The sequence below is a fragment of the Myxocyprinus asiaticus genome, chromosome 25, assembly GCF_019703515.2.
Source record: "Myxocyprinus asiaticus isolate MX2 ecotype Aquarium Trade chromosome 25, UBuf_Myxa_2, whole genome shotgun sequence".
NCBI classification, from domain to species: Eukaryota; Metazoa; Chordata; class Actinopteri; order Cypriniformes; family Catostomidae; genus Myxocyprinus; species Myxocyprinus asiaticus.
In genome coordinates this window covers 46658009-46802187 of record NC_059368.1, presented here as the reverse complement: position 1 = coordinate 46802187, position 144179 = coordinate 46658009, and the positions used below count along the sequence as shown (strand labels likewise).

Genomic DNA, 144179 nt, shown 5'->3' with positions numbered 1-144179 from the left:
AGGAGAAACTGTACATCGCTTTGTTTCATACAGATTACATTGCAGGAGAATATTTGTTTTAAATTTGAATTGTTTTATTTAAAAGTAGACCTTTTAAGCTTTCTTTAGACATATGTTTCATGTTTGTGTGATAAGTATTCGCAGAGTTTCAATTCATTTTTGTGACGTGTTTCAGAAAGATGCTCGCGGAGACAGAGACGGCCGAAAGCGCACCCTGTATATTTTCTTTATTTTACAAAAGCACAAGGTTTTGTTGTTATTGTGAGTGTACACAAATACGATTAAACCTTTATAGTTTCTAATGATGTCTTACACTTATCTGTATGCCCAAAAATGACAGAGTATTTTAAGTTGTTTCCACTGTTATGCGGAAAAAATCCAGCAGGACGCGCCGGTGCGTCCGTCGATCCCAGAGGGTTAAAAGTGTTAAAACTAGAAAGTGCACAGAGCTCGCCGTTCACACGTCCGATCCTCGCATGTCCTCACATGACCTGCATACTATGCTTTATGTAAATATCTGCTTATGTAGATTATGAAGGGCAGTACTAAATAAAATAAATGTTTTATCACTTATATTTGTATAAATTATGAAAGTGGTGTGAACATTGATGAGACAAAAAGGAATGCAAACTTATTTATCTTCTCAACTCTATATACTGTTTATTAAACCTCCGATTAATGGGTTATCAGCTGTCTTCCTTCTGCTTTCTATCTTGTTTCTGAACAGCAATCTAAATTTGGCAATTATATGATTTGGCGACTAAAAACAGCCATTTGGCTCCTTAATGTTTCAGTAGTTTGTAGTCTGGAGCCCTGTATAGAGTTTCAAAGTCCCACCCACAGATGGGTTCTCCCATAGCATCAGCTTCTGACACAGCACTGAAGTTACCCTCTTGAAAGGGAACTCAAATTATCTTGATAAAAGTTTATGTTTAATTTTTCTTGAGTTTCTCAATAAAACAAGACAGAAAATAAGGAGAATGTATGGCCTCTGGGGGGTTTCCTGTTTGGAAACAATAGCCCTAATTCACGAAAGACAAGTCGTGTCCATGAAATTAGAGGTCAACTGACATATCGGTTTTACCGATTAAATGGTGCCGATTGTTGCTTTTTGGAACTATCGTTTATCTGCAAAAATCAACACAGATTGTTGTTGATTGTTTACATATTTGTGAACTGGGAGCACAGACATTTCAAAGTAAGAGTCCCTGGTGTATTTCGGGGTTGTTTGTAGTTAAAAGTCCCGTTATTAGAATTGGGAACTGAGAACCCGTTCTTGTTCAGAACCGGTTCCATTCTTTAAAAAATACCGGAATACCAGCGTGCAATTTTCCACCGATGCGGCTGGAACAACACTGTGCTGAAATACTCTGACATGTTTTCAGCAGCAAATTTCTGCAGCAGCGCTGCCCTCTACTGACTCTACAGCATAAAATGCACAGCTCTACCAGTGCCCAGCTCTTTTGAATCTACAGTGCGAAACACACGGTGCTTCCGGTATAGCCCGACCCATTCTAATTGAGCCGGTTCTTTTTAATCAACAGCGCGAAACATACATGATACAATACAATCCATACAATCCCAGACACTTACGGTCCAGTATACAAGTAATCATATTCTGATGTGCAAGTTATGAATGTCCAACTCAAAACATTAGGCTACATGACACGGTCTAAAGTGTCTCTGGAACAGTTTATTTAATGATGACCTGTGTCTCTATTAAATCAAACAGGGCAGTTACTGACTGGTTGTTCATATGACAATGTATAATTAAAGATACACGAGTTTTGTTGTAATAAGTGGAATTTTATAAAATAATTAATTAATTAATTAATTAAATATGCCATCACGTTTCTTGTTGGTTTAGATTTGTTTATTTAAAATATAGTTAGGGTCTATTATTGGATTGTAATTATGCCTCTAAAAAGTCTGTAAACACACCTTTTACAAGAACTGTATTACATTTATTTCTGATTGGTTATATCTGCTCTGTAGAAATCTGAAATTATCTCATTATTTGGTAACGGACAGCAGAGAGTAGTAAATGCAATAAGAATTGCATTTCTCATTTCCAAATAATTCTTTTTAAAAAAGGTACTAAGAGAATTACTGGAATCGTTACTGGAACTGTTAAGGAACCAGAATTGTTAAGAGGAATCAGAACAGGAATCTGAAAATTCCTTACGATTTCCAACCCTACCCGTTATGCACCAACTCATATTTTTTCCTTGGTTATTGTTGGGATTTCGGTTGTTCAATAAACTGCATGTGGGATTTTATTCACTTTTGGACTCCTACTGTTATCGGTCTCCTTTTCCTACCTTTGAGATAAACTAAAATGCAAGTTTACACTGTTTTTATAGAGCTGAAGTGTGTAACTTCCGTGCCTCTAGTGGCACCAAACAGAATTGCACAAATAAAAACAAGTTTTTCCAAGCACTCCACAAACAGAATGTCAGGCCAAACTTTTCAACTAATTCTAGCTAACTTTTCACATGAAGATGTGAAAATAAAACAAAACTATAGATGATGAATCATTTATTCAACAAAACTCCAATTACCATCACTGTCTCCTGCCTCTGCCTCTCATAGTAATGTTACCTTTTAACATGATGCAAATTACACATTGTCCTTCGGGTGGGTCAGAGCAGTGGGCGGGGGAACAGAGGGGTTGGTAAAAAAGGAATAATTATTTCAAGCATAATTTGTTAGCAAATTTGTTCAAATATAGGCCTATTATTGTTTATTGTTAGTTCATGTAAATTCATAATAATTTTACATCAATAATGTTAACTTTCAACATTAAAAAAATTATTTGCTTCTTAGAGCACTACCACAAGAATATTTAAAACAGAAATATGAACTGATTTGTTTTATTTCTTTATTGTTCTTAATGGTATTATTTATGTATACCGACCATTTTATAACACACCTCTATATTAAATGTGATGGTCTTTATCTTATTTTCATTTTAAACAAAATGTTACAGTTTTTTGTCATCTCAATATTTTCTTTCTACCGGACAATTATGATTTTGAGAGAAAACGCACCCACAGCCTACAGTTGATATAGTAACAAACACAACTTCCACGTGCATCTAACTGACAGGTAAAACTCATGCTCTTTTTCAGTTTTGTTGTTCATTTTGTGGTTAATTTTTAGCTTTTTGCTATTGTTGCATACAGATCGCTTCGTTTAACCAGCATTATGTTAAAGAGGATCAACTTTATCATTCAACTGAACTGTACACTTGCATTTGAAGAGTTGTGTTCTGCACTCTGTTCATGTACAAAATTAATATGTGTCCTTGAATCCCAGTTTTATAGTGGATTTATCTGAACCACTCAGGCAATATCAGTGGTATGTCACCCATTTTAGGGGTGGCTGAAATTACAACTTGAAATCAAACAGAGCTCTATAAAAATACAGTATATCTTCTTATTTAGAACTAAAGCTTTATAGTAGCTTTATAAAACTTTATAACCCCCCAACACTGTTTTAAAGTCTTTTGGGGGGGTTCAAGCTTTAATTAGGGGGATCAGACCTAATTACGAGGGATCACAAATGGCGGAGAACCGAGGGGCGGAAGGCTGTTTTCAACAGTAAGTGCTGTATACACAAAGAACGCTGCTCATTGTGCTCAAATGGAGCTTGTTTAACCGAACTTGATTGGATTATTTTCACTGTTGTTGTCACGTCATATATTCTGATCACGGGACCATGCGTACATACCCGGATGTTAGTATGTCCAAATTCTATTCATATTGCCTCTCACATACCTAAAGAGCATACTGTTTTACTGGCCGAGAAGTGCATTTCTCATCAAATACAGTACATACTGTGACAATACATGGTTTCGGACACAGGGTTTGTTGTTAACCAGTCTTTGGAAAACTTTATTCTCTCTCTCCACTTTATCATGCTAGTATTGGTTCATTATGCCATCATTGCATACCAACAGGATCAAACCTAATTCAAAGAAACACTAATATAAAAAATAGCATATTGTCATTTAACATAAAACTGCATATTTAACACTTAACGGAACTTTAACAGAATTATAACCCAAATTTACATTTAAATTACAGTTAATAGCATCCACAAATAGTCCCCAAACCTTGCACAAATCTACCTCATTAATTATTCAAATACAACAGCCAATGGCTAGTTCCCAAGCATAATCAATAACAGCAGTCGAAACCTTATGTAACACGTGATTCCTGTGGGCGCTGCTGTTTCCAAATCTAATTTTGGCGGTTCTGCGATTCTGATGTCGCTAGTCTCTGTATTTCTTGTTGCTAGTGGGTGTTGCTACTGCTGTCGCTCTAACATTATTGGTTGGCTGCACAACTGGCCATAGCTTCAGAAAATCTGATCAAAGATGAGCTAGATTATCCAATTTGATAAGAAATCAGTTTACTTGCTGCTTAAAATGAGCATTCTGGACAGGAAATTGTTATAAACTGCATCAATACTCAATGCATAATATCAACACAAAGATCGATCTTTCAGTGTATCAATCAAACTCACTCAGAATGCTGACAATTTCTGACATGGTTTTCCATGCATCATTGTTTTATGATATCTATGTAAGTGGTTACAGAAACATGATATAAAACAGTGAAATCGATGACAACAACAACTCCTTCTTTCCTGCACTCGTCTCCATTATCTCACAGGAGACAGATGATGTGAGCTTCACTCTGTATTTCCATCAAGTTGAACTTTTCTCAACTTTAGCTGTGTCTCGTTTCGAAGGCTGCATTCTCCGGAGGTCGCATTTGTCAGCCGCATATGTCATCGAGGCTGTCTCGTTTCAGAAAAGCGAATATGACACTCTGAATGTAGCCACTGAATGTGACCTTCTTTCACTGGAATTCTGAGGATGCATGAGGTGTATCCTTTGTGGGCACTCACAACCCACAATTCTTTGCTTGAATGGAAATTAACATAATTTATCTTCTTTTCTCTCAACATCATTATAACTCTCCTAAAATGTACCTCATACATTCCTTTCCAAAGGGATTTTGTTCCCTTCACACTCAAAGTGCTTGCGCTTGTTAAAGAGTGGCGTGCTGTCATAGCAGCCATGATAAGCTCTGTTTCCGTTTGTCCTACGAAGGCCGTCTCATTTAAACAAGGCTTATTTAAAGGAGGATGCTCAGTATACTGCAGCCTTCAAACGACGTGTCCTAGCTAGCACGCAGCCTTCAAAACGAGACACAGCAATAGTCTCGTCACTTGACATGCCCACATCCTGCCGCCAATGGTTGCTGTTGCTCGTGTCGCCGGAAGTCGCCAGCTCTCATTGAAAATGAATGGTCTCCTGTCACTTGCAGCGACAAAATCGCTGACTGTGTGAATCTCCATGCACACATGCAGCGACTTTTATCGCTTGATGTCACTAGTCTCTGTACTATGAAGTCGCTAATGGCTGCTCCTTCTGCTGTCACTCTAACGTTTTTGGTGGACTGCATGTCTGGCCATGTCTTTGAAAACATGATCAAAGATGAGGCATTTTGGTAGTAAAACTATGATTCCCTGTCTGTCACTCACTCGACGTTGTGTCGATGTAGTGACACTAGGGGTCACTCTTGGGAGCCCGAGACACCTCTGGTCTTTGATAAAAGGCCAATGAAAATTGGCGAGTGGTATTTAGATGCCACTCCCCTGGATATACGGGTATAAAAGGAGCTGGTGTGCAACCACTCATTCAAATTTTCTCTTCGGAGCTGAACGGTCGATGTTTACTGAGCTGACTGTTCATTCACCTCTGCTGGATCCGATGGCACATTTCAGCGGCTTCTCCCTCCTCTGCACTGGTGCACCTGGGCGCTTCGGCAGAAAAAAGTATATTTTTTCTAAAAGAGTATATTTCTCTAAAAGAGCAGCACACACGGAACGTCTTTTTAAAGATGCATCTTTTTAAAGATGCCTTTCCGTTTGTGTGTTATTCCTGGTTGTGGTCGTTACCTCTCAACTTCAGACGGTCACAATCACTGTCTTTCGTGTCTGGGCGCGACCCACGCAGAGACAGCATTCATGGATGGTCATGTACTCACTGCGAGAACATGACCATGGCAACGTTGGGGTCATGGCTTGCTTTCGTAAGAAATCAGTCAGATGCTGAAGCCTCAGCTGAGCTCCCCCCCCTCGGGGACGGTCGCCCAGTCAAAGGCTGATGCGGAAATGATGGACATGCTTTCCCGGGCGGCCGCAAGCGTCGGGCTAGAGTGGAACCCTCCACTCTCCCCTGAACCCTCGCGGCCCGATGATTGGTTCCTGGGCTCGCGGCGCCGCTTAAAGCAGCCACGCCCCACTCCAATACCTTTCTTCCCGGTAGTGCACGAGGAGCTGACAAAATCGTGGGAGGCACCTTTTAGTGCCCGGTCCCGATCTTTCAGCTCCCCCGCCCTCACTACCCTCGATGGCAGGGCGGCCAGGGGCTATTCGGCGATTCCCCTGGTGGATAAGGCGCTTGCGGTGCACCTATGCCTGCAGAGCGCCGCCACCTGGTGTGGACGCCCAAAGCTCCCGTCCAAGGCCTGTAGGTTCACGTCGTCTCTGATGGCCAAAGCCTACAGTGCTGCTGGACAAGCCGCCTCTGCCCTGCACGCCATTGCTCTCCTGCAGGTCCACCAAGCCAAGGCGCTAAAAGAACTGCACGAGGGTAGTTCCGCCCCAGATTTGATGCAGGAACTGCGCTCGGCGACCGACCTCGCTCTCTGGGCGATGAAGGTCACGGCGCGGTCTGTCGGGCGGGCAATGTCCACCTTAGTGGTCCAGGAGTGCCACCTTTGGACTTTGCCCAGCATTTCTTGACGGTGAAGCAGCAGATGGAGGCTATCTGGCATATTCTGCCCCAGCGCGGCTCAAGATCCCGCACCCCACCTGCTCGTTGCCAAGGGCGTCTCCCTGCGGTGACTGCACCGGCTCTGCCACAGCCCGCCCATTCGGCCCACCGCAGGAAGCAGACACCACCCGTCTCACGGCCGGCTGCCAAGAACCCACGAAAGGCTTCAAAGCGCCCCTCAGACGGGTGACTCAGGGACGATGAAACCCACCTTGGAGCTGGTAAGCAGACCACTCCATCCCACGGTGGAGGGACGGGAGGAGAATCTTTTGTTGCTTTCTCATTTATTTCGCCGCATGCCCAAGTGGCTGCGGTATCCAACAGTTCAGCAAAAGAGCGGTTTCCTCATTCCCTGGGTCACATAACCGGTGTGCACGGCCGTCATCACGACCAGCCCTGATGTGACAGTCTCCACAGGTTGTGAGGACAGGCCTCTTCCTCCAGGCTGTTCCGGGGGTGGTCACAAGGAGCCAGGTAAGTGCTTCGATGTCCCTAGACGCAGCACGGCCACGACATGGTGTGGCGCCTCGAGCTCCGCCCCGCCGCGAGGCCCCACCTGACGGTACGTCCGACGAGATTGTCTCTTTGGTTCCACTCACATGGAGCTTGGATGCGTGGCTTGCGCTTTCCAATCCGTCACGATGGCTGATCCGGACCGCCCGACTCGGCTACGCGATTCAGTTCACCAGGCGTCCGCCCAGATTCAGCGGTATCCACTTCACCTTGGTGAAGGACGAAAACGCTGCTACCTTGTGCGCTTGTACCTTTATACAGACTCCCATTCAAGATGCTGATGCAAAAACGTATTCTGGCGAGCGTCCGGCATCAAGATTGGTTCGTGGCGGTAGACCTGAAGGATGCGTACTTCCACGTCTCGATTCTACCTCGACACAGACCCTTCCTAGGGTTTGCATTCGAGGGTCAGGTGTATCAGTACAAGGTCCTCCCTTTCGGTCTGTCCTTGTACCCTCGCGTCTTCACGAAGGATGCAGAGGCAGCTCTTGCCCCGTTAAGGGAGGTGGGCATTCACATTCTCAACTATCTCGACGATTGGCTAATCCTAGCTCACTCTCGGGACATGTTGTGTGCACACAGGGACCTGGTGCTGTCGCACCTCAGCCGATTAGGGCTTCGGGTCAACTGGGAAAAGAGCAAGCTCCTACTGGTTCAGAGCATCTCTTTTCTCGGTTTGGAGTTGGACTCAGTCTCGTTGAGGCTCCTGGGGCATATGGCATCCTCAGCGGTGACCACTCCGCTCGGGTTGATGCATATGAGACCGCTTCAGCACTGGCTTCAGACTCAAGTCCCGCGCCACAGGAAACATTGCGTGGTCATCACGGCAGTCTGTCACCACCTCTTCAGCCCTTGGACCGACCTCGCATTTCTACGTGCAGGCGTTCCCCTAGAGCAGGTCTCCAGGCATGTCATGGTCATGACAGACGCCTCCAAGACAGGCTGGGGCACCATTTGCAACAGGCACGTAGCCGCTGGCTTGTGGACGGGCCCATGGCTGTGTTGGCACATCAACTGCCTCGAGTTGCTGGTAATTCTGCTTGCCCTGCGGAGGTTCCGGCCATTGATGCAGGGCTAGCACGTGTTAGTTTGGACAGACAACACGGCAACAGTTGCATATGTCAACCATCAAGGCGGTCTGCGCTCCCATTGTATGTCACAACACGCCTGCTGTCTCCTCCTCTGGAGTCAGCAGCACCTCATGTCGCTGCGAGCCACTCACATCCCGGGCAACCTCAATACTGCAGCGGACGTGCTGTCACAGCAGGTTACCCTCAGGGGAGAGTGGAGACTCCACCCTCAGGTGGTCCAGCTGATCTGGAGTCAATTCGGACAGCCACAGGTAGACCTGTTCGCCTCCCAAGAATCCTCCCACTGCCTGCTCTGGTACACCCTGACCGAGGCGCCTCTCGGTATAGACGCGCTGGCACACAGCTGGCCCCCTGGACTGCGTAATTATGCATTTCCCCCAGTGAGCCTACTTGCACAGACCCACATCCTGGTAGCACCCTACTGGCCCACCCAGACGTGGTTCTCGGACCTCACGCTCCTCGCGACAGCCCCCCTCCAGCAAATTCCCCTGAGGAAGGACCTTCTTTCTCAGGGGTGGGGCACCATCTGGCACCTGTGACCAGACCTCTGGAATCTCCATGTCTGGCCCTTGGATGGGACGTGGAAGACCTAAGCGGTCTACCACCCACGGTGGTAGACACAATCACTCAGGCTAGGGCCCCCTCTACTAGGCACCTGTATGCCTTTAAGTGGCATCTGTTCGCTAAGTGGTGTTCTTCCCGACGGGAAGACCCCCAGAGATGCGCAGTCAGATCAGTGCTTTCCTTCCTGCAGGAGAGGTTGGAAGGGTGCCTGTCACCTTCCACCTTGAAGGTGTACATAGCCGCTATAGCAACACACCATGACACAGTGGACGGTAAGTCCTTAGGGAAGCACGACCTGATCATCAGGTTCCTGAGAGGTGCCAGGAGGCTGAACCCCTCCAGACCGCGCCTCGTTCCCTCATGGGACCTCTCTGTAGTTCTTCAGAGTCTACAGAGAGCCCCCTTTGAGCCTTTGCAGTCAGCTGAGCTTAAGGCACTCTCCTTGAAGACTGCCCTCCTGACTGCGCTCACTTCCATCAAGAGGGTAGGAGACCTGTAAACATTCTCCGTCAGCGAAACGTGCCTGGAGTTTGGTCTGGGCTACAAGCCCATTTTACCAGGGGTGTAGCGGCCTCCTGGGCCCTGGCCAGGGGCGCCTCTCTAACAGACATTTGCAGAGCAGCGGGCTGGGCAACACCCAACACCTTTGCGAGGTTCTACAACCTCCAGGTGGAACCAGTTTCTTCCTGTGTAGTGGCACGCAATACAAGCAGGTAAGTCCGGGACAGCGGGCCGGGTGTATCGCTTGCACATAGCGCCTTTCACCTCCCCTGAGCTGAAAATGTGCACCATTAACTCCCAGTAGTGTTCACAAACTGTATTCGAAGAGACTCGCTGCCCAGTACACATGCTAACTAAAGCTCTGTACTGAGGTAGGTGCTCAGCATGTGGCGGTTCCCCTTAGGTAACCCCATGTGATGTATATCTTCCGCTAATTCGTTTCCCTGTTGGCAAACTGCATCTTCCTTGGGCAGAGGCCCCTCTGCCCCAGTCTCCATGTTTGTAGTAACTCCTCCCCCGTTGGGTAGGACCTACCATGAGACTTCTCCACATGACATAATTCTGACATAGCTCGGCAAGACCATGTGACGTATTTCCACTTAAATACCCCCCCTCTCTCTGGGCGAGGTGTGGTCTCTGTGGTGTCCTCCCCTTGGGAGGGACACCCCCCGACTAGACCTGGTCGGCCCAGTCGGATAATCCCAAGAGTGACCCCTAGTGTCACTACATCGACACAACGTCTCGTTCCCTCCATCAGGGATCAGAGGTTACGCAAGTTTCCAGGATGTTTCATTCTAATTTAACAAGGAATTCGTTTTCTTGTACCTAAAAATGCACACTCTGCAAGGAGAGTCTTTTTATATGAACTGCAGCAGTACTCAATGCTTCATAACATTATTAAGACAAACAAACTATCAATGTACGAATCAAATTTATCGACATTATCTCACAGGAGACAGATGACATGAGCTCCACTGACACAGTCTTCATTCCTATTGTTTGTCGATCCTGAAAGTCGCTCCTCATTTGCATCAAGTTTCTCAACTTTGTCATGTCGCTCGCCACGCGCAGATCTAGTCACCAGAGGTCTCTGTTGCTCGTGTCACCAGAAGTCGCTGCATGTGTGTACGGGGCTTCAACGGGGCTTGAAGCGGTAGGAGGAGGGAATGGACTTAATGAGACACAGGCATCGGCATCACCATTGACAGAGCAGAAGGTGGGCATGCTATCACAAATACGACAATAGTGGAGTTGTAATTAGTGTTGTTTTTATTGGTACTTCATGGTTTTGGTTGTGAAATATGGATTGTGTTGTTGGAATTGAAGAGCTTTTGATGTGGCGATGCATGTTTACTAAGTGTATAGCCTTATGTGTTTCATAAATCCAAATAGGCTGTGGTGTAATTTATTAATATTATAGCAATTATTATAGGCTGGACTATTTTGTTTCTATGGCGTTTTGAAGTTATGAGATGTTTTATTATAAATCTTGGCCTATTTTGATTATAACTACTGACTGGGTTGTCTTGTATTGTGGTGTGGACATTGTTTTTGTCTATCTCTGTGTCTCAGATCACAAAAAGTGTGTACCCCTATGAAAACGAAAGTGTGCCAACCCCCCCCCACCCCACCCCCACCACACACACACACACACACACACGTTTACAGATTGTCCCCATTTACTTCCATTGTAAGTGCCTCACTGGAACTTTTTGTGCTTTTTTTAAAGAAAAGGAGGAACGAGTCGAAATTAATTTTTGTGGTAATCAATTTGTTTATATAAACCAATGTTTATATTTATTGCCCTGATAAAATATTGGATGATGTGTCATCCATGCTAAACTTATATATAAATGTTACAATTTAAAAAGAAATGCACATTGTTCTTAAAAGGGTATTTGCCCCATCTTCCCCATATAGCCCTATTTATTTAGCTATATCGCCCTGCCCTAATTTACACAAAATTATGTTTGATGATATCAATTAATATTATGATATTTAATTTTGACACTATTACATTACACCAGCTTGAACCAGTCTTAGTTTTGGTGGTCTTTAGCTGGTCTCCCTAATCTGATTTGCTAGTTTCAGAAGGGTTTGGGGCACTTTTTTTCAGAATTCTGAATTGGGGAAACCCACCCTGCATTAAAGAGCCCTCCTCATCCATCCCATATGAAAGTCTCTTGGCTGATGTGTTGGGCCGGTCAGTGGCCACAGGGCTCTGGGTGGGCTCATGCGGTCTAGAGCTGTCGTTCCCCCGACTGTAGGAGCTGAATCCCGGCTGGAAGGAGAACGACCACACATTTCTGCCCCGGTACGTGCAGTTGAATAAATAGCAGCGTAAACTCTCGTCCGGCTGCTGGAGGTCTTCCTGGATGATGGCGGTCCTGCAGTGCGGATGAGAGTAGCAGACGTGTACGCAGTCCCTCCAGCTGAACACCCGCTGCGGGGCGGACAGGAACGCAGCGCCCTGCTCGATGGACGCACTCGCCCGGATGATGCGCTCCTCCAATGACCTGAAAACGCTCACACAGCTGTCTCCATACTCCTCATCCTCTCTTGAGTCTGACTCATCCTGCTGTAACTGCTTGCGGAATTCCTCCGGAAGTTCCTCCACACTGGATATTTTGGATGTGAGATCAGCTGTTTGAGAGGGTCGCGTCATCACGGTGCTCATCATCCAGAGGAGAAGAGAACAGATGAGCTCTCGCTGGACATGATGATGCGGCGAAAGAAACATAACGGCGCTTTGAACGTTCCTCTCCATAGACGGAAAAAATGCCTCACGTTTTCTCACATCATATCTGAAACTCAGAGTATTAGTTTACGATATAAGAATTGCAGTGTTTGAGCATTTTTAGAAGAAGAGGACAAAGCACCGGCACCTGCTGTTTTCACGGGTATCTGACCGGAAATCAATGGAGCGGCTGATGCAGCTTTTGACTGCAATGACACTTTTGACGCTCTGTGGCTCAGAAATCCCACAAATGAACAAAGGGCTCGTGTGTGCATTATAGGTGCATTCAGACTTTTATTTTTATTTATTTATTTATGTCGACTTGGACACACTGACAACTAGGGGCATAGATGCAGCATCATTCAAACGGAATCGATTTCATTTACTGATGCCTAGGGCTGTCACGATTATGAAATTTGGCTGACGATTAATTGTCAAACAAATAATTGTGATTATGACGATTAATTGTCTCATTAAGGGCTTTCACGATTAATTGTCATATAAATTGTATTATTTTTTTAAAGTGTGTTTTTTCTGCATGTGTGCTTCATATATCTTAAGAAGTCATTTTTACATATTTAACTTCAAATATATAAATAAAATAATAAAATAGGAATAAATTATTTCCTTTTAAGGCTTTAAAAACTTATGAATGTTTTAAATATCAAAATATTCCTAAATACTTAAAATATGTCTCTCTTTTAACTTTTAAAACTTTAGTTTTGGTTAATTTTACATTTACACTTGTTGTTTGAACTCATATATTTGATAGTTTTTTAAATAAATAAAAATATAATTGTAATATATATATTATTACATTTATATTATATTTTTATTAAATTATGCAATAGTAAAACATTTCCTGCCTAATTTCTTCACTTTCACACATTATTTTAATGCTCTTTGATTAAACCCAGGAGCCCTTATTTCTCATGAAGCAAAACCTTTGAGATTTCGTTTCATTATTGTATCACTCCACAGAAATACAGTAAGCATGTTTCACTGCGTGTCATTAACACTGTGTGTCATTGCTCCCAATACTTAATCATTAATCCAGGGCCAATTAAATCGCTTCAAGCCCCACCCTCCCCTCCTCTCTGTCATCAGTTCCTCTGAACCAGGAACATTTGCCATTACACGATCGTTTAAAATGAAACTAGAGTGCTTTGCGTTCACTATCAGAGTTTATACTTGTTCGTTTATATTTTCGCTGGAGTTTGGCGTAAGCCTCTGCTGACAGTGCGCATTAGATACAGCATCTGCTCAAGCAGTAACTGTGAATATTTTTGTTTATTTGTTGTTTGTTTATAGATTACAGCTCTCCGTAATTCATGGTCAAATATTCATGTATGTGATTGTATAATGCATGCTAATCTGTATATTATTTAGCGTTGTCTGAGGCAAGTGATTTCCTACATAGCTGTGCTACCTTCATGTCTCTTGTGCCTATCTATCACTCTCTGCACTCACTTCTCGCATGATCAAATAGTTACAAATAAAATCAATACTTCATGTCATTTCACATCTTTCACTTCCCCACCTGTCAGAAAAAGCTAAAACAGTACGCATAGTTTTTTTTTTTTTTTTTTTTTGTCATTAACAATTTTTATTGATTCCACACTCAAATCAACATAAACAGCACATGAAAACACGGAATCAATTTTCAACTAAATATACCCCGCTCCCTCCCTCCTTCCCCCTCAAATTGCTTGAAATAAGAGAGGGGGACATCTACCGGGAGAGACTGTAGCAGGTAGTTAAATTTTGGAATACAGTTCATTTTATAACATTACCTTCCCAATCATCGATAAATGTAATGAAGCCCACCTACCCACATCGCTTGAAACCCGTTTTATTAAGGGGTCAAAATTAACTCTATCTAAATCAGACAAATTTGTGGGGAATAAAATGCCCAAATACTTAATGCCCTGTTTGGGCCACTGGAAGGCGCCTGGCTGGAAGGCCGTTACTGGACAGTACGCTGTCAGAGCCAATGCTTCGCATTTAGACCAGTTGACTTTGTATCCTGAGAATTTGGAAAAGGAATTAATAATTCTGTAGAGGCAAGGCATAGATTTATTAGGGTCAGAGACAAATAATAAAATATCATCTGCATAAAGCAGAAGCTTATGCGCCACGCCTCCCGCCACAAGCCCTGGAAAATCATCCTCCTTTCTTATCGCGGCTGCTAATGGTTCCGGCAAGACAGAACAATAATGGGGAAAGAGGGCAACCCTGCCGAGTGCCCCTATCCAGGGCAAAATAATCTGAAGTTATTTTAATCCATTTGTTTGTACCGCTGCTACAGGGTGTCTATAAAGTAACTTGATCCAACCAATAAACGTACTCCCGAACCCATACATTTCCAAAATCTTAAAAACATAATCCCATTCTACCATATCAAACGCCTTTTCAGCGTCAAGTGAGATGGCAGTGACCGGAGTCTGATCATTCGCCACTGACCACAAGATATTGATGAAACGCCTAATATTATCAGAAGAGCTACACCCTGAATAAACCCTACCTGATCTATATCTATAAAAGATGTCATAACCTTACTTAATCGGTTAGCCAAAACTTTTGCCAAAATTTTTACATCTAGCTGGATCAGGGAAATTGGACGGTAACTTTTACACTCGCTTGGATCTTTGTCCTTTTTAAGAATCAGACTGATCCGGGCTTGTGTCATGGTTGGAGGAAGCTTTCCATTCTTTAATGATTCAGTGTAAACTTCTAACAAAAGTGGAGCCAGTTCTGTAGCATAAGATCTAAAAAATTCAGCGGCAAAACCATCTGGCCCCGGAGCCTTGCCTGTAGGTAGGGACTTGACTACCTCGTCAAGTTCCTCCAGGGTTATTTCAGAATCAAGAGAATTTTTTTGCTCAGTCGTCAGTTTAGGGAGTTCTAATGGTTCCACAGATTTTTTAATATCTTCAGCAGTAGAGGAAGATGTGGAACTATAGAGATCAAGATAGAATTCTTTAAAGGCATTATTAATATCAGTGGCTGAGGTAAAAATGTCACCACCAGCAGATTTCACTGAGGGAATGGTAGAAAAAGACTGTCTCTGCTTTATATATCTAGCCAAAAGCTTCCCTGCTTTGTCACCCGACTCAAAGTATGACTGTCTTGCCCTGAACAACCAAAACTCCACTTTCTGCGACAAAATAATTGTCAAGGACTCTATGGTCAAGGACTGAGTCCATCAAAAGATTAAAGTCTCCTCCCAATATTATGTCATGAGAGATGCCAACAGCTTGCAACATCCCATCAAGATCTATAAAAAAGCCCTGATCATCAACGTTAGGTGCGTAAATATTAGCCAAAATCAACCTTTGCCCATGAATTTCTCCTAAAACAACAATGACTCTTCCTAATTTATCTTTAATCTGTTTGATACATTTGAATTGTAGATGCTTATTTATCAGTGTAATGACTCCCTTGCTCTTACTTGTGCCAGCACTAAAGAAAACATGTCAACCCATATCTTACCAAATTTTTCAGCTTCCTGCAGGGAAAGATGCGTTTCTTGAAGAAACACAATATCATATTTCTTACGCTTAAGAAGAGAAATAACCTTCCTTCTTTTTATGGGGTGCCCCAACCCATTCACATTCCATGTGGAGAGAGACAACTTATTCATATTAACATTTGACATATTGATATAATAAAAAATAAAGAAATGAGTGTGTCAAAAATGAGATTACACAGACACATTCCCCATTAATGCAACAATCAAACCCCAAACTTCCACCTGAGCAAAACAAACAGAAAAAAGAAAAACGTGCGCATTAACCCCGCGCATGACAGTGCCAACCGGCGACAATACCTCCAATCTCAAAGAGTCCATGTATGCATGCGAGAACCCCCATGACAACTTTGCCAAGGGATTATTCAAGTCCGGTGTTTCTGCACAAATTTTGTGAGGCAAAATTACATAACAGAAAATACTTTGTAAAACAGACCCCAGCCAACAGGCAGAATAACAGAAAAAACATGTAGATTCACTCACAGAACCGTCTCGAAGGTGTGTTCCTCCACAAAATATACTCCAGCTGATATAAAGCCATTCAGTTTCCTCGGACAGACAAGCAATTGTTCAGTGAGCCAGCTGTTATGAGTGCTGCAGATGAGGTAATCATTCTACTAGGAGGCATAAGCACAAAGAACTAACAGATTTAGCCACAACTGTCCCGAAATAGTGTAATTCCACAAAACAAGCTCCAGCCGCTAGGCGGAGCCAGCACGAAAAACAAAACCGGCATCCCGGTTCCTCGGATGATCAAGAGCCAAACTAACGCTGAGGCCGCGAAAAAAAAAAAAAAAAAAAAAAACACCATAACTTACTCAGCACATCAACTTTATAAAGGACGTCCTTTATGTGAGCATGTAGATATTTTGCAGTCATCATAGTGTCCATTCTTGATCTGGCTGGGAACTTCAGTGTAAAAAAAATCTTTTGTCAATGCAAAAGTTTCTTGGAGTAATGCCACAAAACAAACTCAAGCCGCTAGGTGGAGTCAATGCAAAAAGAAACAAAAATGGCACCCAGCTTCTTCAGATAATAGAGTGCCTGAACCATGAGTCAGTCCACTAATATAAGAAACATCAAATGGCTTACTCACTCCAATGTATTTATGAAGGAGAGTGCCTGTTTTGGACAAGTAAATACTTTGCGACCATTCTTCGTTTCTATTCTCAGTTTGGCCGGGATCATCAAAGCAAACAAGATCTTTTTCTGATGTAAGAGTTTCTTACATTCCTTGAACCTATAGCGTTTCTCTCTTATCGAGTTCGCAAAGTCCAGGAACAAGAAAATATTATAGTTCTTCCAAGAAAGCTTCCCTTTGCTCCTCGCCTGGCGCAACACGAGATCTTTATCGGATGATCTCAGAAATTTGGCCAGCAGATCTGTGAGCTGGGACTCTGTGAGCTCGCTCGATTTCCAGCTTGTGGCCTGTTATATCGAGCAGACTTGGGAAAAGCTTGTCTAGGAATTTCACCATATCTCTGCCCTCTACATGCTCAGGAATTCCAACAATTCGTATGTTATTCCTCCGGCTCATATTTTCTAAATATTCCAGTTTTTCCGAAATTAATTCCAAATCTGTTTTGGACACGGGCGGATTAGCGGATAATTCCCTTTCCGATGACTCAAGATAATCGATTCGTTTTTCAACTTCTGTCACTCTTGTAAACAACTCAGAGAATTTTGTTTCCATCGCCGTAATCGATCGACATATTACAGTGAGATCCTCCAAGTCAGCAAGAACCTTTGTCAGCATCACCGACATGTTGGACAGTTGATGCTGAATTTCATCTAACGACGTGCCATCCAAATCGAGTCCCCATCTTGCAGTCCCGTCAGAGGCCACGGCTTGAACATGTAAGTGTCTTTTAATGTCTCCAGAGTCTGAGGATTTTGACTTCTTTGCCATGTTTACCTCAAAGAGCAAGTATGTAACTGCGTGTATCGAATCTCACCGGATTATAGCATGAAAATAATGTAAAAACTAGCAAAGTTCGCAGAGCTCATGTCTCACACGTCTGCCTCTCGCATGGCATCACCAGTACTCCGCAACAGTATGCATTGTTGGAAATAAAAGGGCAGTCTACTGTAACCAATGATGTGCTGTTTTTAAGCCACATGACAGATTTGGTCTTCAAGACACCTGCTGAAGTGCTCGACTAATTGCTCTATTAAACACATTTCGGTATGTTTCTTCTGCATCATGATTTTGATTAATTATAATTGGATATTGTTAATTTTTCAACTTTATCTAACATAGTTTTACAGAAAATGAAGAAAATATGAACATTGCCATATGGCAACTCTCTACTAAAATTTTTTTAATGCATTTTTATAGATAGTGGCATCTGTTATATTATTGTATTTATTAATTTATTTGAAAATGTTCACCAAAATATAACTGCATTTATGCATAACTAACCAATGAATTGGCATTATTGTAAAAGGCACTATACAAATAAAATTGAATGAACAGAAAAATTAACGGAAAATTAAAGGACCTTTCTCTTTATTAGGTGCTATATGTTTTTCAGTAGTTTCTATTATTTTGTCCACTCAATGTAACAATTGAAAGAAGAATCCCTGGACATTTTACTTACTGTGCCCAGTTATTTACTCCAGTGGGAAAACCTGCTTTGTTTGCAGTACTAGACTCATCTGAACAACCATAGAATACAATTTATACAACAGACAGATAGAAAGAGACAGACAGACAGACAGACAGACAGGTGAACGGCAAGCTCTGCGCACTTTGCTAGTTTTAACACTATTAATGACATAAACCGGTGAGATTCGGTACACTCTGTTCCATAACTGTTCTAGGAGGACAATATGTCAAAGAATTCAAAATCCTCGGGCTCTGGAGACATTAAAAGACACTTACAAGTGCTCAAGTGACACCCTGAGCAGGCCGCGGGCCTGGGAGTCAATTTAGTCGGAGAGATGCGGGAAATGCGGCGGGAGATTCTGAACATGTCGGCAATACTTACGAAGGTCGTTTCTGACTTGGAGGATCTTGCCGTGATACGTTGATCGATCACTGCCATGAAGGCGAAGTTTAATGATGTGGTTAAAAGAGTGGGGGATGTTGAGAAATGGATCGATTACCTGGAGTCATCGCAGAGGAAATTATCTGCTAATCCGCTAGCAACCACGGTGGATTTGGAGTGTGTCTGGGAGAAGTTGGAGGACATGGAAAACCGAGACAGGCCCCGATCAATTCCAGCCAAATTTCTGAGATCATCCGATAAAGATCTTGTGTTACGCAAGACGAGGAGTAAATGAAGGCTTTCTTGGAAGAACCACAACATTTTCTTGTTCCAAGACATTGCGAACTCGACAAGAGAGAAACGTGATCGATTCAAGTAATGCAAGAAACTTTTACATCAACAGAAGGTCACTTTGCACTGATATTTCTGGCCAATTTGAGAATAGATGCTAAGGATGGCTGCAAAAAATTCACATGCCCACAGCAAGCGATGTCCTTCATAAGGTCAATGGAGTAAGTCATCTTGTTGTACTCACACCGCAGCTGAATGGACCAGCTCACTGAACATTCGCTTGACTGTTTGAAGAAACTGCGCAGTCTTTTTGTGCTGGAGTTTATTTTGTAGAGCAATAACTTCGGGACAGTTTTGTAGATTAATCTACACACTCTTTGTGCTTAGTCCGCCTATTGGCTGGAGTTTATTTTGTGGAGTATTTCTTGCAATGTCATTGGAGTAAGTCATTTGCTTGTACTCATGTTGCAGCCGAGTGGTCCGGCTCACCGAACAATCGCTTGAAAGTTTGAGGAACCTACAACCACCTATCAGTTGGAGTTTATTTTGTAGAATAATACACCTTCAGGACAGTTTTGTGGATGAATCTACATGTTCTTTGTGTTTATTCTGCCTATTGGCTGGAGTTTGTTTTATAGATTATCTTTTGCTGTGTAATTCTGTCTCACAAAATTTTTATTGAAACACTGGACTTGAGCAATCTGATGGCAAAGTTGTCGCGGGGGCTCTCGTAGGCGTGCATGAACTGTTTGAGTTTGGAGGTATGGACGCCAGTTGGCACAGTCGTGCACAGGGTTAATGCGCATGTTTTTCTTTTCTATTCTTTTTTTTTCCTAGGGGATGTTTGGGGTTTGATTGTTGCATTAATGTTGGAATGTGGTCTTAATATTTTTTTTTTTTGACACACAATTTATTTTTTCTCATATGTCAAAATGTCAAATGTTAATATGAGTGGATTGTCTCTCTCCAAGTGGAATGTGAATGTGTTAGGGCACCCCATAAAAAGAAGGAAGGTTATTTCTCTTCTTAAGTGTAAGAAATATGATATAGTGTTTCTTCAAGAAACACACCTTTCTCCGCAGGAAGCTGAAAAATTTGGAAAGATATGGGGTGGGCATTTTTTTTTATAGTGCTTGTTCGAGTAAGAGCAGGGGAGTCATTACTCTGATAAGTAAACATCTACAATTCAAATGTCTCAAACATAAAGATATATTAGGAAGAGTCATTATTGTTTTAGCAGAAATTCAGGGACAAAGTCTTATTTTGGCTAATATTTATTCACCTAATGCTGATGATCAGGGCTTTTTTATAGATCTTGAAGGGATGTTGCAAGCCGCTGGCACCCCTCATGATATAATACTGGGAGGAGACTTTAATCTTTTGATGGACTCAGTCCTTGATCAAAGCGAAGCAAAAGTGTGCAAGCCACCTAGAGCAACAATATTTTGCTATTAACAATTTTTATTGATTCCATTTGCAAAATAAATAAACATAACATAAAATACAGAATCAAATTATATACATGAAGCCCCCCCCCATATATCTAAGTCCCTCATTTCATCTGTTGTTGATTGCTCAATTGGAAACATTTTAGTCTCAGATCACACCCTGGTGTGTTTAGAGGTGTTGCCACATACGCAGAAAAAGAAATCATATAGTTGGCCCTTTAATGTATCCCTTTTGCAAAATCCTGAATTCCAACAAATGCTAAAGGCTGAAATCAATGTTTATATGGAGACCATTTGATCCTCAGTATCTTCTGTGGCCGTGGCTTGGGAGGCACTTAAGGCAGTTCTTAGGGGCTGGATCATACAGTATGCCTCATTCACCAAAAAATCCAAAGCACAAGAACTTGTGGAGTTGGAAGAGAATATTAAAAGTGCCGAAGCAGAGCTGAAGCGCCGAATGTCATCTAATGGCCTCAGAGAATTGACTTGATTGAAATACAGATATAGACAATTGTGTCGCAGAAGGTGCAGTTTTGGCTATTCAGGGCAAGACAGTCATACTTTGAGTCGGGGGACAAGGCAGGAAAACCTCTGGCTAGATATAAAAAACAGAGAGGATCTTTTTCTACCATTCCCTTAGTGAAATTTGCTGGTGGTGAAATATTTACCTCAGCCATTGATATTAATAATGCTTTTAAAGAATTCTATCTTGATCTCTATAATTCCACATCTTCGTCTACTGATGAGGATATTAGGAACTTTTTGGAACCATTAGAACTTCCTAAACTGACGACTGAGCAAAACAATTCTCTTGATTCTGAGAAAAACTTGGAGGAGCTTGGCGAGGTAATTAAGGCCTTGCCTACAGGTAAGCCTCCGGGGCCAGATGGCTTTGCTGCTGAATTTTTTTAGATCTTATGCTACAGAATTGCCTCCACTTTTGCTAGAAGTTTATACAGAATAATTAAAGAATGGAAAGCTTCCGCCTACCATGACATAAGCCCAAATCAGTCTGATTCTTAAAAAGGACAAAGATTCAAGCGAGTATAAGAGTTACCGTCCAATTTCCCTGATCCAGCTAGACATTAAAATATTGTCAAAAATTTTGGCTAACCGATTAAGTAAAGTTATGACATCTCCTATACATACAGATCAGGTGGGGTTTATTCAGGGCTGTAACTCTTCTGATAACATTAAGCGTTTCATCAATATCATGTGGTCAGTGCGAATGATCAGACTTCAGTCGCTGCCATCTCACTTGATGCCGAAAAGGCGTTTGATATGGTAGAATGGGATAATCTTCTTAAAATTTTGGAAATGTTCGGGTTCGGGAATACTTTTATTGGATGGATTAAATTACTTCACAGACACTCTGTAGAGGCGGTACAAATGAATGGATTAATTTCAGATTATTTTACTCTGGATAGGGGCACCCGGCAGGGTTGCCCTCTTTCCCCATTATTGTTCTGTCTTGCCCTGGAACCATTAGCAGCCGCGATAAGAAAGGAGGATGATTTTCCAGGGGTGATGGCGGGAGGTATGGCGCATAAGCTTTTGCCTTTCACAGATGATATTTTATTATTTGTCTCCGACCCCACTAGATCTATGCCTTGCCTCCACGGGATTATTAAATCCTTCTGTAAATTCTCAGGACACAGAGTCAATTGGTCTAAATCCGAAGCTTTGGCTCTGACAGTGTACTGCCCAGTAATGGCTTTTCAGCCGGGCGCCTTCCAGTGGCCCAAACAGGGCATTATGTATTTGGGTATTTTATTCCCAGCAAATTTGTGTGATCTAGTTAGAGTTAATTTTGACCCCTTAATAAAAAGGCTTTCGAGCGATGTGGGCAAGTGGGCTTCATTACATTTATCTATGATTGGGAAGGTTAATGTTATTAAAATGAATTGCATTCCAAAATTCAACTACCTGCTACAATCTCTCCCTGTAGATGCCCCCCTCTCTTATTTCAAGCAATTTGATAATATAGTGAAGTCCTTCATTTGGAATGGGAAACATCCCAGATTATATTTCAGTAAATTGCATAGGCCGATTGACAAAGGTGGGCTAGGCCTTCCCAAGATTTTGTTTTATTATTATGCATCAATATAGGGGATAAACACATAAACAACTGGGTCCTAACCTTGCACAGGGTCTGTGCAAGCAGGCTCACTGGGGGAAACACATATTTGCGAATGCCAGGGGGCCAGCTGTGTGCCAGTGCGTCTATGCTGAGGGGGGCCTCGGTCAAGGCGTACAAGAGCGGGCAGTGGGGAGGATTCTTGGGAGGCGAACAGGTGCACCTGTGCCTGTTGAATCGACTCCAAATCAGCTGGACCACCTGAAGGTGGAGTCTCCACTCTCCCCTGAGGGTAACCTGTTGTGACAGCGTGTCCGCTGCAGTGTTGAGGTTGCCTGGGATGTGAGTGGCTTGCAGTGACTCGAAGTGCTGCTCACTCCAGAGGAGGAGACGGCGGGCGAGTTGTGACATACAATGAGAGCACAAAACCACCTTGGCGGTTGACATATGCTACCGTTGTCGTGTTGTCTGTCTGAACTAACACATGCTTGCCCTGGATCAACGGCCAAAACCTCCGCAGGGCGAGCAGAATTGCCAACAACTTGAGGCAGTTGATGTGCCAATGCAGTCGTGGACCCGTCCAGAGGCCGGTGGCTGCGTGCCCGTTGCAAACAGCACCCCAGCCCATTTTGGAGGCGTCTGTCATGACCACGACGTGCCTGGGGACCAGTTTTAGAGGAACACCTACCCATAGGAATGAGAGAACGCCTTCAAACAGGCCAGCACTGACTGGGCGCACTCGTTCATAAGGCGTGCCATCAAGGAGACTGAGACCAACTCCAAACCGAGAAAAGAGATGGTCTGAACCGGGAGTAGCTTGCTCTTTTCCCAGTTGACCCGAAGCCCTAGTCGGCTGAGGTGTGAGAGCACCAGGTCCCTGTGTGCGCACAACATGTCTCGAGAGCGAGCTAGAATTAGCCAGCCGTCGAGATAGTTGAGCACGCGAATGCCCACCTCCCTTAACGGGGCAAGGTCAGCCTCTGCGACCTTTGTAAAGATGCGAGGAGACAGGGACAGGCCGAAAGGGAGGACTTTGTTCCGATACGCCTGACCCTCGAACGCGAGCCGCAGGAAGGGTCTGTGTCGAGGAAGAATTGAGGCGTGGAAGTACGCAACCTTCAGGTCTACCGCCGCGAACCAATCTTGATGCCGGACGCTCACCAGAGTGCGTTTTTGCGTCAGCATCTTGAACGGGAATCTGTAAAGCCTAGTTCAAAACTCACAGGTCCAAGATTGGCCTCAACCCACTGCCTTTGTTCGGTACGATGAAGTAGGGGCTGTAAAACCCCTTCTTCATCTCGGCTGGAGGGACAGGTTCTATCGCACCCTTCCGTAGGAGGGTAGTGATCTCCGCGCAGGGTAGCAGCATTTTCATCTTTCACCAAGGTGAAGTGGACACTGCTGAACCTGGGCGGATGCCCGGCAAAGTGAATCGCGCAGCCGAGTCAGATGGTCCGGACCAGCCCTCGTGACGGATTGGGAAGTGCAAGCCATGCGTCCAAGTTCCACGCAAGGGGGACCAAAGGGACAACATCATCGGACGTACCGGCAGGTGGGGCCTCGCGGCGGGGCGGAGCTCGAGGTGCCACACCACGTCGTGGCCGTGCTGAGTCTAAGGACATTGAAGCACTTACCTCGATCCTTGTGACCACCCCCGGAACAGCCTGGGACGGGGGAGGAAGAGGCCTGTCCTCGTGACCCGTGGAGACTGTCACATCGGGGGGGTAAAAAGCCACTTGGGCATGCAGTGCAATTAAATGCAAGAAGGTAACAAAAAGATGGAGATCTGCTTACCAGCTCCAGAGCAGCGGGTTACCTTGTCTCTGGGTTGCCTGTCTCAAGGGTGCTTTGAAGCCATTCATGGGTTCTGGGTGGCCGCGAGACAGGTGGCGTCTGCTTCCTGCGGTGGGCTCCACGCTGGGGCCGGGCCAAAGGGGCGGGCTGCGGTGGAGCCGGTGCAGTCACCACAGGGGGACACCCTTGGCGATGAGTAGATGGGGTGCGGGATCTTGAACCGCGCCGGGGCAGGATATGCCGGCTAGCATCCATCTACTGCTCTACTATCAAAAACTGCTGGGAAAAGTTCTTGACGGTGTGGCCGAATAGGCCCGCCTGGGAAATGGGGGCAGCAAGGAATCGTGTCTTGTCGGCCTCACCCATCTCGACCAGGTTGAGCCAAAGGTGGCGCTCCTGGACCACTAGTGTGGCCATCGTCCGCCCGAGAGACCGCGCCGTGACCTCCGTCGCTCGGAGAGCGAGGTCGGTCGCCGAGCGCAGTTCCTTCAGCGCCTTGGCGGACTTGCAGGAGAGCCATGACGTGCAGGGCGGAGGCGGCTTGTCCAGCGGCACCGTAGGCCTTGGCCATCAGAGACGACATAAACCTACAGGCCTTGGACGGGGGCTTTGGGCACCCGCGCCAGGTGGCGGCGCTCTGCAGGCATAGGTGCACCGCGAGCGCCTTTATCCACCGGGGGATTGCTGAATAGCCCTTGGCCGCCCCACCATCGGGGGAAGTGAGGGCGGGGAAGCTGAAAAGATCGGGACCGGGAAGTAAAAAGTGCCTCCCGCGACCTTGTCAGCTCTTCATGCACTTCTGTGAAGAAAGGAACGGGGGCAGGGCGTGGCTTTGAGAGGCGCCGCGTGCCCAGGAACCAATCATCGAGCCGCGAGGGTTCAGGGAAGAGCAGTGAAATCCATTCTAACCGTCGCTCGCGGCTGCCCGGGAAAGCATGTCATCATCTCCACGTCAGCCTGTGACTGGGCAATCGACCCCGAAGGGAGGAGCCCAGCTGAGACTTCCGACTGGACGAGCCCACTCTCCGATGCTGCGCTCGAGAGCTAATCACTTTCGCGGGCTCCGAATATGAGGTCGAACTCGCCGTGAGATGAGCCAGCGGACTCACCCGGAAGCCCGATCGGCGCAGACGAGCGTGCTGGGGAATGGGAGGTCCGCGGGGGGATACCGGCAGAAGTGGTCCCATTGGGGTCACCAAATCGCCCCCAGTGCTAGCCGCGCTGGCCTCATACCCGTGGGTAAAAGGACTGAGGTGGGAGCCTCTGGGGTGGCTCGCATTCTTATGAAGGCGAGCCGTGACCGCAACGTTGCCATGGACATATTCTCGCAATGAGAACATGACCATCCACGAATGCTGTCTCCGCGTGAGCAGTGCCCAGACACGAAAGACAGTGATCGTGACCGTTAGAAGGCGAGAGATAACGAGCACAACCAGGAATAACACACGATCGGAAAAGCATCTTTAAAAAGATGCGTCTTTTAAAAGACGTTCAGTGTGTGCGCTCTTTTAGAGAAATATATACTCTTTTAGAGGGGAAAAATGCTCTTTCAGAAAATTTACTCTCTAGTTTTCTGCCGAAGCGCCCAGGGGCGTTCTCTGCAGTGCACCAGTGCAGAGGGGGGAGAAGCCACTGAAATGCGCCATCAGATCCAGCAGAGGTGAATGAACAGTAGTATCAGCTCAATGAGCATGACCGTTTGGCTCCGAAGAGAAAATCTGAATGAGTGGTTGCATACCAGCTCCTTTTATACCCGTATGTCCGGGGGAGTGGCATGCAAATACCACTCGCCAATTTTCTTTGGCCTTTTATCAAAGACCAGCGGTGTCTCGGGCTCCCAAGAGTGACCCCTAGTGTCACTACATCGACACCAACGTCGAGTGAGTGACAGATAGGGAACTGAGAGTGTGTCTGAGTTCCGATCACTGCTAGGAAGACTATTCCATAGTTTAGGTGCCAAATATGAAAATGATCTCCCTCCTTTTATGGATTTTGATATTCTCATTATTGTTAACAGGCCGGAGTTTTGTGATTGTAGTGAGCGCAATGGATTATACCATGATAGATGGTCACTAAAGTACTTTGGAGCTAGACCATTCAAAGATTTGTAAGTAATTAACAGAATTTTAAAATTAATACGAAACTTAACAGGTGGCCAATGTAACGCCGATAAAATGGGGCTGATATGATCATATTTCTTGGTTTTAGCTAGCACTCTCGCTGTTGCATTTTGAACCAACTGAAGTTTACGGTTCCCTATCTGTCACTCACTCAACGTTGTGCCGATGTAGTGACACTACGGGTCACTCTTGGGAGCCCCAAACACCTCAGATCTTTGAGAAAAGGCCGGTGGGAATTGGTGAGTGGAATTTGCATGCCACTCCCCCGGACATATGGGTACAAAAGGATCTGGCTCGCAACCACTCATTCAGATTTTCTCTTCGGAGCTGAGCGGTTGTATTTCACTGAGCTGAAATCCTCCGCCGATCCATTCCCCTACAAACTGCTGGATTTACAGCACATTTCAGCAGCTTCTCCCCCTCTGCACCGGTGGAATGCAGAGAATGCTCCTGGGTGCTTCGGCAGACTAAAAGTGTATATTTTTCCACTGAAAGTGAATATTTACCTCCAAAAGAGTGGCACTTATGGGAGCGTCTTTTTAAAGATGCCTTTCCGTTTGTGTATATTTCCTGGTTTCGGTTGTTAACTATCCGCTTCCGATGGCCACGATCGCTGCCTTACGTGTTTGGGTGCTGCCCACGTGGAGACAGCATTCGTGGATGGGTCATGTCCTCACTGCGAGAACATGACCATGGCAATGTTGCGGTCACGGCTTTCTTTCGTCAGAGGGAAAGCCACCCCAGCAGCTCCCCGCCTCGGTCCTTCTACCTACGGGTATGAGTCCGTGTCGGTTAGTGCTTGGGGCAATTTGGGGACCTCAGTGGGAGCTTCCCTACCAGGAAACCCCCATGGACCTCCCATTCCCTAGCACACTCGTTTGCCCCGGTCGAGTTCTGGGATGAGACCGCTGGCTCGTCTCAGAGTGAGTTCGCATTCTCATTCTGGGCTCGTGAAGAGGATGTGCTGTCGATCACAGCATCGGAGAGCGGGCTCGTCCAGTCTGAAGCTGAGGACTCTGCTGGGCTCCCACCTTTGGGTATGGTCGCCCAGTCGCAGGCCGACGTGGAGCTGATGGCCATGCTTGCCTGGGCATCTGCGAATCCTCCACTCTCCCCTGAACCCTCGAGGCTCGATGATTGGTTCCTGGGTCTAGAGCGTCCACTCACGGACACGCCCCACCCCGGTCCTTTTCTTCCCGGAGGTGCATGATGAGCTGACGAGGTCATGGCAGGCACCTTTCACTGCCCGGACCCGAACTTTCAGCTCCCCCGCTCTCACTAACCTCGATGGTGGGGCTGCCAGGGGGTACTCGGCGATCCCCCAGGTGGATAAGGTGGTCGCGGTGCACCTGTGCCCGCAGAGTGCCGCTACCTGGCGGAACTGCCTGAGACTCCCATCCTGGGCCTGTAGGCTTACGTCGTCTCTCGCGGCTAAGGCCTACGGTGCCGCTGGACAGGCCACCTCCGCTCTGCCCGCCATGGCTCTCCTGCAAGTACAACAAGCCAAGGTGCTAAAAGATCTGCACAAGGGTAGTTCTGACCCGGGATCGATGCAGGAGCTGCGTTCGGCAATCGACCTCGCTCTCCGGGCGATGAAGGTCATGGCGCGGTCTCTCAGGCAGGCGATGTCCACCCTCGTGATCCAGGAATGCCACCTTTGGCTCAACCTGGTCGAGATGAGGGAGGCTGACAAGGTACGATTCCTTGACGCCCCCATCTCCCAGGTTGGCCTATTCGGCGACACCGTCGAGGACTTTGCCCAGCAGTTCTCGGCGATGAAACAGCAGATGGAGGCTATTCAGCACATCCTGCCCTGGCGCGGCTCAAGACCCCGCACCCCGTCTGCTCATCACCAAGGATGTCCCCCTGTGGCAACAACACCGGCTCCGCTGCAGCCCACCCCCATGGCCCGGCCCCCGCGTAGAGCCACCTGCAGGAAGCAGATGCCTCCCATCTCACGACCTGCCGCCAAGAACCCAAGAAAGTCTTCGAAGCGCCCCTGAGAGTGGTGACCAGGGACGTGGAGACCCGCTGCAGTGGAGGTGGTGAACAGACCACTCCATCCCCCGGTGGAGAGCTGGGAGGAGAATCTTTTGTTCCCTTTTTCTTTGATTTTGCCACATGCCCAAGGGGCTGTGGTACCCAAATTTTCAACAAACGAGCGGTTTCCTTATTCCCTGGGTCACATATCCAGTGCTCATGGCCGTTATTATCACGACCACTGGCCACCGTTCCTTTATGGCAGGTATGGCGCTCCAGGAGTGGCCCCCCCACCTCTGCGCACCCAGCTGTGCCACAAACACACCCACACCAGGCTGGTTCTGATGGACTGTGGGGACGATTTCCCTCCTTTCCCATCCCTGACCGGTCCTATGGTGGGTATCCAGAGCCAGGTAAGTGCTTTGATGTCCCTAGACTCAGCACGGCCACGGGTTCAGGGCTTAAGCCCACTAAACATGGTGCCTCAGGCTCCGCCCCGCCGCGAGGCCCCACCCGCTGGTACGTCCAACATGATTGTCACCAGATTGCGACCCTTCTGTGGAAGGATGTGATAGAGCCTGTCCCTCCAGCCGAGATGAAGAAAGGGTTCTACAGCCCCTACTTTATCGTACCGGAAAAAGGCGGTGGGTTGCGGCCAATCTTGGACCTGCGAGTACTGAACCAGGCCTTGCACAGACTCCTGTTCAAGATGCTGATGCAAAAATGCATTTTAGTGAGCATCTGGCATCAAGATTGGTTCGCAGCAGTAGACCTGAAGGATGCGTACTTCCACGTCTCGGTTTTACTTCGACACAGGCCCTTCCTGCAGTTTGCTTTCAAGGGCCGGGTGTACCAATACAAGGTCCTCCCCTTTGGTCTGTCCCTGTCGCCTCACGTCTTCACAAAGGCGCAGAGGCAGCCCTTGCCCTGCTAAGGGAAGTTGGCATCTGCATCCTCAACTATCTCGACAACTGGCTAATCCTAGCTCACTCTCGGGGTCTGTTATGTGCGCACAGGGACCTGGCAAGCTCTTCCCGGTTCAGAGCATCTCTTTTCTCGGATTGGAGTTAGACTCAGTCTCAATGATGGTGCGCCTCATGAACGAGCGCACGCAGTCGGTGCTGAACTGCCTGAAGTCGTTCAGGCGGAGAACGGCAGTCCCACTGAAACAGTTTCAGTTTTCATCCTTGGCCACGGCCTCACTGCTCTGGTTGATGCATATGAGACCGCTTCAACACTGGCTTCAGACTCGAGTCTCGAGATGGGCATGGTGCCATGGGACACATCGCGTGGTCATCACACCGATCTGTCACCACCTCTTCAGCCCTTGGTTGGACCTGGCGTTTCTACGGGCAGGAGTTCCCCTAGAGCAGGTGTCCAGGCATATCGTCCTCACGACAGACATCTCCAAGACAGGCTGGGGTGCCGTATGCAATGGGCATGCAGCCGCCAGCTCTTGGACTGGCCCGCGACTGCATTGGCACAACAACTGCCTGGAGTTGCTGGCAGTATTGCTCGCCCTGCGGAGGCTTCGGCCGTTGATCCAGGGCAAGCACGTGTTATTCCAGATGGACAACATGGCGACGGTAGCGTACATCAACCCGCCAAGGCGGCCTGCGCTCCCGTCACATGTCGCAACTCGCCTGCCATCTCCTCCTCTGGAATCAGCAATGTCTCAAGTCATTGCGAGCCACTCACATCCTGGGTGACCTCAACACCGCTGCGGACACGCTGTCATGACAGACCATGATCAGGGGAGAGTGGAGACTCCACCCCAGGTGGTCCAGCTGATTTAGAGTTGATTCGGACAAGCACAGGTATATCTGTCTGCTTCCCAGGAATCCTCCCACTGCCCGCTATGGTACACCCTGACCGAGGCTCCCCTCAGTACAGATGCGCTGGCACACAGCTGGCCCCCAGGGCTATGCAAGTATGCGTTCCCCCAGTGAGCCTACTTGCACAGACCTTGTGCAAGGTCAGGGAGGACGAGGAGCAGGTTGTCCTAGTAGCACCCTACTGGCCCACCCAGACTTTGTTCTCAGACCTCACTCTCCTCGCGACAGCCCCCCCGGCGAATTCCCCTGAGGAAGGACCTTCTTTCTCAGGGACAGGGCACAATCTGGCACCCGCGACCAGACTCTCCACATCTGGCCTGCGGTGGTAGACACGATCACTCAGGCTAGGGCCCCCTCTACAAGGCACCTGTATGCCTTGAAGTGGCGTCTGTTCGCTAAGTGGTTTTTTTCCGACGCGAAGACCCCCAGAGATGCACAGTCGGGTCAGTGCTTTCCTTCCTGCAGGAGAGTCTGGAGGGGCAGCTGTCTCCCTCCACCTTGAAGGTGTATGTGGCCACTATAGCGGTGCACCACGATGCAGTGAATGGTAAGTCTCTCAGGAAGCACAACCTGATCATCAGGTTCCTTAGAGGCGCGAGGAGGACTGCCCTCCTGACTGCACTCACATCCATCAGGAGGGTAGGGGACCTGCAGGCGTTCTCTGTCAGCAACACATGCCTGGAGTTCGGTCCGGAATTCTCTCACGTGATCCTGAGACCCCGGCCGGGCTATCTGCCCAAGGTTCCCACGACCCCATTTAGGGACCAGGTGGTGAACCTGCAAGCGCTGCCCCAGGAGGAGGCAGACCTAGCCTTGTCGTTGCTGTGTCCAGTGCATGCTTTACGCATATATTTGGATCGCATGCAGAGCTTTAGATGCTCTGAGCAGCTCTTTGTCTGCTTTGGAGGTCAGCAGAAACTCTGTCTCCAAAAAGAGGAACGCACACTGGGTCATTGACGCCATCGCTTTGGCATATCACGACCAAGACAAAGTCGTGGACCCTGGATGTCCTTCCTCCTTAGCCCTGTGGCAGGCGAGTTTGTGGAGAAACTCGTTGCCAGCCCAGTACGTGTGCTAGTAAGCCCTGTACTGGGGTAGGTGCTCCACACGCACTGGTTACCTGTCAGTAACCCCGTGTGATGTATCTTCCACGAGACAGTTTCCCTGCTGGATAACCCGCGTCTTCCTTGGGCAGAGTCTCCTCTGCCACCGGTCATTGTGTTTGTAGATATTCGTCCCCTCTGGGTACGACCTACCACGGGGACTTCTCCACATGCACTGCCGACTCAGATCGGTGAGACCATGTGACGTACTACCCTCCCTCTGGGCAGGGTGTGGTCTCCGTGGTGTCTTCCCCTTGGGAGGGACACTCCCCAACGTCGACACTTATGGCCCCCAGTCGATCAAAAAATTAATTTTTTTGGGGGGCGAAAAAGAAGAGAAGAGGCCACGGCTGGGGTAGCCTGTCCCCATTTTTGGGCAGTCGTCCTGTCCCCGAGGTGCTGGGGACCATGTGATGCTCGTAGGAGCTTTGGGGGAGGTTATGTGATGGCCTGGTGCACTGGCTACGAGGCACACAGTGGTCTGCCTGTCTCGCACCGCCAGTCCAGGTAACACAGTTCAACTAGTTGTGGCGTTTTGTATAGGGACCCCTAGTGTCACTACGTCGACACAACATCGAGTGAGTGACAGATAGGGAATGTCTTGGTTACTTTCATAACCTCCGTTCCCTGATGGAGGGAACGAGACGTTGTGTCCCTCCTGCCACAACACTGAACTACCCGCTGAAATGGCCAGGACCTTGTCTCGGCTCCTCAGCACAAAACCTGAATGAGTGGTTGCGAGCCAGCTCCTTTTATACCCATATGTCCAGGGGAGTGGCATGCAAATTCCACTCATCAATTCCCATTGGCCTTTTCTCAAAGATCAGAGGTGTTTGGGGCTACCAAGAGTGACCCCTAGTGTCACTACATCGACACAACGTCTCGTTCCCTCCATCAGGTAACGGAGGTTACAAAAGTAACCAAGAAGTTTTTCCTCAATTGCTTAGACACAATTCCTGGAACAACTCACCATTTTCTCAAATCTTCACACACAATTTTAAAAACTCACACTCAAATGGTACAAACATCTAACTTCTGGGTCCCAATTAAACTTTGCCCTCAGACAACACACACAAGCCATCAAAAACACAGACTACATGACTGTTTGTTACACACTGGAGGGATTCATTCAAAACACTGCTACCAAAATGTTTAGAATAGGTTTTCAGACAAATAATTTGGAACTTTGTAAAATCACAGCACTGACTATCCAGAGAACCCTTTCAGGAATACTGTAAATACCCCTTATATTAGTGGAGAAGGGAATATTACTCTATATGCCATTTTGGTCCAAAATACCTGAATTTTGAAATGTCACACTGACAAAACATGTAAAGAAGAGCCCATGCACTGTAAAATACCCAATTTCCAAAAGCTTTATTTCCAAATGCAGCAAATGTACAGGTTACTCAGCATCAGCGTTCTCATCAGCTCATCTCAGGTCTGGGTCAGGCCATAATATCTCATCAGCATCACACATTATGTTTGCTCTTGCCAGGTAGTGTGGGAAAAATGCCCTTGTGTGTCTTAGTGTCAGCATGAACAAGGAGAGAGATGCTGGTTGAACCCAAATGCAGTTTCTAATGTTGATGAAGACAATATACAAATAGAAATAGCACTAGGCTTGGTAAAGAAAATAATGACTTTAGCTCAATGCCACAATAGAGGAGACTAGACAACAAGTAAGGAAACAGGAAGAAATATGCAAACACAGGAAATCACAATACAAGTTACAGCTGGGAACACTAATGGGAAACAGGTGAAAGTAATGATGGTGCATGCTGGGAAATGTAGTGTGGGGAACAAACTACAACATAAGTTCAAGTTATCCCAAATGACAATATACTAGGCTTGCTCTGGTTGCCCTAGCTCCCCTTCCTGTTGAAGAATGTTATTGTGCAGCTGATCTAGAAATTGAAGAAGCTGTGCCGTGTTGTATGGACTCAGTTTTACATGGCAGTGGGGGACGACACGATTGCTGATGGCTGCACATAGGGTGACGTTGCCTTCCCTCTGGCCAGGAATTTGTATGATGGCCCAGTGACCAAGGATGTTGCGCCCCCTTTTGCGCCTTTTACTCATGTGGGTCAGCCATGGCATCCAGCTCAAAAGACTCTCTACATAAGTAAAAAAAAAAAAAAAAAAAAAAAAATCACACATTTTACTGTACTACAAATACAGTACTGTATTGTACTACTGTACTGGAATGAAAGATTGTGCACTGCAGGTACTGTAACACATTACTATACAGTACTATATTGATATGCTGGAGAGATAGGCCATACTCTACATACTGTAACAATTCTGTACAGTATAGCAATTACCTGCAAATATTGGTATCATTGCTCCTTAACTCTGTTTGAATTCCTTTCAAAAGGCACAAGGTACAGCTGTTTTGTCCTTATGTGGTTCTTCTGAACAATCTGGTCAATGGTGGAAATGCTAATGTGGTCAGTTCCTTGGAAGACTACCTGGTCTTCAACTATTTGGGTTTGAATTTCCCTCCAACAGATGGCATTATGGGCAATCACCATATTCACCAGGGCAGTCTCCTGCTCAGCTGTGAGAACTCTCTGCCTACCTCCAATAAATGGCCACCTCTCATTTCTGCAAAAATGAAATTTGACCATTACTGGCTTATAGTCATCCATTATTGTGGTATAAACTACACTGAGAACAAAGTGGAGATCCAGTCTATATGCACTACAACATTACATGTATCACAGTAACAACAAGTCAAATGACCTGTTTTCCCTTCTGAACGTATGGACAATGGATGCAACATGCAATGGCTTAGGTTAGGCTGCACTAGCTGTCCAGTTTCTCTCATAGTTCTCCCATGTATGAGCATATGATGAACTAGGGTGGCAAAAATTTCATCTGAGATTATTTGTATTTGTCTTTGTTGTTGTTGTTGTCATTGTCGTCGTCATCCTCCTCATCTTCATCCTCGTCCTCGTCCTCTCAGTTGTCTTATAACTTTGGCATTGTTAGGATCCATTGTTCCAAAGCACATAGATTTGCCTCTAGGCCCCATTTATTCTGATTGGTGTGTTAACAATTTTGAGGCTTAGTGTTTGCACCTGGAGAAAGGTGTGCTCTTTGAGTTTAGGTTGTGATGACTTGAGTTAATTATAATGAGAGCACGTGTTTGCTTAATGAACATATAGTGCAATGAATGATTTATTTGGCCATTTTTTTTGAATATCGAAACGTGTGGAAACAGGTGAATTGTGTTTTCGGTGATGGGAAATGTGTGTGTTTTTGGGAATGAAGCATTAATTTGTTTTTCGGCATCAGCAACAGAGAGCATGTGTTGAAAATCTAACCATTGGCAGCAACCGGAACTTTTATAATTTTTATTTTTAAATGTTTATTTTTGTGATTAACATTTTTTATTGATACATACAGTAAACAAAGAAAAGCAAAACATATATACACAGAATCAACATTTAACCCCGACTATTACCCATCCCCCTTCCAATCCCCAAACATTTCTGTGGTCACACATGAGTAAATACAAATATATATATATATATATATATATATATATATATATATATATATATATATATATATATTGTGGCAGTGGGGGCGTGGTCAAGCATCTCTCCGGAGAGAGAGAAAGCGGTAAGGGCGCTTACACCTGAGCTAAATTATGTCTAACACCTGTCTCTAATTTCAGTGAGCACGGGGAGAGCGGCATAAATAGAGCGACACAGCACTTAGTCGGGGAGAGAGACTGGACACGACAGAGCCGAGCCAGAGCAAGGATTTTTAGTAGTTATACTTTATTTGTGAAAGCAGTCTGTGATAGTGTTTAGCTTAGTGCTTAAGGGAAAACTTTAAAGTGGTGTGGCGAAGAGGAAAAATAAAGCCTCACCTTAAGAAGGAAAACTGCTTCTCGCCTCATCCCTTACACTGGTGCCGAAACCCGGGAAGGAGGAGGGATTCCCGTCGCAGAGTCCTCGACACTGCCATCCACCCAGGGGAGCGCCGCTGCCGTCCGACGGGGAACGGAGTAGCCCGACCACCCGTACGCGGGGAACGGCCGCCGTCCGCGAGGCGAGTGGGGATGGGACTCCCCGACCGCCTGGAGCGAGGGAGCCGCTGCCGGGGGGCGGAGGAGTGCCCTGCCGTCCCCCGGGAACGCGGAGGGGTCGAGAGAAGACCGCCGTCCACGGGGGGAGGAGGGAAGCGACTCCCCAACCGCCTGGAGTGGTAGGGCCGCTGCCAGGGGCGGAGGAGTGTCCCCACGGGACGCCAGGAACACGGAGGGGCATTCTGTCCGCTGGGGGTCGGAGGTCTGACTCTGGTCCGCCCGGGGAGGAGCGGCTGCAGTCCGCCTGAGAGGGTGGAGTAGTGATCGAGGACCATGCGACGGCGCATCAGAGAACCGGTGAGTTTATTTTTCTCTCTCTCCTCTCTCTCTCTCTCTGTTGCTCCGTGTTGGCCTTTCCCTCGCCATTTTGTTTTGTTGTTTTTCCCCTCCTGTCTCCTCCCAGGTCGAGGAAGGTGGGGATGACCCGCCGGCAGTTGGGGCGTAAGGCACGCCCCCCCCCCCCGGAGAGGAAGGGTGGGGGATGTACGTCATGCCGTGGGAATGAGACACACCCGGTCCCCAATCAGCCTGATGGGGCGCGCGAGGGATAAAGGCGGCCGGGGACGACAGTTCGAGAGAGAGAGAATTACAGACAGCTGTACTGTGTGTTTTTGGTTGTGTGTTTTGTTTAAATTGTTTATTAAATTATTATTTAAGTTGTCAAGCCAGTTCTCGCCTCCTCCTTTCCACTGAACACCCTTACACACATTTATATACATATATATATATATATATATATATATATACAGGTGCATCTCAATTAATTAGAATGTCGTGGAAAAGTTCATTTATTTCAGTAATTCAACTCAAATTGTGAAACTTGTGTATTAAATAAATTCAATGCACACAGACTGAAGTAGTTTAAGTCTTTGGTTCTTTTAATTGTGATGATTTTGGCTCACATTTAACAAAAACCCACCAATTCACTATCTCAAAAAATTAGAATATGGTGACATGCCAAACAGCTAATCAACTCAAAACACCTGCAAAGGTTTCCTGAGCCTTCAAAATGGTCTCTCAGTTTGGTTCACTAGGCTACACAATCATGGGGATGACTGCTGATCTGACAGTTGTCCAGAAGACAATCATTGACACCCTTCACAAGGAGGGTAAGCCACAAACATTCATTGCCAAAGAAGCTGGCTGTTCACAGAGTGCTGTATCCAAGCATGTTAACAGAAAGTTGAGGGGAAGGAAAAAGTGTGGAAGAAAAAGATGCACAACCAACCGAGAGAACCGCAGCCTTATGATTGTCAAGCAAAATCAATTCAAGAATTTGGGTGAACTTCACAAGGAATGGACTGAGGCTGGGGTCAAGGCATCAAGAGCCACCACACACAGACGTGTCAAGGAATTTGGCTACAGTTGTCGTATTCCTCTTGTTAAGCCACTCCTGAACCACAGACAACGTCAGAGGCATCTTACCTGGGCTAAGGAGAAGAAGAACTGGACTGTTGCCCAGTGTTCCAAAGTCCTCTTTTCAGATGAGAGCAAGTTTTGTATTTCATTTGGAAACAAAGGTCCTAGAGTCTGGAGGAAGGGTGGAGAAGCTCATAGCCCAAGTTGCTGGAAGTCCAGTGTTAAGTTTCCACAGTCTGTGATGATTTGGGGTGCAATGTCATCTGCTGGTGTTGGTCCATTGTGTTTTTTGAAAACCAAAGTCACTGCACCCGTTTACCAAGAAATTTTGGAGCACTTCATGCTTCCTTCTGCTGACCAGCTTTTTAAAGATGCTGATTTCATTTTCCAGCAGGATTTGGCACCTGCCCACACTGCCAAAAGCACCAAAAGTTGGTTAAATGACCATGGTGTTGGTGTGCTTGACTGGCCAGCAAACTCACCAGACCTGAACCCCATAGAGAATCTATGGGGTATTGTCAAGAGGAAAATGAGAAACAAGAGACCAAAAAATGCAGATGAGCTGAAGGCCACTGTCAAAGAAACCTGGGCTTCCATACCACCTCAGCAGTGCCACAAACTGATCACCTCCATGCCACGCCGAATTGAGGCAGTAATTAAAGCAAAAGGAGCCCCTACCAAGTATTGAGTACATATACAGTAAATGAACATACTTTCCAGAAGGCCAACAATTCACTAAAAATGTTTTTTTTATTGGTCTTATGATGTATTCTAATTTTTTTAGATAGTGAATTGGTGGGTTTTTGTTAAATGTGAGCCAAAATCATCACAGTTAAAAGAACCAAAGACTTAAACTACTTCAGTCTGTGTGCACTAAATTTATTTAATACACGAGTTTCACAATTTGAGTTGAATTACTGAAATAAATGAACTTTTCCATGACATTCTAATTTATTGAGATGCACCTGTATATATATATATATATATATATATATATATATATATATATATATATATATATATATATATATATATATAAATAATCACACATATTTATAACCCCGAGAGCCCTCCAAGAACACCAAATAGTTGCCCCATTTCCCAACAAATGAATCAAAGTTACCCAGTCTTCTAGATGACACTTCCTTGAAAGCCGCCACCCTCTCCATCTCAATGCACCACTCCTGAAATGGAGGTACTCCAGCCAACTTCCATCCCCTTAAAACAATTTGTCTGGCGATCATAACACTGGTCAGGGAGGACGAGGAGCAGGTTGTCCTGGTAGCACCCTACTGGCCCGCCCAAACGCGGTGCTCGGACCTCACGCTCCCCGTGACAGCTCCCCCCTGGCGAATTCCCCTGAGGAAGGACCTTCTTTCTCAGGGAAGGGGCACCATCTGGCACCCGCGCCCAGACCTCTGGAATCTCCATGTCTGGCCCCTGGATGGGACGCGGAAGACCTAAGCTGTCCCCCATCTGTGGTGGTAGACACGATCACTCAGGCTAGGGCTCCCTCTACGAGGCGCCTGTATGCTTTTAAGTGGCGTCTATTCGCTAAGTGGTGTTCTTCCCGTCGGGAAGACCCCCAGAGATGCACAGTCGGATCAGTGCTTTCCTTCCTGCAAGAGAGGTTGGAAGGGAGGCTGTCCCCTTCCACCTTGAAGATGTACATGGCTGCCATAGCAACACACCACGACGCAGTCGACGGTAAGTCCTTAGGGAAGCACGACCTGATCATCAGGTTCCTAAGAGGCGCCAGGAGGCTGAATCCCTCCAGGCTATGCCTCGTTCCCTCATCGGACCTCTGTAGTTCTTCAGGGTCTACAGAGAGCCCCCTTTGAGCCTTTGCAGTCAGCCGAGCTTAAGGCACTCTCCTTGAAGTCTGCCCTCCTGACTGCGCTCACTTCCATCAAGAGGGTAGGTGACCTGCAAGCGTTCTCTGTCAGCGAAACATGCCTGGAGTTTGGTCCAGGTTACTCTAACGTGATCCTGAGACCCTGACCGGGCTATGTGCCCAAGGTTCCCACCACCCCTTTAGGGACTAGGTGGTGAACCTGCAAGCGCTGCCCCAGGAGGAGGCAGACCCAGCCCTGTCGTCGCTGTGTCCGGTGCGTGCTTTACGCATCTATTTGGATCGCACGCAGAGCTTTAGAATCTCTGAGCAGCTCTTTGTCTGCTTTTGGTGCACAGCGGAAAGGAAGCGCTGTCTCCAAGCAGAGGATCGCCCACTGGCTCATTGATATCATAACTATGGCATATGTCGCCTAGGACATGCCGTCCCCGGTAGGGCTACCAGCCCATTCTACCAGGGGTGTAACAGCTCCATGGGCCCTGGCCAGGGGTGCCTCTCTAACAGACATTTGCAGAGCAGCGGGCTGAGCAACACCCAACACCTGTGTCCGGGTGGAACCGGTTTCATCCCAGGTAGTGGCACGCAATACAAGTGGATAAGCCCAGGATAGCCGGCCGGGTGTATCGCTTGCACATAGCGCCTTCCACCTCCTTTTGAGCTGAAGACGTACGCCATTAATTCCCAGTAAGCAAAATTTGCTCCCTGGTTGACTTCCTCCGAGCCCTGTGGCAGTCGAGTTTTCGGAGAGACTCACTGCCGGCCCAGTACACGTGCTAAGAGCCCTGTTCTGGGGTAGGTGCTCCGCATGTGGTGGTTCCCTGTAAGGCTAAACCCCATGCAATCTATATCCTCCGCTAGTTCGTTTCCCTGCTGGCAAACTGTGTCTTCCTTGGGCAGAGCCCCTCTGCCCCAGTCTCCATGTTTGTAGTAACTCCTCCCCCATTGGGCAGGATCTACCTTGAAGGCTCTCCACATATTTGGAAAGACTATGTGATGTATTTTTCCACTTAAATATCCCCCCCTCTTTTTGGGCGAGGTGTGGTCTCCACAGTGTCTTCCCCTTGGGAGGGACACCCCCTGACTAGACCTGGCGGCCCATTTGGATAATCCCCCTTCTTTTTTAGGGAGTGGAAAAAGAGAAGGGGAAAAGAGGCCACGACTGGGTTAAGCCTGTCTCTATCTTTGGGTAGTCGACTTGTTCCCAAAAAGGGCCGTTCGACACTCATAACTGTGTCGGGGGAGGTTACGTGTCGACCTGGTGTGCTGGCTATGAGGCACACAGCAAGTCTGCCCACCACAAACCGCCAGTTCACGTAACACAGTTCAGCCTTGTGGCATTTTGTATAGGGACCCCTAGTGTCACTACATCGACACCAACGTCGAGTGAGTGACAGATAGGGAACGTCATGGTTACTGGTGTAACCTCCATTCCCTGATGGATGGAACGAGACGTTGGTCCCTCCTGCCACAACACTGAACTACCCGCTGAAATGGCTGGACCTTTTATCGGCTCCTCAGCATAAAACCTGAATGAGTGGTTGCATACCAGCTCCTTTTATACCTGTATGTCCGGGGGAGTGGCATGCAAATACCACTCGCCAATTTTCATTGGCCTTTTATCAAAGACCAGAGGTGTCTCGGGCTCCCAAGAGTTACCCATAGTGTCACTACATCGGCACAACGTTGAGTGAGTGACAGATAGGGAACTGTAAACTTCAGTTGGTTCAAAATGCAACAGCGAGAGTGCTAGCTAAAACCAAGAAATATGATCATATCAGCCCCATTTTATTGGCGTTACATTGGCTACCTGTAAAGTTTCGTATCAATTTTAAAATTCTGTTAATTACTTACAAATCTTTGAATGGTCTAGCTCCAAAGTACTTTAGTGACCATCTATCATGCTATAATCCAGTGCGCTCACTACAATCACAAAACTCCGGCCTGTTAACAGTAATGAGAATATCAAAATCCACAAAAGGAGGGAGATCATTTTCATATTTGGCACCTAAACTATGGAATAGTCTTCCTAGCAGTGATCGGAACTCAGACACACTCTCAGTTTTTAAGTTTCTAAAAAACGTATCTATTCAGCTAGGTATACACCTAATTTATCCCTCAATTCATAGTTATGCTGCTTTAGTTAGGTCTGCCGGAACTGAAAACGATTCTCTTATTCTTTAACCCTGCTTTAAAGTGAATGGCATCTACTCTAATTTTATTCTATTTCTTTCCCTGTCTAAATTATATCCCAAGGTTACCAGAGCCTGCCAGATCCATCTCCAGTCCTGCCTGACATCAGATTTCCACTGTGTCGCTGAGTGGTGTTGACCAACTGCAGCATGTGCTTCAGCATGACTTCACTTCAGTCTTCTAAGACGGACTTCACAGAGGATGAATTGATGCAAACTCAAAGACATGGGAGTCTTCATGAGCCATTGTCTGAAGCATGGGCTCAGGATGGAGTTCACCAAAATTATCTACCATAAGCTTCCTGCCGGACTGCGATGCTACTCACTGAATAATACCTGTATCAACTTGGTCAAAGGAGGGACAACACTCTCTTAAAAAGTGAACTACACTGAAAATGAATTAACCACTAACAAATGCCTACATCGGCCAAAATCAAAGGACAATGCAACTACATGCAGTTAATTTGATTTCAAGGACTTTAACGCTAAAACTTATAGTTCACACAAAACCATTTTGTTTAACCATTGACCCACAACACTTATGTAGTTTACTAATTTTAACCACTAATAGTTCTAAACTCAGTAAAGTGACAAACCACTCACAATTTTCAGTAATTGAGCATTTGGAATACATTTTGAAATAATCGTGCAAGTAGGCAGAGAACCAGTCCTGAGGAAAGGACTAGGTAATCTCCACACAGCCAATCAGGTGAGAAGCTATGGAACCTACCCTTTCCATTTTGACTGTCTTGCCATTGTGTTTTCTGATTTGCTGTTTTGGTTCCAGATTTGCTGTTGTGTTTTCGGATTTGCTGTTGTGTTTTTAGATTTGTTGTTTTGTTTTGCACTTCATGGACACCGTAAATATTCAGTCATTAATAAGTAAACATTGGACTCTAAAAGAATATGATAAAGTTTGGTAATTACTGAAATTTTAGATAAGACAATTCAGCATTCAGTTTGGAAAGAAAATAGCAAAAGAAAAAAAGAGCATGCATTGAATACATAATTCAAGAGATTTCAAATTTAACTCAAACATCAGCCATTCATCCCAGAATACCATTTTAGAAAATCTATAGTTAGAACTAGATCATATTTATCAAGAAAAAGCCAACGGTGACTTTGTGAGATCTAGAAAGAAGTGGATAGATAAAGTTGTAGCAAAAGTATAGCAAATACTTTTCAACCTAGAGAAAAGGAATGCAGAGATGAATTTGATTACAAACCGAAACTTTATGAGGGCATTACCGAAGACTTAAATACAAGTCATTACAAAATATTATGCAAACATCTATTCATGTGGAGAAAACCAAGATAATTCTACTCTTTTTAATATAATTATGAATGCAAAAACACTCTCATTAGAAAGTAAAACAGAATGTTCCCAAAACCTCTCTCTGACTGAAATGGCCCTACATACTGTATAAAAGCATTGAAATATAACAAATCTCCTGGGAATGATGCCCTTACCTCAGAAGTTTATAAGATATTTATAGACGATATATCAATATTTTTACTTGCTGTATATGAAGAGGCTATTACAAAAGGATCCTTACCTACATCTCTAAGACTTAAAGTGTCATCACTCTAATTCCTTAATCTCATAAAGATACCTTAGTATTAGAGAACTGGCGACCTATTTCATGACTAAATAATGATTACAAAATAATGGCAGCTGTCTTTGCATCCCACATAAAAAGTCTTTAATGAAATAATTGACAAACTCAGTTTGGGTTTATGAAGTGTCACCATATCAGAATCAGAATCAGAATGAGCTTTATTGCCAAGTATGCTTACACATACAAGGAATTTGTCTTGGTGACAGGAGCTTCCAGTGTACAACAATACAAAAACAATACAAAAACAGCAGCAAGACACAGATAATAATAAAAAATAAAAACGATTATACACATACGTACATACACACATACACATGGGTAGTGCAAATCTAATACAATCTGTTATGTAAAGTATAAATACAAATCTGTTATGTACAGTGCAAATGTTTTTTGTTTTTTGTTTTTCAGAGGAATGAAATGGCAGAAGATGTTGGATGTGTTGGATAAATATAAGAAAGACTAAACTGTGTATTGCACATAGTTATTGCTCAAGAGGGCAATTTAACTTTTCGTGAGATGGATAGCCTGAGGGAAAAAAACTGTTCCTGTGCCTGATGGTTCTGGTGCTCAGAGCTCTGAAGCGTCGGCCAGAAGGCAACAGTTCAAAAAGGTAGTGGGCAGGGTGAGTTGGGTCCAGAGTGATTTTTCCAGCCTTTTTCCTCACTCTGGAAGTGTATAGTTCTTGAAGGGGGGGCAGGGGGCAACCAATAATCCTCTTAGCAGTCTGAACTGTACTTTGTAGTCTTCTGATTTTGTAGCTGAACCAAACCAGACAGTTATTGAAGTACAGAGGACAGACTCAATGACTGCTGAGAAGAACTGTATCAGCAGCGCCTGTAGTAGTTTGAATTTCCTCAGCTGGCGAAGATAGTACAACCTCTGCTGGGCCTTTTTCACAATGGAGTCAATGTGGGTCTCCCACTTCAGGTCCTGTGAGATGGTAGGGCCCAGGAACCTGAATGACTCCACTGTTGCCACAGTGCTGTTTGGAATGGTGAGGGGGGTCAGTGTTGGGGTGTTCCTCCTAAAGTCCACAGTCATCTCCACCGTTTTGAGCGTGTTCAACTCAAGGTTGTTTTGACTGCACCAGACAGCCAGCTGTTCAACCTCCCTTCTGTATGCAAACTCATCATCATCTTGGATGAGGCTGATGACAGTGGTGTCATCTGCAAACTTCAGGAGCTTGACAGAGGGGTCCTTGGCGATGCAGTCATTGGTGTAGAGGGAGAAGAGTAGTGGGGAGAGCACACATCCCTGGGAAGCACCAGTGCTGATTCTACAGGTGCTGGAAGTGAGTTTCCCCTGTCTCACAAGCTGCTGCCTATCCATCAGAAAGCTGGTAATCCACTGACAGATAGACATGGGAACAGAGAGTTGGTGTAATTGATTCTGGAGTATAGCTGGGATGATGGTGTTGAAGGCCGAACTGAAGTCTACAAAAAGGATCCTTGCATATGTCCCTGGTCTGTCCAGATGTTGCAGGATATGATGCAATCATATGTTGACTGCATCATCCACAGACCTGTTTGCTTGATAAGCAAATTGAAGGGGATCTAGAAAGGGTCCAGTGATGTTCCTCAGGTGGGCCAACACCAGTCTCTCAAATGATTTCATGACCACAGACGTCAGGGCGACAGGTCTGTAGTCATTAAGTCCTGTGATTTTTGGTTTCTCTCGGATGGGGATGATATTGGAACGTTTGAAGCAGCATGGGACTTCACACTGCTCCAGTGATCTATTGAAGATCTGTGTGAAGATGGGGGCAAGCTGGTTAGCACAGGATCTAAGACATGCAGGTGAAATGCCATCTGGGCCCTGTGCTTTCCTTATCCTTTGTTTTCGAAACAATCTTCATCTTCACATCATCTTCACAGATCTCTTCTAACATCCGTTTAGTTCTTGATTTTGTACAATATAGTGATTTACTATATGAGGACTCTTTAATATTGTTCCTAGACTTTTGGAAAGCCTTTGACACAGTGAGTCATAATTTTATATTTGACTCCTTAAATTTCTTTGGTTTTGGAGATTTTTTCATCAAGTTTTAAAACAATGTACTATGGTAGTAATAACTCTATTAAACTTGCAAATGAAATGTCTCCTAGATTTGAAGTAAATCGAGGTATTCGTCAAGGTTGCCCAATTTCTGCTTTCCTTTTTTTAGTGGTAGCCCAAGTCTTAAGTTGTATGATAAATCAAATCCCCTTTATGGGTATCCAAATTGATGATAGACAAATTAAAATAACTCAACTTGCTGATGATACAATCATTTTTTCTTCAGGACAATACAGAGGCACCTTTGGCTTTAGATATTATTAATTATTTCTCAAAGTTTTCTGGGCTGAATCTAAATCTAACTAAAAGTGAAATCCTAAAGTTAAAAAGTAACAATTTAACCACTGTTTGTAACATCCCTGTCAAAAACACAATATTTATCTAGGCATTAAAATCTCTAAAATTACAGAAACGATGATCGACTTAAATTTTAAACCTGTTATTGAGAGTGTAAAAAAAGAAATATATCTCATGCTCAAGTAGAGACCTCTCTATACAAGGAAGAGTTCTACTAAATAAAGCAGAAGTTCTTTCAAGAGCCACATACCTTTTCTCCTCACTTAGTGCCCCCCAAAATATATGTTCACAAATGGATAGGATACTTTTCAACTTTATGGAAAAATAAGCCACACAAAATTAAGAGAAATATCCTTACCAATAAATTATTTGAAGGTGGGTTGAATGTTTTAGATTTGACACTTCTTGATGAAATTATAAAAATTACTTGGTTTAAAAACTTTTCTGAAATTCCAATAAGCATATTCAACACTGTCCCTTACTATTTATTTGAAAAAAATGGGAGGGGTAAACTTTTTGTTACAATGTTCTTACTCTGTCTGCAAGCTTCCTGTTGCTTTAGCTAACTATCACAAACAAGCTTTGCTGTACTGGTCACTTCTATACAAGCACCATTTCTCTCCAAAAAGATTCTTTATATGGAATAATGTTAACATCATTCATAATAACAAATCTTTGTAAATGAAGAGTTGGACCCAACATAAAAGATTATTAGTAAACCAACTTATTGACAAAAATGGGCAATTGTACTCCTATCCTGATTTCTGTTTGAAGCATACTTTTTTGTGAGTGAAAAAGAGTTTAAAAAGTAATTAATGCAATCCCTAGCAGCATATTAAGCTTAACCAAAACCTCAGTTGTACACACTAATATTATACTTTACAAAATCTGCAGCCTCTTGTAAATGGTCTCGCCATTCTTGATAAACACTATAATAATAAATTCATAAGAAACTCCTATAATATGGACTCCAACCCTCCGTGTAAAATGAAATGGATTAAACCTTACTCCTTATCATGGAAAAAAAATCTGTACATTACCATATAAATATGTTATTTCTAACAAAGTAAAAGAGTTCATTTACAAAATTACTCATAGATAGTATCTAGTAAATGCAACCATCAGTAGATATATCCATAACATTTGTGATAAGTGTACTTTTTGCAACACAACATTTGAAGACATAGAACATCTATTTTTTTTTTTGTATTGCCTCTACTCAGTTTTTTTGGATTGATTTCAAAATAGACATGACAAAAACATTTAACTAAACCATATACTTAAAACCATATGATGTTTTACTTTGTTTAGAAAACTCATTTACTTCAGAGAATGAGAATTGTGTCCTTAATCTGTTAATTATTTTAGCAAAATTGTATATACATAAAACAAGAATCACTCAAAAAAACAAAAAACAAACAAACAAACAAACAACAACTATATACTACATTCTGCAACACTGATCTCAAGGTTTATATCGATACCCTTTAAAGTTTGAGAATACAGAACCCTAGACTTGTAAAATCTATAAAACTTTTGAAGCTTTTCAAATTGACGTAATGCTCTTTATTTTATTATTTTAATTTTATCTTTACTTTCTTATTTTTTATATGATTTCTAATATTGTGTAATATCTAATATGTTGTATTACACAAACTATTTGCCTTTGTGTTGTTTATCTATTGTCATTGTTGCAAATGCAAATAAGGGGGGGGGGGGGGGGGGAGATGAGGCACAACCACAAGTCTTGAGGTCAGAGAGTGAGGAACAGTCTTCTGAGCAGGAATCAGGTACTGCTGAGAGGATTTGCAATAAGAGTTTGATAAGGAGTAAGATAGACATGGGAATCTTTGAAATTATAACAGCAACAACAACAATTTAGCATTGAGCCAAATTATTAACAAAATGACTTAATTCATTGTCTGAAACTGTATGTAAGGGTCGAAAAAAAGTGTTGCGGTTGTTTGGGGAGGAGGGGTGTCACCTCTCCGGATCACTCTAATTTTCAAACTCTGGTGATGGCCCTGCATAGGAACAGCTTCTGACTGGGAAAAGAAAAAAATGAAGAACTGAGGCATCTACGTATGTATATCTATGCAGCAGCCAACTGGGCGAACGTCACGTTACAGAATTAATATTCATAAGCAAAGCCTTCACCATAGTAGGATTGGTCATTCGCTGCCTGCAAAGCAAGTGTGTTACAATGTCACTTCACCACGTGATCGTGAGTTGTGTGTGTTGAAGATTATAATAGAAATACGGCAGGGTCCAGTAGACGAACGCGCGGTAGACGATTTTGCAACTTAAGAATGACATAAGCACGATGAAATGAACAGGAACGGCAGGACTGAGGAAATGCGGTTCTTGACGTGTCGCAGATGCACACGGTGTTTCGTGACCAACACAACTGCGTTGCGTTCACGTGGCAAACTACATGATATATGCGCGCAAGTTCTTCGCAAACCCGTCTGTCAAAACATCGATGAACGCCCCTGAATGCGCTTTTCGAGTCGTGACCAGTGTGGCTGTCAATAGGAGTTCGTAATCTGCAATTATATAATCTTGTTTTTCCCGACCGGATATGCTGCTAAGTGAATTTGAAGAGTTTCACCTGAAAATGAAACGATAATCGTCGTTTTTGCGGGTTGTCGGTGCTGATGACATCACGCCGTTTTTATGTTTGTCTGATGCCACTATGTAGCTGGCAGGAATGTCAGCGATGAAGTGTGCGGGTTGCTGAGTAGCTGTCATTGAACTCAAACTTTTGAGTAATGAATTCAGATCTGGAGGGCATCTCTCTTTCAGTACCAGGTCTGGACATGATGGGAGAAAACAGTGGAGAATGCAGCTCCGGGTCCGGGATGACCTCTGGTGCCGGGACCTTCTGGCAGGACCAGTCCGTCTGTAAGAGTGCCAGTCACGGGGTGATCAGTGGCCCGGCCGACACCTTGCTGACCACGGGCAAATGTAAGAGCAGGGCCGTAACAGTGGCCTATGTGAGGAATGCCGAGATGAGCCAGCCTCTGAGCCCAGAGAACATGGCTTTACAGTGTTTAAAGGATGCTTGTGACATTGTGGCGTGTAAACTAGAGATAGTCCACTTTGGGAACTTGGACTTTGGTGAAACTTCAGTCCTTGATCACTTTTACAATGCAGGTAAGACTGCCGAGTTGTGACACAAACTTTAGTGGAACATAGTTCCTCTGCTGGGACACCTATGTGAACTTGGCTTCATACATCCACTAAAAATCACATTGGGGTGGGGGGTGTTCTGTACATTTGGGATCTTTTTCCAGCTCTTGCCCTTTCCAGGGAAATTCTTGGAATTTGATGGTATCGCCACCCACATATACAGCATGAAGTGGAAGCTCTTTAACCTCTGTTGCATGATGAATGATGTTTCAACTCCAAAATAAATAAATAAATAAATAAAAAATATATCAAATAAGAAATTATATTTTGCATATAGAAAATGAAGCTTATTGTTAGGTTCATTAAGATTTTTTTATATTGTGGAATTCTTTTCATTACATTTTACCCACCAATTCTCATTATCACAGTGCAAATAATTAAATACGATATTCTCATTACTGCAATGTGCAAAAGTGATATGTTATTTAAAGTTTGAGTTTAAGTTTGATTCTAAACAAAAACTACTGAAAAAGAAATGATTGTTCATTTACAGTTTATCAGTGTTTTTTCTAGTCCTTTCTATTTAATGTTAATGTATCACTGTCCATTTCCTGTATGTCTAAAGCAATTTGTAAACCATATTTAGTACTTTAAAAATAAAACATATGATTAGTTGAAGTAGTATTAAACACAATGTAGGCCTGCTGTTGTGCTGCACTTAAGCAAATAAATGCATGAACAAACGTTGCATAAAAAGTGCTTAAATCCATTTGTGTGACAGAAAACACAAACCAAATCATGTAAAACTGTATTGTATCTGGTGTTTTTATGAAAGGGGATCTATAATTTATTATCCTACATACTGTATTTTCACTTACATTCATCTCTGCAAATTCTGTGATGATGCTTCTGATTTGAAGTGTTTTCTGCCTGAGCCGACACTTTTCTGTGACAAACTTTACAAACTGAGTAACTGAGAAAATTTGATGGTGCTTCATGGGTCTTTTCACACCCAAAGTATTCCTACACCGTGGACTTCCACTGCTTTGGTGGTGGAAAGTTTCAGACTCTTTTTAAAACGTCCTGGTTACTTGCGTAACCTCCGTTCCCTGATGGAGGGAACGAGATGTTGTGTCGATGTAGTGACACTAGGGGTCACTCTTGGGAGCCCGAGACACCTCTGGTCTTTGATAAAAGGCCAATGAAAATTGGCGAGTGGTGTTTGCATGCCACTCCCCCGGACATACGGGTATAAAAGGAGCTGGTATGCAACCACTCATTCAGGTTTTATGCTGAGGAGCCGAGACAAGGTCCGGCCATTTCAGCGGGTAGTTCAGCGTTGTGGCAGGAGGGACACAACGTCTTGTTCCCTCCATCAGGGAACGGAGGTTACGCAAGTAACCAGGACGTTCCCTATCTGTCACTCACTCGACGTTGTGTCGATGTAGTGACACTAGGGGTCCGTATACGAAACGCCACAACTGGCTGAACTGCGTTACGTGAACTGGCGGTGTGTGACGGGCAGACCACTGTGTGCCTCGTAGCCAGCACACCAGGTCGACACGTAACCTCCCCCAACATAGTTATGAGTGTCGAACGGCCCTTTGGGGACAAGTCGACTACCCAAAAGTTAAAGACAGGCTAACCCAGTCGTGGACTCTTTTCCCCTTCTTTTTTTCCACTCCCTAAAAAAGAAGGGGATTATCCTCCCAAGGGGAGGACACCGCGGAGACCACACCTCGCCCAAAGAGAGGGGGGATATTTAAGTGGAAAAAATACGTCACATGGTCTTGCCGACCATGTGGAGAGTCTCAAGGTAGATCCTACCCAACGGGGGATGAGTTACTACAAACATGGAGACTGGGGCAGAGGGGCTCTGCCCAAGGAAGACGTAGTTTGCCAACAGGGAAACGAATTAGCAGAAGATATACATCGCATGGGGTTTGCCTTACGGGGAACTGCCACATGTGGAGCACCTACCCCAGAACAGGACTCTTAGTTAGCACGTGTACTGGGCCAGCAGCGAGTCTCTCCGAAAACTCAACTGCCACAGGGCTCGGAGGAAGTCAACCAGGGAACATAGTTTGTGAACACTACTGGGAATTAATGGCGCACATCTTCAGCTCAAAAGAGGTGGAAGGCGCTATGTGCAAGCGATACACCCGGCCGGCTATCCCAGGCTGTGAGATGAGCCGGTGGACTCATCCGGAAGCCTGATCGGGGCAGACGAGCGTGCTGGGGAATGGGAGGTCCGTGGGGGGATACCCGGCGGGGGCCATCCCATTGGGGTCCCCAAATCGCCCCCAGTGCTAGCCGCACTGGCCTCATACCCGTGGGTAAAAGGACCGAGGAGGGGAGCCTCTGGGGTGGCTTGCTTTCTTACGAAGGCAAGCTGCGACCGCACCGTTGCCATGGACATGTCCTCGCAATGAGTACATAACCCATCCATGAATGCTGTCTCCGCGTGAGCAGTGCCCAGACACAAAAGACAGTGATCGTGACTGTCAGAAGACGAGAGATAACAAGCGCAACCAGGAATAACACACAAGGAAAGGCATCTTTAAAAAGACGCATCTTTAAAAAGACATTCCGTGTGTGCCGCTCTTTTAGGGAAATATACTCTTATTTCTGCTGAAGCGCCCAGGGGCATTCTCTGCAAGTGCATCAGAGCAGAGGAGGGAGAAGCCGCTGAAATGCGCTGTCAGATCCAGCAGAGGTGTATGAACAGTCGTGGGAATTCAGCTCAGAGAGCATGACCGTTCAGCCTCGAAGAGAAAATTTGAATGTGTGGTTGCATACCAGCTCCTTTTATACCCGTATGTCAGGGGGAGTGGCATGCAGATACCACTCGCCAATTTTCATTGGCCTTTTATCAAAGACCAGAGGTGTCTCGGGCTCCCAAGAGTGACCCCTAGTGTCACTACATCGACACAACGTCGAGTGAGTGACAGATAGGGAACCAATGTATACTGAGAAACCGTTACTTCCTTAGTACAAATTTAGAAGGTCCTCTGTATAATTAACAGAGAATTTCTTACATATGTAAAAAAAAACGTATAACTGAAAATAAATTAGAATCGGAATCAAATCGAGAGATTGTAAGCTTTTATTTTCTTGTTCAGTGTGTGTTTCACTTGGATAGACGTCACCTTGCATAAGTAAAAAGGGGGTGTGCACGGCGTTTCCTGTTGACTTTATACACAGACATGCATTTGTATATTTGTGCAAGAAAGTTTATTTGGTCCACAGATACTTCTGAGCACATTTTGCACATTCTTTGAGCCTGAGTGTCCTATTTATAGTGCAAAGCAAAAGCATTTTAATAGGTTTGAACATGTTTAAGTCGAGAGTGAGTTGGAGGGTTGCTGTGCTTTTGGACTGTGGGATTGTATCTGTTTAGTCCTTTAGAAGGAATGAGGGTTTGTAGCGGAATAAAGTCTTATCAGTGTTTTTTTCATCTGCTCTCAGTGTTCAATCCCCTTGTGTCCTTAAGAAAGTGAATAATGATAATCTTTAGCTGGGGTTGCTTATCAGATGAACATGTCTTTTTGTTAGTTGATCAGTTTGTGTTGTACCGCGTTCTTTAAGGCAGCGTTTCACTAGCTGGCTCAAAACAACTCTTTTGGCTGAGGATGTTGCACCAACTATTATGCAGAAATCTCACTCTCTTCTGTCAGAGGGGAGTTAGGTGACAGACAAAATGTCTCTCTCTGACTCTCTCTCTCCAATTTCCAGTCATGTTAAACTCATTTAAATAATAACAGGAGTACTGCACTGAATTATGATCGATACGTGGAGTCACTTTACCATGTGAATGTGCGTAATTGTACACCGTAAACTCTAAAGTTCTCATTACTGTAAAAATCAAGTTGTCTTAATTAAGTATTACTTGAAATGTCAAGTTTTGGACTCATAACTCAAATATTTAAGTTCATTGATCTTATTTTTCTTAAAAATCCATAGACTTAAGATTTGAAGTGTTAATAACTCCAAACTATTGAATACAAAATTGAGGCTATGGGGAATCTTGCTGCTTGAATTATGTTTCCTTGGTCAGAGGGAACAGATTGGGGAATTTAAATAATTGTTATTAAGAATTCATAGATGTTTTAGCTCTTTTGATGTATTATTTATGCTTTGTTGCAAATAGTTGTTTGGTGTGATGTCACCATTAGGGTGATCTGTGTCTCTTTGGTCAAGTTGGACCCTGGTCACACTATCTCATTTCTCTTTGTGCATATATGCATTTCTGTAAAGAATTATTTAATAACTGACCTACAATCAGTTATCATCTTTATTTGAGCTGTGCTGTTGTTTGATCTAAAATTTAATCAGTTCAATTAAAATGTACAACAGTAGAAACAACAATATTTAAATTCAAACCTGAGTTAAGTCTACTTGCATGTAGTTAACTCAACGTAAATAGTTAAGTTCACTCTACTTGAAAACCAAGTTAATTGAACTTAAATACCCCATTACTCAGTGGAATTGAGGGAACGAGTTTACTCAATCAAATGAGTGCAATGAACTTATTAGGGTTTTCAGTGTGTGTATTTCACCCAAAAATAAATATTGTGCCATAATTTACTAGTTATCATGTGATTCCAAACCCATATATCATTCTTTCCTTTGTGGAACACATAAAGAGTTATCCATACAACTGGTGCGTCATATCCCAAGGCATTCAATAGGTTGGGGTGAAAACAACCCAATATTTAAGTAATTTTTCAGTAGAAATCTTGATGTTTATTGCGCGTACATGAGTGAACGAGCTTCTCTTAGTGCTTATGAATGCACAGTGACAACATGTGCCAAATTTATTGTGCTATTCTAACAATCCTCAATTATAATGTATAGTTAGTTGCATTTGGCATAATTTTTTCCCTGGTGTGCATGACCTGTGACCATGTCATTGACAAATAAGGTTGTCCGAGGTGATACAAATGTGAAATATTTTATTTCATCTAGTTTAAAACAGGAATGCAATCTTTGTGTACATGAAAAACATTTCTGTCTTTTTCTACACAATATTTATGATTTAAAGACTTCAAAAAGGAATTAGGTGTAAAAATCAAGTAAAAGGTATGGAAATACTGTCCTTGCACTTTGAATACATGAGAATACATGCGCAGGGCTCCAGACTAAACAAAATTACTTGGGAGCCATTGGATCCTAAACTGAAACATTAAGGAGCCAATTGGCTGTTTCTAGTTGCCAAATCACAGAATTGCTCGATTTAGATTGTTGTTCAGAAACAAGATAGAAAGCTGAAGAAAAGTAAGCGATAACCCATTCATCGAAAGTTTAATAAACAGTATATATAGTTGAGAAGATAAGTTTGCATTCCCTTTTGTCTCATAAATGTTCACACCACTTTCATAATTTATACAAATAAGAGATAAGATTTATTAAGTACTGCCCTTCGTAATCTACATAAGCAGATATTTACATAAAGTATGCATATAGTAGTGTGTTGTCTTCTTGAGCATATAAATAAATGTTTGCACCTCGCGTAATAGTTGTGTGTCCCTCAAGTGTCCTGAGTGTCAAAAGCTTGATTATATGTATATATATATAATTTAATTATAATTTTAATTGTTTTAAAATATTGCCTTAGTCTTTCTTTACTGTTACTGGCTGGCCCAGACACAGAGACTACAAGAGTGCAAATTGAATGAAATCCCAGATGCAGTTTATTGTGCTACACCAATACCAATCAATAATTACCAGCAGGACACAATACGTGACTTTTAATTATAAAGAAGCCCGAAATACGCATGAGACTCTTATTTTGAAATGTCTGCGCTCCTAGTTGTAAGCTCATTGACGGCTGATTCGCTGAGAAAGTGAATCTGATTCAAACTACTAACATGAGCTCCTGAGTTCAAACCCTAAGTTCACACTGATGGTGCGTGCTCTAAAAATGTATTCAATAACTCACAAGATGAAATCTGACGAAACTGCATATGAATTTTAAATTATTGTCGCAATCAATTATTTTTGGTCACATTTGTGACCATTTTAGTCGCAGTCTGGAGCCCTGATACGACTTAATTATTGATTTAAAAAAAGTTTTCAAGCAGATCTTTAAATGTCTATAATATTTTTTTACAAATATCATGATTTTTTGTCATTGAAGTATGTCAAAAAGTTTCCTCAGGGTTACACCAAATGACCAGAACAAAATATGCATTCTCAAAAAAAGTTTTAAAATATTGATATTTCATGATCTGACAAAATAGCATATTTTTTTTAAACTTCGCACACAGTCTTGAGCTACACAGCTCACAGCTACCTACATATTGGTTACGCCACATGATTTTGGTTTGGGGGACAAAAGTATATAAAATATGAATCATATTTTAAAATAAAATTGTTTTACTGGTTATTTTTTAAGAAATAATAAATTCAGTTATTCTGCACCACTCATGCCACATTTTTTGTTTCAAGAATTTTAGATTTTAATTATTTTTATTTATTTATTTTTTACTGTCTCCGGACAGTTACACCACATGACATTTTTGCCTTTAAACCCCAGAAAAAATATCAAAATGACTTTAAACTTAGTAATTGAAAACATGCTCATTGTAGCATAGGTGTATTCAAGTAATTGAGTGAACTGCATTTGTAATCTACTTTTATTAATTTATTAGATCTGGACAAAATAATGAGTATCATGTCATTGTTGAACTGTAACTGTAATAGTTGTATACTTATTGACAATTTAGTTGTGGGTCTGTAATAGGTTTGTTTGACAATACATTATGACTTGGCAAGGCATAATATATGAAGTGAAAAATAAAATATTTAGCAAAGGAATCTCTTTTGATTTGCCTGAAAGGTTTAGTGTTTAAACAAAAGATCTTAACTGTAGGAGGTCGATTCTGTTGAATAAAACACATCAGTCGGCTTTATTGTTCCTGTAGTTCAACTGGTAGAGCAAAGTCTTGATCCAGTGTTATACAAGTACACACATACTGTTGGCCATTTAGTGTACAAGTCAAGACACACAAAGTGATGCAGCAAAGCAATGTGATTTTTGTCTTGAATTTGCTGACAGATTTTCACATCAAAATATATTCACACTGAGTGTGATGCATATTTTTTGGGAGTGTCTGTTCGCATTCCTAACACACGTTAAACTTGTTGTTGGAAACAACAGCTGTCAGCCAGACACATGACCAAAAAGCGCAAGTCTTATTATGTCTCTTCATCATGTGCATATTTCAAATCTTGCACCAAGAATTTGAGCTCCATCCAAGGTCATGGGTTCGAGTCCCAGGTTTGGTGCAATCCGATATTAATGAGCAGGGAGAGAAAACTGAGCCTGTTGCTTGTCCAGTGTTTTGTATCGCTTTCTGAGTTGGGATTGTTTGATTCAGTGGTAGAGTCAGTGCTCATGGCTTCAGTATTTCATATTGATGTTATATTTGATGTTTCATGAAACTGGGTAAGGGTGGAAATTACAGTTTGATTCTATTTTGATTCAGAGAGTCTAATTTTAAATTGATTTCCGATGCATCGCAATTTTTCAGCAACAGCAAAATGTGCTACTCTTTGCAAGTTAAAGACCCAATGAATTCGCTTGACGTGTGCAGTTTTGTTTTCTGTGTACATGTATTAACCAAAACAGCATGTTAGTGCAGGGAATATTTTTTTTTTGTCTTTCGTTAGGTCACAAATATGAACCATGATTCACTACTTGGTTGCAGGTGGTAGCCTAGAAGACCAATCAATTTTAAATCTGCTAATAGTGAATTTATCTAAAAGCAGAAAAACTCTAATTCTGATTTTGTTACTGTGTCTCATTGGACATACATAAACCAAGAATTAATATCAGTATAGCTCTGTTGGACTCTGTATGCAAAAATGAAACAGATTTACATGGGAGAAATTGAAAACAGATTTACATTGCTGTTTTTTTTTTTTGCATTGCCGAGTGTAGATCGTGTTTAGACCGAACATTATAGTGTTGTTATCTTGGTAATGAAGAGTCAAGAGTCTGAAACTGCGACTCGAGTTGTGCTTAAGTCGCTAAACAATTGACTTGAGACCTTACTTATACTCATAGGCAATTAACTTGAGGAATTAACCATGATTTTGCTTCAGTAATCTAAGGGGCCATTTACACGACAACATTTTCAACTAAAAACGGAAAACTTTTTATGCATTTTGGCTGTTCGTTTACACGACAACAGCGTTTTGGGGCCTGAAAATGCAAACTTTTGAAAACGGGTTTCAAAGTGCACATGTTTGAAAACGATGCCGTTATCGTCTCCGTGTAAACATACAAAAACATGAATTTGTGAAAACGATGACGTCATGCGCACGCGTATTACGTGTTATATAAAGAATGATGAATTATCAATATGAATACTGGTGTCTGTGCAAATAACAATAATCAATAATTTATTCATTTGGAGTGTTTTGTATGGAGTGTGAACATTGTACAGTAGGCAGAACCTGCAGATTGAAAATCTTGAAATGTATTTGTATTTTAAATGTCATTTATTTAATTAATTTTATTTGATGTACCTTTACCCTGCAATTCATTCACCCACAGCTTATGTATATAGCCTATAGACAGAGATGTGATGCCATGTACAGTATTCAATGATATGCTTAGAATATGAAAACATGAGGCAGTGAAAATGCATGTTAGATCCAGTGTACACAAGACCTCTCTCTCAGTCAGAAGATATCCATATATCAGAGTTCTGTCTGATATCCAAAACCAGTCAACATCAACAGCTTGTTATGTTAACTTACTCTCCTACCAGCCCAAGAGTCAGCAGGGGGAATACAGAAGAAGGCAGCAGATGAAGTGATGGTAAAAATGAGCAGAGTTTATTGAATAATCTTGAGGGTTCAGTCTATAGGCATGCGCGCGAGTACTTCAAAACAATGTGCGAGACATTCAAAACTACAATTGTGGACTACAGGACTGTGTTTGTGTTGCTCAAGAGTTTGAGTTTATTGACGCTTCTCCAGCAAAGTTATTGTAGTAATAAAGCAACCTCATCGTCCATCCAGACAAAATTGCTCGATGCTTTCGCCATCTTCATTGTTTGTATTCACCGCTCTGTGGAAGAATGCTTATTTGCGCAGGCGCATAGTGTTTCTTTTCAAAGTGACATCGCAAACTACTGGACTGGCATGCATAATACAGCGTTTGTAGTTGTTTTCATGGATCCATGTGAACAGGGATCGTTTTAACAACGTCGTCTGTACGCAAAACGTTTCAAAAACGCAAATGTAAAACTTTTCCGTTTTTAGTACATCGTTGTCGTGTAAACTTACCCTTAGTTTTACCATGGTATTTCTAGAAAACCACAGTAACAACTAAATTAACCATGGTTACTACAGTCATGGTTACAACAATACTACTATAGTATGGATACTACAGTATCAAAACCATGGTTTCTGCCAAAATAAAATCATGTTTACTACAATCATGGTTTCTGCAAAATTACTATAGGAAAACCATGGGTAATTTGCGTAAGGGTTAAACAAATTGAATAACAATATTAAATTGAACATACATTTATATTTAATAGACACTAATAAACTAGAAAACACCCTATTTAATATAACTGAATTGAAGTATAGTGAATATTTCACTTCAGAAAAGAAGGCAAAGACCCTTTAAGGGACTCAAGTAAATGAATCAGTGAATCATTTGTGTAAACTAGTTCATTTACATTACCAGTTTGAAAGAGCCGACTCTAAAATGAATCAGAGTTCCCAACGCTAAATAAAAGGGAATCGTTTATTTTAAGTGGTTTATTTACATGGACTGTCTGAAAGAGCCGATTCACTTAACTCACACCATTGGTTGAGGCAGTGTTTGTTGTGTCAGAGTTAAACTGGATTTCACAAGTTCTGTTTAAAGAAATTGTTCACCCAAAAATGAAAATGTGCTGATAATTTACTCACTCTCAGGCCATCCAAGATGTATCTGAGTTTCTTTCTTCATCAAAACAGAATTTAAGACTTTTAGGATTTCATTTCAGGCCTCCTCCTTTAAACAATGCAAGTGAATGTACACTTTTTTGAAGGTCCAAAATGCATATTTAGGGTGCATTAAAATAATCCACACGACACGACTTGATTATTTTGAGAAACAAAACAATACTTATATACTTTTTAACTACAAATGTTCGCTTCCGTACAGCTCTGTGACGTGCGCTCATGAGAGGGATGACGTAAGCAAGTTGGTAAGGTCACGCGTCACGTGGAGGAGGAGTCAGGAAGCGCGTCATTGTTTATAAGAGGAGCGCTGTACAAAAGTTGAATTGTCTTAGCTGTAGATTTGTATTTGGATAAGTGTATTGTTCAGAATGGTTGTTTGGAGTGTGTTTCCTGGATGCTTCAACCTTCAGAAACCTCAAAGAAAATGCATGCGGGGAAAATATTAACATTCCATCGATTGCCTATACATGATCATGAGCGACTGAAGCTCTGGCTTATAACGCTGAACATGGATATCAATACACCCCTACATTCTCTCAAATATTGGAGGGTGTGCAGTGAACATTTTACCCCTGAGGATTTCAGACCATCGAAAGAAACAAAGGGTGGATATCTGAATTCATCGGCTGTGCCCATGCTGTTTTTCCAGCGAACTCAGGTATGTGTGAAAACTTTGTCATTGTCACGCCTCTCTCGGGCTTTGCACCTCCCTCAGCGTTCCGCTCCTCATCACCCGATTTCTAATTCACTGTATCTGCACTCAATTCACTCGCTCATCACTGCCTGCATAAATATCTCACCTTCACGCCACTTCACTGTCAAGTCTCACACAAAGGACTCTAGTTTGACCATGCTGCTCTCACGCAGTGTTTATTTACCTGTCTGTATTTGCTCTTGATCTTCGTCGATATCTGTTTAGTGTTCACCCTGTTGTTTCGCCTATTACCTCTTCTTCAGTTCTGTGGACGTCAACCTTGTGAATCCCTCTTCAGTTTGTGAAGCTTCTCTTCTGTGTGATATCGCCTGTATCATTGATCTCACTGTGTAAATCCTGTGAATCTCAGTAAACGCTCTCGCACTTGGTTTCACTAACTACAACTTGTGTGGCTTGAATTCCTGACAGTCATATAGCCTATATATTTCTGCTAAAGAAAAAGCACAAGTAGATTACACAACGGCATTGCTCCGAAATAAAGGATGGTTATTTACTGCAGTAATGTTTTTTATTATTATTATTTGGAAATTATTTTTTATTTTATATTGTTTTGAAATTGTTTTGGACTGTTTTGGTTTGTGAATGGCACTTGGTCTGTGGTCTGTGCAAGTTTCTCTTGTAAACAATGACACGCTTCCTGCGTCCTCCTCCACGTGACGCGTGACTTTACCAACGAGCTTACATCATCCCTCTCATGAGCGCACATCTCAGAGATGTACGGAAGCAAACATTTTAGTTAAAAAGTATATAAGTATTGTTTTGTTTCTAAAATTAATCAATCGTTTGGGTTCAGACGAACTTTATTTGTCGACTGGAGTCGTGTGGATTATTTTGATGCACCCTAAATATGCATTTTGGACCGTCAAAAAAATGGAGGACATTCACTTGCATTGTTTAAAGGAGGAGGCCTGAAATTAAATCCTAAAAATCTTTTTTCATCATGTTTTGATGAGAAAGAAACTGAGATACATCTTGGATGGCCTGAGGGTGAGTAAATTATCAGCAAATTTTCATTTTTGGGTGAACAGTTCCTTTAAGAATGATTATTCGGCCAGTTTACACAGAAGTCGGTTCTGCCTGTGTTTCATGAACGAGACTCACTGAACAGACCGTAGCAGCCTAATTTTCATGTCAAAATAAACATGGCATCTTCCCTGACTAAGCTCCATTGAGATTTGAACAATTGTAAGCACAAATGTCCTGTTCAAACGAGATGTTCATGCACTGTTTATGTCAGTCTGCTCAGGATTGTGTTGCTTTTTTCTTTTTCATTGTTGTATCTGTTTCCTTTTTGTGAGCTGAAAGAACAGCTGTGAAGTGACACACATGCATGCAAACAGAGGAAGTCACTTCCTCCTGATATTTAAATAGAGAAAAGTAGAGCTCTGCTGTGGGGACTGACCCGATAGAAGCACACAAACACACGCTACACAATCTGTCATTGATAGACTTCTTATAATCTGTCTGTCAGTCTGTCTTAAAAAACATTGAGTGAGTTCTGGATTTTTCCTCTCTGTTGTTCAGAATCTGCTCTGCTGTGTCTCTCTGTTCACAGATATTGCTGTGGTTGAAATGACGGATGTGTTTCGGCAGCCCTCCCTCTTCTATCACCTGGGTGTGAGAGAGAGTTTCTGTATGGTAAACAACATCATTCTGTACTGTGATCTCAACTCAGACTCGCAGCAGTCTCTACAGGTCAGAACGGTTGAAGTCTGTCAGTGTCACCAAATTCAACAGTTAAATGTGCATTAAATTTCAAATGAACATGTCATTTATTACTTTTATTACATGGTTACATTTATGGACACACCTACTCATTTCTAATTTTATAGAAACACAACAGAATGCAGAGATCCAGATGCTATTTTCAAAGTTTCAACTACTTTTAACTTGAGACAGAGCCCTAAAAATGCTGAAAACCAGAAAAACGCTCCGAATGTCTGACTCATACTGTATGTACATGACAATAAGATAAATATAGTGCAGACAGAATAGATTAACTGAATTACAAAATGCATTTTTGTGGACTGTAGGTATGTTCATTGATATGGGAATAAAAACAATATATTGACTTCTAAAGCTACTTTTTATGTTGTTTGATAGATACTTATCACCACGATAAAGCAAAAGTTGCAAATAATATCTGATTTATATATATATATATACAGACACACTCAGTGACCACTTTATTAGGTACACCTCTACTTATTCATGCGATTATCTTGTCAGCCAATTGTGTGGCAGCAGTGTAATGTATAAAATCATGCAGATACAGGTCAGGAACTTCAGTTAACGTTCACATCAAACATCAGAATGGGGAGAAATGTGATCTCAGTGATTTGGACCGTGGCATGATTGTTGGTGGTAGATGGGCTTGTTTGAGTATTTCTGTAACTGCTGATCTCCTGGGATTTTCACACACAACAGTCTCTAGAGTGTAAAGAGAATGGTGCAAAAAATAAAAAACATCCAGTGAGCGGCAGTTCTGTGGGCATAAACGGCTTGCTAATGACAGCGGTCAGAGGAGAATGGCCAGACTAGTTTGAGCTGACAGAAAGTCTACAGTAACTCAGATAACCGCTCTGTACAATTGTAGCGAGCAGAATAGCATCTCCGAATGCACAACATGTCGAACATTAAGGCAGATGGGCTACAACAGCAGAAGACCACGCTGGGTTCCACTTATGAACAGAAAACTGAAGCAGCCATATCTCCCTGTAGCTCAAGACCGGTTGCCCACTGAAACTAAGCAGGGTTGAGGCTGGTCAGTACCTGGATGGGAAAAACTAAAGTTGTTGCTGGAAGAGGTGTTAGTGAGGTCAGCAGGGGGTGTTCACCCTGCAGTCTGTGTGGGTCCTAACACCCCAGTATAGTGACGGGGACACTATACTGTAAAAAGGCACCGTCTTTTGGATGAGATATTAAACCGAGATCCTGACTCTCTGTGGTCATTAAAAATCCCAGGGCATTTCTCGTAAAGAGTAGGGGTGTAACCCCAGTGTCCTGGCCAAATTTCCCCCTGTAAAAGATGAGGCGAGGAGCAGTTTTTCCTTCTTCAGGTGAGGCTTTATTTTCCCCTCTTGGCGACACCACTTTACAGTTTACCTTCACACACTAAACTGACACTAACACACACAGCTTTCATAAATAAACTTTCACTACTAGAAAAATCCTTGCTCTGGCTCGGCTCTTTCGTATCCAGTCTCTCTCTCGACTGAGTGTTGTGTCGCTCTATTTATGCCGCTCTCCCCGTGCTCACTGAAATTAGAGACCGGTGTTAGACATAATTTAGCTCAGGTGTAAGCGCCCTTACCGCTTTCTCTCTCCGGAGAGATGCTTGACCACGCCCCCGCTGCCACACCCCCATTGGCCCTTATCAATCATGGCCTCCTAATAATCCCCATCCATGTATTGGCTCTATCTCTCTACTCTCTCCTCTCCACCAATAGCTAGTGTGTGGTGAGCGTACTGGCGCACTATGTCTGCCGTCGCATCATCCAGGTGGATGCTGCACACTGGTGGTGGTTGAGGAGAGTTCCTCTGTACTGTGTAAAGCACTTTGAGTGTAGTGTCAGAAAAGTGCTATATAAATGTAATGCTAATTCATTCAAAACTGAGGCTGCAGTGGGGCTACCATTTGTGTACCTCAGCTGAAATCCAGATTTGTCAGACCAGGTGATGTTTTACCAATCATCAACTGTCCAGTTTTGGTGAGCCTGTGCCCACTGCAGCCTCAGTTTCCTGTTCTTAACTGACAGTAGTGATACCCGGAGGAGTCTTCTGCTGTTGTAGCCCATCCACCTCAGTGTTTGACACGTTGTGCATTCTGAGATGCTATTCTGCTCACTACAATTGTAGAGAGCAGTTATCTGAGTTACAGTAGCCTTTCTGTCAGCTCGAACCAGTCTGGCCATTCTCCGTTGACCTCTGTCATCAACAAGGCGTTTCCGTCCACAGAACTGCCGCTCACTGGATGTTTTTTGTTTTTGGCACCATTCTGAGTAAGTTCTAGAGACTGTTGTGTATGAAAATCCCAGGAGATCAGCAGTTACAGAAATACTCAAACCAGCCCATCTGGCACGGTCCAAATCACTAAGATCACATTTTTCCCCATTCTGATGGTCGATGTGAACATCAACTGAAGCTCCTGACGCATATCTGCTTGATTTTATACACTGGCGGCCAAAAGTTTGGAATAATATACAGATTTTGCTCTTATGGAAAGAAATTGGTACTTTTATTCACCAAAGTGGCATTCAACTGATCACAATGTATAGTCAGGACATTACTGATGAAAAAAACAGCACCATCACTATTTGAAAAAAAGTTATTTTTGATCAAATCTAGACAGCAGCCATCACTCCAACACCTTATCCTTGAGTAATCATGTTAAATTGATAATCTGGTACTAGAAAATCACTTCCCATTATATCAAACACAGCTGAAAGATATTTGATTCATTAAATGAAACTTAACATTGTCTTTGTGTTTGTTTTTGAGTTGCCACAGTATGCAATAGACTGGCATGTCTTAAGGTAAACATTAGGTCAAAAATGGCAAAAAAGAAACAGCTTTCTCTAGAAACTCGTCAGTCAATCATTGTTTTGAGTAATCAAGGCTATACAATGCTTGAAATTGCCAAAAAACTGAAGATTTCATACAAGGTGTACACTACAGTCTTCAAAGACAAAGAACAACTGACTCTAACAAGAACAGAAAGAGATGTGGAAGGCCAGATGTACAACTAAACAAGAGGATAAGTACATCAGAGTCTCTAGTCTGAGAAATAGACACCTCACATGTCCTCATCTGACAGCTTCATTGAATTCTACCCGCTCAACACCAGTTTCATGTACAAGAGTAAAGAGAAGACTCAGGGGTGCAGGCCTTATGGGAAGAATTGCAAAGAAAAAGCCTCTTTTGAAACAGAAAAACAAAAAGAAAAGGTTAAAGTGGGCAAAGAAACAGACATTGGACAACAGATAATTGGAAAAGAGTGTTATGGATTGTGGCGGCGGAGGCGTGGTTGAGCGTTCGTCCGGAGAGAGAGAAAGCAGTAAGGGTGCACACATCTGAGCGCTATAATGTCTAACACCTGTTTCTGATTGCAGTAAGCATTGGGGAGAGCGATAAAAAGGGACCACGCCAGAGACGAGGGAGAGAGAGCTACCCGTCTGAAAGAGACTATCTTTCTAAAGAGTGTTCTGCTGAAAAGCCCCTTTGAGTTGTTTATTAAAAGTTATGCCTTTGAGTTGAAGCCCAAGTTTCCTGTGTCCTCCTTTCCCTCCCTTCCTTGAACTTTACACTGGTGCCGAAACCCGGGAAGGAGGAAGGATGCGCCTTCAAGTCATCGCCGCTGACTGAGGATCGCGATGCCGAGGGAGTGCGCGATCCGGTGGTGCTGGAGCTCTGTGTCAACTGGCAAACAAAAGGGATGGCTGAGGGGTCCAGTGCTATCGCCGGCATCGCGGACGGAAGTATACAGCCAGCTGAGGGCCAGTCGACAGCCAGCCTGTCTCTCTCTCCACTCTCCTCTCTCTATTCTCCCCCTCCCCTCCCCTCTCCTCTCCTCTCCCTCATTCTGTTCCCACTCCCAGGCACGTGCGGGTCAGACCCGGAGACCATCCTGACGCATCAGCTCTCCCTCCCTAGATATGGGGAGGGGGGAGTATATCACATGCCGGAGAATTCCCCGACCTGAGTTTGGCGATGAGGGTATGTGGCGAGCAGGGCGGGGCCGAGCGGCATCTGGGCAGAGTGAGGTTGGGATGATAAGTGGGGAATGAGGTCCACCTGTGTGCCACACCGGTCTCACATTCCAGTGAGGGGCAGCGGGAGTATTTAAGGAGAGGAGACAGTGGCAGACGAGAGAGGGAGATGCACGAAGACTGTTTGTGTGTGTCTTTTTATGTTCAGACGTAGCTGGCTGAAAAACAGTGTGTGTTTTTGTTTTGTTACACACTGAAAAGTGTTTATTAAATGTCTATGTGTTGGCCAAGCTGGTCCCAACTTCCTCCTTTGCCATCCTTGAATTGTTACATGGATCTTAACCCATTGAACTTTTGTGGGATCAGCTAGACTATAAGGTGCGTGAGAAGTGCCCGACAAGACAGCCACATCTATGGCAAGTGCTACAGGAAGTGTGGGGTGAAATGTCACCTGAGTATCTGGACAAACTGACAGCTAGAATAACAAGGATCTGCAAAGCTGTCATTGCTGCACATGGAGGATTTTTTGATGAGAAATCTTTGAAATAGTTTAAGAAGTTCTGAAAATTTTTTACGTTATTTATGTCCTGACTATACATTGTGATCAGTTGAATGCCACTTTGGTGAATAAAAGTACCAATTTCTTAACATAAGAGCAAAATCTGTACATTATTCCAAACTTTTGGCCGCCAGTGTGCCACACGATTGGCTAATTAGATAATCGGATGAATAAGTAGGTGGACAGGTGTGCCTGATAAAGTGGTCGGTGAGTGTGTGTATTTATATATATATATATATATATATATATATATATATATATATATATTTATATATATATTGATTGACAGCACTAATAAATGGGTCATTGAAAAATGAAGTTGTCCAATGTGATAAAAATTTGAAATCTTTCAAACAAAATCTAGTTTAAAACACATGTAAGTTCGTAGAAATGTAATCATTGTGTCCAGTTTGGTTTAATACATTTATGAAAAACATTTCTAGCATTTTATGCAAAAAAAATTATATATTTAATGACTTTAAAAATGTAATGTGGCATAACCATCAGGTAAAAAGTAATAACATACTTTCTTTGAATACATGAGTGTAAACACAATTTAATTATTAATTTCAAAAAAGTTTTCAACACACATTCTTCAAGGTAAAAAATAGGACCCACTTTATATTAGGTGTCTGTAACAATGTCTGTAATGTTCCAAAGCATTTGTTACAATGTACAGTACTTACTATGTACATATGTGTTGTTGCATTGTACTTACATTTAAAGTACATGCATTTAATTATATCTGTAGTTACACTTAACCTTTCCCTAAACCTACGAGTACCTTAACCTCAATAGCAGCAAATGTAAATCTTGTGAGAATTTAGCAGAACAATAATTAGTTACACAATAAATACATTGTATATGCTGTTTTAATGATAAGGACATTGTAGTTAAAGACACCTAACATAAAGTGGGACCTAATATATATATATATATATACACACACACACACACACACACACACATATATATATATATACAGAATAGATGTGTATATATATATATATATATATATATATATATATATATATATATATATATATAGACACATACAGTATATAAACAGTATAGACATGTATATACTGTATATACAATATATATATATATATATATATATATATATATATATATATATATATATATATGTATATATATATATATATTTATATATGTACACTACCGTTCAAAAGTTTGGGGTCACTTGCCTGAAATATTTCTCATGATCTTAAAAATCTTTTGATCTGAAGGCGTATGCTTTAATGTTTGAAATTAGTTTTGTAGACAAAAATATAATTGTGCCACCATATTAATTTATTTCATTATAAAACTAAAATTTAATTAAAAAAAAAGTTTTTGAAATTGATGACTTGGACCAAATAATAAAGAAAAGCAGCCAATAAGTGCCCAACATAGATAAGAACTCCTTCAATACTGTTTAAAAAGCATCCCAGGGTGATACCTCAAGAAGTTGGTTGAGAAAATGTCAAGAGTACATGTCTGCAAATTCTAGACAAAGGGTGACTACTTTGAAGATGCTAAAATATAACACAGTTTTGATTTATTTTGGATTTTGTTTAGTCACAACATATTTCCCATAGTTCCATTTATGTTATTCCATAGTTTTAATGACTTTATTATTATTTTAAAATGTGAAAAAAATAAAAAATATATAAAGAATGAGTAAGTGACCCTAAACATTTGAATGGTAGTGTACATATACATATATATACATATATATATATATATAGTACTGTGCAAAAGTCTTAGGCACATAAAATGATTCACAAAAGCATTTGTCTTAAGATGTTTATTTATATCTTCATCTTTAGTGTGTCAATAGGAAATATACATTTTATACTCACAAACATTACTTTTGCAAATAGAAAAGATTAGAATAGAAGAACAGGGAGCCCTGCAACAGATGTCATGTCCCCCACAAAGCCCCCCACTGAACATCGAGTCAGTCTGAGATTACATAAAGAGACAGAAGAAGCATTTGAGACAGTCTAAATAGATAGAAGAACTGTGGTGAATTCTCCAAGAAGATTGGAACATCCTATCTGCCAACAACCAAGAAAAACTGTGTCCAGGTGTAGCTAGTAGAATTGGTGCTGTTTTAAAGGCAAAGGTGGTCACACCAAATATTGATTTAGATTTTTTTTGTGTGTGTACTGGACTTTGTATGATGTTAATTGATAAATAAAAGCTGTATGTGGCATTATTTTTGAAGAAATCCTCACTATGCAACCTTTTGCAAAATGCAAAATCCTGACACTACTAGCACTCTATTTCGAACATAGCCATACATCCACACAGTTAATAAAAAGTGCTAAACACAGGAAACCCCTCAGATGTTCATAAAGGTATTATAATAAACACAATGGTTCAGTAATGGTGACAACTCCAAACAACAGAATGAATTTTCAATATGGATACTTTGTATGTTGTACAATTTAAAAAGCACAAGTTATTTGGGTGTTTTATTTATGTATTTTTGATGGAACATTCTAAATATTTCTCTCTTGCAGGAGGTGATATGTCAGAAGAATATGGTAAGTGTCCTCATTTATTTTTCTTTCTTTCTTCCCATATTCTGAATTAAGTGGGTCACTATTACTATTGCTCATACGTAACATTTGAACAAGCCCCTAACACTAAATATTAAACTTCAGTATGTAACTTATTGTACACCATTGTGCTTCAACATTACCTGACAAGGCCATTTCTGGATTCTCCACTGTTTCGACTGTTTTCCGTTTAGAGGTTTAAGCCGTCTTCGATGGAGTCCCATTCTAGGTCGTATTTTCAGTTACCTTGTGTGCTTTTGTTGATGGTTTTTGAGGATGAGGGCATGTGAAGCAACCTTCCCATGTTAGCCTCTGTGTAATTTGATGAGCTTCTACCAAGTGACAGACAAATTTGTGCCAAAAATACTGTAGAGTTTGAGTGGACGGGCGGCCTTTGCAACATTAGATATGGGAAGTGTTCTCCTCTCTTTAAAAGTTGATAAGTCTATTTTGCTTTCCAAACTATGCACAATTATATGGTTAGTTATGTATTATTAATTGCATTTAGCATATTTTTTCCCTGTGGTTTGCGACCCATATCTGAACTCTTGATTTATTACTTCACTGTTCAAAAACATTATATGGGATGTTAATCATCACTTATGCCTTTGACTTTATTTTAACCTGGTTTCTGGCATGAAAAACAAAACAATGGAAGCTGGCATGGCGTTCAGTCACAAACAAACAAATACTTCACTTGCACTTTTCTGCGAATACATGTTCTACAGCTCACTTATGTCTGTCTTAAATGTCTCTTTCTCTAGACGTGTGCGGCTAATTACACATTTATCCCGTACATGGTGACTCCTCAGAATAAGGTGTACTGCTGTGAGAGCAGTTTGATGAAGGGATTGAGTGAACTCATGCAGCCCAGCTTTGAAGCTCTGCTGGGCCCCATCTGTATGCCACTGCTGGACAGACTCACTCAGCTGCTCACCGGCTGCAAGGCCAACACCTGGTGAGGCAACACCTGAGAGAACCTGTATCTCCTTACTTCTCATTGTAGTCTCACACTTAAAGGAGTAGTTCACCCCCAAAATATGGAAATTATGTCATTGTTTGTTCACCTTCATGTTGTTCCAAACCTGTATGCTGCAAAAAGAAATGTTGAAGTCTCTTTATGCAGCTTTTTTTCTGTACAGCAACAGTTCAGTGTGAGCTAGTCTGTCAAGTTCCACAAAGGACAAAGAAGAACACCATAAAACTATCATAAATGGGTAATTCCTACAATTTGGTGACATTTCAGCTTTGAAACACAAGTATCTTTATGGTTCATCATTAAAGGGGCAAATTAAAGGGATCTCATCATTTACTCACCCTCATGCCATCCCAGATGTGTATGACATTCTTTCTACTGCAGAACACAAAAGAAGAGATTTAGAAGATTTTATTCTCAGCTCTGTTGCTCCTCACAATGCAAGTGAATGGTGACCAGAACTCAGAAGGTCCAAAAAGCACAAAAAGGCAGCATAAAAGTAATCCATAAGACTCCAGTGCAGGGGTTTTCAAATTGGGTGAAAGTGAGCCTCCCCCTAGAGAACTTGAAGACAGCCATGCCCCCAACCCCCCCCACCCCAACACCTCCACAACCACTAATTAGGCTATTATTATTGGTACTACTAGGCTACTACTATTAGTAGTAGTAGTAATACTATTATTAGTATTGCTTTTAGGCTATGTTCATCGATATACATTATTTTTTTTATTAAGATAAACTTTTTTATTAAGCTATCAACATTCCATTTTACATTCAGTTTCATTTTGAAATAGGTTATATTTTTTCAAAACATTTCAAACACATTTGTCTTTCTTTTTAAAACATATTGTGAACACATACTTTGCAACACATTTTTACCACATTCAAGCAATTGGGAAACTGTTAAAATTAGCCTTCTGAACAGAATCCTCCACAGTCAAAAAACTAAATGAAGTATTCTCAACAACCCTATAACCAGAGAGCCAACAAAATTAGACATAGAAGGAAATCAGCACGATGGACAGCTCTATTTTCTGATCACTGAACAGATAACCCTCGACGGTCAAATAACTAAACTGGAAACATGTTCATTAACAGCCACAGGCTACTAATGTTATCTTTGAAACTTTGAAAACATCAACATCAGACATCAAACAACATCAGCAAGATGGACAGCGCTGTTTTGTCACAGTATCAAATGCGTAAAAATCACTTCCATATAGGCCTACATTAAGCAAAAAAAAAAAAAAAAAGAAAAGAAAAAGATCTGATTGCCAATTTTGCCTCTTCATTTTCATCGCCCCTACATCAGTGGGAACAACAAGTCCGACTTTTTGAAGGGCACGGGTGATCGATGCGGGGCTGCAAGGTAGAAAGGAATAAACGTAAATCATCCTCCACCTGCAGCCTTGAACGGTATTTGCTTTTAAGCAGGGTCAAAGCGGAAAACCCGCACTCACATAAGTAAGTGGAGGTGAAGGGAATCTGCCTCCTCTCCTGTAGACTTGTACAGACGTGATCCGTTATGTTTTTTTTTTCCCCGCGGCGCGCCTCACCAATTGAAAACCTCTGCTCCAGTGGTTAAATCCATGTGTAACAGGGTCATGTGGGGAAGGATGAGGCGGGAACTGGCTGAACTGTCAAAGTAATTTTTTTATGTAAACTTAAACAAAAAACACAAACATAAACACGTACACACACGGCAGCTGCGTGTGGCACTCTCTCTCCTGAACTGCTGCATCCGCTTGGCTTTATGCCTCTCCTCGGCTGATTAGCCTGATTGGGGGCCGGCCGTGTGCACTCACGGCACGGCCCCGCCCTCCTCCTCGTCACACCATGTCTTCTGAAGTGATATGATAGGTATGGGTGAGAAACAAATCAGTATTTAAGTGCTTTTACTGTAAATCTACACTTTCACTTTCACATTCAGCCACCTACTGGTTGGGGCTGGTCAAAGGTGGAGATTTTATAGTAAAAAAGGACTTAAATATTGATTTGTTTCTCACCCATACCTATCGTATTGCTTCAGAAGACGTGAATTAAACAACTGGAGTCTTATGGATTACTTTTATGATGCCTTTAAGTCCTTTTTGAAGATTTAAATTTCTGGTCGCCATTCACTTACTTTGTTTGGACCTACAGAGCTGAAATATTCTTCTACTAATCTTCATTTGTGTTCTGCAGAAGAAAGAAAGTCATACACATCTGGGATGGCATGAGGGTGAGTAAATGATGAGAGAATTTTCATTTTTGGGTCAAGTATCCCTTTAAAGATTTTTATAAGTCCAACCGGTCAAGCTAAACGACTTAAAAAATTCACATGTCCATCCGGTTAAATGGTCAGGGGGGAAAATAAGTCACTATGTAGTCTGTGAATGATAAATAGCAAACATATTAGTAAATTTATATAGATTTTATTTCTGTTAAAATAAATATATTGACATTTTAAAATTATAAACATTTTCCCTATATCTTTCCATAACAGAGTGGACATGTTATGATTTACCATTAAAGACTAACATCACAAAATAAAGGAAAACATAAATGAAACAAGAGTAATGCACTTCAAATAACTCACAATTATTTAGCTGAATGGTTGATGTCACCTCCTGTGTGTTATGTTATTTCATAAGATACAGTATATCTTCAATGAATAGTCACAGTTTCATAACAGCATGGACAATAAGTCAAGGGTCAGAGAATGTAATACTAAACACTTGTATGAAAAAAATGTTTTGCTTATTTTTGTCAAAAAAATTATTGATGTACAGCTCTGGGAATATGAGGAAATTACACTAGTTCAATAATTGAAAATGTTTTCAATTATTTAATATGTGAAATTTGGGCCCACACCAGTGTGTACAATTATAGATAGTCTTTATTATTTTTACCTAGTGGATTGAAATTCCATTATAAATATCACAACTTGTAGTGGGGAATTAAGAACAACTGAACTGTAGGAATGACCCAAATGTAGACCAAAATTTAAGTCGTAATTCATTGATAATCATGACACAGAAAATATAATTACTTGGACAGTTTATGTTTAAAAAAAAGGATAAATGATGAAATTATAATAAAAATTTACAATTTTAGATATTTGTCATGTGATAAGAAAACGTGCCCTCATAAAGTTAAAAAATGCCCCTGAAAATGTCCCTACTGGCTATCTCTCAAAAACTGGGGGCATATTCCCATGTTGTCCATGTTGTAAAGCCTATTTTTGAATAATCCAGTGAATTAAGTCATTTAAAAAAGGAAAGTACTTAATTGCAATAGACAGTTTTTCATGATGGACTTTTTGGGGCCACTGTAAAACAATGTTTTTTTTTAGTGTTTTCATGCCATTGTGTCATAATCATTATTGGAAAAAGGTCTTTTCTCTTTGTGTTGTGTTTGTTTAGCCAGTACTTCCGTGAAACCGTTCTGAATGAGATTCGTAAAGCACGGGAGCTTTACACGGGAGCAGAACTCGCAGCGGAGCTTAGACGCATCCAACAGCGACTCGACAACGTTGAGTGTCTGTCAGCCGATGTGGTCATAAACCTCCTCCTGTCATACAGAGATATTCAGGTGAATGCATCATACAACCTTTAACTGCTATTCATAATGAGCAGTTAATCAAGTAAGAAAGCATTTGATTGGCAGTTTCAACAAATAGGGTACAAAACTGGGCGATTGTTTTTTCAGCAAATTAGCAGTGAAAGGAGGTGGTTCTTTTCAGGAGGCCAAAATACATATTATATGAGTTGGGTTTTATGTATTTTATATTTATTTATGTGATTTTCAATTGTTTCAACTCTGTTTAAAAATTTGGGACATGTCTAAATACAATTTACAACCCTGATTTCAGTGTTTTCTAGCTGTAAACATAACAGTTAAAAAAACGTATTAATTAAATCCTATGTTGAAGGTTTCTAATAAAATAAAAGTATGTCAGAATGGGAGACAGGGTTGCATGCAAAATTTGGGACAAAATTAAATATTATGCTTTAGGTAATTTAAGTAAGTTAATAATTATCTTTTTTTTTTTTCCATGTTTGATGTTTAAAACTTGCTACTTGTAATTTAATAGAACACTAATATCCTCTGTTCATGGAAAGTGCCTCTGATTTATTTGACACACAGTAATGCGTTATTGTTTTGGTTAGGGTGTTTACCCTTAAATTTTAGCTGAATACTCTGGCCACTAACATGTTAGGTGGTACATGCCATTTACAGTATAAGAAATATTGTTGTTCTCTCTATTCCAGCATATATTTCCTCTGAAGATGTGTTGGTGAGGTGCAGATCTTGAGTCTGACTGTGTTTTAAATGTTTGAAGAGCTTGGTGTCTCCCTCAGCACGACTCTTCTGTGTGCTAGCTGCCTCATCTTTACATTTGACAGTGCTGCTATTTAATGGAGGCAAAGAATTTTGTAAATCAAAAATTGTTCTTAATCGACAAGCTGGATGTTGGAGTTCAGTTCACTTCAGTGAATTTGTGTTCTCAAAGAAAAGAAACTGTTCCCAGTGTTGTTGGGACTTTTACTCCCTGTCCTGTTAAACATCATGTAATTTTAAATACTAGGGCTATTAATCGATTCAAATTTTTAGCTAATTAAATAGATGGTATGCCGATAACTTCGATTTATCTCATTTCAGTCTTTGCTGAGTAATGCCGTCAAGTAAAGATTATTGTATATATATTATTTTAAATAATTATAAATATAACAGAACATATATAATAAATATAGTAATTCTGATAATTCAAATGCTTGACATTATTGTGGTTGACGAGTCATGCATTGATTAGACAATATAAAAAATAGCTCACTGGTTTTACAGTGACTAAAGTTAAAAGTAGTTTGAAACATGTCAAAAGACCCCTGCATTCTGCTGCGCCATCCAGCTGTCTAACTCTGACACACCTGGGCAATCATTATTTCGTTTTTCATGATTATTCTTCATCGTCTTTCTGACTCTTACAATTAAACAAGCTGTTTTTGCTACTGTACCTTTAAATGAATAGTTGAGTAGTCTTAATTTACCTACCCACATGTTTTCCCTCACACTCATGTTTGGATGAAAGAACACCACCTTCAACTCAACCTAGCAAAGACATAGCTTCTTGTTGTTCCAGCGAGCCCAGTTCATCATAACTTTATAATTCAAAAAGACTCTTCAACAATTACGAAATCAAGGACAGCCAGAAATCTTGGTGTTGTGTTTGACAATCAGTTGAACTTCACGGACCACATCGCAAAAACAGCCCGATCATGCAGATTTGCTCTGTTGTTTAATACAGTGAAACCTCTGCAATTGATCCAGAATGTGGTGGCACGATTGGTCTTCAACAAGCCCAAGGGAGCACACGTCACGCCTCTCTTCATCTACTGCACTGGTTGCTATCGGTTGCTCACATCATGTTCAAGGCATTGATGCTCACTTCCAGAACAACCACTGGCTCTGCACCCCAATCTACACTTGCTACTTCAAGTCTATGCCCTCCAGAAGCTTTCGATCAGTGGGTGAGCAGCATCCGTGGTGCCATCTCACAGAGGCACAAAATAACTTTCCTGGACTTTAACTTCAACTGTTCCTCGCAGGTGGAATGACCTGCCAAATTCCACTGAGCAGCCGATTCTCTAGCCACCTTCAAGAAACATCTTAAGACGTATCACTTTCACAAGCACTGGACCCAATCTTTCTAATGCAATAACTGTCTTCTTTCTTCATCTTCCATCTTTTACCACTGACTCTCACTTACCCCTCTTCTATCAAAAAAGACTTTGGATGATTGAAATTAATACAAATGTAGAAATACTTATTTCATTTCGTGTAAGCCTGGTCTTACGGTTCAGCGCTCAGATACTTCCTCGATCCGACAGATCCTGCCGGAGGCGATGACGGCAGGGGATCTGAGCTTACCCCAAAAGGAATTAGACAACAAAAGACAACAACCAGGTCTTCAGAAAGTGAGGGACAAATCTGAAAGAAGAAGAAATATAAATGAATGATACAAACATAAGCCTGTATATGACTGTTTGAACATGCTACTGTTGTGTCATACCCTGCAGAAGTGTAGGCTAGTTTATGACAATTGTTGAGCCCCTGCAAATTGGTGAGCCTTGTTTGTGCAATATCTTTGCAGAAGGGTAAACAATGCTTGTTACTGAGCCCTTGCGAAAAGGGTGGGTATAGTTGTGCAATACCCCTGCAAAAGTACAAACAACAATTTGCATTTGAGCATTACGATAAGGACAGCGTTGTTTGTGCAATACACCTGCAGGACAAACAACGTTTTGCGTTGAAGCCCTATGATAATGGAGAGCATTTTTGTGCAATACCCCTGCAGAGATAAACAATCATTTGCCTTGTGATGGGAAATTAAATGCTTTCTTTATAAACCACATTTGTGGTGTCGTGGGATGCTTAGAAGCACGGCCTGAATGACAAGCTGCAGCTGCAGCACTAAGACAGCACATTTGTGCTGCTAAGGAGATGTACTGAGCCGATAACTGTAAGCACACCACAGTGAAAGTGTCATGGAATATTGAAGACTCTTTTTCTCTCTCAGTAAGAAAACTCTCAAAATCAGGGGTTCCAGATGTCAAAGGTTAGACTTTATTGAGCAAAACAACAAAGCCGAGATGCCAGCTGTATCGTCTGATCCTCTCATTCAAAGTTTACTTGTTTATACACTTCTGTTATCACACATTACCTCATAAGTACACCCCTCCTGTTATCTTAGCCAATAAGTGTGCTTCTCCACTCTCCTTGTTTGACACCATTATTTCACAGACTCTCTGACTTCTTTTTAATGGTGGAATTCTGGCAGTTAGTCATTTTTTTTTAAATAACCTTTTAAATTAATTTATTATGAAAGTATACATTTTTCATAATACAGTAACTTTGACTATTGGCTGTGGTAATCTTGAACTATTGTCTGTGCCATTCAATGCTTTGAAGAGTACTCTCTCCCTAGTACTTTTCTGTCATGGCTGAGTGCCCAGGTTTCTCTCAGCAAGGTCACAAAGACCTTACAGTCTCATCCTTATTTTCCTGGATTAAAATAATGTTCAAACTATTCTATATAAGCACTTTTTCTATGTTTGATATATAAAAATATACTATATATTCCCTCCTTTGAGACTTATTAAAAGTCTCACCTCTATTGCCCTTACCCAGAGTGCAGCCTCACAAGTCAGTCTCCTTCATTCCTTCCAAGTGACCAATGTAAGTCACACATTCCTCTAAAAATGACTGCTCTTATGGAACTGAACTCCGGAGGAGAAATAAGACCAAATATCTCCCACCACATTTGGCTAGGAGGGAGTAAATGATCTCATCTCCCTAACTAAGTTCTTTCTTGGGGGTGACATCAATCAAAAACAAATCAACTTCTTGTATAAAAGCATGTGTGTGCAGATTTAGCCTTGCATTAAGTAGAGTACATCAGTGATTGGACTTATTTCAGTAGATTAACATACTTCAGTGATTAATCAATATCAGCAAATTACTCAGCATATGATACGTCCCACAGTGCCTGAGGAACTCAAAGACATTTCCGGTAGTCTGGAGTGCTAACTGGTGGTGTTGGAGCAGACAGCGGGTTTTTAAACCACCAGTTGAGTTTTAAACCACTCGTCGAGCCTTTCTTCATTTTGTGGTGTCTTATTCTCTGGCCCTCCAGTGGTACTTCCAGTGTTTTTTAAAGTTAATAAATGCATACTATTTTTCATTCAACAGCAATTTTCTTGGTTAATAGTACCTTCAGAAATGATTCAAACAATAAATGATATTCAAGGAGTACATAACTTGATTAAACAATTGAATGTTTAAAAGAAAAGGATAAATGACTTCAGAATAATTCGAAAAAGTAAGAGGAATAACTTCAGGAAGGGGCATATGCCAAAATAATAAACATAACACCCTCTATCTTCCTGCCTACTCTATCCAGTCTAAAGTACTACCTAATACAATGAGTATGCTGACTCCCTTGCTATCCAAAACAACAGAAAATTGAAAATAAAGAGTCAAAAATGAAAGGCTCCCCTTCCCTACCACTCTTGTGTAATTCCAGGGTTTCACTAAAATTCGTGCAGCTCATCCAGTCCAGGGCCTATGGTAAATACAGTGGCCCCAGTGTCAATTCCAGATGACTTTACAGACACACTGATCATCTGTTTCGCTGCAGCACTGGCCAGCATTGATTTGAGAAGAGGCACAACACAACAAATATGGCTATTATTACTCCCACTTTAGTAAGCCATTCTTTCCAGGATCCAAATAGTTTGTCAAACCAATTTCTAACCATGCCATTTTACTTGTAGGTCCTAGTTGTTCTCCTAAGGCCTTCAATGTGTCATCAGTGTAATTAATGAATCTTTGCTGATTGTTGTAAATGTAATTAATCCATTCTGTATTCTTATTGAGTGTTATCCATACAAGTATAGACTCAAAGCCTGATTTTATTTCATCCCTAGCTTTAAATTCCTGTGGTATTCCTCTTGGTTGACCAATTGCATCTAAGTATACATTAGGGTCAGGCTGATAAGCTCTTTTTTTCTGTACAGTTTCTCTAGGTTCATCCGGGTTTTCAGATTCTTTTAGGTTCCAGTCTAATATTGTTATTTCTTGCACTAATCTTACTCTGGTACACCTTTGAGTAATGTAGCCCACAATCGTCTTCCTCCACAGATCCAAAAGTAGTCTGCTGTGGCTGCTGTTTGTTTCTCAAATGTTCTTATCCTAGGAAAAACGTCCTGGTTACTTTCGTAAACTCCGCTCCCTGATGGAGGGAACGAGACGTTGTGTCGATGTAGTGACACTAGGGGTCACTCGTGGGAGCCCCAAACACCTCTGCTTTTTAAAAAAAAGGCCAATGAGAATTGGTGAGTGGAATCTGGTATAAAAGGAGCTAGTATGCAACCACTCATTCAGGTTTTGTGCTGAGGAGCCGAGACCAGGTCCTGGCCATTTCAGCAGGAAGTTCAGCGTTGTGGCAAGAGGGACACAAAGTCTCATTCCCTCCATCAGGGAACGGAGGTTACAAAAGTAACCAGGATGTTCCCTATCTGTCACTCACACGACGTTGTGTCGATGTAGTGACACTAGGGGTCCCTATACAAATGCCACAACTAGCTGAACTGTGTTGCGTGAACTGGCGGTGTGTGACGGGCAGACTGCTGTGTGCCTCGTAGCCAGTGCACCAGGCCGTCATGTAACCTATGCTGCTATGAGCGTTGAACGGTCCTTCAGGAAAAAGTCGACTGCTCAACAAATAGGGACAGGCTAGCCCAGCCGAGGCCTCTTTTCCCTCTTTTCTCCCCAAAAAGAGTGGAATTTTGTTAAAGGACTGGGATCCGCGAGTGTCCATGTCGGGGGCGGGGGGCGGGGGGTTCACTCCCAAGGGGAAGACACTGCGAAGACCACACCCCGCCCAGAGAAGGGGGGGGGGGTACTTCAAGTGGACATACATCACATGGTCTTACCGAGTCTTGTCGGAAGTATGTCATGTGGAGAGTCGCATGGTAGGTCCTACCCAAGGGGGGAGGAGTTTCTACAATCATGGCAACCAGAGCAGAGGGCCCTCTGCTCAAGGAAGACATAGTTTACCAAGAGGGAAACGATTTTACGGAAGATATAACCACCGGATGCAGAGCACCTACCTCAGTACAGCGCCTTACCAGCGCACTTACTGAGCCGGCAGCAAGTTTCTCCGCAAACTCGACTGCCACAGGGCTAAGGAGGAAGTCATTCAGGGATATCAAGAGCGCATCCTACTGGGCGTCAAGAGCGCATGTCTTCCCCTCAAGGGAGGGGAAAGGCGCTATGCGCAAGTGGTACACCCGGCCAGCTGTCCCGGAACTTACCTGCTTGTGCCTGCCACTACACGGGATGAAACTGACTCAACCTGGAGATTGTAGAACCTCGCAAAGGTGTTGGGTGTTGCCCAGCCCGCTGCTCTGCAGGTGTCTGCCAAAGTTTGGAGATCTCTCTGTTTGGAGACAGCACTTCCTTTCCGCTGTCCACCAAAGCAGACAAAGAGCTGCTCGGAGCTTCTAAAGCTCTGCGTGCGATCCATATAGATTCGTAAAGCTCGCACTGGACACAGCAACGCCAAGGCTGGGTCTGCCTCCTCCTGGGGCAGCGCTTGCAGGTTCACCACATGATCCCTAAAAGGGGTCGTGGGAACCTTGGGCACATAGCCCGGTCAGGGTCTCAGGATCACGTGAGAGTAACCCGGACCGAACTCCAGGCACGATTCGCTGACAGAGAACGCTTGCAGGTCCCCTACCCTCTTGATGGAAGTGAGCGCAGTCAGGAGGGCAGTCTTGAAAGAGAGTGCCTTAAGCTCAGCTGACTCCAAGAGCTCAAAGGGAGCTCCCCGTAGACCCTGAAGGACAACAGAGAGGTCCAAGGGGGAATGAGGCGTGGTCTAGAGGGGTTCAACCTCCTAGCACCTCTCAGGAACCTGATGATCAAGTCGTGCTTCCCCAAGTACTTACCATCTACTGCATCGTGATGAGCCAAAATAGCGGCTACATACACCTTCAAGGTGGAGGGGGACAGCCGCCCCTCCAACCTCTCCTGCAGGAAGGAAAGCACCGATCTGACTACGCATCTCTGGGGGTCTTCCCGTCGGGAAGAACACCACTTAGTGAACAGACGCCATTTCAAGGCATACAGGCGCCTCGTAGAGGGAGCCCTAGCCTGAGTGATCATGTCTACCACTGCAGGCAGTAGGCCACTTAAGTCCTCCATGTCCCGTCCAAGGGCCAGACGTGGAGATTCCAGAGGTCTGGTCGCGGGTGCCAGATGGTGCCCTGTCCCTGAGAAAGAAGGTCCTTCCTCAGGGGAATTCGCCTGTTCACTGTCGTGAGGAGCGTGAGATCTGAGAATCATGTCTGGGTGGGCTAGTAGGGTGCTACTAGGATGACTTGCTCCCTGTCCTCCCTGACCTTGCACAGGGTCTGTGCAAGTAGGCTCACTGGGGGAAATGCATACTTGCGTAGTCCAGGGGGCCAGCTGTGTGCCAACGCGTCTATACCGAGAGGTGCCTCGGTCAGGGCGTACCAAAGCGGGCAGTGGGAGGATTCCCAGGAAGCAAACAGGTATACCTGTGCTTGACCAAATTGACTCCAAATCAGCTGGACCACCTGAGGGTGGAGTCTCCACTCTCCCCTGAGGGTAACCTGAAGTGACAGCGCGTCTGCTGCGGTGTTGAGATCACCCGGGATGTGAGTGGCTCGTAGCGACTTGAGGCTCTGCTGACTCCAGAGGAGGAGATGGCGGGCGAGTTGTGACATGCAGTGGGAGCGTAGACCGCCTTGGTGGTTGATGTAAGCTACCGTCGCTGTGTTGTCCGTCCGGACCAATGCATGCTTGCCCTGTATCAATGGCCGAAACCTCCACAAGGCGAGCAGTACTGCCAACAACTCTAGGCGGTTGATGCGCCAATGCAGCCGCGGGCCAGTCCAAGAGCCGGCGGCTGTGTGCCCATTGCATACGGCACCCCAGCCCGTCTTGGAGGCATCTGTTGTAACCACGACGCACCTGGAGACCTGCTCTAGGGGAATCCCTGCCCGTAGAAATACCAGGTCGGTCCAAGGGCTGAAGAGGTGGCTCATAGACCAGCGTGATGGTCACGCGCTGTGTCCCACGGCGCCATGCCAATCTCGGGACTCGAGTCCGAAGTCAGTGCTGAATCGGTCTCATATGCATCAACCCGAGCGGTGTGGCCACCGCTGAGGATGCCATATGCCCCAGGAGCCTCTGAAAATGTTTCAGTGGAACCGCTGTTCTCCGTCTGAACGCCTTCAGACAGTTCAGCACTGACTGTGCGCTCTCGTTCGTGAGGCGCGTTGTCATCAAGACTGAGTCCAACTTCAGACCGAGAAAAGAGATGCTCTGAACCAGGGAGAGCTTGCTCTTTTCCCAGTTGACCCGAAGCCCCAGTCGGCTGAGGTGCCAGAGTACAAGGTCCCTGTGTGCACATAGCAACTCTTGAGAGTGCGCTAAGATCAGCCAGTCGTCGAGATAGTTGAGAATGCGGATGCCCACTTCCCTTAGCGGGGCAAGGGCTGCCTCCACGACCTTCCTGAAGACGCGAGGGGACAAGGACAGGCCGAAGGGGAGGACCTTGTTCTGGTATGCCTGGCCCTCGAAGGGAAATTGCAGGAAGGGTCTGTGATGAGGTAGGACCGAGACGTGGAAGTACGTGTCCTTCAGGTCTACCACTGCGAACCAATCTAGATGTCGGATGTTCGCTAGAATGAATTTTTGCGTCAGCATCTTGAACGGGAGTCTGTGCAAGGCCCGGTTCAGTACTCGCAGGTCCAGGATTGGTCACAACCCACCGCCTTTCTTTGGTACGATGAATTAAGGGCTGTAGAACCCTTTCCTCATCTCAGCTGGAGGGACAGGCTCTATCGCGCCCTTGCTCAGGAGGGTCACAATCTCCACATGCAAGGTAGCGGCGTTCTCGCCCTTCACCAAGGTGAAGCGGATGCCGCCGAGTCAGACGGTCTGGGTCAGCCATTGTGATGGGTTGGAAAGCGTGAGCCACACGTCCAAACTCCGGGTGAGGGGGACCAAGGGGATAATCGTGACCCAGGAGACAAGGGAATCATTCTTTTGTCAGGCTTTTGGGTGCCGCAGCCTCCTGGGCATGCGGCGACAAAAGATTCTCTTCCCGGCCCTCCACCGGGGGATGGAGTGGTCTGTCGACCAGCCCCAGAGAAGTGGATCTCCTCGCCCCTGGGTCGCCCATCTCGGGGGCGTTTCGAAGCCTTCCTCGGGTTCTTAGCGGCCGGCCGCGAGACAGGTGGCGTCTGCTTCCTAGAGCCTACGGTGCCGCTGGACAAGCCGCCTCCGCCCTGCACGCCATGGCTCTCCTGCAAGTACACCAAGCCAAGGCGCTAAAAGAACTGCACGAGGGTAGTTCTTACCCATGATTGATGCAGGAACTGTGCTCGGTGACCGACCTCGCTCTCTGGATGACGAAGGTCATGGCGCGGTCTCTCGGGCAGGCGATGTCCACCCTGGTGGTCCAGGAACACCACCTTTGGCTCAACTTGGTTGAGATGCATGAGGCTGACAAGACACGGTTCCTTGACACCCCCATCTCCCAGGTTGGCCTATTCGGCGACACCATCGAGGACTTTCCCCAGCAGTTCTCGGCAGTGAAGCAGCAGATGGAGGCCATACAGCACATCCTGCCCCGGCGCGGCTCAAGACCCTGCACCCTGTCTGCTCATCGCCAAGGGCGTCCTCCTGCAACTACAACACTGGCTCCACCGCAGCCTGCCCTGTGGCCCGACCCCGGCATGGAGCCCAGCGCAGGTAGCAGACGCCACCCGTCTCACGGCCGGCCACCGAGAACCCGAGGGAGGCTTCGAAGCGCCCCTGAGATGGGCGACCCAGGGGCAAGGAGACCCGCTTCTCCGGAGCTGGTGAGGTTGAATCCCTCCAGACCACGCCTTGTCCCCTCATGGGACCTCTCCATAGTCCTTCGGGGTCTACAGGGAGCTCCCTTTGAGCCCTTGGAGTCAGCTGAGCTTAAGGCACTCTCTTTGAAGACTGCCCTCCTGACTGTGCTCACTTCCATCAAAAGGGTAGGGGATCTGCAGGTGTTCTCTGTCAGCGAATCGTGCCTGGAGTTCGGTCCAGGTTACTCTCATGTGATCCTGAGACCCCGACCCCGACAGAATGAAATGATTTGATTTGATTATATGTATCTTGTATTAGAGCAGCAAAATGCATTGTGCTGGTAATGAAATACGGAAATGTAATGAGCAATGCCTACTGCTAGGTGTCAGAGGGCATGCAGCAACAGATGATACTTCCCCTTTATGAGAACAATGGATGTAGACATATGAAGTCAAGAAAACACATCATCTTAACTTAATGGATATAATCAAACCCCATACACTGAGTACTTATGCATAATGACCTGCATGAATATTGGATCCTGATTTCCCAATGAGGAGTACACTCAGGCATGCAAACACTGTGGTAAACAGATCGGCACTTGTGAACCTAAACTCGGTGACCCACGTGATGTGGCCGTCATGGCTGATGTAGTGTAAGGTATATGATTGTGGCAGCGGGGGCGTGGTCGAGCGTCCGTCCAGAGAGAGAGAGAAAGTGGTAAGGGCGCTTGCACCTGAGCTAGATTATGTGTAACACCTGTTTCAAATTCTAATGAGCATGGGGAGAGTGGCATATAAGCAGCCACACCACCAGCAGAAAGGGTGAGAGAGTCTGGCACAAAGAAGGCCACGGTGCTCCTGAAGGTGAAGCTGTTACGTTTAACCTGTGATGTTTATGAAGCTGATGTGTTTAAGTGACTACATGCTTATGAAGCTGATGTGTTAAATGCCTACGTGCCTGTGAAGCTGATGAGTTTGTGAAGTTGTAAAGCACTGAAGTGGCCTATTAAATTTCCTACCTGAGCCAGGAAAAACCTGCTTCCCTGTGTTCTCCTTCCCGCCTGTTGTTAAGCTGTTGTACAATGCTGAACAGAGAATTGAGAAAAATAGTTGGGTTTCCATCTAAATATTTCGCCGTTTTTAAGTGCATTTCTAAAAATTTGACAAGAAAATACGAATTGTTGCACGTTTCCATCCACTACGTAATGCACTATAATGAGGGAGCCGCCTCGACATGATGGAGCAGCTGAATGACCTCTCCCTGCTTCAGGGAGAGTTTTATTTGCAAGATTGGAGCAAGTATCTAATTTTATTAAATGCATCCACGAGACACCGCAGAATAAGTGTAATATTTGATATAATGGTACTGAAATGGCTGTGATGCCCACACGCTGCCAGTCTCCGCATACCTGGGAGCGCCCGCCCACAAAACTATTCTGGCGTGTTGTGAGGAACCACTTTGATGAGCAGCTGTGGGTTAAACATTTCCGAATGACAAGGGCTGTGTTCAAAGAACTGTGTGCCAAGGTCTTATCTTTTATTAGGCCAGTCACATAAAGCTATCACACGCTCATAACACATGCAGAATCGTTTTGCGAATAAACTGTTTCCATCAACTTAATGTGCATTTTAACTAAAGCAAAACTCTAGAAAATCCACCTCCATTAACTTTTATGCAAATTTATTCACATATCAAGCGTTTCCATTCTGAATTTCTTATGCGCAATTTCAAAATACGCATAAAAAAAGGTGGATGGAAACCCAGCTATTGATAGCAGAAAGCCTGCCACCTCATCAACCACCAGCTATATGCATTGATGATTGTTCCCCCAAAAGAAGGAGATCTTGGCATATTTTCCTGATGGAGACCAGCTGTGCTGAGGTGCGTGAACATCACGGTGAGTGATCATCCAACATGAAGCGACAGTTGCTTGGAAAAGTGAGGCATAGCATGTGACATGATTGTGCGTTTCACTCACATGCGCGTGACTGAAAGCAATGGAGGTATGTGAACAATGAGAGATAGCTGTGCAGGCTTATAAAGAAGAGGCTCTATTGTGATTGGATGAGATGCCTGATGGAATGAATCCCAAGATATTCCTGCTAGAACCACGCTGACACTTCCATTACTTGTGCTTCTCTGAGCAATTTGAAACCTTGAATTACAGCACTTCTCTTATTACTGCCTTCTTTGGATGAATCGCTTCTGTTGTATTCCTCATTTGTAATTCACTTTGAATAAAAGCATCTGCTAATGAATAAATTTAAATGTAAAATGCAAAATGTAAAAATTTTCCAAACCTGTATACACAAAACACAAAGGACACAAAAGATTTTTGAAAGGAATATTTTACACAAAAATGATATTTCATCATGACTTTGTCATTTACTCACCATCAAACTCGAATGACTTTCTTTCTTCTGCGGATCACAAACCAAGATATTTTAAAGGATCTATGTCATGTTTATATCCATACAATGCAAGTCAATGGGGTCCAAAACTTTCAAGCACCAAAAGGCAGCATAAAGGTAATCCATATGACTCCAGATGTTTAATTTAAAGTGAAACAATCGGTTTTGGGTGAGAAAAACAAAATGTAGGTACTTTATTGGCATGTTTCAAAGAGAAGTTTGTTCACACTTTCTCGCTTTAAAGCATGTGCAGAGCATGTGTACAGTTTTATTTGCATAGTATACTGAACTCAACATTTTGAAGTCCTTAAGTAAAAGTCTAATTAATTATGTTGCTGTTTTTACTGAAACCCTGTGCAGCAGTTTGTGATTCTAAATTAAGAGCATGTCATGAATATTTCAGTGCTTTCATTTCAATGAGGCATTAAGCAGTTATACATTTTACATGCAACAATCATATTATCTGAACTTGCATGTGCAATTGTTTTATTTACTAAATGTTTACATTAAAATGTATTAAATGCACTCTTATTTCATACTTTTACATTCAGAGATTTTCTTGTGTATTATCTTATTGTCATATAAATATGAGGCTGATATAATAAAACAAGCCAATGTTTTCCAACATTGTCAGCACTCAACTTTACATTCTGAATCACTTTATGTTTTTACAAACGTGAGTAAAAGGTTGTCACAACTTGTGGTCAAGATGAAGGAGGCAAGAGGCGATGGATCTATTTACAGACTTTAATGAATATATATATAATAATGTAGAGTGCCATAAACGAAATAAATAAACAAACCATCACAACTATTACATGGACAAGAACTGACAAAGAATGAACAACACAGGAGGGTATTTATACACAACAGAACTAATGAGGGGATGGCAGACAGGTGAGGATGATGAGGAACAGCTGGTAGTGATAAGGGCAGTGCACTATGGGAAATGGAGTCCATAGAACCAGGAGGGAGACAGAACGTGACAAAGGATAAGTTTGTCAAGAAGAACTTTGATGTTTCTTGAAAGTTAAAAATAGTTATAAAAGCAGAAATGTTTGGCAGAAGAAAAAAGAAATACACCGGCTTAAGTCAGAACAGCCTTAAGAACTGTGTTGAGTTTAGTGGATGTAGCTTGAAAGCCCTAGGATGGTCAGATAATATAAAATGGTTTAGCCACAATGATAACATATTAAGCAGTTTATAATATATTATAATGTCTGTCAGTGTTATGTAAATTTTGTTTGTTTTTTATTTGTGGGTCTGTAGGATTATGAGTCCATTGTGAAGTTAGTTGAAACACTGGAAAAACTGCCGACATTTGACCCTGTGGCACATCCTCATATAAAGTTTCACTACGCCTTTGCCCTCAACAGGTGAGATCGAACATCTTACACTTTGTCCTAACCAGATTTCCAGGCACAACGCGGCATGTTTCCGGTGCCATGTCATTTGTCTGACCACACTGAACTCAAAACTGCTGTGTGATGCAACAATCAGGACATTGCTGTTTAATTTACAGTTATTGGGAGCAGGGTTTTGGACCAATGAGATTTCAGTGTATACGGGTCTACCAAGTACAATGCAGCAGAATAGAAACTAAACAACAGTCAAAATGTCCTGATGCTTGTCACAGTCATGGCAGGTTAGGACATAAACTCTTGGCACTTTTTAGCCCTTGTCACTTCACTTATCACATCACACCTGGTTTGAACACAGTGTAATAAAGGAGTTACAGTGAATGAGGTTTAAGGTATCACTTTAAAGGGATAGTTCATCCAAAAATTAAAATTATCTTATCATTTACTCACCCTCATGCCACCCCAGATGTGTATGACTTTCTTTCTTCTGCAGAACACAAATGAAGATTTTTAGAAGAATATTTCAGCTCTGTAGATCCATACAATTCAAGTGAATGGTGATCAGACTTTTGAAGCTCCAAAGATTATATAAAGTCATCATAAAAGTAATCCATAAGACTCCAGTGGTTTAATCCATGTCTTCTGAAGTGATATGATAGGTATGTGTGAGAAACAGATAAATATTTAAGTCCATTTTTACAACTAAATCTCCACTTTCGCCTCCACATTCTTCTTCTTTTGTTTTTTGTGATCAGAATTATTCATGTATATTGCCACCTACTGGGCAGGATGGAGAATTTATAGTAAAAAAAAAAAAAAAAAAGTACTTAACAATTGATCTGTTTCTCACCCACACCTATCATATCACTTCAGAAGACATGGATTAAACCACTGGAGTCTTACGGATTACTTTTATGCTGCCTTTTTGTGCTTTTTGGAGCTTCAAAGTTCTGATCACCATTCACTTGCATTGTATGGACCTACAGAGATGAAATATTCTTCTAGAAATCTTCATTTGTGTTCTGCAGAAGAAAGAAAGTCATACACATCTGGGGTGGCGCGAGGGCAATTAAATGATGAGAGAATTTTCATTTTTAGGTGAACTGTTCCTTTAACAATCTTTTAACGCTTTTAATCTAATGCTTCTCTCATAGCTAAGCTACAAGCAATAAATCCTAGATCTTTTGATTTCTTTTGAACCATAAAATCCATTTTATAAAAACATTGATAGGTGAAATGTGTAAAATTTGTGCCACTTGTTTCTCTGACTGTTCTTCACAGGGCTGAGTATTGATACAGATATCCTGATTCGATTAATTTCCGATTCGCAAGATCTCAATTCGATTTGATTCCATTTTTTATTTTGTTGTAATGTCCATTTTGTTTACACATGAACAAAATTCCCTCTTTTAGCTAATTCTGTTAATTATACAGGGGATCTTTTAACAAGGTACATTACGAAAATATTAATATTGCTAATGTTTTTTTTATCATTAGTTTTTCATCATTTTGGTCACATTTTAACATTTACATTTTTTTACATTTATGTATTGCAGCAGTATTCCTAATGTCATTGAGCCAATCTTGCTTTGTCAGATTGGTCGGGACGCTCAAACAAACAGAGGAATGTCTTGATAGCGCCACAGATTCAGTGTTTACACCTTTTGGGGGAATCAACCAACACATTTCTTACTTATACTTGACTGTGCAAATTAATCTGGGATTGGAGAACGTATTTTATCATAAAAAAATAAAATAAAATTTACACACTTTACCTTCAAGTTGTACATTAACATTTTTTATCTCTGTTTTGGTGTGTCGTTGCAGGAGAAATCTCCCAGGAGACAGGCAGAAAGCTCTGGACATCATGTTACCATTGGTGAACTCAGATGAGCAGGTGGCATCTGATATTTATTGTCTGGTGGGCCGAATCCATAAGGACATGTTCCTGGACTCTCATTTCACCGACACAGACAGCAGAGATCAGGGCACACACTGGTGAGAACATGTGGGAGAATCTCACCAAACATGTCCAGCTCATATTTCACAAAAAAAAAAAAAGAAGGTCAATATATTTTGCATAATGAAAATGAGAGCCTACAGTATATTTAGGACTATTACTCACTGGAACACAGATTTTTGCCTGTTTTAAAGAAAAGGAGGGACGAGTCAAAATGAGTGTTTGTGGTAATCAACATTATGCCACAAATACAATATTTTGTTCACTATATTACTGTATAAACATATAATTCAATTATTTAATTTAAACCAGAATATATTAAAGGCAGAACAACAAATACTTCCATGATTGAAGCATAAGTACTTTCCAGTTTGATACAGTGACCCAAATGTGTTTTGACACTTAAGTCAGACTTAAAATGTCTGAATGTCATTGCATTAGAAACTAAAATATCAAAGCAAGTGTCATCTGCAAACAAATTATTCAAGAGCTTTTCCAGAACTAACTTTAGTTTTCAGAGTGATTTTTGCTGAATGACTTTTAATCAACTGGTGTTCTGGTCATTTTTAATGGATGTATGAGGTCAGATCCCCCAGAGGTCAGCACATTAACTATGGACATGTTCCACTAATGTTTGACAACCACAAAGTGTCATGATACTTTTTGTCTTCATTTTCAACACTATATCTATTGTTTTATCATTTGAAATCTATTAAATTCTTTTGTGAAATGTTTAGGTTGAAGTGTGTCTGTGCTGTCTGTCTGCAGGTTCAGGAAAGGTTTTGAATCGGAGCCCACGCTGCACTCGGGAATAAATTATGCTGTGCTGTTATTGGCTGCAGGGCAACAGTTTGAATCCTCCTTTGAGCTGCGTAAAGTAGGTGCGTTTGATGGTTGGACACAGTCAGCTTCAGCCTCGTCCAATCAACCACCCCTCCAAATATGGTGGGGCAAAATGTGATTAAGCTACGTATATATGCTGCTGTATCATAATAATGATACCATAATCATTACTGATATCAGAGCAGTTCACAAGCTTTAATCATGGCAGCCAGACAAGTATTTTGTGAACTGATTTACTGTCAAAGTTACTTGCTGATACCAAGGGGTAGAACTGATGAAATACTAAAGGGATAGTTCACCCAAAAATGAACATTCTCTCATCATTTACTCACCCTCATGTCATCCCTTTTGCAGAACACAAAAAAAGATTTTTAGAAGAATATCTCAGCTCTGAAGTTCCATACAATGCAAGTCAACAGAGTCCAAAATGTTGAAGCTCCAAAAAGCACATAAAGGTAGCCTAAAAGTTATTCATGAGACTCCAGTGGTTTAATCCATGACTTCAGAAGTGATATGATAGATGTGGGTGAGAAACAGATTAATATTTAAGTCATTTTTTATTATAAATCTCCTCTTTCAAACAACCCTCCTAAGTGCTCTTCTCTCCTAAGAGTTCTTCCTCTTTTATTTTTGGCGATTCGCATTTTTCGTGCATATCGCCCCCTACTGGACAGGGAGTAGAATTTATAGTAAAAGAGGACTTAAATAAACTGATCTGTTTTTCTCCCACACCTATCATATCACTTCATATTGCTTCTAAATATATACAGGTGCATCTCAATAAATTAGAATGTCGTGGAAAAGTTCATTTATTTCAGTAATTCAACTCAAATTGTGAAACTCGTGTATTAAATAAATTCAGTGCACACAGACTGAAGTAGTTTAAGTCTTTGGTTCTTTTAATTGTGATGATTTTGGCTCACATTTAACAAAAACCCACCAATTCACATCTCAAAAAATTAGAATACATCATAAGACCAATAAAAAAAAAACATTTTTAGTGAATTGTTGGCCTTCTGGAAAGTATGTTCATTTACTGTATATGTACTCAATACTTGGTAGGGGCTCCTTTTGCTTTAATTACTGCCTCAATTCGGCGTGGCATGGAGGTGATCAGTTTGTGGCACTGCTGAGGTGGTATGGAAGCCCAGGTTTCTTTGACAGTGGCCTTCAGCTCATCTGCATTTTTTGATCTCTTGTTTCTCATTTTCCTCTTGACAATACCCCATAGATTCTCTATGGGGTTCAGGTCTGGTGAGTTTGCTGGCCAGTCAAGCACACCAACACCATGGTCATTTAACCAACTTTTGGTGCTTTTGGCAGTGTGGGCAGGTGCCAAATCCTGCTGGAAAATGAAATCAGCATCTTTAAAAAGCTGGTCAGCAGAAGGAAGCATGAAGTGCTCCAAAATTTCTTGGTAAACGGGTGCAGTGACTTTGGTTTTCAAAAAACACAATGGACCAACACCAGCAGATGACATTGCACCCCAAATCATCACAGACTGTGGAAACTTAACACTGGACTTCAAGCAACTTGGGCTATGAGCTTCTCCACCCTTCCTCCAGACTCTAGGACCTTGGTTTCCAAATGAAATACAAAACTTGTTCTCATCTGAAAAGAGGACTTTGGAACACTGGGCAACAGTCCAGTTCTTCTTCTCCTTAGCCCAGGTAAGACGCCTCTGACGTTGTCTGTGGTTCAGGAGTGGCTTAACAAGAGGAATACAACAACTGTAGCCAAATTCCTTGACATGTCTGTGTGTGGTGGCTCTTGATGCCTTGACCCCAGCCTCAGTCCATTCCTTGTGAAGTTCACCCAAATTCTTGAATCGATTTTGCTTGACAATCATAAGGCTGCGGTTCTCTCGGTTGGTTGTGCATCTTTTTTCTTCCAGACTTTTTCCTTCCACTCAACTTTCTGTTAACATGCTTGGATACAGCACTCTGTGAACAGCCAGCTTCTTTGGCAATGAATGTTTGTGGCTTACCCTCCTTGTGAAGGGTGTCAATGATTGTCTTCTGGACAACTGTCAGATCAGCAGTCTTCCCCATGATTGTGTAGCCTAGTGAACCAAACTGAGAGACCATTTTGAAGGCTCAGGAAACCTTTGCAGGTGTTTTGAGTTGATTAGCTGATTGGCATGTCACCATATTCTAATTTGTTGAGATAGTGAATTGGTGGGTTTTTGTTAAATGTGAGCCAAAATCATCACAATTAAAAGAACCAAAGACTTAAACTACTTCAGTCTGTGTGCATTGAATTTATTTAATACACGAGTTTCACAATTTGAGTTGAATTACTGAAATAAATGAACATTTCCACGACATTCTAATTTATTGAGATGCACCTGTATATACAGAGTTGAGATATTCTTCTAAAAATCTTCATTTGTGTTCTGGTAAAGAAAGAAAGTCATACACATCTGGGTCAACTATCCCTTTAACATTAAGTAGAATTAAATTATTGCGTTAAGTTTATGATTCTTTTTTTTCTTCTTAAAATAATGTGCAATGATGAATCATTCACAATAAGATCAGGAACATGTATTTAGAAAGTAAATGGGAACAGTTTTGATTTCATGTCGACTTTAAAGCCATTTCCTTCCTTCAAATATCTTCAAATGCATGTGTTGTGTAGGTGTGAAGTTAAGCAGTCTGTTGGGGAAGAAGGGCAGTCTGGATAAGCTGCAGAGTTATTGGGATGTGGGCTTCTTTCTTGGTGCAAGTATTCTCGCCTGTGACAACACGCGAGTCATCCAGGCCTCTGAAAAACTCTTCAAAATTAATGCTCCCATCTGGTATGTGCACACATTCGCATTTTACACACATCAGTTATGGGAACATGCTGCAGTTGTACAATTTCATAGTGTTTGATAAGTATTAAAGGAATAGTTCTCATTCGCAAAAGAATAATTTTGTTATGCCTGTGTTTCATGACCAGAGGTTCACACTTGTCACGTGACAGATTGCAATGTGGCAAGTTTCAACAACACAACTGCAAATGAGATTTAATAGCTACAGCATGGGGAAGATTATCAGTAAGCAGTTAAAATTGCAAGGGTTGAAGAAATCCCATAGACTTGCATTGAAAAGGGGCCACACATATCGAGAAACCAGAATATAATAGAGACTTAAGAGTGTACTCTTTTGACTTGGGCCACAATTAAATATAAATAATACAAAATAATTCAAATAATTATATATATATATATATGCTGTATAATGCAATAAATATAATGCCATAAATAGTATTTATAATGTATAATCCCATTAGGGCTGCAACTAACGATTATTTTGATAATCGATTAATCTTCGATTATTTCTTCGATTAATCAATTAATCGGATTAAAAAAGAAATTTTATTTCCTGTATTTTTTTTAAAATATGATTTGTTTTTTAACTGAAATGATTTACTGAATTCATGATTCTTTCTCTCACAAAACTTTGAACAAAGCCTGAATCATGAAAAGTTAAGTTTGAATTTATTATTATTATTATTATTACTTTCAGTACATATGTAAAACAGTTCCTTTACTTGTAAAACTTAACAAAAAGTGCTCATCATTAAAGAGTGAAATAATTAATCAGGGATGGAGTGGGACAAAACATCAGCCCAGCAGAAAGCAAAGGTGACACCAGAATAGAAATATTAATAATTCTGCCCAGCAGAATTATGTAATATGCTTGTACACTGTCACTGATTACATACATTTTAAGTTTTTTAAATTAATATTGTAGGTTGTAAAATAGTATGGTCACTGATTACATGTTTCTAAACTATTCTTTTCAAAAATATGTGTATGTTTGCCATGGTATAAATTTACTAGTGGAACCAGACATTACATTTGGCACTATCAGGACGATCAAATATCAGGACCCTTAGCATTATTATACATTATATTCAGCATTATATACAGTTTAATATAGTACAATCATCTGTAAACGCAATGCAGATTCACTGTCATGCTGAAAAGTCACATCCCGATGCTCACATGATGAGAAATGATCTAAAACATGTTGAACTGCACACTTTGACCTCTGTGACATCATGACATCAGTGAAAGCTGCACGATTGATTACATTGAAACTGAAAGCGCATTATGATGTTGCACGAGTTTAATCAATGCGATTGCGCTCCTTTCTCCATTGCGATCGGTTTGATTGTCGTGGATGTGCACGCTCGTTTGCTCAGTGAAATTTAACGTGGTAAAAACAAACAGTTTTGCAAAATACACGGAAATACACGCCTGATTTTCAATTCATAACATGTATACATTATAAAACAGAAAATAGCAGTAAAATGTAAGTCGTGCTGGAGAGAAACAACTCTCACACAACTAATCGATAATGAAATTCGTTGTTGATGATTTCCATTATCAATAATCATCGATTGGAGTGATTAGATGTTGCAGCCCTAAATGCCACAAATAGATTTAATTCTGAATATCATAGAGACTTGAGAGTGAACTCGTTTGACTTGGGACACATTTGAGTGTGCTGTGAGTTCATGAAGGTGTTTGTGTTTTATATTCCAGGTATCTGCGTTCACTGGTGGAAACCATCCTGATCTATAAGCACTTTAAGAAACCCACCACAGATCCACAGGCCCCTAAACAAGAGCTGGTGGACTTCTGGATGGACTTCATGGTGGAAGCCACCAAAAAGGACATCACATCAGTCCGATTCCCTGTATGAACACTCTTTGCCACACACTTACTCACACACACACACACACATACACACACACACACTCACACACTCTCTCTCTGTCTCACACACACTCAAAACCTAGTGAGCTGACTACCTGGACCAAATGATTTGTGTAGCTCAGATAATTTGGTCTTGGAAGAATTTAATGAGAAGTGTTGGAGTTTAAATTGTGACTTTGGTATTTTTGAGCACAATTTAAGACATTAGTGAGATCCAGTATATACAGTATATATATATATATATATATATATATATATATATATATATATATATATATATATATATATATATATATATATCATCAATAAGTATTGATTGTCTATCAATAAGGACTCTTCGTTTTCATTTTCATGAACAAAAGCATCTGGGTCAATGACGTGACACTCATGTTTTTGTCCGCGTCTAATACATTATTATGTTGGCTTGATATTCTATTTAAACTTATTATTCTTATTCTTCCGAGACTAAAATTTCTGACTCTAACTCCTCCTAGAGCTTTTAAGATACATGCACCAAACTCAGCACAGACCTTTAAACTGGTCTGACTCGTATTGCTTTATCTTTTCTTACTGATCGGATTTACGGTATTCCCGTATCGGACTTCCGAACAGGACTGATTTTAAATTGACTCTTTAAATTGTTTAGTTCATTGGACTCAGGGTAGCAAGGAGCCTTTTGAGTATCACCTTGATAACTGCCTAGCAACCAAATGAGCTATCTATCTATCTATCTATCTATCTATCTGATAGACTGAATGGTCTTATAATCTTTAAACTTTGAACTTTTAAAACTACTACTTAATCTTATAACTACTTTAAACTTAAAACCTTCAAACTTCAAGCTTTTACAACTACTTCAAAATTTCAGGCTAAGCTTTCTCAAGCCAACATCAAAGTTGACAAACTTTTTTTCTAGTTGAAAAATACATTACAAATGCAGTTCACACAAAATACTTACTTGAATACACTTCTTCTATGATGAACATGTTTTCAGTTTCTGTGTTCAAAGTTATATTTAATTCTGGGGCTTAAAGTCAAAAATATGGTGCAACCGTTAAGAAAAATCTAATGAAATGAAATGTTGGCATGAGTTGTTGAATAATCTTTTATTATTATTTATCTAAAACAAATGCAGTGAAACTATTTTATTTTAAAATATATTTAATATTTAAAAAAAACGTTTGTCCACCAAATCAAAGTCAAGTGGTGCAACCAACATGTAGGTAGAACTGTTGTTGTCATGTGACACAAATCCTAAAACAGAGAAGATCTCTTTAGACCCACAAGACATAAAAACAAATCATAATTTTGTCATATCATTAAATATCAATATTTTAATGAAAATGCACATTTGGTTCAGGTCATTTAGTGCAGCCATGAGAAAACCTCTTGATATTCTTGACTTAAAAATTCATATTTGTAAAAAATATTTTTCACTTTGAAACATTTGCTTGAAAACTTCAATGATGAAGTTGTGTATGCTCTCATGTATTCAATGTGCAAGAAAAATATTTAAACACCTTTTACATTTTTAAAGTCATTAAATAAATGTTTTGTACAAAATGCTATAAATGTTTCCCAAACAATTTGTGAAAACAACATGAACTCAAAGATTACATGTCTATGGACTTGACTTTTTAAATATTTCAAATTTTGATCACCTCAGACAACCTTATTTATCAATGACCCATCTCTACATGTTAACATGAAGGGGCCCATATGTTTTATTTTTTCACAAATTCTGTGTTTTCCGTTTTATTTTTTCTGAATTCCATATTCGACAGTTTAATAAAATGTTATAATCAAAAGGGTGTCTAAATAAAGGAATTAAATGAAATGCTAATCAAATGAAAATAGAACAGGTTTCTTTTTTTATCAGATGAAGTACTTTTAGACAGATCCTCACAGCACAATCCAAAATACAACATTGAAGTTATTTTTGTCAAATAAAGTGCTGCACAAAAGAGCATCACAGATGTGAGGTATTGCTTAAATGTAATACAATTATTATTTATTATTAGTAATAGTATTACAGTGAATATTACTTATCTATACAGTAGTGATATATTTCTGTCATAATTTAAATTGAGCTTTTATTTTTGCAGATAATCGAGTGAAGCCCTTTCAGTTTGTGTGTTTTTGACGACAGCTTCACACATCCTGATAAGCAGGTCACTACATGACCCAGTGTGATTATATAACTGCAAAAGACTGTGATTTAATAACAAAAAATTAGTCTGTATGTGTTGCATGCTTCAAGGTGAATGCACACTCTGCTCTCTGTCATCTACTACACACAGAGTCTCATTCTGTGGCTGCACTGCTTGTGAGGTTTGTTGAGGTGCGCTGACTGCCCCCTGCTGACATGCCTCATAAAAACACAAACTTGCTTGTGCTTAAAAAAAGCACAGTCAGGCAGTATTTTATATACAGTATACCATGTTTGTTATGCTTTCTATGCTGATCATAAAATGAAGGCCATAATTAGCTAATGTTATTGGTTTAGATGGAAGGAAGCTGGGATGAATTTTAAAGTTAGGAACAACAGAAATACACACAAAAAGAAAATAGATTCACTTTCCAAACATTTTTATTAGGCCTCAGCCTAATAGTCTCCATTTGCTGTCCATTGATTATTGTTGCTGTCTAGGAGAAACAATTGAGGTTTTAAATAGATCTCATTTGTAGTGGCGTGCAGGAAATAAACCTTCTCTGAGATGCTGTTTGTAGACAGCTGCTCATGTAGACATCATGTCAGCTCTCTAGGTTTAGAGAGATTGCCCAAGACTCTTTATTAATTTCAAATGTATTGACTGTTATCATTATTGGATGCTTTTGACATGTGTGCAGGTATTGATACTGGAGCCCACTAAAGTGTACCAGCCGTCTTACCTCTCAATAAACAATGATGTAGAGGAGAACACATTGTCTATCTGGCACGTGACCCCTGATGACAAAGTAATATATAATTTATTTACTGTTTACTCATTCATTCATTGATTCACTTTCTTCATTGGTTTGTACACTTATTAAATTAAAATCTACTACTAAATCAATATGGGTAAAAAAAAACAACAACATATTTTACAAATGTGACTATTAACTTTAACATTACGCTAATTATGTTAACCTCTTAACTCTGTGGGGCGGGGCCAGGAGTGTGTAATAAGTTTACTCTTAAAACGTGAAAGTCCTTGAATACATAAGTCATATGTGGTATCATTTGAAAGCTTAGAATCTGTACTTTTCACAGAGCCGCATCACTTTTACATGTATGTTACATAAAACAAGAAGATAAGACAAATGAGTGCCACCTTGAGGTAATGATGTATAATGAAATCTCAGGAATGCAACTAGTTTATTTTGTTGCCATAACACCACAGTTCAAATGATTATCAAAAGAATCACTGAGTAAAATATGATTTATTTAAGACAACAAAGACAAATGTCTCATGTCTGCTACAATCACTGCTTTTGTAAGCGCTAAGTAGCCACAAAAACTATATAAGCAGATAGAGTAGATGAGCAATTTTCTACTTGTCTATGAGCTTGCTTGGGTAAATAATTCAATGTTATGTCTAAAATGTCTTAAACAAAAATGCAGTCTAGCAGAAAAAGCATGAAAAAAAAAAAAATCTGCAAAATATGTTGTCAATTATTGATGATGAAATGTGTGAATACATCTGAGGATCTCAGATTTCTAACGTCATCTAGATTGAGCTTCTAGTCCACTCAGAGGCCGAGATATTTGTTGAAACGGTGGGGAAGGTGTGAGGGATCACAAAATAGACTGGATGTCTGTGGAGGAGCACATGTGTGAGTGCTCAGCTGTGTTTCACATCTGTATAAAGTGATGGAAGATAATAGAGGGAAATGTCTCATTCCTAGTACTTGCTGCCATCTAGTGGAATGAAATAAGACTTTTTGCTGGGCCAGATCTGCAAACAGATCATGAATTACATATTTACAAAGATAGGACAACAATTTCTTTTTATGATGCTTTATGATGAAATGATGTATGTTCATCATAAGATTGAAAACGTAGATAATATTATGTATTAATTATTGGAATAATTTATTATTATTATTATTTTGGGGGTACTGTAAAATTAGAACAATATTTTGCATTTAGACAGCCAAAAATGCACAGGGGTTAAGCAAAGGGCATTTAACCAGGAATATTCCTTTAAATAACGATGTACAGTGTTCATATGTGCAGATCACTTCACGGTTTTGTGGCTGCTGAATAATGCCACACTGTGCCTCTCTCTCTGTGTGTCTCAGAATAAGGGGATCCATGAGTGGAATTTCAGTGTAGCATCAGTGCGAGGTGTGAGGTAAATACTCTCTACCCTTAAATCACTTGTATTGAGCAATATGGCACAAGAGGCTGTGCTGCATTGGGAATATAGTCATGGCTAAAGGGCGTTGTTAGGCCCTACACACAGCAGAGCATATGCACAATACAGCACAGCCTCTAGTGCCTTATTAAACACATGCATAATAAGAATATTAAAGATGCACATTTTCAATATTAGTTTTGCAAAATCAATTATAAGCCTTTATATTCTTTTACAGCCTCTGGCTCAGCCTTAAGTTTCAGAACTTTTAAATAATGCATGATCATCACCTGATCACAGTGATGAAGCATTTAAGATGATAGATCAAGTGTTTTTGACATCTGTATTTTTTTTTAACACATGCAGCATCTCTAAGTTTGATGAGCGCAGCTGTTTTCTGTATGTGGTGAACAACTCTGAAGACTTCCAGATCTATTTCTGCACAGAGATGCACTGCAAGAGGTGTGTGTGTGTTTGCAAATAATTGCTTTTTTCCCCCATTTAGTTCATTCTTCCTTATGATGAAATAGTTCAGCTGTGAGATCTTTTCACTGCGTGTTTAGAGTAAAAGTTTGGTTTGACTCGTTCCGTGTAATGTGTGTCCAAAGACGAGATCCACACAATCCATTTGTCATTAATGTCTCTTTTAATATCCTTTCTGTTCTTTACAGTCAGCTGTTGATCAAAAACAACAGAAAAAAATAAGCAGTGCCACTCCACTCTTGATAGCATTCGCTCAGCTGAAACACTTATGTTTTAGCACTTGTTCTACAAATCAATGTAAAAAATGCAAATTATGCATGAAAACAATAAACATATACTGTGTGTATATATATATATATATATATATATATATATATATATATATATATATATATATATATTCACAGGACTTAATGACTACAGACCTTTCGCTCTCATGTCTGTGGTCATGAAGTCATTTGAGAGACTGGTTTTGGCCTACCTGACGGACATCACTGGACCCCTGCTAGACTCCCTTCAGTTTGCAAGGAGGTCTGTGGATGATGCAGTTAACATGGGACTGCATTATATTCTGCAACACCTCGAAAGACCTGGGACTTATGCAAGGATCTTATTTGTGGACTTCAGTTCAGCCTTCAATACCATCATGTCTGATCTTCTCTCAACCAAACTGACCCAGCTCTCTGTGCCAACCACAATCTGTTGGTGGATCAACAGTTTTCTGACAGAAAGGTAGCAGCTAGTGAGACTGGGGAAAATCACATCCGGGACCCTCACTATTAGCACTGGTCCTCCTCAGGGATGCGTTCACTCTCCACTGCTCTTCTACCTGTACACGAATGACTGCACTGCAAAGGACCCCTCTCTCATGCTCCTGAAGTTTGCAGTATGACATCATGGTCATTGGCCTCATCCGCGACGGTGACAAGTTTGCATACAGACGGGAGGTTGAACAGCTGGCTGTCTGGTGCAGTCACAACAACCTTGAGCTGAACACCCTCAAAACAGTGGAGATGATAGTGGACTTCAGGAGAAATCCACCACTGTCAGCCACCAAATCAGACAGAAGGAAACTACAATGGACAGTCAGGACTGCTGAGAGGATTGTTGGTGCCCCCCTGCCCACCCTTCAAGACCTGTATGTCTCCAGAGTGAGGAAACGTGCCGGTAGAATCACTCTGGACCCCACACACCCTGCCCACTCCCTCTTTGAACCGGAACACTTCTGGCCGGTGCTACAGAACACTCAGCGCCAGGACAACCAGGCACTAGAACAGTTTTTACCCTCGGGCCATTTACCACATGAACAATTAAACAGCCTTCAGGACTCCCATAGTAAAATAATGTATAAATATGTCATGTGCATATGTAAATTCACTCATATTTAATTCAATACCTGTACATACCCCTGCACATACACTATATTGCCAAAAGTATTCGCTCACCTGCCTTTAGACGCATATGAACTTAAGTGACATCCCATTCTTAATCCATAGGGTTTAATGTGACGTCGGCCCACCCTTTGCAGCTATAACAGCTTCAACTATTCTGGGAAGGCTTTCCACAAGGTTTAGGAGTGTGTTTATGGGAATTTTTGACCATTCTTCCAGAAGCGCATTTGTGAGGTCAGACACTGATGTTGGACGAGAAGGCCTGGCTCGCAGTCTTCGCTCTAATTCATCCCAAAGGTGCTCTATCGGGTTGAGGTCAGGACTCTGTGCAGGCCAGTCAAGTTCTTCCACACCAAACTCGCTCATCCATGTCTTTGTGGACCTTGCTTTGTGCACTGGTGCGCAGTCATGTTGGAACAGGAAGGGGCCATCCCCAAACTGTTCCCACAAAGTTGGGAGCATGGAATTATCCAAAATCTCTTGGTATGCTGAAGCATTCAGAATTCCTTTCACTGGAACTAAGGGGCCAAGCCCAGCTCCTGAAAAACAACCCCACACCATAATCCCCCCTCCACCAAACTTCACAGTCGGCAAGATTGTCTGCAGTCAGACAAGTACCGTTCTCCTGGCAACTGCCAAACCCAGACTCGTCCATCAGATTGCCAGATGGAGAAGCGTGATTCGTCACTCCAGAGAACGCGTCTCCACTGCTCTAGAGTCCTGTGGCGGCGTGCTTTACACCACTGCATCCGACGCTTTGCATTGCACTTGGTGATGTATGGCTTAGATGCAGCTGCTCGGCCATGGAAACCCATTCCATGAAGCTCTCTACGCACTGTTCTTGAGCTAATCTGAAGGCCACATGAACTTTGGAGGTCTGTAGCGATTGACTCTGCAGAAAGTTGGCGACCTCTGCGCACTATGCGCCTCAGCATCCGCTGACCCTGCTCTGTCATTTTACGTGGCCTAACACTTCGTGGCTGAGTTGCTGTCATTCCCAGTCGCTTCCACTTTGTTATAATACCACTGACAGTTGACTGTGGAATATTTAGTAGCGAGGAAATTTCACGACTGTACTTGTTGCACAGGTGGCATCCTATCACAGTACCACGCTGGAATTCACTGAGCTCCTGAGAACGGCCCATTCTTTCACAAATGTTTGTAGAAGCAGTCTGCATGCCTAGGTGCTTCATTCTATACACCTGTGGCCATGGAAGTGATTGGAACACCTGAATTCAATTATTTGGATGGGTGAGCGAATACTTTTGGCAATATAGTGTATATTACCACTTGCACATTGTACATACACCATTCTATGTTATATGGCCTATTTCTTTATACGTCTATTTATACTCTTAGCTTGTTTTATATTCTGTGTCTCACTGTAATGTTCTGTTTGTACTTGCTTGTTTCTCCTATCTCAAAAAAAAAAAAAAATCCTTGTGTACGTGAGCACACTTGGCAATAAAGCTCATTCTAATTCTGATATATATATATATATATATATATATACTGGATATAATATGCCATTTTAAGACATCATATTTATTGATGGATTTTGTAAATTTTTAAAAAGCTAAAATGTGACCAAATGATGTAAAACTTATGATAAAGTACAATTTGTAAAATATTTTTTTTCGTAATGTACCAAAATTAACAGCACTAGATGAGAGAGAATTTCTTTCATATGTAAGCAAAGTGGACGTAGCTAAAATATACTCAAATGAATCCGAATCAAATCAACTTGGGAAATCTGTATCAATACCCACCCCTATAAGAAACCAACATACTAAGGAAAGAAATTGCAAAATGATTGTCTAATACAATTATTCTACCATGTTATACCGAGTTATGACTGTGACGAGACATAATTTGGAGGTTGCTTGATTTATAATTCTATCTCATCACACATGGGGGCACCTGGTGGCATAGCCATTGATCGGAAATGTGTGAGGTTAGGTGACGTGATGTTCGTTGATTTGCTAAAAAGTATTACTACACTTACATTTAGCTACCAGAGGCTTCTGCTTGAATGTCTGTAATGGTTGCTACAGGACGCCGCTGGTAGTATCGCCCCCAGTGAAATCTCATTGGTTTAAAATCCCACTCCACATAGCTGTAAGTTCAACATCAAATATCATCTAATTGGCTTTGATTGTGTCCCAATGCACAGCATTTAAAATTTCATTGAGGACAAAAAAAATGACAGTACTGGACGCTTGTCCTGTCATGCTTGGTTGGACATGTGTTTACTCTATTCATGCTTGTATTTGTCATTTAAATTATGATTTATGATGATGTTTGTGTTGTGTAGGTTTTGTGATCTGGTAAACACTCTCACTGAAGAGGCTTGGAAAGGCTCCGACGAGACCGAGTGTGAATCAGAGGCTTTAGAGGTAAAATTCAGTATTTATAATGACACCAATTTGCTTTATTTTTGTTACGTAGTGAGATTATCAAGACCACTTGTAATCATAAAATCTTGTACAAAAAGGTTGGATTTCTTAACAATAGTTAATGTGTAACGTATCATCAACTAACAATGAACCGTATTTTATTACAACAGTAATTAATCTTGCTTAATGTTGATTTTTCAAAATACTATTTTCCATATTTAGTTCATGTTAATTGTTCATTTCATTAACTAATGTTAACATATAAAACTTTCGATGTTTAAAATGTATTAGTATGTGTTTGAATCAACGTTAACCAAGATAAATAAATAAAAAAAGCTCAGCAAGTATTGACGCTGACTACCACCCCTGGAGTCGCTCCAGCCAGGTCTCCTAAGCAACCAAATCGGCCCGGTTGCTAGGGAGGGTAGAGTCACATGGGGTAACCTCCTCGTGGTCGCGATTAGTTAACTATTAGTATTTACAGTGTTTTTTGTCATTAGTTTATTCTTATGTTTACATGCTTAGAAACTCCATGACATGGTTTAACAAGTGCTGTTTTCTCTCCTGTGTTGATGTATTTCCTATTGAAACAGGAAGTTGTGGTGGGACATATCAAAGTATCATCCTCTTTTCTTTTTTTAAAAATAGCCAATAGGCTTTAGATTACATCACAGCCATGAACCATGATTTGCTACATAGTAGTCAGTAGCAGGTGACATTAGGGGGTAGACATTCTCAGTCTAGAGAGCACTTGATTTGACAAAAACCTGTGGAGTGCATCAGTACTTCCTTGCAGTGAAAGAATGTTCATTTGAAATGTGTAGATCTGCTTTTAAGCTAATTTGTTAACTTGTAGGAGTACACTAGCACATTCCCTATCTGTCACTCACTTGACATTGTGTCGATGTAGTGACACTAGGGGTCACTCTTGGGAGCCCGAGACACCTCTGGTCTCTGATAAAAGGCCAATGAAAATTGCGAGTGGTATTTGCATGCCACTCCCCCGGACATACGGGTATAAAAGGAGCTGGTATGCAACCACTCATTCAGATTTTCTCTTCGGAGCCGAACGGTGATGCTCATTGAGCTGAATTCTACTGTTCATTCACCTCTGCTGGATCTGACGGCGTATTTCAGCGGCTTCTCCCTCAACTGCACTGGTGCACTGCAGAGAACGCCCCTGGGCGCTTCGGCAGAAAACAAGAGAGTACATTTTCTGAAAGAGCTTTTTTCCTCTAAAAGAGTATATATTTCTCTAAAAGAGTGGCACACACGTCTTTTTAAAGATGCCTTTCTGATTGTGTGTTATTCCTGGTTGCGGTCGTTATCTCTCAACTTCAGATGGTCATGATCGCTGTCTTTCGTGTCTGGGCGCGACCCACACGGAGGCAGCATTTGTGGATGGTTCATGTTCTCATTGCGAGAACATGACCATGGCAACGTTGCGGTCTTGGTTTTCTTACGAAAGCAAGCCACTCCAGCCTACAGTGCTGCTGGACAAGCCGCATCTGCCCTGCACGCCATGGCTCTCTTGCAGGTCCACCAAGCCAAGGCATTGAAAGAACTACACGTGGGTAGTTCCACCCCAGATTTGATGCAGGTACTGCGCTCGGCGACCGACCTCGCTCTCCGAGCGACGAAGGTCATGGCACGGTCTCTCGGGCAGATGATGGCCACACTAGTGGCCCAGGAGCGCCACTTTTGGCTCAACCTGGTGGAGATGGGTGAGGCCGACAAGACACGGTTCCTTGCTGCCCCCATTTCCCAGGCTGGCCTATTTGGCGACACCGTCGAGGACTTTGCCCAGCAGTTCTTGGTGGTGAAGCAGCAGACGGAGGCAATCTGGCACATTCTGCCCCGGCATGGCTCAAAATCCCGCACCCCGTCTGCTCGTCGCCAAGGGCGTCCCCCTGCGGTGACTGCACCAGCTCCGCCGCAGCCCGCCCCTTTGGCCCGGCCCCGGCGTGGAGCCCACCGCAGGAAGCAGACGCCACCCGTCTCACAGCCGGCGCCTAAGAACCCACAGAGGTCGTCAGAGACGAGGGAACCCACTCACCTGGAGCTGGTAAAAAGACCACTCCATCCCCCGGTGGAGGGCCGGGCGGAAAATCTTTTGTTGCCGTTTTGTTTAATTTCGCCGCATGCCCAAGTGGCTGCGGTACCCAACAGTTCAGCAAAAGAGCGGCTTCCTTCCTCCCTGGGTCACATACCCGGTGTGCACGGTCGTCACCACGACTACCGTCCACGGGTTTTTTCTTGCAGGATTGGCGCTCCAGCGGTGGCCTTTCCGCCCCTGAGCTCCCAGCTGTGGCACACAGCCGCCCCCGATGTGGCAGTCTCCATGGGTTACGAGGACAGGCCTCTTCCTCCCCCGTCCCAGGCTGTTTCGGGGGTGGTCACAAGGAGCCAGGTAAGTGCTTCGATGTCCCTAGACTCAGCACGGCCATGACATGGTGTGGCACCTCGCGCTCCGCCCCGCTGCAAGGCCCCACCTGCCGGTACGTCCGACGACGTTGTCCCCTTGGTCCCCCTTGTGCGGAACTTGGACGCGTGGCTCGCGTTTTCCAATCCGTCGCAATGGCTGATCCGGACCGTCCGACTCGGCTACGCGATTCAGTTCGCCAGGCGCTCGCCCAGGTTCAGCGGTATTCACTTCACCTTGGTCAAGAGCAAAAACGCTGCTACCTTGCACGAGGAGACCGCTACCCTCCTAACGGAAGGGCGCGATAGAACCTGTCCCTCCAGCCGAGATGAAGAAGGGATTTTACAGCCCCTACTTCATCGTACCGGAAAAAGGCGGTGGGTTGTGGCCAATCTTGGACCTGCGAGTACTGAACCGGGCCTTACACAGACTCCCGTTCAAGATGCTGATGCAAAAACACATTCTGGCGAGCGTCCGGCATCAAGATTGGTTCACGGCGGTAGACTTGAAGGATGCGTACTTCCACGTCTCGATCCTTCCTCGACACAGACCCTTCCTGCGGTTTGCATTCGAGGGTCAGGCCTATCAGTACAAAGTCCTCCCTTTCGGCCTGTCCCTGTCTCCTCGCGTCTTCACGAAGGTCGCAGAGGCTGCCCTTGCCCCGTTAAGGGAAGTGGGCATTCGCATTCTCAACTATCTTGATGACTGGCTAATCCTAGCTCACTCTCGAGACATGTTGTGGGCACACAGGGACCTGGTGCTCTCACACCTCAGCCAACTAGGGCTTCGGGTCAACTGGAAAAAAAGAGCAAGCTCCTCCCGGTTCAGAGCATCTCTTTTCTCGGTTTGGAGTTGGACTCAGTCTCCTTGACGGCACGCCTTACGAACGTGCCCAGTCAGTGCTGGCCTGTTTGAAGGCATTCAAACAGAAAACAGCGGTTCCACTGAAACTTTTTCAAAGGCTCCTGGGGCATATGGCATCCTCGGCAGTGGCCACCCCGCTCGGGTTGACGCATATGAGGCTGCTTCATCACTGGCTCCAGACTCGAGTCCCGAGCTGGGCATGGTGCCACGGGACACATCACGTGGTCATCACGCCAGTCTGTCACCGTCTTTTCAGCTCTTGGACCGACCTCTCATTTCTACGGGCAGGTGTTCCTCTAGAACTGGTCTCCAGGCGCGTCGTGGTCAAGACAGAAGCCTCCAAAACGGACTGGGGCGCTGTTTGCAACGGGCACGCCGCCGCTGGCCTCTGGACGGGTCCACGACTGCATTGGCACATCAACTGCCTCGAGTTGTTGGCAATTCTGCTCGCCCTGCGGAGGTTTCGGCCGTTGATCCAGGGCAAGCACGTGTTAGTTCGGACAGACAACATGGCAATGGTAGCATGTCAACCGCCAAGGCGGTCTATGCTCTTGTTGTATGTCACAACTCGCCCGCCGTCTCCTCCTCTGGAGTCAGCAGCACTTCAAGTCGCTGCGAGCCACTCACATCCCGGGCAACCTCAACACTACAGTGGACGCGCTGTCACAGCAGGTTTCCCTCAGGGGTGAGTGGAGACTCCACCCCCAGGTGGTCCAGCTGATTTGGAGTCGATTCGGACGGGCACAGGTGGACCTGTTCGCCTCCCAAGAATCCTCCCACTGCCCGCTCTGGTACGCCCTCACCGAGGCTCCCCTCAGCATAGATGCGCTGGCACACAGCTGGCCCCCTGGCCTATGCAAATATGCGTTTCCCCCAGTGAACCTACTTGCACAGACCCTGTGTAAGGTCAGGGAGGACGAGGAGCAGGTCGTCCTGGTAGCACCCTACTGGCCCACCCAGACGTGGTTCTTGGACATCATGCTCCTCGCGACAGCTCCCCCTTGGCGAATTCCCCTGAGGAAGGACCTTCTTTCTCAGGGCGGGGCACCCTCTGGCACCCACGACCAGACCTCTGGAATCTCCATGTCTGGCCCCTGGACGGGACGCGGTGGTAGACACGATCACTCAGGCTAGGGCCCCCTCTACGAGGCACCTGAATGCCTTTATGCCTGTTCGCTAAGTGGTGTTCTTCCCGACGGGAAGACCCCCAGAGATGTGAAGTCAGATCAGTGCTTTCCTTCCTGCAGGAGAGGTTGGAAGGAAGGCTGTCCCCTTCCACCTTGTAGGTGTACATTGCCACCATAGCAGCACACCACGACGCAGTCGACGGTAAGTCCTTAAGGAAGCACGACCTGATCATCAGGTTCCTAAGAGGCACCAGGAGGCTGAATCCCTCCAGACCACGCCTCGTTCCCTCATGGGACCTCTCTGTAGTTCTTCAGGGTCTACAGAGAGCCCCCTTTGAGCCTTTGCAGTCAGCTGAGCTTAAGGCACTCTCCTTGAAGACTGCCCTCCTGACTGCGCTCACTTCTATCAAGAGGGTAGGAGACCTGCAAGCATTCTCTGTCAGCGAAACATGCCTGGAGTTCGGTCCGGGCTACTCTTACTTGATCCTGAGACCCCGACCGGGCTATGTGCCCAAGGTTCCCACCACCCCTTTTAGGGACCAGGTGGTGAACCTGCAAGCATTGCCCCAGGAGGAGGCAGACCCAGCCCTGTCGTTGCTCTGTCCGGTGTGCGCTTTACGCATCTCTTTGTCTGCTTTGGTGCACAGCAGAAAGAAAGCGCTGTCTCCAAGCAGAGGATCGCCCACTGGCTCATTGATGCCAAAACTATGGCATATCACGCCCAGGACATGCCGCCCCTGGTAGGGCTATGAGCCCATTCTACCAGGGGTGTAGCGGCTTCCTGGGCTTTGGCCAGGGGTGCCTCTCTAACAGACAATTGCAGAGCAGCAGGCTGGGCAACACCCAACACCTTTGCAAGGTTCTACAACCTCCGGGTGGAACCGGTTTCATCCCAGGTAGTGGCACACAACACAAGCGGATAAGCCCAGGATAGCCAGCCGGGTGTATCGCTTGCACATAGCACCTTCCACCTCCTTTGGAGCTGAAGACATGCGCCATTAATTCCCAGTAGTGTTCACAAGTTTGTTCCCTGGTTGACTTCCTCCGAGCCCTGTGGCAGTCGAGTTTTCATAGAGACTCGCTGCCAGCCCAGTACACGCGCTAACTAAGAGTCCTGTTCTGGGGTAGGTGCTCCGCATGTGGCGGTTCCCTGTAAGGCTAACCCCATGTGATATATATCTTCCGCTAATTAGTTTCTCTGTTGGCAAACTACATCTTCCTTGGGCAGAGCCCCTCTGCCCCAGTCTCCATGTTTGTAGTAACTCCTCCCCCATTGGGCAGGATCTACCTTGAAGACTCTCCACATGGTTGGAAAGACCATGTGACATGTCCTTCCACTTAAGTATCCCCCCCTCTCTTTGGGCGAGGTGTGGTCTCCGCTGTGTCTTCCCCTTGGGAGTGACACCCCCCAACTAGACCTGGCGGCCCAGTCGGATAATCCCCCTTCTTTTTTAGGGAGTGGAAAAAAGAGAAGGGGGAAAAGAGGCCACGACTGGGTTAAGCCTGTCTCTATCTCTTGGGTAGTCGACATGTCCCCAAAAAGGGCCGTTCGACACTCATAACTGTGTTGGGAGAGGTTACGTGTCGACCTGCTGTGCTGGCTATGAGGCACACAGTAGTCTGCCCACCACACACAGCCAGTTCACGTAACACAGTTCAGCCAATTGTGGCGTTTCGTATAGGGACCCCTAGTGTCACTAAATCGACACAACGTCGAGTGAGTGACAGATAGGGAACGTCATGGTTACTTGTGTAACCTCCGTTCCCTGATGGAGGGAACGAGACGTTGTGTCCCTCCTGCCACAACGCTGAACTACTCGCTGAAATGGCCGGACCTTATATCGGCTCCTCAGCATAAAACCTGAATGAGTGGTTGCATACCAGCTCCTTTTATACCCGTATGTCCGGGGGAGTGGCATGTAAATTCCACTCGCCAAATTTCATTGGCCTTTTAACAAAGACCAGAGGTGTCTCGGGCTCCCAAGAGTGACCCCTAGTGTCACTACATCGACACAACGTCTCGTTCCCTCCATCAGGGAACGGAGGTTACACAAGTAACCATGATGTTAACCTCAACGTTATTAGACATGAACTAAAAGCCACAACTCTTTAAAAATGAATTCTGCTAGTGTTATATGGTTTTGATCAGGTCATTTGTGTGCTTTTGTGTGTTTACAGTATGATTATGAATTTGATGAGCATGGAGACAGGGTGGTTCTGGGTAAAGGCACGTTTGGGGTCGTTTACGCAGGCCGTGACCTCAGTAACCAGGTGCGTTTAGCCATCAAAGAGATTCCTGAACGGGACAGCAGGTGAGCAATAGCAATGTTTTCTTTCTTTCTGTTTTGGGTTTGGTAACAATTAGTATGATAAAGACTTAGTAAGTAAGATAAAGACAGAATTTAAGATATTTAAGATATTTCAGAATTACTACAAAACCTGACTCATTTTAAAGTTAGCCTTTGTTTGAAATAACTAAATTTGACTAATATTTTATAATTAAAAAATGTATCATTCACAATAATACCAGGAACATTTATTATCAAAGTAAATAGGTCAGTTTTGAGAGAGCCTATTTCCTAATTTCTGCTGCAGTTTTGTACACACTTCATATAAAAGACAGGGCTATCGATTTAACGCTTTGATTTAGTGCACAATTAATCATGCCTTCTGACCCATACATAAATTCCGTAATAAATGTACGTATTTTCCTACTATCCGTGCAATTTAAGCTTGAAGTACATGTAAGTTTGTGTTTTTCCAAGGCGTGTCAGCAGGGGGCAGTCAGTGCACCTCAACAATCCTCACAAGCAGCGCAGCCACAGAATGAGAGCCGTTCACACAGGACACGTTCTTGACAGCTGGACCAAACACAACAGAATGCAGAGATCTCCAGACGCCATTTTCAGCGTTTCAATTACTTTTAATTTGACACAGAGTCCTCAAAACACAGCATATATGACTCTGAAAACCATTTTAGACACTCCAAAAGCATCAGTCTGACTCATTTGTACATAGACCGACAATTAAAAATAGCGCAGATGAAATGCAAGAATGTGTCCTGTGAGAACAGGGCAGCTTGACATGGATTGCATGGATCTAATCTGTGGACACACATTATACAGATCGAGTCAGACCAAACGTTGGCTCTTAACACACTGTGAAAGGACCTTGCTGCTGAACTTCGCATATTAAAAGATAGATCTCGGGATTTTAAGAATCAATATTGAGATCGTTCAAATGAAGATTGCAGTTAATCAGAAAATCTATACTTTTACCCAACCATTATTCCTATTAATTTTATTTAAAGTCACATTTGCTTTATAGGTTAAACAAGGCATTTTCCAATTCTTTACGCCTACCCACTGAAACTTACATGCGTCCAATTGGGAATCACAGGTCTAATCAATGCTTTACTCATTTACCACAATAATGCAAATTATATTTCAATCTGAATATCTGAATGTCTTTCTATTGATAATTTATTGAATTATTATTTATTATTTATTTTGAATGATCTTTATTTTGGGGCCTTTCTCAACAAGTATTGATATTATTGATAATTATATGAATTAATCAGCATGCCATGTAATTAATTCCATTTAAAATTGTATTTGATTGACAGCCCTGATAAAAGGCTTTATATATGTAATGTGTGTGTGTTGGAAGATATTCACAGCCTCTGCATGAGGAGATTGCGCTACATAAACACCTCAAGCATAAGAACATTGTGCAATATCTGGGCTCCATCAGCGAGAATGGCTTCATCAAGATCTTCATGGAGCAAGTGCCTGGAGGTCAGACACACATGAACATTATACCTGCAGTGGGCTCCAAAAGTTTGAGACAAATGCTCATGTTTAGCATTTTTTCTAGTTTAATACAATTTTTTTTATTTTTTAGTTATTTTATCAGCATAACAGTTTGAGTGAAAAGTTGAATTGAAAAAAACCCAACATGAATTTCAGAATGTCTTAGTATTTAGTATGTCCCCCATTTGCTTTGCTTTAAAGACTGCATGCACATAAGCTGGCATGAACAAAACCTAATATTCATGTTATCCAGCATGACGAGAATGTTCCACAAAGCATCTGATTCAATGGAAGCAAGGAATCTGACTGTCTGCACAAATTTGCTTACATAAGTGACTTAGAAATAGTGCAGAATATTGAATATTTTGTATTCATTTTTGTCATTAGTATCTTTTTTCTTCATTTAAATTAGATTTTCAATCACAGTTTTTCATTGTGGACCCTACAGTTTATAGTGCACTTTTACATCTTAAGGCTAATAATCATCTATAATATCCAAATGTCTGTAAAATCAAACATGTTAAAAAAATTTTTTGTGTTTATCTGTGCATCACAGGCAGTCTGTCAGCGCTGCTCAGGTCAAAGTGGGGTCCTCTTAAAAACAATGAGCCCACCATTGGCTTCTACACAAAACAGATTCTGGAGGGTCTTAAATACCTGCATGACAACCAGATAGTTCACAGAGACATCAAGGTATTGACTCTCTCATCTAACTGAAGTTTAATACTGATCTAAATAGGCGTGGCGCTAACCAGTATCAAGTCATCACTTCTGTGAGACGCTCGCTGAACTGCCACTATTCTTAAAGAGAGTATCTTTTTTAGCACATTTTCTACATATCAGTGTAAAAACTTAAATAGTTAAATGTAAATAGTTTTAATTATGCATGTAAACAAACATAACAATATACAGTATATATTGCTGCTTTTTATTTCTGCTATTATTGCTTTTTCTCCATCCTCTTAAAGGGACGTAATAATAATTGTATGTGAAATCTGCTTATGTAGACAATTATGCCACAATATATATATATACATATATATATAAATATATGCGCTGTTGAAGTCAGAAGTTAACATACACCTTAGCCAAATACATTTAAACTCAACGTTGGTGTCGATGTAGTGACACTAGGGGTCACTCTTGGGAGCCCGAGACACCTCTGGTCTTTGATAAAAGGCCAATGAAAATTGGCGAGTGGTATTTGCATGCCACTCCCCTGGACATACGGGTATAAAAGGAGCTGGTATGCAACCACTCATTCAGATTTTCTCTTCGGAGCCGAACGGTCATGCTCATTGAGCTGAATACTACTGTTCATTCACCTCTGCTGGATCTGACGGCGCATTTCAGCGGCTTCTCCCCCCTCTGCACTGGTGCACTGCAGAGAACGCCCCTGTGCGCTTCGGCAGAAAAACTAGAGAGTATATTTTCTGAAAGAGCATTTTTCCCCTCTAAAAGAGTATATATTTCTCTAAAAGAGCGCACACACGGAATGTCTTTTTAAAGACGCGTCTTTTTAAAGATGGATGTGACAACTCATGAACAACGTCAAAGACATGTCGTCTCCAATCCCTGGGCACAATGGGACGGGGACGTCCTGTTGTAACATCACAAAGGAGGGAAACTCCGGCCTCATCAAATTCATTATCAACCACTTTAAGGCTTGTAGCCCCTGTCCTGTTGGACTGGGTCTTCAAATCAGTAACCTGGGCAACAGCCATTCCAGCTTAATCAATGCCCAAGTGTACTGCATTGACGACAACTCATGATAGGCAATCCGCCATCATGTTTGTTCCCGGCAACATGTTGGATATTGCCAGTGAATTCAGATTTGTAAGCCAGGTGTCACTGCTGGCGGGCAGACCATGGGTCCGACACTTTTGTCATGGCCAATATCAATGGTTTGTTATTGACAAAAGCTGTAAACGGCCGGCCCTCAAGTAAGAAATGGAAATGCCAAGTGGCCAGGTAAAGAACAGGCAACTCGCGATCGAATGTGTGGTATTTTTGCTTGCTGGGACGAAGCTGGCGGCTAAAAATGCAAGTGGCAGCCACACCCCATTCACCAACTGTTCACAGGCTGTGTCAACCACAAATTCAGAAGCATCAGTAGTAAGAGCAATTGGAACACCCAGAAGTGGGTGTGCCAGCATAGTCACGTTTGCAAGTGCATGTTTAGTGTTCTCAAACACTTCTACTGAGCATTTCTGTTGACCATTCGAGTGTATGTTTTGGGACTTTACTTTTCAGGGCCCCATACAGGGGACGTTTGAGTTCAGCTGCATGAGGAATAAAGCAGTGGTAGAAATTTACCACCCCCAAAAATGATTGAAGAGCTTTGGTCATACGCAGCAGCAGAAAATCAGTTAACAGCAGCCACTTTAAACGGCAATGGGCATGCGCCGTCGCTGGTGATACCATGTCCCCCAAAAGAGATTGCTGCCAGCCCAAACTGACATTTGGCGGGGTTAATGATAAGACCATGATGGCTGAGGTGAGACAAATGTTCTACTCTGGATGAACTAGCCACAAAGGATGTCATCCAAATACACATAATTTATGTCATTATTTATGAAGACATCCTCACTATGCAACATTTTTCACAAGTGCCTAAATCTTTTGCACAGTACTGTGTATATATATATATATATATATATATATATATCTCTCTACAGTATACAGTTGAAGTCAGAAGTTTACATACACTTATGTTGAAGTCATTAAAACTCATTTTTTTAACCACTCCACAGATTTAATATTAGCAAACTATAGTTTTAGCAAGTAGTTTAGGACATCTACTTTGTGCATGACACAAGTAATTTTTCCAACAGTTGTTAACAGACAGATTGTTTCACTTTTAATTGACTATATCACAATTCCAGTGGGTCAGAAGCAGCTTGGAAAATTCCAGAAAATGATGTCAAGCCTTTACACATTTAGCCAATTAGCTTCTGATAGGAGGTTACTGAATTGAAGGTGTACCTGTGGATGTATTTTATGGCCTACCTTCAAACTTAGTGCCTCTTTGCTTGACATCATGGGAAAATCAAAAGAGATCAGCCAAGACCTCAGAAAAAAACTGTGGACCTACCCATGTGTATGTGTGTCTGTACGTATGTGTATAATTCATTTTTATTTTTTATTTTTTATTATTATCTATGTCTTGCTGCTGTTTTTGTATTGTTTTTGTATGGTTGTACACTGGAAGCTCCTGTCACCAAGACAAATTCCTTGTATGTGTAAGCATACTTGGCAAAAAAGCTCATTCTGATTCTGATTCTGAAGTCTGGTTCATCCTTGGGAGCAATTTCCAAATGCCTGAAGGTACCACGTTAATCTGTACAAACAATAGTACGCAAGTATAAACACCATGGGACCACACAGCCATCATACCGCTCAGGAAGCATTCTGTCTCCTAGAGATGAACGTAGTTTGGTGTGAAAAGTGCAAATCAATCCCAGAACAACAGCAAAAGACCTTGTGAAGATGCTGGAGGAAACAGGAAGACAAGTATCTATATCCACAGTAGAACGAGTCCTATATCGACATAACCTGAAACGCTGCTCAGCAAGGAAGAAGCCACTGCTCCAAAAACACCATAAAAAAGCCACACTACAATTTGCAAGTGCACATGGGGACAAAGAACTTACTTTTTGGAGAAATGTTCTCTGGTCTAATGAAACAAAAATTGAACTGTTTGGCCATAATGACCATTGTTATGTTTGGAGGAAAAAGGGTGAGGCTTGCAAGCCGAAGAACACCATCCCAACCGTGAAGCATGGGGGTGGCAGTATCATGTTGTGGGGGTGCTTTGCTGCAGGAGGGACTGGTGCACTTCACAAAATAGATGGCATCATGAGGAAGGAAAATTATGAAGATATATTGAAGCAACATCTCAAAACATCAGCCAGGAAGTTAAAGCTTGTCGCAAATGGGTCTTCCAAATGGACAATGACCACAAGCACACCTCCAAAGTTGTGGCAAAATGGCTTAAGGACAACAAAGTCAAGGTATTGGAGAGGCCATCATAAAGCCCTGACCTCAGTCTGATAGAAAATTTGTGGGCAGAACTGAAAAAGTGTGTGCGAGCAAGGAGGCCTACAAACCTGACTCAGTTACACCAGTTCTGTCTGGAGGAATGGGCCAAAATTCCAGCAACTTATTGTGAGAAGCTTGTAGAAGGCTACCCAAAATGTTTGATCCAAGTTTAACAATTTAAAGGCAATCATACCAAATACTAATAAAGTGTATGTAAACTTCTGACCTTCTGGAAATGTGATGAAAGAAATAAAAGCTGAAATAAATCATTCTCTCTACTATTATTCTGACATTTCACATTCTTAAAATAAAGATGTGATCCTAACTGACCTAAGACAGGAAATGTTTCCAATGATTAAATGTCAGGGATTGTGAAAAACGTCATGGTTACTGGTGTAACCTCCGTTCCCTGTTGGAGGGAACGAGACGTTGGGGTCGATGTAGTGACACTAGAGGTCACTCTTGGGAGCCCGATACACCTCTGATCTTTGATAAAAGGCCAATGAAAATTGGCGAGTGGTATTTACATGCCACTCCCCTGGACATACGGGTATAAAAGGAGCTGGTATGCAACCACTCATTCAGGTTTTACGCTGAGGAGCCGATATAAGGTCCGGCCATTTCAGCGGGTATTTCAGCGTTGTGGAAGGAGGAACCAACGTCTCGTTCCCTCCATCAGGGAACGGAGGTTACACCAGTTACCATGATGTTCCCTATCTGTCACTCACTCGACGTTGGTGTCGATGTAGTGACACTAGGGGTCCCTATACAAAATGCCACAAGGCTGAACTGTGTTACGTGAACTGGCGGTGTGTGATGGGCAGACTTGCTGTGTGCCTCATAGCCAGCACACCAGGTCGACATGTAACCTCCCCCGACACAGTTATGAGTGTCGAACGGCCCTTTTTGGGGACAAGTCGACTACCCAAAGATAGAGACAGGCTTAACCCAGTCGTGGCCTCTTTTCCCCTTCTCTTTTTCCACTCCCTAAAAAAGAAGGGGGATTATCCGACTGGGCCGCCAGGTCTAGTCGGGGGGTGTCCCTCCCAAGGGGAAGACACAGCAGAGACCACACCTCGCCCAAAGAGAGGGGGGGATATTTAAGTGGAAAAATACATCACATGGTCTTTCCAACCATGTGGAGAGCCTTCAAGGTAGATCCTGCCCAATGGGGGAGGAGTTACTACAAACATGGAGACTGGGGCAGAGGGGCTCTGCCCAAGGAAGATGCAGTTTGCCAGCAGGGAAACTAACTAGCGGAGGATATAGATCGCATGGGGTTTAGCCTTACAGGGAACCACCACATGCGGAGCACCTACCCCAGAACAGGGCTCTTAGTTAGCGCGTGTACTGGGCTGGCAGCGAGTCTCTCCGAAAACTCGACTGCCACAGGGCTCGGAGGAAGTCAACCAGGGAACAAACTTGTGAACACTACTGGGAATTAATGGCGCACGTCTTCAGCACAAAAGGAGGTGGAAGGCGCTATGTGCAAGCAATACACCCAGGCGGCTATCCCGGGCTTATCCGCTTGTATTGCATGCCACTACCTGGGATGAAACCGGTTCCACCCGGAGGTTGTAGAACCTTGCAAAGGTGTTGGGTGTTGCCCAGCCCGCTGCTCTGCAAATGTCTGTTAGAGAGGCACCTCTGGCCAAGGCCCAAGAAGCCGCTACACCACGGGTAGAATGGGCTCGTAGCCCTACCGGGGGCGGCATGTTTTGGGTGAGATATGCCATAGTTATGGCGTCAACGAGCCAGTGGGCGATCCTCTGCTTGGAGACAGCGCTTCCTTTCCGCTGTGCACCAAAGCAGACAAAGAGCTGCTCAGAGATCCTAGTCCCTAAAGGGGCGGTGGGAACCTTCGGCACATAGCCCGGTCAGGGTCTCAGGATCACGTGAGAGTAACCTGGACCGAACTCCAGGCACGTTTCGCTGACAGAGAACGCTTGCAGGTCACCTACCCTCTTGATGGAAGTGAGCGCAGTCAGGAGGGCAGTCTTCAAGGAGAGTGCCTTAAGCTCGGCTGACTGCAAAGGCTCAAAGGGGGCTCTCTGTAGACCCTGAAGAACTACAGAGGTCCGATGAGGGAACGAGGCGCGGTCTGGAGGGATTCAGCCTCCTGGTGCCTCTTAGGAACCTGATGATCAGGTCGTGCTTCCCTAAGGACTTACCGTCGACTGCGTCATGGTGTGCTGCTATGGCAGCAACGTACACCTTCAAGGTGGAAGGGGACAGACTCCCTTCCAACCTCTCTTGCAGGAAGGAAAGCACTGATCCGACTGCGCATCTCTGGGGGTCTTCCCGATGGGAAGAACACCACTTAGCGAACAGACACCACTTAAAAGGCATACAGGCACCTCGTAGAGGGGGCCCTAGCCTGAGTGATCGTGTCTACCACCACAGGTGGGAGACAGCTTAGGTCTTCCACGTCCCGTCCAGGGGCCAGACATGGAGATTCCAGAGGTCTGGGCGCGGGTGCCAGATGGTGCCCCTTCCCTGAGAAAGAAGGTCCTTCCTCAGGGGAATTTGCCAGGGAGGAGCTGTCGCGAGGAGCGTGAGGTCCGAGCACCACGTCTGGGCGGGCCAGTAGGGTGCTACCAGGACGACCTGCTCCTCGTCCACCCTGACCTTGCACAGGGTCTGTGCAAGCAGGCTCACTGGGGGAAACGCATATTTACGAATGCCAGGGGGCCAGCTGTGTGCCAGCTCCCAGTTCTAGAGGAACACCTGCCCGTAGGAATGAGAGGTCGGTCCAAGGGCTGAAAAGACGGTGACAGACCAACGTAATGGCCACGCGGTGTGTCCCATGGCAGCCTCATATACATCAACCCGAGCGGGGTGGCCACCACCAAGGATGCCATATGCCCCAGGAGCCTCTGAAAACTTTTCAGTGGAACCGCTGTTTTCTGTTTGAACGCCTTCAAACAGGCCAGCACCGACTGGGCACGCTCGTTCGTAAGGTGCGCTGTCAAGGAGACTGAGTCCAACTCCAAACCGAGAAAAGAGATGCTCTGAACCGGGAGGAGCTTGCTCTTTTCCCAGTTGACCCGAAGCCCAAATCGGCTGAGGTGTGAGAGCACCAGGTCTCTGTGTGCGCGCAACATGTCTCGAGATTGAGCTAGGATTAGCCAGTCGCCGAGATAGTTGAGAACACGAATGCCCACCTCCCTTAACGGGGCAAGGGCAGCCTCTGCGATCTTTGTAAAAGATGCGAGGGGACAGGGACAGGCCGAAAGGGAGGACTTTGTACTGATACGCCTGACCCTCGAACGCGAACCGAAGGGTCTGTGTCGAGGAAGGATCGAGGCGTGGAAGTACGCATCCTTCAGGTCTACCGCCGCGAACCAATCTTGATGCCGGACGCTCGCCAGAATGCGTTTTTGCATCAGCATCTTGAACGGGAGTCTGTGTAAAGCCTAGTTCAGAACTCACAGGTCCAAGATTGGCCTCAACCCACCGCCTTTTTTCGGTTCGATGAAGTAGGGGCTGAAAAACCCCTACTTCATCTCGGCTGGAGGGACAGGTTCTATCGCGCCCTTCCGTAGGAGGGTAGCGATCTCCGCGCAAGATAGCAGCATTTTCGTCTTTCACCAAGGTGAAGTGGACACTACTGAACCTGGGCGGTGAATCGCGTAGCCGAGTCGGACAGTCCGGACAAGCCCTCGTGACGGATTGGAAAGCGCAAGCCATGCGTCCAAGTTCCGCGCAAGGGGGACCAAAGGGACAACGTCATCGGACGTACCGGCAGGTGGGGCCTCGCGGCGGGGTGGAGCTCGAGGTGCCACACCACGTCGTGGCCGTGCTGAGTCTAAGGACATCGAAGCACTTACCTGGCTCCTTGTGACCACCCCTGGAACAGCCTGGGACGGGGGAGGAAGAGGCCTGTCCTCATGACCTGTGGAGACTGTCACATCGGGGGCGGATTTGTGCCACAGCTGGGCACTCGGGGGTGGGAGACTGCCGCTGGAGCGCAAAACCTGCCAAATAGAGACGGTGGTCATGATGACGGCCGTACACACCGGATACGTGACCCAGGGAACAAGGAAACCGCTCTTGCTGAGCTCTTAAGTACTGCAGCCACTTGGGCATGCAGCGCAATTAAATGCAAAAGGTAACAAAAAGATGGAGATCTGCTTACCAGCTCCAGAGCAGCGGGTTTCATTGTCCCTGGGTCGCCCGTCTCAAGGGCGCTTTGAAGCCTTTCACGGGTTCTGGGCGGCCGCTAGATGGGTGGCATCTGCTTCTTGCGTTGGGCTCCACGCCGGGGCTGGGCCGAAGGGGCAGGCTGCGGTGGAGCCGGTGCAGTCACCGCAGGGGGACGCCCTTGGCGATGAGTAGACGGGGTGCGGGATCTTGAGCCGCGCCGGGGCAGGATGTGCCGGCTAGCATCCATCTACTGCTCTACCATCGAAAACTGCTGGGCAAAGTCCTCGACGGTGTCGCCGAATAGGCCCGCCTGGGAAATGGGGGCAGCAGGAATCGTGTCTTGTCGGCCTCACCCATCTCGACCAGGTTGAGCCAAAGGTGGCGCTCCTGGACCACTAGTGTGGCCATCGTCCGCCCGAGAGACCGCGCCGTGACCTCCATCGCTCAGAGAGTGAGGTCGGTCGCCGAGCGCAGTTCCTTTAGCGCCTTGGCGGACTTGCAGGAGAGCCATGGTGTGCAGGGTGGAGGCGGCTTGTCCAGCGGCACCGTAGGCCTTGGCTGTCAGAGACGACGTAAACCTACAGGCCTTGGACGGGGGCTTTGGGCACCCACACCAGGTGGCGGTGCTCTGCGGGCATAGGTGCACCGCGAGTGCCTTTATCCACCGGGGGATTGCCGAATAGCCCTTGGCCGCCCCACCATCGAGGGTAGTGAGGGCGGGGAAGCTGAAAAGATCGGGACCGGGCAGTAAAAAGTGCCTCCTGCGACCTTGTCAGCTCTTCATGCTCTTCCGGGAAGAAAGGAACGGGGGCGGGGCGTGGCTTTGAGCGGCGGCGCGAGCCCAGGAACCAATCACCGAGCCGCGAGGGTTCAGGGAAGAGCAGTGAAATCCACTCTAACCAACGCTCGCGGCTGCCCGGGAAAGCATGTCGTCATCTCCGCGTCAGCCTGTGACTGGGCAATCGACCCCGAAGGGAGGAGCCCAGCTGAGGCTTCCGACTGGACGAGCCCACTCTCCGATGCTGCGCTCGAGAGCTCATCACTTTCTGAAAAGCATCTTTAAAAAGACTCGTCTTTAAAAAGACATTCCGTGTGTGCGCTCTTTTAGAGAAATATATACTCTTTTAGAGGGGAAAAATGCTCTTTCAGAAAATATACTCTCTAGTTTTTCTGCCGAAGCGCACAGGGGCGTTCTCTGCAGTGCACCAGTGCAGAGGGGGGAGAAGCCGCTGAAATGCGCCGTCAGATCCAGCAGAGGTGAATGAACAGTAGTATTCAGCTCAATGAGCATGACCGTTCGGCTCCGAAGAGAAAATCTGAATGAGTGGTTGCATACCAGCTCCTTTTATACCCGTATGTCCAGGGGAGTGGCATGCAAATACCACTCGCCAATTTTCATTGGCCTTTTATCAAAGATCAGAGGTGTATCGGGCTCCCAAGAGTGACCTCTAGTGTCACTACATCGACCCCAACGTCTCGTTCCCTCCATCAGGGAACGGAGGTTACACCAGTAACCATGACGTTTTTCACAATCCCTGACATTTAATCATTGGAAACATTTCCTGTCTTAGGTCAGTTAGGATCACATCTTTATTTTAAGAATGTGAAATGTCAGAATAATAGTAGAGAGAATGATTTATTTCAGCTTTTATTTCTTTGATCACATTCCCAGAAGGTCAGAAGTTTACATACACTTTATTAGTATTTGGTATGATTGCCTTTAAATTGTTAAACTTGGATCAAACATTTTGGGTAGCCTTCTACAAGCTTCTCACAATAAGTTGCTGGAATTTTGGCCCATTCCTCCAGACAGAACTGGTGTAACTGAGTCAGGTTTGTAGGCCTCCTTGCTCGCACACACTTTTTCAGTTCTGCCCACAAATTTTCTATCGGACTGAGGTCAGGGCTTTATGATGGCCTCTCCAATACCTTGACTTTGTTGTCCTTAAGCCATTTTGCCACAACTTTGGAGGTGTGCTTGTGGTCATTGTCCATTTGGAAGACCCATTTGCGACAAGCTTTAACTTCCTGGCTGATGTTTTGAGATGTTGCTTCAATATATCTTCATAATTTTCCTTCCTCATGATGCCATCTATTTTGTGAAGTGCACCAGTCCCTCCTGCAGCAAAGCACCCCCACAACATGATACTGCCACCCCCATGCTTCACGGTTGGGATGGTGTTCTTCGGCTTGCAAGCCTCACCCTTTTTCCTCCAAACATAATAATGGTCATTATGGCCAAACAGTTCAATTTTTGTTTCATTAGACCAGAGAACATTTCTCCAAAAAGTAAGTTCTTTGTCCCCATGTGCACTTGCAAATTGTAGTGTGGCTTTTTTATGGTGTTTTTGGAGCAGTGGCTTCTTCCTTGCTGAGCAGCGTTTCAGGTTATGTCGATATAGGACTCGTTCTACTGTGGATATAGATACTTGTCTTCCTGTTTCCTCCAGCATCTTCACAAGGTCTTTTGCTGTTGTTCTGGGATTGATTTGCACTTTTCACACCAAACTACGTTCATCTCTAGGAGACAGAATGCTTCCTGAGCGGTATGATGGCTGTGTGGTCCCATGGTGTTTATACTTGCGTACTATTGTTTGTACAGATTAACGTGGTACCTTCAGGCATTTGGAAATTGCTCCCAAGGATGAACCAGACTTCAGAATCAGAATCAGAATGAGCTTTTTTGCCAAGTATGCTTACACATACAAGGAATTTGTCTTGGTGACAGGAGCTTCCAGTGTACAACCATACAAAAACAATACAAAAACAGCAGCAAGACATAGATAATAATAAAAAATAAAAAATAAAAATGAATTATACACATACGTACAGACACACATACACATGGGTAGGTCCACAGTTTTTTTCTGAGGTCTTGGCTGATCTCTTTTGATTTTCCCATGATGTCAAGCAAAGAGGCACTAAGTTTGAAGGTAGGCCATAAAATACATCCACAGGTACACCTTCAATTCAGTAACCTCCTATCAGAAGCTAATTGGCTAAATGTGTAAAGGCTTGACATCATTTTCTGGAATTTTCCAAGCTGCTTCTGACCCACTGGAATTGTGATATAGTCAATTAAAAGTGAAACAATCTGTCTGTTAACAACTGTTGGAAAAATTACTTGTGTCATGCACAAAGTAGATGTCCTAAACTACTTGCTAAAACTATAGTTTGCTAATATTAAATCTGTGGAGTGGTTAAAAAAATGAGTTTTAATGACTTCAACATAAGTGTATGTAAACTTCTGACTTCAACTGTATACTGTAGAGATATATATATATATATATATATATATATATATATATACACAGTACTGTGCAAAAGATTTAGGCACTTGTGAAAAATGTTGCATAGTGAGGATGTCTTCATAAATAATGACATAAATTATGTGTATTTGGATGACATCCTTTGTGGCTAGTTCATCCAGAGTAGAACATTTGTCTCACCTCAGCCATCATGGTCTTATCATTAACCCCGCCAAATGTCAGTTTGGGCTGGCAGCAATCTCTTTTGGGGGACATGGTATCACCAGCGACGGCGCATGCCCATTGCCGTTTAAAGTGGCTGCTGTTAACTGATTTTCTGCTGCTGCGTATGACCAAAGCTCTTCAATCATTTTTGGGGGTGGTAAATTTCTACCACTGCTTTATTCCTCATGCAGCTGAACTCAAACGTCCCCTGTATGGGGCCCTGAAAAGTAAAGTCCCAAAACATACACTCGAATGGTCAACAGAAATGCTCAGTAGAAGTGTTTGAGAACACTAAACATGCACTTGCAAACGTGACTATGCTGGCACACCCACTTCTGGGTGTTCCAATTGCTCTTACTACTGATGCTTCTGAATTTGTGGTTGACACAGCCTGTGAACAGTTGGTGAATGGGGTGTGGCTGCCACTTGCATTTTTAGCCGCCAGCTTCGTCCCAGCAAGCAAAAATACCACACATTCGATCGCGAGTTGCCTGTTCTTTACCTGGCCACTTGGCATTTCCATTTCTTACTTGAGGGCCGGCCGTTTACAGCTTTTGTCAATAACAAACCATTGATATTGGCCATGACAAAAGTGTCGGACCCATGGTCTGCCCGCCAGCAGTGACACCTGGCTTACAAATCTGAATTCACTGGCAATATCCAACATGTTGCCGGGAACAAACATGATGGCGGATTGCCTATCATGAGTTGTCGTCAATGCAGTACACTTGGGCATTGATTAAGCTGGAATGGCTGTTGCCCAGGTTACTGATTTGAAGACCCAGTCCAACAGGACAGGGGCTACAAGCCTTAAAGTGGTTGATAATGAATTTGATGAGGCCGGAGTTTCCCTCCTTTGTGATGTTACAACAGGACGTCCCCGTCCCATTGTGCCCAGGGATTGGAGACGACATGTCTTTGACGTTGTTCATGAGTTGTCACATCCAGGCAAGAAAGCATCACAAAGGTTCATGGCCACTAAATTTGTCTGGCATTGCCTTAAGAAAGACATTAGGGTGTGGTCCACTTCCTGCCTCGCATGTTAGAGGGTGAAAATTTGACGTCACATTGAGGCACCATTAGTTCATTTTGATGTGCCTGTGCATCGCTTTGATCATGTAAACGTTGACTTTGTGGGTTGCCTTCCCCCATCTCGGGGGTACGCTCACATGCTTACAAAGGTGGGTCAGACCACTTGGTGCCTGGAAGTTGTGTCTCTGGTGTCACATCGACTGGAGAAATTGCACTGACTTTCATTGGAACCTGGATTTCCATATTCCGTATGCCATTGGACATATCCTCGGACCACTGGTCCCAGTTTACCTCTGACCTTTGGGCCGCAGTTGCACAGAATCTGGGTGTGAAGCTTCACCACACTACAGCATATCACCCACAAGCAAATGGTCTGTGTGAATGGTTCCACTGCTTAATGAAGGCCGCAGTGAGAGTTGCTTTGAAGGATAATAACTGGTATGACCGTCTTCCTTGGGTTTTGCTGGGGTTATGGACAGCCCCAAAAGAGGATTTGCAATTTGGTTCTGTGGAGCTGGTCTATGGGCAGATGCTCCACAATACCCAGCGATTTCATTCCTAAGACCACCACTCCTTGGTCTGCGTCTCAACAGAGCTTCACCCTGCTGGGCCAAGCTTCATCTTTCGTTCCTGGTCCTACTTCTCAACATGGGTTTTCTGCAGGCTTGGATCACGAACAATCTGTCTTCTGCCAAGTATGTGTTTGTCCAGCATGATGTGCATTGGGCTACCTGAAACCCCCCGATGGTGGACCATTCCAGGTTCTGGAGCCTGGGCACAAGATGTTCATGATTGACATAGGTGGTAGACTACAGTGCATGCCAATAGATCGCCTTAAGCCAGCCCACCATGACCTGGACCAACCAGTTGATTTGGCTGTAGCTCCCAGATGTGGACGTCCACTTTCTCTCCTGCCATCTGACCATTCTTCTGCCTGGCCTAAACAAACTGTTCCTGCAGACAACCCACCTCGGGCACCCGGTATTAGGGCTGGACGCATTATTCGAGCCCCTGAGAGACTGTCCATACCTGTTTTGGTGAATTCTGGGGAGGCCTGTGTGGCGTCATCTACATTAGCAGAATTTACATACAATTATTATTAGGAGAAAATGTTGTAGATGTTTTTCCTGTGTTGTGCAGCAGAAGAAAATTAAGTTCAAGAGTTTATGGTTCAACTGAAATAACAAGTTGACAATTACACTGGAAAAGAGCTGAGATCCCGGACAAGTCCCCCAATAATGTTATGACACTGGTTGCAGTTTAATGGTATCTGGGATCGTAACGTGAATAGAGATGCAATGCTCAGTGCTCAGTAGGCCTCTATACATCTGTGAGCCCTGTTAAGTATGTATGAGATCTGTTTATTATACATTATCCTGGAGGTTGTCTTTCATGATAGATGACATTTTTTTTCAAATGCCACCCTTTGCAGTTATAGCCTATATACGTATTTTCCTATATGCATTTCTTTGGTATTGACAGTAACACAATGGAATATGATTATAAGACATTTTTTTCTACTTCACTACCTTCAGGGGGACAATGTCTTGATAAACACCTACAGTGGAGTTTTGAAAATCTCTGATTTTGGAACTTCTAAACGTCTGGCTGGAATAAACCCCTGGACTGAAACATTTACTGGTACTGTACTAAATGCATTAACTATTATGTCTGTTAAAGTTAAATTCACCTGTGTTCCAGAGTACAGCTACACTGCAAAATCTAGCTGTTCAAAAATAAAATAGAAAATAATAGTGTAAGGTTAGTGGGGTTTATGTTTAAAACAAATGAAATATCGGCTGTAGCCCTTGATTTAAAGTTAGAGTTTGAAACAAGACCACAAAAGGTTTTTGTCTTTTTGAGAATTTGTAAACCTGCATATTTCAAACATGTAAAATCATGCTAGAGCTTGTGCACATATATTTGCATATAGTACATTTAGTTATTTTCATTTAATTGAATTTATCTTCGCTATATCTAAGTTGAAATTACTCAATTCATGCAATCACTGCGTATCGATCACTCAATTTGATCTTATAGTTTTCTAATAAAATGGACTCATTTGCACAAATTGTTTATCTTGATGTTCATCCAACCATTACTATGTCACCTATTCTAAAATGTTTTAATTAAAAGTGTTGTATTTAACACAGTTGTAAGAAACAAAACACTCTGTTTTAATGGACTGACATGGAACATGGAATTTTGAGTGTTGGAAAGAACACAACTGATGTAAGCAAACAATTTGAGAGAATGGTCTTATTGCAAAAAAATAATATAGTGTAATGTTTAGCAAAATGTGTTCTATAGGTCTAAAAATAAAATATTAAAATACTAAATATAAAATAATAAAGTATCTTATCTATATCTTATTAGAGGCTTCAGGCAATTAACTTTACTGAAATTTTTCATGATGTGTCTATTTTTCAGGTACGCTACAATATATGGCTCCTGAAATTATAGATAAAGGGCCACGTGGATACGGTAAGCCAGCAGACATCTGGTCCCTGGGCTGCACCATCATAGAGATGGCAACTGGGAAACCGCCCTTCTACGAGCTGGGTGAACCACAGGCAGCGATGTTCAAGGTCACTAGTGCTTACTCTGAATGTGCAGTAAATTTAAAGGCGAAGTGTGTCTGCCCCATTAGCGTCACCAAACGGAATTGCAAAAATAATGTTTTCAATAGGGCTGTCAATCAATGAAAATGTTGAATCTAATTAATTCCATGATGTGCTGATTCATTAATCGAATTCATCGCAATTTATCACATATTAATATTTACTGAGAAATGCCCCCAAATACAGATAATTTTGTATATAGTCATGTAAATAATTATAATACTATATAATAAATATTATAATGCAGATTAGGTAACACACATTTTGTGGCAGCAGACCAGTAAAGCCTTTACACCAGGGGTCGGCAACCTATGGCACGTGTGCCAGCATTGGCACTTGGAGGGGTAATCACTGGCATGCCAGCAATGGCGAGAGAGGAATAGACTATTTTATTTATATAAATTCTGCACCTGCATTCCAATCTACATCTTGATGTAATCTTTCCTCATGATCACGCAGCGTGTTTTCATGAGCTGAATGGGAGACTAAACAAAAAGTTAAAATGTGACGAGACTGCAGTATACCCAACAGACTCGTGCATCGCATACAAGCCATTCACGCATCACGAGCCGGCAGCGCTTCACTTTCGGTTAATTGCGCGAGTAAACGCACCCGCTTTGCTTCAGTCAGACTGCGCAGATGACAGCCTACACTCTGTGTTTCATTTGTTTCTTTTTGCTCTCAGAACAACACGTGATGTAATAAGGAAAACACCATTATTAATCCTTGAGATTTCCAACCCAGCATACAGGTACACCCTCCTTAAACCACGGTCACACTCAAAATTACATTAAATGATAAAAGATAAAACATAAACCCACATGGTGGGGTTCAAAATTCTGAGTCTATTAAAAATAGAAATGAAACCTGGAAATAAAGTTTTCGGATTTTGCAGGTGTGATTCACCGAAGGGGCTAAATTGTTGATCGGCTTGTGATGCGCGAATGGCTTGCATGCGCAGCGTGAGTCTCGTCACACTTTAATACTGTTTAGTCTCCCATTCAGCTCATGAAAACACGCTGCATGATCATGAAGGATTACATCAAGATGTAGATTGGAATGCAGGTGCGAAAAACTTCTTATAAATAAAATAGTCTGCTCCTCTCTCGCTGTTGCTTGCGTGCTAGTGATTAAATGATTACAGTGACATAATATGAGAAATATTTAAGATTCCACACAAATTCGTGATCAGTCATCAAATAAGCACATTTGTGACAATAACTTTGTTAATTCATTTTGTACAAAAAGACAGGTTTTCTTTCATTAATGCACTTAAGATGCTCTGTGAAAATTCACATGCAGGATCATGATTATATCATAATCATCAGGTTTTCACTCAAACTGTTATGCTGATAATATAATTTGTAATGAAAAATAAACGCTTAAATTAGAAAAATTGACTCATATTTTGGAAAATCACATACATGCGCATGTTTTTTTCTCATGTTTTGGGCGGGGGGGGGGGATGGGGCACAGCGATTGACCAGGAAAAAATGGCACTCCATGTCAAAAAGATTGTCAGCCCTTACTTTAGACAATACAAAGTGGCCTTACGAGACAAAATATTGTTTGTTTTATTTCTATATCACTTATAAAACAAAGAAATAATTTCTATATCATTTATCATTTAACATAAGCATAATATGTGTTGGTATGTTTGTAGAAGTGAGTATTGCACGAAATCTAAAAATAGGTAGTCTATTTTGTATTTTATTTTTTGCTTTGTACAGCACATGGGCTTTTTATGGAGGCTCTACGAGGACAGGGAGGGAATTTGTTTCTGAAATAGTTTTGTGTGCTCTCGCATTAGTTTTGCATTCCCTTGCAAAAACCATTAACCATGGTTTTAAGACAGTAACCATAGTTGAACTTTGGTATTTGAAGTAAAACCACAGTAACTTCAAAATTTACCTTGGTTTTACTACAGTAACAATATTTTAACCATAGTAATAATACAGGAAAACCAAAAATATGGTAGTAAAAAAAATCATGCATTTGTGGTTCCTATGGTTTTACTACAAATACCAATGTTCAACTATGGTTTCTAATGAAATTTGAAAATGTAGTGGTAAAAAAAACATACAATATTACTATAGTAAAACCGTGGTTCATTTATTGCAGGGGAATGCAAAACTTTTGAGAGGAAACCCTAAACTATTTCAGAAAAAATTGTCTTTCCCTCTGGTAACTGTAAATATAATTTGAATAATAGTTATCCCTTTAACAGAGGATCCCAAAAATCCTTTAGCCTTCCAAGAAATCGTGGAATAGATCAGTGACCCACCAGCGTTTTTCACAAGTAATATTTTATGATTAACTCTCAATATTATTTTGAATCATTTCAACATAATGTTTATATAACATGTATAAAAAAATTTGAAAATACAATTTTTATTCCTCAAAAAAGCATTCCATTTACAATATGGGCTCTGGAGTGAAATTAACAATTCATCAGAAAAATAAATAATTTGAAAAATTACTGCGTTGACATTCTAATTGAGTTTGTGTCATGTTTGCTTTGAATGAACTTTCACCTCAACGAACAGTATAAATAATGTGAAAAGCATTTTACGTAAGGAAATGTCTTTTAAAATAATACCTTTGAACCCCCTGCAGTATTAGCCCAGACTTTAGAAAATACTGTTAAATAGGGTTGTGCTGGTGTGTTTGTGTAGGTCGGAATGTTTAAGATTCATCCGGAGATTCCCGACTCCATGTCCACCGAAGCCAAAGCGTTTATCCTGCGCTGTTTCGAGCCAGATCCAGACAGCAGAGCCGCAGCAAACAATCTACTCACTCACGAATTCCTGACTGTCATGTCACGCAAGAAACGATCAAAGGGCAAGAGTTTCACAGGTGTGTTATATGCACGTTAGAGTTCTGTTCTAATAACATCATACAGTAGAATTAACGGTTGTAAACTTTACAACAAAGTCCTGTAATGGTTCTATGTACAGTGTTGGTCATTTGACACATACATTAAAACTGAATGATTACCATATTCATTACACCATGGAATTTATGTGGTACTGTAGGAAATTTAAGCAATTTAAGGTAATGTAAGGTAATTTAAAGAATGCCATGGTAGATTTTTGTTGATGAAACAAAGTGGGATAGTATGAGCCCAGTATTTAGTCTTCTTAATTTGTGAATGACATCTTATTGTGTTTTTTTAACAGCTCTGACACCAGAACCTGGTGAGTCTTGTTTATTGTCTACATTATTTTGCATGCTTTTATGAATAACCATAGTCATATTCAGATAGGATTAGTTTTATATCAGGCTTGTAAAAATCAGATTTGATGTGTTTTTGTCCTGTTCAGACTACAAAAACCTAAATGGATTTAATATCAGATTCAGATCTTCAGAAAATCCGATTGTTTTCTGCCTGTGTGAACTAAGCCAAAGAGAAATATGTCATTTATATTGATTATTTGGATGCATATTGAATACGTCATTGCCACATTTCTTATGAAATTTTAGACGGAGTCGTGTCTCCGGTGTAGTCTTAAAGAAATCACCACTGGTGTATAATTAACAGTAATGAAGGGTATTTCTGCTGGTCAATTGTTGTAGAGTACTTGCGCAGCATATCTCTGCCTGTTCCTGTGGTGGTTGAGGACACTAGCAGCAGCAGTGAGTATGGATCTGTGTCGCCTGACAATGAGCTCTGCTTGAACCCCTTCAACTTCAAGCCCAGCACCAAGTGCTACAGTGAGAGAGAGGTCAAAGGTCACTGCTCGCTCTTCCTGAGGTCAGTAGAGAGAATTATGATTCATTCTACCATAAAGATATTTCATTTAATTTAACCTTTGACTAGGGCTGGGTAAAAATATTAATTTGTCCAATTAATCGCAATCTTCATTTGAAGGACCTCGATATCTCAATTTCCCAAGATGGATCTTTCACTCTAGGCGCAACCCTCTACAATAAGAGTAAATCACTCACATATGTGACTAGAAATGTGTGTGATTCTCCACTGGCTGGTCAATGTTGAGATTGCTCTCAGCAGTGATTGAGTAGTGTAGTGGTGCAGAAGTTCAGCAGCGAGATCCTTTCACTGCGTGTTTGGTTTGACTCGTTCCGTCTGTCCAAAGACAAGATCCACGCAATCCATTTGTCTCTTTTAATATCCTTTCTGTTCTTTACAGTACATTGTTAATCAAAATCAACTAAATTAGAAATACTTATTTCTAATTACACATAGGATGAATGCGATAAAGAAGCCATTCGACTCTTAACTGAAACACGTTTGTGAGACACTCGCAACTGACGCTATTCTTAAAGAGACAGTTCCGTTTTAGCACTTGTTCTGCATCTCAGTTTAAATACTTGTATACAAATTATGCATGTAAACAATGAACATGTAACAAAATATGTATATGCAATATAATATATACAATTCAATTTTTTAATGTTGGAATACATACATTTGTACATTTTTAAAAAGCTAAAATGTGACAAAGGTTATGAAAAACTAATGACAGAATAAAATGTGTGAAGTTAATATTTTTGTAATGTGTCAAGTTAGAAGGTCCCCTGTATGATGTACGTCATCTCAGATGTGTCCTCTGCAGAACACAAATGAAGATTTTTAGAAGAATATTTCAGCTCTGTAGGTCCATACAATGCAGAGCTGAGATATTCTTCTAAAAATCTTTGTTTGTGTTCAGCAGAAGAAAGAAAGTCATACACATCATGGACATTATAACTGAAATATACCCAAATGAAATCAAATTGAAATTGGAATAGATTCGAGATCCTGTGAATCAGAATTGAAGCAGGAAATCTGTATCAATGCCCAGCCCTACTTGTGATGCTATTTTCTTTATAGTTGATATGTGTAGTGTTCTTGTCTGTTTGTGCACTAAAGGGATTTTTGATATTACTTTTAATCCTGGATTAACCTCTTTTTTAAACACCAGATTAAGGCTACTTTTAACCTTGTAATAAGCAATGTTTCACACATGTGATTCTGAATCAGGGTTAGCGATGCTTTTAACGATGGGTTATGAAGCGCTGCTCTGAATTGTTCCAACGCTTCTCCATGAGAAACTGGTGTGCTAGAATGGTTCAGCAGATAGCCAATCAGAAACTGCCTCATGTGTTTGTCTCATTAAATATTCATGTGCTTTGTACTGTCACAGGGAAACACGCACACAAAAAAAAATTAACAGTATATATATATATTTATTCATTTATTTTTTGTAGTATGTTCCATGGTCATGAAAAAATATGAGAGAATTTTAGGATTGTGATTTTCAGGCCTGAAAAAGTAATGGAAATTATTCATGTTAAACGACATGAAGTGGTCATGGATATTTCGATAGTAATTTTTTTTCTGGTTCAGCTCTGTTCTAATGTGTCTGTATCTGCTAGAAATTGCTATTTGTGAGTCTAATCTCTGTTAAAATTATTATTTTATTTTTTTATTTTTTTGGTTAATCCTCATCCGGTAGTAATGGAAAAATCATGGAAAGTCATTGGTCAAAAGGTGTAGGAACCTTGTGTTTCAGAATGCTTAAAAGGAATATTCCAGATTCAATAAAGTTGAGCTCAAACTAATAAACCAAGGTGGAGGGTTAAGGATCAGACGGGGTTAACAATTTCACATGTGTGAGTTGACTGTTAGTAAACATGTCAGATATGTTCCTGGTGTTGTAGTATTCCAGTGGAGAACTTTGAAGACCACAGCGCTCCACCGTCCCCAGAGGAGAAAGACTCGGGTTTCTTCATGCTGAGGAAGGACAGTGAGCGGAGAGCCACGTTACACCGAATCCTCACTGAAGACAAAGAAAAGATAGTGCTGCACCTGCAGGAGGCGCTCACACAGGTCATCTCGCACTCAAACTGTTCATGTGTTGCACAGCTTTGCTCAAAATGTATTTTGTTCTCTTTCAAACATCTGTTTAAGTGCTGAATGAAACGTCCGGTCACAGCGACTGTTCGATAAAGTCCATTATAAAAAAGATAGTAAATCTCCTGGATACGGCATTCCAGTCGTTTTAAAACAGACAATATAGTAATGACAAAATGACATGAAACACAATGCTTACAGGCTGCAGGCTTGCTGTTGGGTCTGATGTAGTTTGCTTAGAGGTCTGCACGGGCCTTAAAATGAAACCCGAACCCGAAGTCCTACTTGAAAAACTGACCCGAACCCGGCCTGAAACCTATTGGGTTCTCGGGGCCCGTCGGGCCCGGCTCGGGTTGCAGACCTCTTAAGTTTGCTCTGTCCCTTCCTTCAAAAACTACTTGGCCTTTATTTGCCATCTCTGCAGGGCTCTGAGGAAACTAAACTGAAGCATCAGCATATCTCCACACTGGTGGCAAGTCTGGCAGATTTTGTGAGGATGGCAGACAGAAAAATAATCGCCAGCACCCTCTCTCAACTTAAACTGGAGCTCGACTTTGATAGCGCAGCGATCAGCCAACTGCAGGTGGCGCTGTTTGGCTTTCAGGACGGGGTGAGCATCTTGTCAAAGTTTCGTTTATAAGTTTGTATGTTTCAGTTATCAGTCAGCATGACATCGAAATTGAGCCTATTTACCTTCTTAAACGTGCACCAAGTAATTTTCTGCCAAAAAAGGAAATGATTATTTCTTTCAAAAGTATGTTTCAAATGATGCACACTCAGTGTTGGAGAGTCGTTAACTGTAAGTAGAGATGCTAATGTAATTACATTTTTCAGTTGCGTGATAGCAGTTCAGATATTTTCACAATAGTTCAGCTTTTCAGGCAACATTTTCCAGCGAGTAGCACTGTAGATTCACAAAATGCTTCGTTTGTCACACTGTATTGTGTAAAAAAAGTTTCAGTAAAGAAACAGAATCATTTAAAAGAATCACTTCTTTCACACAGTTCATGTAAATGTGCCGGTTAAAATAAACGATTCCCTTATATGCAGCATTGGAAACTTTGATTCATTTTAGTCAGTCGGATCTGTCTGACGGTTCATGTAAATGAACTAGTTCAGATAAATGATTCACTGATTCACTTGAACCCCGTGCAGCCTTAAAAGGACTTTGCCTTCTTTTTTGAAATGATTTTTTAGTGTATTCAGTTTTAGTTTAATGTTGTCACTCTGTTTGTTTAACCCTTATGAAAATTAACCATGGTAACTGTGGTTCTACTAATTTTGTAGAAATCATGGTTAATATAAAGGTTTTTATATTAATGCAACATAACCAAAAAATTACTCAGTGCACCTTTAACACATGTTCTTTGTCTCATTGTGCACGATTCATCAGTTCATGCTATTCCGTAATCTTTCCTTAACCTCCTAAAACCTGAGCGCGCCTTCTGTGCATTTTTCATTTCCCTTTTTGATTTGTAACTAGTTGCACCTAATAAACAAGAAAAACAAATCTAAAACAAATAGTTTTACTAAAAATGTATGTCCACAAAAGTGGACAGTGGGACTAATTTGTGAAATTGTAAATAATATCAAGCTATAGAAAGTCAGATTTTTTCCAGGAGTGTTGGATATCATTTTTTTAGACTTTACAGACATTACAGCTGATTTTCTATAAAGCTGAATAATTCATTCTGATTCAAAGTAATGTCCAGCATCATCCAATCACTGCTAACCATGTTAAAATAAAATGATACATTATAAATTCTGAATCTATGTACTGATTATCATTGTCACATGTCTGTCAAACATGTTGAGTGATCCAAACATCATCTGCAGCCTGAAACTGAATTATAAGATGATGCTCCCTTGCTCCCTATTTAGTGAATGACTTAACCTCCAGTGTGCTGTCTGTCTGCACTGGTCTCAGAACAGTTTGAAATGCACCTTATTTTCATCCTAACTCCATATAAAGCCTCTGAGAGACACATTTTTCAGCTTTTGCATGAATACATTTATTCTCAATGTGTAAATACACAGTAAATATATAGGAATGCATTTATTCATGTTAACGAATAGAACCATATTGAACAGTGATAACAAAATAAAATATAACAGAATTTATATTAAATTATGTGTTAATGTTGAAAATTATTTAAAATAATTAACGTTTTGTTTTTGTTTTTCAACTTTTGAGGGAATGCGTCCTAATTTCCACGTATGTGGACTTCATGTTTATCAGCGCGTTGACGTGAGAGAAATGAATGGATTTTTTAAAGCAGCATATCAAATGAACCTAGAGACGTTACTCTTTACAACCAGTCAGGTTTCAATGAAAAACGTAAAGATGTTTCTTACCAGAGGCACTTTTGTTGGATCTGTGCCCGTAGGAGTGCTTCACGAAAAGTGTCATCATGTTGTTGTGTCACGTGATACGGTGCACCAGAAGTTTAACCCTTAAATGGCAGTGTAGAGTCTTGCGAACAGTACTCAGTCAGTTTTAATTCATTTAAATTATGCATTGCGTATAGTGAAGACAAAATACAACCCCCCCCCCCTTTTTTTTCCTGGTTGAATATCCTGTTTGACTGAGAAATGCATCACATTATGTAAGTATAGTTTGAAAAGGCCATTTCATGTTGACTTTAAAAGCTTAATAACCACTTTTTTTTCTGAATGACTTGAATGTGTCCTAAACTTCCTAAAAGAGATCTCATAAAATATGAAAAGTTATGGACTAACTTTATGTGGGTTTTGCGTGTCTCCAGGTTAATAAAGTTTTGCGGAATCACAACATAAAGCCGCACTGGATGTTCGCCCTGGATAACATCATTCGAAAGGCTGTACAGACCGCCATCGTCATATTGGTACCTGGTAAACAACAACAAGAGTTCTTTCGGTTACAAAATTGTAAAAAAATTATTTCCAGGGCTGGGTATTGATATACATTTTCCTGATTTGATTCAGATTCATTTGTGTATATTTCAGTTATAATTTTGCTTACATTTCTCAGGTAATGCTGTTAATTACACAGGCAACCTTCTAACTTGGTACATTATGAAAATATTAATTTTACAAATAAAATTTTATCATTAGTTTTTCATCATATTATCAAATTTGAGCTTTTTTTAAATGTACAAATCCATGAATTCCATCAATAATTATGATGTCATGAAAATTGCATATGTTATTTTGCATATATATATATTGTTATATGTTTATTGTTTACATGCATAATTTGTACTATTTACAAGCATCTACATTGATTTGTAGAACATGCTAAAACACACCGTCTCTTTAAGAAAAGCGGCAGTCCAGCGAGCGTCTCACAGAAGTGTTTTGGTTAAGCACACATTAACGAGAGTGAAGTCGAATGGCTTCTTTAAATGTTAAAGAACAGAAAGGATATTAAAAGAGACAACTGGATTGCGTGGATCTTGTCTTTGGACAGACGGAACGAGTCAAACCAAACACGCAGTGAAAGGATCTCGCTGCTGAACTTCTGCACCACTACACTACTCAATCACTGCTGAGAGCAATCTCAACATTGACCAGCCAGTGGAGAATCACACACATTTCTAGTCACATATGTGAGTGATTTACTCTTATTGTAGAGGGTTGCGCCTAGAGTGAAAGATCCATCTTGGGAAATTGAGATATCGAGGTCCTTCAAATGAAGATTGCGATTAATTGGAAATATTAATATTTTTACCCAGCCCTGTTTATCTCTCCTAATGTTTTTAAAGCCATAGTTCACCAGAAAAACTCAAATCTGTCATCATTTACTCACCCTAATGTCATTCCAAACACTATGATTTTCTTTTTTCCATGAAACACAATAGGAGATGTTTAGCAGAATGTTCACACTGCCCTTTTCCATATAATGAAAGTGAATAGGGACTGTGGCTGTTGACCTTCAAAGATGGAAATAAAGCTTCATAAAAGTAGTCCATGCGACTTGTGCACTATATAAGTCTTATAAATGAGCAAATGGGATTTGAGAGCTACGGCGGACAGTAGGGTTTTCAGCGAATAACTAAAATTTTGATCTGTTCCTCAAACAGAGATGTCATATTACTTCAGAAGACTTCGAGAGTCATATCGATTACTTTTATGATACTCTTTTACTTATGAAGGTGATTTGTTGTTTAGAGCTTGACAGCCCCTGGTCACCATCCACTTTCTTTGTGTGGAAAAAAGCAGCATCATGTACATTCTGCTCTAAACAAAGAGAGTCATATGGGTTTGCCCCATTGACTTCCATTGTAAGTGTCTCGCTGTAACACAGATTTGTGCTTTTTTTAAAGAAAAGGAGGAACAAGTCGAAATTAATTTCTGTGGTAATCAACATTATGCCACAGATGCTGTTGATTGAACTTAACTTGTATTGAACACGGAACATTCCTTTAACAAATACAAAGTTATTGTAAAGTGTTACCAAAAACAAATAATGAACATTTTGACTATCATAAGCTATTGTGTTCCACTGAAATAAGTCATACAGGTTTGGAACAACATGAGAGAGAGCAAATAATGACATAATTTTCATTTTGGGATGAATGAACGATTACATGTGTCGTTTGGTTGTTCACACTCAGAATTGCGTCCCCACTTCACGTTGGCGTCTGAAAGTGACCCAGCAGAGCAAGAGGACATTGATGACAACACGGTTCCTCAAGGGAATGCTGCACTCAAGGGCATAGCGCCACCTATCGCTCATGATGACACGGTGGCAACATCTGGAGTGAGCACGCTCAGTTCAACCGTCTCTCATGAGTCTCAGAGTGCTCAACGGTCCATCAGCATGGAGCTGGGCCGCATGAAGCTCCAAACCAAGAGGTGAATGCTTGCATTATATCCCCAGCTTCACACAAAAATTTAAATTCTGTTATCATTTACTCACCGTCATGTTGTTCCAAACCTGTATGACTTATTTCAGTGGAACACAATAGCATATGATAGTCAGAATGGTCATTATCTGTTTTTGGTAACACTTTACAATAACTTTGTATTTGTTAAAGGAATATTCCGGGTTCAATACAAGTTAATCTCAATCAAAAGCATCTGTGTCATAATGTTGATTACCACAGAAATTAATTTCGACTCGTCCCTCCTTTTCTTACTTCACTTACAATGGAAGTCAATGGGGTCAATTTTTGGAGGGTTTAAAAGCAGAAATGTGAAGATTATAATTTTATAAAAGTACTTATATTAATTCTTCTGTTAAAACTTATGTATTATTTAAGATGTACATTTGTTTAAATCATCGTTTACCAGGATTTCAGGGTTTACAGCATTATGTCGTCATGGCAAATAAGTTGTAAAATTGTGTTTCCACAGATGTGTTTAGTAAGTTATTTTATCACAGTAAAATCATGTTAACACACATATTGTTTATGTCTTGTGTCTATACTTTTGAAACAGTGAGTATTTTAATGTTTACAGATTGACCCCATTGACTTCCATTGTAAGTGTCTCACTGGAACACACATTTGTGATTTTTTTAAAGAAAAGGAGGGACGAGTTGAAATACATTTTTGTGGTAATTAACATTATGACACAAGTACTGTCAACTGAACTTGACTTGTATTGAACCCGGAATATTCCTTTAATGATTAATATTCTTGGTTAATGCTAATTTATGAAATTGCAATTGTTAATTGTTAGTTCATGTTAATAGTGCATTAACTAATTTTAAGGTATACAACTTTTATTAAGAAATATTGTAGTATATGTTGAAATTTACATTAGCCAAGATAATAAGTGCTGATTAAGTGTTGTTCATTGTTAGTTCATTTGAACTAATGTTAACAAAAACAACCTTATTTACCTTATACCTTATAAAGTATTAACATATTTTTTCATATAGTGAATGAATATAGGGAAAGAGACTGTTAACCTCCAAAAATGGCAAAAAAGCATCATGAAAGTAGTCTTGTGTGCTATATTCCTTTCTGAAGTCACACTCTAGCTTTGTGTGAGGAACAGGCCAAAATTTAAGTCATTATTCACTGATAATCTTCCTCTCCACTGTACCTTTCAAGTCTCATTTGCACTTTTGCATTTTTAAACACATAAATTAAAATTCTCAGAGAATGACAACATTAATTTCAGTCTGTTCCTCACACAAAGATATCGTATGACTTCAGAAGACTTCGAATATAATGCATGAGTCAGATGGACTACTTTTATGATACTTGTATGCAGTGTTAATTTTGTCAACAAAATTACTGACATAAATATTAATTGACAGATTTTTAAAATAACAAAGACGAGATGAAAAAGACACATATGACAATAATCAAATGGTTTTAATTCAAACATACTGTTGACAGAAAAATTGCTATATATTAACAATACACTAACACGGTTTATTATTTAGACTATTTACTTCAAAAATCTATAAAGAATTGCTGTAAATAATCCAGTCAAAGTATATTATGTATTTCCCCGCTGAACACCTGAACAATGAACTTCACTAACAGGTTAATTATCTCACTCAAACACATCCTATATACAGTATGTGACATCACTGTATCCACAACATAAACGTCATATCACATCTTACATCTGCACAGACAATGAAGTGAATGAACAAGTGCTTGAACTAAGTGTCGCGCTAGTCAGAATGCATAACTTGTGTCGTGAATACACCATGTCCTTAAAAACGTGTTACACGTAACATGACATACTAAACTGTCTAAACGTGAGGAGTCACTTCCAAAAGTAGCTCATATTTCAGTGTATTCAATATATGGTGTTATTTCATGAGCACAGCTTTTCTCGTGTTGTTTAATGGCACATATTCAACAGAATTATCTCTAATATGTTTGATACATGTTTAAATAATTGTAAGTAGTTTATACATTTTTCAAAACATTTGAATATTTGGTTAAAGTCTGGTCTGTTACAGTTTTGACACACATTTTTGTCATTTTGCGCATTATCGTCAACTAAAATTATTTTTGTCAACTAAAATTATATGCCATTCTGGTCAGAGTAAAATTGACTACAATTAATAAATATGACATGATGAAATATTGACTAAATTTAAAGGACAGTTTTGTCAAATAACAAAAAGTATGACTAAAATGAAAAACTGTGAAAATGAACACCGCTAAACATGGTTTTCAAACAGCTTTTTCAACCACACCTCCCGTCTTCATTGATCAAACAAACAAATAGTCCGGCCCCCAAATCACGCCATTGGTCGAGTCAATATTGTTCTGTCGGGCTGGACGGGTTACTCAAAACAAACTTTTTATAGCGCCACAGAGACAGAGTATTTACAGTTTCTGAGAAAATTAGCCCATGAATGTCTTAATTATAGTTGACTGCATATTAAGCTGTGATAGTAGAAAGTATTTTAACGGAAAAAGTTACACAGTTATCAGTCATGTCATGTACAGTATATCTCGAACCACTCTGAAAAACCCATTGACTTGCATGTGTGTTTGTGTGTGTTCTGTAGGTTGTTGGAGGAGTTAATAGAAAAGGAGAGAGAGTATCAATCCATCATACAGCAAGTCCTGGAGGAGAAAGAACAGGAGATCAAACTCTTGAAGAGTCGCTCTGTACCCATCGGTCAGTCTGATATGTGCACTAATACACACTATTAAAGGGATAGTTCACCCAACTCATCATTTATGCATCCTCATGCTGTCCCAAACTCACATGACTTCTTTCTTCTCCGGAGCACAAATCAAAAAATGTTGAAGGACACGTAATGTGTTGTTGTCTGTACAGTGCAAGTCAATGGGGTCCAAAAGTTTCCAAAGCTCCAAAAAACACATAAATGCAGCAAAAGGTAATCCATACAACTCGAGTGGTTTAATCCATGTCTTCTGAAGCAATACGGGGCATGAATATTGCAAACCTAGCAACATGAGGATGTGTAATCTAGCTTCAAATTATGATCGTGCCTTGGTGCCTTGCAAATGATGAGATTTATAGTGAAAAAAGGACTTAAATATTGATTTGTTTCTCACCCATCATATCACTTCTGAAGACGTGGATGTAACCACTGGAGTCTTATGGATTACTTTTATGATGCCTTTATGTGCTTTTTGGAGCTTCAAAGTTCTGGTCACCATTCACTTGCATTGAATAGACCAAAATAATAATAATAATAATAATTGTTCCACAAAAGAAAAAAAGTCATACGAGTTTGAGGCGGCATAAAGATAAGTCAATGATGAGAGAAATATCATTTCTGGGTGAACTGTCACTTTAAGCAACTTTGTGAATATTGCAGTTATTTTAATGCCAATTTTTTGTCCATTAATTTTCGTAAAGAGTGTCATTAGACTAGTTCTGCCGAGTATGAGACATTCATACATTTTTAAATGTATACATTAAGTGTGTATTATATATTAACTGTGTATATATTCTAGAAACTTTAAAAATAAAAACAGTTCAATAACAATTTTGTCTGGACCACTGAGTGTTGCTTTGATATTTTATATTACTGTAGTGATGAAATTACCTCTCCTGGAATGTTTTAATATTGACATCTTCATTCTAATTTTGTAGTTTTTCATTTTTGTATTTTCCATTTTGTGTTTTATTAAAATGTCACACTGAAATATATTTTAATTTTTGACCACTTAAATAAGAACATCAGGATTGTAAACACCATAAATTCATCCGTGTTTTTGTCAGATGTTCCTGCTCCCTTTGTGAACCTGAAGAGTTCAGTAGAACGACATGAAGACCAGGAACTTCTGGAATGGCTCAAATGCCATGGGGCTGATGCAGATTCTATAGAGAGGGTAACATACAATGACTATGGGACTATTTTTAAAGAAGTCATGTTACGGGGAATAATCATTTGCGATTAAAGAGCTTGAAGTGCTATGAAAACAAACTACAGCTTTAAGAACTCAAAACTGCCTCATCGTTTTTTTTTTTGTTTGTTTTTTTTTTACATGATTGCAAAAATGGCTGAACAATGATTACATTAAAACATGACATTCACATTTACACATCAGTGGCACCTATCGGGTGTTGAGAAACTTATCCAGTCATATTGAGGTAAAGGGGAGAAAGCTGGATAGAAACTATTAGCCCTAAACACCAGAAGAAGAGTACACCTTTAAATGAACAGCAGCACAAAACATGCTTTGCAATTCCAAGGATCAGAAAGAGGAACATACTGAAGTTTGAAAAACTAAATTATGACTGTTTTCAGCACTCAAAACTTAAAGGGATAGTTGGCCCAAAAATGAAAATTCTTTCATCATTTACTCATCCTCATGTCATCCCAGATGTGTATGACTTTCTTTCTTCTGCAGAACACAAATGAAGATTTTTAGAAGACTATCTCAGCTCTGTATGTCCACACAATGCAAGTGAATGGTGATCAGACTTTTGAAACTCCAAATATTAAGTCATCATAAAAGTAATCCATACGACTCCAGTGGTTTAATCCATGTCTTCTGAAGTGATATGATAGGTGTTAGTGAGAAACAGATCAATATTTAAGGAAATGTTTTGTTATAAATTCTCCTTGCTCAGTAGGAGGCGATATGCATGAAGAATGTGAAAGTGGAGATTGACTGAACAGGGAGGAGAAATTATAGTAAAAATTGATCTGTCTCTCACCCACACATATCATATAGCTTCTGAAGACATGGATAAAACCACTGGAGTCTTATGGATTACTTTTATGCTGCATTTATGTGCTTTTTGGAGCTTCACATTTTTTTGGCATTGTATGGACCTACAGAGCTGAAATATTCTTCTAAAAATCTTCATTTGTGTTCAGCAGAAGAAAGAAAGTCATACACATCTGGGATGACATGAGGGTGAGTAAATGATGAGAGAATTTTCATTTTTTGGTGAACTATCCCTTTAAGTAACATTATAACTGTAAATAATAAAACAAAATGAATGACATGACCCCTTTAATAGTGTGATCTTATTTACAAGATTACAATATATTATGAAATTATCAGATAATAATAACACATTTTTTATTTTTTTTTCATATCATAGGTTATATCAGAAGATTACACCCTTGATGACATCCTCAATTATGTCACAAGGGACGACTTGAAGACTTTAAGATTTCGGTACATAGACAATTCTGAAATTCTGTTCTATATTTCTATATTCTATATTTTATTAAAAAATATATATATATTAAAAATCAGTAGTCCTGGCTTTCTTCTGCGACTCACTAAAAGTGTGAATCTCTCAAAATCTGTCAAGAACACGTCCGGTTCATATTTCACCCCCAAATCAAAAGAAAGCAATAAGAAATGATACTTTACATAAAAAAGAGCCTATTTTTAGGATCATTAAGATTATTTTGCATTGTGATATTGTTTTCTTGAGACTTAAGTACATGCTACCAGCACCCATCTCAATTGCCAGTAGCTTTGCTGTAATGTGAAATCTCATATATTATATATTACTTACAATTGTGTACAGGCTACATCATGGTAATGTTTGATCTACTGAATTTAGTTTATGCTGATTTTGATTACAAATAAAATCATTTTGTCCTTTACTTTTACTATTTTATTTATTTATTTATATATTTTATGAGAATGAGATGGGTTTATTCTCGCATTGCTTTAATGACAATTTGAAGGGGAAACATGTTTAATTGTCTGTCATGACATTATGTCACAGTGGAAAACATGTGAATAGTCCTTGTTTTTTTCTTTTGAATTTGGGGTGAAATATGACCTGGACATTCTCTGAATGTTCACCCAAATTCACCTTCACTTTGTAAAATATAAAGAGGCGATTAGTAGTGTGTGATTGTGTTTCTTTGTGTTTCCAGAGGTGGAATTCTGTGTAAACTCTGGAACGCGATCACAGCGCACAGAAAAAAGCCTGGCTGAAGACGACAGCGGCGTTACACAAGTATTTTGCTGTCCTGACCCAATCCACTGGGATCAATTATTCTTCAGGAATCTTAACATTCTGATGACATGTGTCAACATTTGTTTGTGAAAATGCAGTTTTATTTTTCATGTTTGTTTACAGAAACTTGTCTTGACCTGCCTGAGAACCTTTTACTGCCAGATTTCTTTGAAGGAAAAGACACTGAAACCACACACACAAACACATATATTTGATACATTTACAGTTATACAGTTATTTACCTTTTTAGCTAAACTATTCTGAGTAATGACTATGAAGATACCATAATCAATCAAATCCCTAACAAAATAGATATGGTGGCTATTAATATATACTGTAAACAGCTCTGAAAAGATACATTTCTAAGATTTTAAGTCAATTACACAATGTTTCCGTATCTACAAGCAGCCTTAACAGAGAATATTACAGTTTGAAGTGTTTACTTTTATTTATTCAGCACAAACCTATTTATCAAAGGTTACATTTTAGAAATGGGCTATTTTAGTAAAGATTAATGTTATTGCAACTGTCTGGTTCAATCATAAATCATAGCACTTAATAAAGTATCTAATAGTACCTATTCTGGTCATTGCATTTCAATGATGATTTATTGTCATGATAAATGTTTGTGTGATCAATGTTTGCATATTGAAAATTGGGATGTTATACCATGTAGGCCCTTCAATTTTTGGAGCAAATAAAATAATTTTCAAAACAAAAACAACAACAAAATGTTTTATTCTCTTTGTTATTATTCCAGCTAGTAATAATACCATGATGATACAAATCTTAAAGTCTTGGCTAAATAGAGTAATATCCTTTTCAGCAAAATTGAAATGGCAAAACAATTACAAACAATTGCTAAAAGATAAAAAAAGGGTAACAGAAATATGTCAAACTGTTTTGACCAATACATATTGTAATTAATAAATAGTTTTAAAAAGTGTTATAAATTATGTGCTATAAATTTATGACATTTAAAACACGTGACAACTTGCCCTAACCAGACATTTATGAAAAATACACTGAAAACAGTAACCTTTTAGTTACAAACTACCGGTACTTTAAAATAAGGTTAAATCTGTTAACATTAGTTAACGACATAAGATAACATGAACTAACAATGAACAATAATTGTAAAGCACTTAGTAATCTTGGGTAATATTACCGGTAATTGCAATATTGATAATTTTTTTTTTTTTTTTTTTTAAAGTTAGATGTGCTAACGTGAGTTAATACATTATGAACTAACAATGAACAATTACATTATGATAACACTTTACAATAACGTTTTTTATGTTAACATTAGTTAACAACGTTAGTTAACATGAAAAAACAAGGAACAATACTTTTACAGCATTTATTAATCTTGGTTAATATTAATTTCAACATATACTAATTCATTTAAAAAAAAATCTAAAGTTACATGTATATGTTAACATTAGTTAATGCATTATGAACTAACAATTAATAATTGTATTTTTATTGGCTAATATGATCTAAGATTCACTGCATTAACTAATGTTAACAAATAGAACTTTACTGTAAAGTGTTACCAATATTAACAAAATAAATAACATGAACTAAGAATATTAAATACTGTAAACATATATTGTTCATTGTTAGTTCATGATACCTAATGCATTTACTTATGTTAACAAATTTAACCACATTATAAAGTGTAAGTATACATTTCTGAGATCATCCAATAAACTTCTCGTGTTACGTGAGGAATAAAGGAAGGCTTTCTTGGAAGAACCACAACATTTTCTTGTTCCCAGACTTTGCGAATTCGACAAGAGAGAAACGTGATCAATTGAAGGAATGCAAAAAACATGTACATCAACGGAAGGTCAATTTTGCACTGATGTTTCTGGCCAAATTGAGAATAGATACTAAGGATGGCCGCAAAATATTTACATGCCCGCAGCAAGCGATGTCTTTCATAAAGTCAATGGAGTAAGTCATTGTGTGATACTGTCTATGCAGCCGAGTGGACCGACTCACTGAACATTCACTTGACCATCCGAGGAACTGAGCGCCTTTTGTTTCTTTTTGTGCTGGTTTCG

General features: G+C 42.0%; 2 protein-coding genes across 6 annotated transcripts; one reads left to right on the top strand and one right to left on the bottom strand.

The window, feature by feature from the left end:
• Positions 1–11590: 11590 nt before the first annotated feature.
• On the bottom strand, positions 11591–12289 carry LOC127416021 (low-density lipoprotein receptor-related protein 11-like). The gene has a single exon (XM_051655091.1). The coding sequence runs from the start codon at positions 12287–12289 to the stop codon at positions 11591–11593; it is 699 nt and encodes a 232-aa protein (XP_051511051.1).
• A 34799-nt stretch (positions 12290–47088) lies between these two features.
• map3k5 (mitogen-activated protein kinase kinase kinase 5) lies at positions 47089–142830 on the top strand. 5 transcript variants are annotated; one of them, XM_051655321.1, is made up of 31 exons: positions 47089–48055; positions 60274–60413; positions 67517–67540; positions 68320–68513; positions 71936–72104; positions 85631–85737; positions 87550–87720; positions 88451–88563; positions 91163–91322; positions 93060–93213; positions 96084–96191; positions 97518–97570; positions 97940–98035; positions 101762–101843; positions 108435–108568; positions 109926–110053; positions 110625–110761; positions 124296–124401; positions 125191–125348; positions 128057–128237; positions 128561–128578; positions 128958–129135; positions 131046–131214; positions 131663–131848; positions 134004–134109; positions 135834–136074; positions 138707–138819; positions 139897–140006; positions 141232–141308; positions 142028–142110; positions 142234–142830. In XM_051655321.1, exons 1-30 carry the CDS (start codon positions 47671–47673, stop codon positions 142086–142088), a joined length of 4059 nt encoding a protein of 1352 aa, XP_051511281.1. In that variant the 5' UTR covers positions 47089–47670; the 3' UTR covers positions 142089–142110; positions 142234–142830. The 5 variants fall into 5 exon arrangements, 3 of the variants coding, with proteins under 3 accessions (XP_051511281.1, XP_051511280.1, XP_051511283.1); XR_007893060.1 differs by lacking the exon at positions 141232–141308; XM_051655320.1 differs by having other exon boundaries at positions 142028–142830.
• The last annotated feature ends 1349 nt before the right edge of the window (positions 142831–144179 follow it).

Bases quoted from the DNA above. Each gene is read 5' to 3' on its own strand.
- LOC127416021 (XM_051655091.1), bottom strand. From the start codon at position 12,289: ATGGAGAGGAACGTTCAAAGCGCCGTTATGTTTCTTTCGCCGCATCAT.
- map3k5 (XM_051655321.1), top strand. From the start codon at position 47,671: ATGAATTCAGATCTGGAGGGCATCTCTCTTTCAGTACCAGGTCTGGAC. The intron at 138,820-139,896 runs GTCAGTCTGATA...TGTTTTTGTCAG, and splicing joins GAGTCGCTCTGTACCCATCG to ATGTTCCTGCTCCCTTTGTG. The intron at 140,007-141,231 runs GTAACATACAAT...TTCATATCATAG, and splicing joins ATGCAGATTCTATAGAGAGG to GTTATATCAGAAGATTACAC.